Genomic DNA, 144,179 nt, shown 5'->3' with positions numbered 1-144,179 from the left:
GAAGGATCTATGCCTGTTGACTCCTCTTGGATTTAATTGTTTTCCTGAGTATGCCGTTTTCAAGATTTTCTTGAGTTGTGGCATTGAAGGAAAAGTAACAGGAAGTGACAGAGCAGATTAGAAGGCGATAATGAAAGGGAAAGTCTGAATAAACCAAGTGTAAATGTTTGATAAGACTCCACCCCCCACCCCTGGTCTTACTTCTTGTGTGGATTTTTCATTTCTCATAGACTGGACCAACAAGATGCTGATGGTGAACTGTAAATATTATATTAGGTTCATGCTGAAGATTATGAAAGGCCATAACCCAAGGTGAAGACATTAATTTTATGGGGAAGGATTGGCCATTGTCAGAAATGCCCTGCCGTGTCTAAAGATTCAAAGTGTGCAATAGGATTTTCATGAAAAATATTTTGCTGCCCATTCTGTTTCCCACACACACTTGTCAAATGTTAGGACTGAATTATCACTAGGCAAACTGGTAATTGGTGTAGCTCAGTAATTGGTTTCATTATATTATGCAATGAAAAAAAAGATGGTATACTCTACCTATGTGTTTTAGATAATACGGCATTCGCAATGCAAAGCAGCCCTTTGTTGTGTTTAAGGGGAACGGCTAACTAGGCTGAACTTGCTTGAAAGGCTATTGAAAAGATTTCTGTCCAATTTAGTAAACCTGATTATCTCAGTAATGTGCAGATCAGGAGAATTGTCAATGGGCATACCGTATTTACATGGGTTTCTTCTGATAAATACAAAATTTCATTTATGAATTAATTGCTAGCTCCTCATTTGTTAAAAAAAATGTCACACCAAGTGAAAAGCAATCTCACTAGATGTGGATTTTACACGGCACTAGATCAATCCCAATACCAGTAAATGGATATTATTAAACAGCATGGGGTAGTGCAAACTGGGAAAGAAAACTTGTAGTGTACTGCCTTTGAGCAGACCTGGCTTGCATGCTGTGACAGGGCAATTGTCGACATGCTTTTTCATGCCAATCTGCAGCTTTTTCAACTCTAGATGCTATGGCAACCAGGGTTTAACAGACTAAGCAGCTAACAAGCTTCCCTGATGGAATTGTCTGCTAGTATGATTGCCTTGTCTTACTGAAAATATAAAATAGAACGAAGACGCTTGTGGACATTTGTCAAGCTGATTATAATTTGGACACTTGAATCATAATTGCCTGTTGTGTATTGTACAGCACTGTCCAGTGCTATTTTCCACACTGTCTGCAGAGGACACGAGTGTGTTTTCACAGCCTGTTTCTTGTGGAAATGAGAGCTTCTGGTGATTCTGAGTTGGTACATCATGGTTAGCACAGTTAAAAGAAAAAAATAATGACTAAACAATGGCAATCCCTTAACCCATGTGGATCTACAGGACTAGTTTTGATTTCTTCTCTTTTATTTAGATAGATTGTATTATGATTGAGAAACAACAAGCTTCTATACAAGATTCAATTTTCAAGATGAAAAATTGAATTTGCATTACCATCTTTTGTAAACCATGTCAATTTTTATTTTTCTATTGAGATGTTTATTTTGATTTTTTCAGAGGCTAAATTTCACTCCCCCTGCTTCCTATAGGTTTTAGTGCTAAATGATAGCCCTAATGCGGAAGAGGCACAAACTGTAGCAGCAAGAATGCAATTAGCCTTTATTTCTTTTCAGACTGAAGATTGCAGCTTAAGGGTAAGAAAAGGTACCATTGATGCACATATGCTTCTCTTACTCAAGTATGGTATTTGAGTTTGGTGTGAGCTGCCATCTCTAGCTCCAGAGAGGGGAAAGCCCAAATGTAGGCCTTCTGAATAGTTGGATTAGATCTATTAATACTGCCCTCTGGTGACACTATGATGTGTGTTGGTGGTAAGCATCACTGGGCCTTGGATAGCGCATGAACAAAATGAATGTGAGCAGCAATCTCATTTGCGATGAGACTACAGCTGGAGCAAACATTAACCCCCCCCAAAATTTCTTCATAGTTCTTCTGTGCACATTTAGATGTTCTGTGCTCTATAGATTCTCTGAACATTCAAATATTTGCTGAATGTCTATCACATATTTGATAATGGCATTTCACATCCAAAGATATCTCTAATTTGACTTTGATATTTAACTGTTCATGAACATTCATGTTAGTGAACCATGCTTCACTGTATCTGATAGCTGACGCGTAACAGTGTTTAACATTTATTGCATGTCAGCTATGATTAGTTCATGTCAGCCTTCAGAGACAGTGAAATACTAAGCATGATTCATGAATGTTCACTTGACTTACTTTTAATTTTAATGAAATGTTTAATAACAGTTACATTTCAAAGTTGCATTTGAGACATTTGAGCAAATGTATTTGTATGTGAAATACAGATATCAAATATCTAGTGACTACTCATGGTCTGTTTTATACTTTATGCCTGTTGAAATGAAAACAACAAGACGCAATTCTTGGTGTCTGACTTACTTTCAGTCTCATCTTGAGCTGAACATTTGTTCACAAATATTAGGAATGTGGTGAATTTCCTTTTTTGTCATTCAAATTCTGAATGTGAAATTTTACCTCAAATTTTTAAATTTGACTGCTCTAAAAAAATTTGTGAATTTTCACATTGAAACATTTATTGGCAAAAATTTGAAAATTCTCTACATTGCCAATACTTATGAACATTTGCGTCAGCTCAAATGAGACTTGGAACATATTTTCATTATAATCAGTATGCCAGCCACTAGAACTCACTGCACACCAATGTGATCGATATCAGGAAATGGGTGATGCATCTCAGCACAAGTAATACTGTATTTTAGAACTCTAAAATGCTCTACCATTTCCTTCTCTATGGTCTGTCTCTTCCCTGTAGGAATCAACTGCCACTTTAACCCTTCTCTTTCCATATAGCATTGTTTCTCTTTCAGTCTTCCTCTTCCCATTTCGGCGGGGGGGGGGGGGGCAACCAATATCATAAGCACAGTGAAAGGGAAGGGTTATTTATCTGTTTTCCCATGCCCAATGCTCCCAGTGAAATTTACCTCTCTTCAAACCTGAAACCTGGAGAAATGTTTCTTTAATGCTGATGGCACTGCTGGCAGGACAAGGAGGTGGGACAACGAGCAGTAGCACCTGAGGAGAAGGGAGTCCCATCTTGTTACCTAAGTGGATGTAAGATGGTAAGAAGAAGAAGAAGAAGAAGAAGAAGAAGAAGAAGAAGAAGAAGAGAAAAAACAAGAATCTGTGAAGCTGCCTCAAAAAGAGTCAGAACATTGGTCCATCTAGCTGAATATTGTCTATGTCACTGGCGGCAATACTCCAGGGTCTCAGGCAGAGTTCTTTCCCATCAGTTGCTCTCTCATTCTCTTAAATGGAGATGCCAAGGTGTTAACCAGGGACATGCTGCCTGAAAAGCATTTACTCTACCCCTGAGCTCTGGTCCATCCCCAGATATTTAGCATCCTTTCCTGAGTAAGACATATCTTCTGAAATTTCACTGCTTGCATTATAGGTGTGTGAAAGGATGCATTACAACTGGTGCTGTGTCGTGTGTTCTCTGGGGTTTTCCATGTATATATGAAGCCGCTAATACCTGTCCTTTTGCAATGCATCTTCAGAAGAATGCCAGTGAAATGCCTAATTTTGTTTTGACATCGCCCAGGAAGTAACAAGATACATTTGTCTCCTAGTCTTATCCTGTTTACTGATAAACATTACAAATAAAGCTTTGCATAAAACAGTTCTCACTAGGAAGAAATGCACAGCTAAGTAAAACCTAGCCGATTCTCTTCCAATTATTAAAAATGGGAAACTTTAAAATGAAATGTAACCCCCCCCCCATTTTTCTATCTTGAAAGCTACCTTGAAAGACCCAAGGGGTGTTTGAACCACAAGCCTAATTTGCCTCTTCATCTGATAGTGTCAGCCTTCAAGACTGAAAACTAGGGGTGGAGAAATGTGCTCCTCTCAATACAAACAAGGAAATGTGCATCGGGGTCTGCATATCCAAATGGCACTTAGAGTGAAACTTTAAATATGGCCCCAAATGTTAACACAGTGTCTAATTTGTCCCTCCTCATCCCTGCTGCTTTCCCACATCCTCACCTTGTCTTGCTGCATTTCCTTACTGTAACCAACATGTTGTTGGCATCCGTCTGTTTCAAGGGACAATGGAGTACACCTCCAGGGGTGAAGTCAAACCAAAGTGCACAAACCTGGGCAGTGTGTATAGAGGTCCTGGGCTGCCCAGAAGACAAGACCTCACTCTTGGCCTCACTGATGTGGTCCAAAGGAAAGCAGAGCAATACATTTGGCACCAGCTTGGCTGCAGGAATTGTCAGATGTGAACAAAGTGCCAGTCAACTGTCTTAGGGACTTCATTCTGGATTTATCACCAACAGCAACTCCAATGACATGAAGTGAAGTCTGGGAAATGCATTGGATCACTATGCCAGGACATGGGTAGTTTCACTGTACTTTGTGAAGATGATCAGAGTCCTCTTCAAGCATTGCCCATCACGTGAGTACCAGAGTTCTAACTTACATGGGGAGGCTGTTTGAATAATTTCAGCTATCAGCACGTGGAGGGATGTAGGAGCTTAAGGACTGCTAGACTCCTTATAGCCCTGCCCCATCATTGAGGTCTTCTGTGGAGTGTTTGTGGTCCCTATGGCTCATATCTACCAGAAGCCACGTGTTCAGTATTGTGGACCAAGTTTTGGGGAACTCCCTTCCAGCTAATATCAGCTGAACCCCTCCCTGTCAAACTTCTGGAGTTTAGTGAGGACATTTTTATATTATTATTTCAGTAGGCATTTTTTTCATCATTCTGATTTTATAGTTAGTTTTCAATTTCTTTCAGCTCTATTGTATTTGTTCAGCTTATTGTACACCGCTTAAAGACTACTGCAATTAAGCAGTATATAAACTGTCAAAACAATGAATGAATGATTGAATGATTGTCATGTCTAGTGCCAACCTGGCAGCAGACTTTGGAGGACAAATCAGATGCTGCACAGGTCTCTGGTGCCTGGTTTTCTGATTCCTTAGTCCTTGGTCCTGATTGTCACGGTCTGGTTTACGGGCGGTTGAAGTCCCGGCTGAGGACGTCGGAAAAGGGGGCAAGACGGCGTGGTTGGAGAAGGAACAGGAGTCCAGAAGCCAAGGGTACGAGGCTCAGAGATCCGGGAGTCAAGAAGCCAAGGGTACGAGGCTCAGAGATCCGGGAGTCAAGAAGCCAAGGGTCCGAGGGTCAGGAAACCAGGAGTCAAGGAGCCAAGGGTCCAAGGACCAGGAAGCAAGGAGTCAAGAAGCCAAGGGTCTGAGAATTCGGAAGCAGGGAGTCAAGAAGCCAAACGCAGCAAGGTAGGAAGCGTGTTGCTGTGGCAAAGAGCCAAAGGGAAATACTGACCTTATATCCCTTTTGCCACCAGGTGCTGTGAGTTACCAATCGGCCTCACCTGTGTGGCCGCATCTTGCCTCTTCAGAACAAACTTAGGAAAGCCCCAGTCCTACCGGTCACAGGGCCTGGCTCCTGCACGCACTCCTGACACTGATTCTGGTTCCCCTTCCTTGCTGTGTTGTGCCTTGTCTGAACACCCTGAGGTACTGACATTGGACTGTTGCCTGGCCTGGCCTCTGAATCCCCATTCTGAATGAAAGACTGGTTCCCTATGCATCACACTGCACCTTGAACCTCACTCTCTTGGATAAGTGTTTTGCTAAATGCCTTTAGCGTCCTATGACTTATCCCTGAGGGCATGATAAGTCCTTGCTGTTCTCCTCATGTGAGGGGAAGACTGCCTGAATGGGACCAGGATGTAGCATTCTCTGGAACATTTCGAGATTGCACTCAATCCTTACACCACCAAGGGAATGTATTGTGGGTCTTCACAGAGAAGGAATTTGAACAATGCAACCTATTCAAGGAAATCTTCCCCATGATAGTATTGCTAAGATGATTTCACCAAAAATGTAGAAGACCCACAATATACGAACCACAATATACAAAGTTGAGGAAATGTTTTACCCAAGACTCAGTTTGTTAATTACTGTATTAACTTATTCCTACACTAGTAACACCTGACTCATGCATTTTCAGGTGGCATTAAATGTTGAATTACACACACGCAGGTAGCAAGGCAATTTACAAATTTCTTTAAAGGGTATTTAAATTTGTCTGCTGTAGTATAACATTTAGGTTTGGCAATAAATATTGCCAATTAATTAGACCACACTATCTCACACAAAAAGGGGACATTTTACAGATCATACATTGTAGGGGGAAAGGTGTTGCTAAAACAGTCTATAAATAGAAAATGAAATTGGGCATGCCTTCTTGACAACCACTGCTGAACAAAGATTCAGTTGAATTTTGTAATTTTATATTTTGTAATGTATTTTGAGTTGTATCTTGTAATTATTGCAATGGGTCAGCTAGTTGGGAATCTACATATATTAAAAACAGCTGCCTAGGATCTCCCACTTTAACAAAGGGACAAGGAACATCAAGCCCAGAGGTCAAGTGTGGTACTTCAAACCTCTCTATCTGGCCCTTGAGACTCTCCCCAGCCACACTCCCTGTCCTGACTAACCTTACTAACATCCCTTACTAACCCTTACTAACCCTGCCTTAGTGTTTTTGACTGGCTAGAATGTGTCCTTGAACTCCAATCATGCCTCTTGCTTGTCCTGACAGAGGACGGAGATGGGTGTACATAGAAAGCAGTGTAATGCACAAAGCTATGGGGTGGAATCAGAACTGAGCAAAGCAGAATGGATGTTCCTGTAGGTGGAAGTGGGAGAGGTTATTTTTGCCTATTTCCCCTCCCACTATAACTCCCTGTACTCCTGAAAATCTGTTTCAGGTGTTTGGAGTATGGCACAGTTCTGGCCAATCCCCAACATGCCTCTTGAAAAGCTTCCATTCATTCAGCTTCCGTTCCCCAAAGCCTACATAGCTTTGTTATGTTCAGAACACATGCTGAGCAAAACTGCTGTGTAGCAGGGAGCTGGGAGTAGGTTGTTACTCTGTCAGCCCCATCTCCCCCCTTCTCAAAAGCTGGTAGCAGCACATTCCCTGGCCACATGCCACACAGCCTAGTGGCTTGTAAGAGTCATGCCTCAATGAGAAGCCCCTTTGATCAAGAGCCCTTAAAACAGAATGTGATCCACATTCCATTGTCTTTCATCATCCATCTCACCACCCTGAATGCTGTGTTACTTGTGACTGTCCATGAGTAGCATGGCGTTGTGGTCTAAATCATTGAGCCTCTTGGGCTTGCCGATCAGAAGGTTGGCAGTCTGAATCCATGCGATGGGGTGAGGTCCCGTTGCTCTGTCCCAGCTCTTGCCAACCCAGCAGTTCGAAATCATGCCAGTGCAAGTAAATAAATAGGTACTGCTGCAGCGGGAAGGTAAACAGTGTTTCTGTGCGCTCTGGTTTCTGTCATGGTGTTCCATTGCACCAGAAGCGGTTTAGACATCCTGGCCACGTGACCCAGAAAGCTGTCTGTGGACAAATGCTGGCTCCCTCAGCCTGAAAAGCGAGATGAGCGCTTAACTGTCCAGGGGTCCTTTACCTTTTACCTTTACCATGAGTAGCTGCATAGGGTAGATAGATGATAATAAGATCTTTGCTGGATCAGGCCTAATGGTCATCTAGTCCAGCATCTTTCTTTTACAATGGGCAATCAGATGCCCATGGAAAGCTTGCAAGCATCACCTGAGTACAACAGAACTCTCCCCTCCTGTGGTTCCCAGCAACTGGTATTCAAATCTGCCTCTGATGGTGGAGGTAGAACATAGCCATTGCTTCTAAAAGCCATTGATAGTCTTCTCCTCAATGAATTTGTCTAATTCTCTTTTAATGTTATCCACGCGGGTGATCACCTTTACATCACATAGGAGCAAATTCCAAAGTTTATCTGTGTGCTGTGTGAAGAAACGTAGCTGTGATCCCAGAAGGACTGGCCGTTAGCTTTCCAACTAGTTATTTCACCCCCTCTATTCACAATGGCTGGAAACCCTGGAGAACTGCGACTTATCAGCAGACAATATTGAGCTTGCTAGATCAATGGTCTGACCTAGAAAGCAGTTTCACATGTTTATATTTATTATATTATTATTATGTTTATATTTATCCCTAAGTAACGCCCAAGATGGCAAACCTACAGTGGTACCTCAGGTTACAGATGCTTCAGGTTGCAGATGCTTCAGGTTACAGACTCTGCTAACCTAGAAATAGTACCTCGGGTTAAGAACTTTGCTTCAGGATGAGAACAGAAAGCACGCGGCGGCGGCAGCGGGAGGCCCCATTAACTAAAGTGGTACCTCAGGTTAAGAACAGTTTCAGGTTAAGAACGGACCTCCGGAATGAATTAAGTTCTTAACCCGAGATACCACTGTACTTGGAGCCTGTTTCCAGAAATCAGAGCTTCACATTTATTGTCATGGTGGAGCAAAGGAGGTCCTTCACTTTGGTAAGAAGCACAGGGAAAACCTTCGCAGTGGTAGGATGAACCATTTCCATTTCTTCCCTCAGTTTTGAAAAAGAAACTCACAGTGGACTGAATGACATTTACATGGAGTGCGTCTCTCCATTCCTATGTCTTGCAGTGGGATGGTGTAAAATTATGCTTTGAATTGATAATCTAAAGCTGTAGCTCCTTGCCTGCTATTGAGATTTCTAAGGTATGGGAACAAGAGATGTTGGCAATTTATCTGATAGTAGCCTCAAACCACTAGAGGGTTAAATGAAAATCAGGTTTATTTATTTATTTTTAAAAGCATTTTGATGGCATCATTTTTGGAGAAATAAATTGACAGAACGTTTGCAATCGCTGTACAGTAATCAGGACTCTTTTTCTGCCGCACAAGAACCTTGCAATGCTCATAGCTAATGATGTATATAGCACAATACATTAACGTTACATTAATGTGTTCAGTGGTACAGAAGAATGCAGTAATTAGGCACTGAGGGATTCTTTTTGGAACAGTTTGATGAGGTGGTCAATTACCTGTGCAACATGACAGCAAGTGGTATGACTGGTTTAACTTAATAAGTACATTCATGAAAGAGGCCACTGTGGTGTGCATTAGTTGCACTGGAAAGGTTCTCTTTCGTTAATACAAAAGTAAAGCCTTAAATATCAATTAATTTAATATGTTTGGAATACTTTATGCTTTACACACCAGCAGATTATTTTGCCCACTATCACCCACTGTAAATTGAGTGTACATTGTAGGAACTGTAGGAACATGGTAAATGTTTCACCAAAAATTCAAGCAGGGGAAGGACATTTCCGGCTGCTTAACAGGAAGCCAGATAAGATACCATTTGGATTAACTGGAGCTTGCCATGGGATCAAGTTTTTCAATAAAGATGGATAAAAAACAGTTTCTGAATAAATAATGCACACTGAATTATAAAAAGCTGTTGCTCGGTATATTTTTCTTTTCTATATTAGATTTAATGAATAGATAGAATATATATATATATTCTATGTACCCTACCATTAAATGATACCATCATTCTCCCCTACCTAAATAAATTCACATTCTTGTCACCTACAAAGCATACAGAAAGATTTGAAACATTATTCATAATTGAGATTTTTTTTTACTAAATATCTTTTAAAGATAAATTTGTTTTATTCTTTCATCCCACTATTTAAAAGGATTTTCACATTTTTATCTTCTAAGGAATTGTCAATGAGAAACTAAACTGCATAGACTATACATTAAAATCACTTTAGTTTTTAAGCTGTCACGAACTGTTTCAAAAAATGCTAAGTTGCTATTGTTTAATGTCTGTCATTTTATAATGCTTTAGAAGTTATCTATCCTGTAAAATTATTAACTGATGCTAAAATTGCCTTGTAAGTATTAGGACAATAGCAATTTTGTAGCAGCTGGGACACTGCCAATGTAAGATAAGTACATTTTGCTCTGTAGATTCATAAAGTGCTTTGAAATGGTTTGTAACTGATGGATGGATGCATTTTCTAAGTGTAGAAAGCAATATTTTGTAGAAGGAAATGGCTTGAAAGCTGACACACATGCATGCAAATGCCATTCTCTTCAGTAAGTAATTTGCTTTTTCTTTCAAAAGCATAAATGGCATAGTTAGACACATTATTTTGTATATTGCACATAACAATACAAGATGCACAAAAACAGCAAGTACAAAACATTTCATATTGATAGAGGAACCCGTGGCTGTAGTATATGATTAGCATAAATGTATACACACTGAAGTAATGCCTTCAGGATTAAAAAGTGAAGCTGAAAAAGAAAAGTTCTCCTAACTTCAAGAAATGAAAATATTGATTTTCATTTTTCTGGGGTGGTGGGGTGATTTAATGCTAACTGATTTTAAGGAAGCCATCAGCCCCAAACCCACTAAAGTTGATGTGCTGATTCCAATCAGATTAAAAGGGTTTTTGGAGGGGGATGTAGATTAGCTGACAGAATCTCTCTGATCATGTGATGAACCATTATAGATCCTTTTCTCGTACCATCTGAGAGCCAGTGTGGTGTAGTGGTTAAGAGCGGTAGTCACGTAATCTGGGAAACCGGGTTCACGTCTCCGCTCCTCCACATGCAGCTGCTGGGTGACCTTGGGCCAGTCACACTTCTGTGAAGTCTCTCAGCCCCACTCACCTCACAGAGTGTTTGTTGTGGGGGAGGAAGGGAAAGGAGAATGTTAGCCGCTTTGAGACTCCTGAAGGGGAGTGAAAGGCGGGATATCAAATCCAAACTCTTCTTCTTCTTCTTCATCTTCAAGCTTGACTTCCTGTCTGGGCTGCTGATTTGTCAGGCTAGCAGGTAATGTTATTTATTTATTATAACATTTATATATTGCCCTTCATCCAAAGACCACAAGGGAATGATGATTTGTGGTATCTTACTAGGTGTTGAGTTAGAGTCAACGCATCCGCTCAGAGCAGCATACTTCGTGGTCTTCAGAGGACGGTGTTACCTACAGAATTGCATCTGAAGGATATGAGGGATGCTATGCAAAGCTAGCACATCAGGAAGGGGCATTGAACCTAGACGTCACCATGATGTGTGAGATTTCTATGTACAGATCAATTTTGATGTGTGGATAAATAAAATAAATATTTATCCCCTTGTCTATTTTGTAGGGCACTGTTATATGTTTCTCACATTTACAGTACATTCTTTGGACTGTACTTCAAAGGGGAATGTAATGAATAAAAGAAAAGAAAAAGGGAAAAGAAAAGAAAAAAGAAAAGCTGAAGAACATATTGTGAAAAGAAAGGGCGGTGGGCAGGTAGGGACTACCTTGGCGTGCTTCTTGAATAATGGAATTTTGAAAGAGAGATCTATGCATCTCATGATCTCCATCTCAACTTTTATTTTTAACAATATACACAAATACAGTGGTACCTCAGGTTAAGTACTTAATTCTTTCCGGAGGTCCGTTCTTAACCTGAAACTGCTCTTAACCTGAAGCACAACTTTAGCTAATGGGGGCTCCCACTGCTGCTGCACCGCCGGAGCATGATTTCTGTTCTCATCCTGAAGCAAAGTTCTTAATCCGAGGTAATATTTCTGGGTTAGCGGAGTCTGTAACCTGAAGCGTATGTAACCTGAAGTGTATGTAACCTGAAGCATATGTAACCCGAGGTACCACTGTACTCTGCTCTGTTAAATCATGTTTCAATTAAATATCTTAATGGACTTAGCATCAACTTAGGCTGTGTACTCTGGCTCCAGTACACTCCCATTGCTGGCTTTTGAATTTGTGTATGCACAATGTTACCCACAATGCTGATAATACTACTGTTTGATGCCACTTAAGGCATATTCACTTAGCATTTAGGCTGAGGTGCATATTTTTGGGACACATTTTATGACAGTGAATGCACAGGTGATAGCTTCATCAACAGAAGTTTAAGGAGGCTGCAGGGACAGAGAAACAAAGCAGGCACTGCACACCAGGTGAGGACATCTCTGCCCCCTTCCTGATTTGTACAGCAACATAGATAAGCACAGCTTGGAAATGAAACAGTGTTACCACCCCAAAATGTTTCCAGGTGCAAAGAGTATTGAAAACGGGATTGCATGTGACTGTTCCAGTAGCACCATGAACACAAATCATCATGAATGCACAATATAAAGGACATCTTGGGGGGGGGGTCCCTTAGTCTATTTCCTCTGTTTACAGTCAAAATGGCTGTTGCTGTGTGTCCACTCTCTTTTTCCTGTGTCTGATAGCTTCTGAGATACAGGGAAAAAGGCGTGCATTCAGCTTGAAGGTTGAGATAACAAATGTATTAGCAAATATGCACATTTGTACAACCCTTTCTGTGAGAAGTTTTTTTTTAACCCACCTGAAATCCTGAGACTTTGCAGTGATCTTTTAATATATATATATTAATGTCATGTCAGAAACAGCTCTGAGCAGAGAAGCTACAGTCTAATAGGTTCAGGTTTAAATTGCATTGACTTTAATGACTGTGTACTGAATAACTCAGAAGTCACATCGCTTCAAACAAAATAGATGGTAAATGATCAGCACAAACACTACATCTGGTTCAACTGGTAGAAATAGCAGCAAACCTTCTGTTAGTGAGATTTAGCCTGTGCTGAAAGATCTACATTTGTCCCTACTAGGTCTGGGCATGGTTTGAGGTGCTGGCTGTGTTCTTTTAGGTTGTTCTGTCTCTCAAATCAGATTGAAGGTGGCTTGGGAGGAAACGCATCAAAATGCAGTATAGATACAGGCTAGATATGGATTGTGGCTAACATCACTTCCGAAACCAGGAATGGGAATGCACTGGATGAAGAGTCAATAGGAGTGTGCACACAGCTTAAGACTTAAATGATTTAGGGTGTAGATGACCTTGTCCCCCTATCCATGAAGTGAAGACTCATGAGATATGTTTCACATGTGTTTATTGGGAACCAGGCACTCTGCTTTAACGGGTCTGAATACTGTGTATACGACCCAAGATTGCAGAGCTGGACATTGCTAGAAAAGAGAAAAAGAGAGCACCCATTGCTATAAGAAAAAATAGGTGCTAGAAACTACCTCTTCTAGGCACAAGGATACGAGCACTGGAATTCAGGAGTATCTCTGAAGGAGCTAGGACCAAAAAGTAGGAATGAATTTTCCATGCCTCCAGGTTTGTATTGTTGACTTTTGGTTTTACTGTAGACATTTTTCAAAGGAGATAACCATGTTAGTCCCTGGTAGAAAAACAAGAGAATTGTGTGGGTTGATGTTGCACAGACTTAATTTTCCAGCAGTGGTTGTCTGCGGAGACAAAACCAAGATTTGTGGCACTTAAAGACTAACTAATTTGTTATGTGCCTGGCATGCTCTGGTCCATGGGGTCACGAAGAGTCGGACACGACTAAACCACTAAACAACAATTTGTTATGGTGTCATGTACTCAGTGGCGTAGCGTGGGTTGTCAGCACCCGGGGCAAGGCAAGTAATTTGCGCCCCCTAACCCGTGGATTTGCGCCCCCTAACCCTAACCCCCAGATGTTGCGCCCGGTGCGGCCGCCCCCCTGCACCCCCCACGCTACACCACTGCATGTACTACAGTCTACTTCAACAGCTGTCATAAGGTCCAATGTGCTGTATTTGTTGACAGTAATTTCATTTCATCTTTGTAGCCTCTTGTTATGTTGGAACAAGATTGCAGTCTAATCCTAGGTTCTCCAGAGTGTGGCACCTACAGGTACTCGCCAAGGTTCCCTGCCCCTCCCAATTCTTAATTTTTTAAAAATTTATTTCATTCCTTCCTTCCTTAACCATGGGTGGAGCTGGGCTGCCTGGAAAGTAAAGTACAAACACCCAGCCCTACCACCTCACCCTTTTCTCTCCCTTCCACCAGAATGCTTCTAATTTGTAGCCTCCCACTGAAATTCTTTCCCCTCCCAGGGTGTGTGCTTTCTAGGATGTGGGACAGGTTTCATACCTGTATTTTATTTGCATTGATTTTTTTAAAAAAGATTTTCATTGGTTTTTTGTTGTAATTGGCTTTAATGTTCACACTGTGTTGTAAGTTGTTTAGAGTCACTCTTCTGAGAATAGCAACTAATTAATAATAATAATAGTAATAATACGTTTTGGGCTTTTTTAGCATATGTGTGTGTGCTTACTTTCTGTGTTTGTTTGGATAGCACATTTCTTGCTTTGTTTGCTTATTGGGGCTGGGAGAGCTTTGCCTGCTCTGCTTATTTGTTGTGTGTTTTGCCTGCTTTTTTTTTGAGGGGGTTGCCAGCTTTTTTCATTTGGCTGTTTGTTTTCCCTGCTTTTTCTTTTGTTTTGCCAGGAGTGCTTTGCCTGGGTTTGTTGTTTGATGACGGGGGTTGCTTTTGTCTGCTTTTTTGATGAGGGGAGGGCTGCTTTTGTTTGCTTGTCTGTGAGGGTAGCCATTTTCTCCTTTTGGGAGGGGGTTCTGATCACCACCTGTGATTTCGCACTAAAGACCATATTGTCTTTTGTTCTGTTTCACACAGTGGTTAGGCATACCATGTAATGTAGTGGCTTGGCTCAGATGGCAACCCAATATGCTAAATGCTGGGACCCACCACCCCATTACTCTCCTAACGTATCAGCTTCACTCAGTGTTGGATTTACGTATAAGCTAAACAAGCTATAGCTTAGGGCTCCACTCTCTTGCCTCCCCCAAATTTCACTATTAATATAATTCTTCTTAATTGTATTTCAGTTCAACAATTACTTTGATAAAATACATCTTTAGTTATGTGCAAATGGCTTTGGATACCTATTAGGTACATAAATTACCATATAGCATATATTCAACACAAAAAACAGCGACAATTTCTTGTTGACAAAGGACAACTGGGCATATGAAGGGCCCAGTACCTTCAGTAGCTTAGGGCCTCATCAAACCTAAATCCGGCCCTGCCTTCACTATATGTGCTTAATAGTAAGGGCTTCAGTTCACTAGGCCAAGTATGACGTGGGGCTGTTTCATTGGTTCATCTTGTCCAGTCAGCTCCATCTGGCAGCTGTTTTCCAAGGCCATTGAGGCGGTTGTGAGGGACTTTTTTTCACTTCAAGGGCCACATTTCCTTCTGGGTTTCTAAGGGCCAGTGGTGGGCAGGGCCAAAGGAAAAAGTAGACAAGAGCAACGAAGATACATGTTTCCATTTGTACAGCAGCCTAGCATAAACTCACACCTCTATTCCCCCATCCAGACAAGCAAGAGACACAATGACACATCCCAGCCAGGCAAAAACACTCAGGGCGTGAAGCAGGGCAATAAAAGGTACGGCCAGAGGGAGAGATCCAAGGGCCAGTCAAAGAGCCCTGGGGGCCACACTCGGTCCCCTGTCCTAAGGTTCTCAACCCCTTGAAAGAGATGTCCTTTCAAGATCCACAATGATCCTTTTAACTGGAGTTGCAGGAACTGAACCTGGTCTTGTCCATGCAAAGGATGTGCTTTGCCACTGAAGCTGAAATCTGATGCACACTTACCCATGAAAAAGCTCCAGCTGAACACATGGGACTTATGCCTGAGTAAACATACACGGGATCCATCTTCACATTATAAACCCTTCTCACAAGATAAGTATATGCATTATGTACACGGTCTCTGCACATTAGGTATGCTACTGCTGATTCCCCCTCCCCAGCACCTGCCTTATTTTTAATAGTGCTGCTGTTGTTAAATATGCATTACATTTTATAGCTACACCCGAGATGAGTAGAAAATAACTTACATTATTAGACAGTTGTATTTTGCAGGGGTTGAGTTGCCAAGTTTATTGCTGGGTTGACACTGTGAATAATTTGACACTGCTGCTTTGCTCATTATGTATAATGTATTATTTACTATTCTGTATGATTGTACATTGCTTATTATTATGGATTGTGTTTATATACCTTTTTAATTTTTTGTATTGTATAGATATTACGTTATGTATTTATATCATGTTGTTTATTGCGTTACTATGTTGTAAACCTCCCTGAGGCCTTTTGACTAAGGCTGCTATATACATTTCTTTAATAAACACATACATAAATAAAAACTCTAGGTAACTTTGGGCATAATGAAGAAAATATTTTTTGCTTCTCTCTTCTTACATATAGTCTTGTCCATTTAGTCTTTTTCTTCTGTCCTCCTCTGCTGTTCATTTCTCACTGTTTCTTTTTTCTTTCTGGTTTCCCCTCCTAGGCTCCTTTCTCATTCAGTTGCTTTTCTCCTAAATTTTAAAAAGAACCCTATAATTGTCAGTCCAAGGGAGCAAACTACAGTAGGTAGGCTCTCAAAGAATCAATATTTACCGCATGAATAACACAGTAAAGCTTTAATTTAGGATTTCTGTGGTTCCCTTGAAACTTACAGGTATTATTCCGTTAAGCCTTGTGGAAGAGGAAAAAAGGGAGCTGAGCAGCTGTTTTGGATGGATAATGCGTCTCGGGCTAAGTTGGAGTAGCAAATCCTAGCAAGGTACAAAGTAGCAGACATAGTGCAGCAGCAGGTGAAAGACTATTATAAAGCAATTTTCAGGAGGTTTATTATAGGCCTCCAAACTAGAAAAAGGGCAAAGGATGGAAAAGGGCATTACAACAGGTTGTATATTGTAGGTTATTGTGTTTTCAGCTGCAATGAACCTGATAATGAAATCAGCTGAACGAGAGCATAAAGGTCCCACACTGATAGGAAAAAAGACATCCCTGAGGCAAACCAACATCGATGTTGTAACAATAACGACAAGTACAGTAATGTAGTCTAGATTGTTACTACTGACACTGGAGAAAACAGGGGAAGCAAAAAGGAAGTTTACACTACCCAAATATAGGTTCCCAGTGTCACTGAAAGGGAAAATAAGTAGGGCATTTAAGTTTAGGATTCGGGGAGAAATAACGGGGATTTACAAGAAAGTACATGCTTTACCAAATTACAGCATGCTGGCACAAACTACAACACAGAAATAAAAAAGTATTTTATCCAATGCAAAATTGCATAGGCATTAGCGACCAAGGTTAAAAAGAAAAGAAAAGAAAAAAGACCAATAGGTAGCACAAGAATAGCAAACACAGATTGGCTTCCAGAGGGCTGGACTTTTTCTGCCTGAAACTGGATGGGAAATATTTTGCTAATGGAACTTCCTCTCTATGCAATCGCTGATTAAAATAAGAAGGAAATGAACTGAATGGTCAGTTTTTCAGCCTTCTTACCTTGTCCCCCTTCCACAAACGATTCATGAGGTAAAGTCTCATATATTGAAGAGCCTGTGAGAAATCCCCAAACATTAGCACGAAATCTTTTTACATCAGTTCACATGCAATGGGGCTTCTTCTGCTTCAACAATTTCTGGATTCTTAATTATTTTTTCTAGTGCTAATGATTGCTGTGTCTCCAGCACTTGTTGATTAAACTATTTCCCCAATGGAAAAAAAACCCTCTTTCCTTGAGGAAAATATTGTGACTGGAAACTGTTTTTCCCAGCTGAAATATTCACAAATGATATAAGAACTTATACCACAGTTTAGCTCTTCTAATGCTTATGAGTGTGTGTTTTGATTCAGGGAAGGATGCTCATGAATGAAACTATTTCCCAGTGGTCCATCCAGCTCAGTACTATGTACAGCCTTGGGTTTTCAGCTTTGAACATTGACCACCCCTGAACATTGACTACATTTGCTGGAGATGATGGCAGTAAGGAGTCCAACAACATCTGTGGACCCAAGGCAGAAGAACACTGATGTATGTTGCCTGGTAGTGGTTCTTCAGGGTTTCAGGCAGAAATTTTTCATATCCCTGCTTGTATTCAGTCGAGACCTTCTGCATGCAAGGCAGATGCTGTCTACTGACCTATGACCCTTGAGGGGCAAAGCTACATTGCCCTGGCACTAGGAGGAAAATAGAAAGTATCCTGGCACAGCATGAACAAGCAGGTTCTTCCCTAGTGTGAGTACTAGGACTTTGATCCATTGAGACCCTGTCTTCAGTACAGAAGCTTAAGGGACCTGGCTGTTTGCCTACTGTTTAAACCAGCCTCTCTCAACCCTGGATCCCTGGATGTTGTTAGATTCCAACTCCCTTCAGCTCTAGTTAGCAGTGGTCAGGGATGTTGGGAGTTGTAGTCCAACAACATCCAGGGACACAAAGTTGAGAAAGGCTGGTTTAGACTGTTCACCTCTCCTGTCCATCAGAATGGAATCAACATGGCTGATTATGAAAGGTTGTAAAGGGCCTGAAACTTCAGCAATATATCACAAAAGCAGCTTCCATCTGTCTGATTTTTCTTGTTAACATCTCATGTTAGAGATCCCCGGCACATTTAAGAGGGAAAACATTTTTATTTTGTTAATATTAGAAGTTTTATAGATATTTTTGAGTTATAAAAGCGTCTCTTGGGGTTTTCTTCAGTACTGGGAAAATGCTGCAAACTACTTTATAATTGGATCTTTCTGAGTGGGTGGCTTGAACAGTAATTCCCCCCTGCCTTTAACTTATAAAGGGTTTACTTTTAAAAGCAAAATGAAAATCCAACATACTTAGACTGAAACCCTGTACACACTTTCCTGCAAGTAACTCTCATTGGACTCAATGGCGCTTACTTCAAAGTAGATATGTATAGTATTGCACCGGGGTGGTATTCTACTAATGAAGCCCATCAGTGCAAGGATTTTGGCTTGTACAATGGAATTCCCCCCTCTTTCTTCCTCTCCCCAAGCACTCTACCCCCTCCCCAAACCTGTTCTGGAGTGTTGAGGGAAGAGATGGGGGAGAACATTCTACTGCAGATGCAGAAATCCTGACAGGGTAATTGCCTTGGCACAACGTTGGATTTCACTCTGACTGTCCATATAGTATTTATCTAATTCACTAAATAAGGCAGCAAGCTTGAATTCATGTTGGAAGGGGTCCAGATAATCCACTTCTTCCAAGAGTGTCTGAAACTGGACCACACATTACTTGTACTTCTGCAAACCTTGGGTTCCCACATGCATGTTCCCATCAGGCCTCCCCATTTGCCTCACCAGGTCCTTTTGCCCAAGCCACACACACCCAACAGATATGATGTCAACTGTGTGGCAGGTAAAGTAACAGGCCCTTTGGAAGCCACTCTGAAGCCTCAACAAGCTGGTTGCTGGGCTTAAAACGTGCATCTCGAGGCTCTTTAAAAGTAAAGGCAATCAGCTGATTGTTGGTGCTTGAAGAGAGCCTTGCTGGCTTTCAAGCATAGCACACACATCAACATTCCTCAGATGAAAATAAGGACATTTCTCACTCCCTGCAACAGACCTCCTCGAAAAACACATACCAATAAATAAATTTTAGAGAGGGGCAAGATTAGATGCAGACACACAAAGCATTTTTAAAATACAAAATCAAGACCCCTTGCTCTCCGCTCCTGTTTTCTTCCCATCCAGGGTGGCCCTGCAATCTGCCTCCATGTCATGCAAGGCTGGGCCTTGGTGGTGGCAGCCTCTCCTCCCCTTCACCAGCTCTCCAGCAGCCACTATGAGCTGCCCAAGAGAGAAGGCCAGCAGCAGTGCTATGGAGAGGCAACAGGGTGTTTCCTTGCAGCCTCCACTGCCACTGGTACTGCCCAGGAAAAGCACTGGCTCACCCTCTTCCCCAAGCCTGACAATGGCGGCACTGGTGGGGGAAATAGGGGCATTCTGGGATCAAATCAGAAGCCGGGATGACTTTTGTAATTCTGGGACTGTCCCTGGAAAATAGGAGAGTATGGCATAGCTGCCATAACCTGCTTGGATTGGCTGCACTAGGGGACTCCTCGCTGAGAACTCCCTGGTGCAGCTGAAGTGGTTGCAGGAAGTGGTTTGGATTCAAAGCACTTTCTCTTATACTTTGAATCCAAGCCACTTTCCCTGGAGAGAGCAATAATGCTCCACTTAAAAAGTCATTATGACATCAGGTGATTGACATATGTGTAGTTTCCCCCGTCCCACTGTTGAAGCTGGCCTGCGGATGGTGGGCACATAAAGATGTGAGCCACTGTATGGATCTAATTCTCCATTCATGTATTGGAAGGAATGAGGACCATATACACCTTTGCATAGTCAAAGGTCAATGGATTGCTTTAAATTCATTTGTGGAACATAATACTTAGATACAAGTGACTCTTACAGTCTCTAGTTATTTCAATTATATCCCACCTTTTTCACCAAGGAGCTCAAGTTGGTTTACATCTGACTGAATTCCAACAACTGGCTCAGGGTCATCCACTGAACATCCAGTGACTGAGTGGGGATTCGAACCCTGGTCTCCCAGGTCCTAGTCTGACATTCTAACCACTACTCCACACTGGCTTTCACCTACTGTATGTATGGAGACATGGAAGGACATAGATGTGAATCCATTATATAGCTGGCTAATGCTATGAAAAGTGCCTTTCCTTAACTGATGACCATGGTGCCCCTTTAGGTGAGCCCAAGTGCTTGCATGTAAAGCTTCCATCTTCTCCTAACAGCACTTCCTTATGTTTCATTGAATGCGCTTTTGAAAGCTCAGCCTTTTAAACAGCTGCCTTCTGCATAAACTCAGCAAGGCCCTTACTGGAACCAATGCCATGCCTATCAGTCTTATCCTCCACTCACACCTCTTCACTAAACTGTCTTTTGTGAAATACAGCTTGATTGTCAAGAAAGCTCCATGTATTAATAATCTGGCTATCATAAAAGTGCTGATTGCTTGCTGTTTGTTTTCTGCTATTGGATCTTGGCTGCTACATGATATTTTCACAGTCCCCATAGCAGTCTTACATGTTGTGGGGAGGATTGCATTTTCTTTATTCTCCATGTTATTCATAGTAGAGGATGCACCTTTGCTATTACTTTTCCTAAATTTCAAGAGGGAGAAGGCAGGGCAATTAACTTCCCTTCAAAATCAACCCCCTTTCAATATATCTACTTCCACCCAGAATATCCCAAATAAATTCTTCAATTAATTTACACTTCACCCCAAATTAATATCCCACCTAGACAGGGATGGAGGAGAAATTCAATTTTGTTCACATTCAAGGGCGAGTCTATTAAATCCATACTTTCCAAAATAATATGAGAACCTAAAGTCAGCCATCTTTTAAAAATTCACACTTAACTGAATTTTGTGATGCAGTTCTCCTACCAAACAAAAATGCAAACAATATTAAGAGAAAGGGTGCATAAAAACCAACCTATTAGTGAAAATAACCTGTAAAAACGCATCATACTGGGGGAAAGTGCTTGTAAAAATGTGTATGTTAGTCAAAACGGTAGACAAAGATGTGTTTATCAGGGGAAGTTCACACTAAAATGTTGGTGAATTTTCATGAGGATTTTTTTTTGCTGCAGAAATATGGGGAACTGAATTTAAGTCTGGAAAAATGAGAAACTGAAGCAAAATTCACAGTCTTCCATCCCTACACCTTGATCACATACCCCAACTCAGTTGCTATTTGGTTGCTATTTATCCCCAGTTAATTTCCCACCCAGATATTCTTCAAATTAATTCCCCTTAAATTAATAAACTCCATTCAGGGTTGCCAACTAAAGCTGAACAAATGTCTCCCCCCACTTCCATTATACCCCCATGCTTGTTAGACCAATGTAGGTGTGATGGGGACTTCAGGGACATTCTTTGTTAGTGAAAATCATTTGACCTATGAATGGCAGTAATTAATAAGCTTATATTTGCAATAAGCTTATATTTGCAAGGTAGTCCAGTGGCTTCTTTCTTTCCTTTTAATTTTTTTATTAAAGGTAAAAGCTTAGCTTTCATAGCTACTTGCAGATGGTTTCAAAATATTACTACAGTATGAGAACTTTCTTCAAAGCGACTGAAAAACAGATAAAGATACATCCAAATAGTAGCATAATGTCATATGCTTGTCTAAGCACAGGTTTAGCTTCCTACAAATATGAAATACTATTTATAATCAGAACTGACAAACAGATCCCTGTCTCTCTTACAGACTCCATTAGCCTGCATTCCAGCCCAAGGCTGCTCCTCCAAGAGAGGCATCATTAGTACACCTTTGGCTTGGGTGGCTTGAGAGAACAAAAGACTCTCACACTCAAAAGGGTAATTTGCAACTGAAATACCTCTCACATGAGCTAAAGTTAAACACCATGTGAGACCTAGCAGAAATATTTCAACAGTTAATTATCAGTCTGTTTAGGTACCTATAGAGCCAGTGTGGTATAGTGGTTAAGAGTGGTATACTCGTAATCTGGTGAACTGGGTTCACATCCCCACTCCTCCACAAGCAGCTGCTGGGTGACCTTGGGCTAGTCACACTTCTCTGAAGTCTCTCAGCCTCACTCACCTCACAGAGTGTTTGTTGCAGGGGAGAAAGGGAAAGGAGAATGTTAGCTGCTTTGAGACTCCTTAAGGGGAGTGAAAGGTGGGATATCAAGTCCAAACTCCTCCTCCTCCTCCTCCTCCTCCTCTTCTTCTTCTTCACTTCAATAGATTTTCCATTCCCTTTTAGCAATACACATTGAGTCATTTTCCATTTCAATGTACAGTTAAACAATTACACTTAACATTCATTCCCTTAGAACCAAGGAGTCTTCTTTCTTAGAGGTTGGGAGCCTGAGGGAATAGAGCCAAGGTTTATCCATGGTGGCACTAGGGAATGATTTCTCCTGGTGGGATTCATGCAGCCCTTATCTTGATGACTTTTCAGCACCAAATAAGGCCCTGATTTGTTTTTTTCAGCAGGCATTTCCTACCAAATTACTGCATATCTTTTAACAACTTTAACTCTTATTTTCTTGCTTTGTTAATGACAGTTGATATTTCATTGACATTTTAATTATCATGGGTTGTTGTTGTTATCGTTTAGTCGTTTAGTCGTGTCCGACTCTTCGTGACCCTATGGACCAGAGCACGCCAGGCACTCCTGTCTTCCACTGCCTCCCACAATTATCATGGGTATCACTTGTTTAATGGTGAAATCCTATGCATGTCCAGTTGGAAATAAATCCCATTCAGTTCCAGATTTGTTGCAGGGGGAAGACTTCAGAATTTGTATTTTATCCACAAAAGCTCATTTTTGGCTGCAACATGCCCTCCAAGTACTCTTAATACGATTGGGAAGAGCCTGCACAGATTTCAACAGAACCTGTGGAACTGGAGAACTAGGCCACTAGTTCTTCAAACTGGGTGTCTGCAGTCTTCTTTGATATTTTAATTAAAAACAGAAAAGCAAGAATTGAAAGCATTAATGAGTGATGGCAGAAAATGTAGAATTTTTATTTTGTTTTAAAGTGATATTGTCTTTTATACAAGGAGGCATCAGGGGAAAGTGTCAGTTACGATGCTTGAAAGGTAACCTTCAGTCATGAAGGAATAAAGCTAACCACCTGTGATCCCTTAGGAAGATATGTCTGTCCAAAGCTTTCCAAAGTAGCTCTCCAGCAAGCAGACAGCTAAAAGGTTCAGTGTACTTGACAGATATTATCAAGTACCAAATTGGACTCTTTGTATGAAAGGGAGTGACAATTCACTGCCAGTTAGTGTCATAGATGTGAAATATGGCATATGCATCCCTGGAGCAAAACCGAATAAACAAAAATTTCTTTGTAGGGAAAAGTTGTGCAGTTTTTCTACAATACCAATGAAGTAGCCTATAGAAACACCTGTCATCAAATCCCTCTACATAAAGTGGTGAGTCAGCTGTTTGGTAGGGAGATGGACTTTTTGGTGGTGGCATCCTGATTATGGAGTTATTCCAAGGGAAGTTCATCTGACTTAATCCTGTTGGTGCCAGGTAAAGATGTTTGGATTATGTCAAAAACCCGCAATTTTTTGAATGACTTGTCTAAGACCCAGGACAAAGCACAGCCTTTTGAAAATCTCCCCAGATGTCAATTCTGCCTTTGAAATCCCGGTAATGTCTGGGAAAATCTGGATGTATGGCAACCTTAGGGAAACCATTACGGCTACTGCCCTAAACTCCGTGAAAGAAGAGTTAAAATGTTGTTAAGCGCAAAAACTATCCAAATATATGGACATTTAACAAAGATATGAGCATCACGTGTATGGTCAGTAGGCAACAGCCCCCTACAGATGGGCAGCCTCATAGTAAAAAAATAAAAAATATGAGTCTGCATTTTTAATGCAGGGACCTGAGTTATTTTGAAACCGTAGTAAGAGATACACAGGAAATAAATATTATAGTTCCATTTCTCATTCAGTATCATTAAAAAATTACAAAATGCCTTGGCACTTTCACACATATATCAATTAACAACCTCGGAAGAGTGAGCCCATCCCCTTGAATATTTGCAATTGTAAATTGCTAATCCAGGTAGCAGGGTATAATTGGAACCCTTCCTAGTGTGAAATGGTGATGTCTTCTTTTTTAGTCCCTTGTACCTGTAAATCATAGCAGATAACACATCTTAAAACTGAAGTGACAGGACTGACGAATGAATTCACACAGGCTTAGTGTAACTCTTCACACTATGCTCCATCGAGTGTTGCAATATATGTCAATTAATATTTGCTTCTTTACCTTAAAATGGTTTGAACACATTCTGTTCCTTTGAAATCATTTTGAAGATGCTGTCATAGAACAGGAATAAGAGAAAACCAGAGAGGTATCAATTCTTTTACATTTTTAGCAGCGGCTAACAACATACGCAGGTGTCGCTTCTTAGCTCAATCAAAATGGATTTCCTATAATGGGCTTGCTGAAAAGACTCCTATTTAGTTTTGAGAAGCCTCATCCTCAAACACATTAAAACAACCGGTGTTTTTCTACCCAATGTTTGGATAATTTAATATAATCCTTCAAATGGATTTTCTTCTCTTCTCTACACTGATATTCACCATACGATTAAAGATGAATTATTCGTTCATTCCTGATGCACACATTTCATAATTGCCACATGGGTTTTTGCAAGGGCTTAAATAGTGGAGATGACTTCCTCTTCCTTACCATGTCCTACCGTTTTATTGGACAGGACATATTGCAGGATAGGGCATGGTGTGAAACATGTTATCTGCTCAGCACATGAGATCTACCCAGATGAAGTCCAACATCCTTGTTCCACTGACAGCCAGCTTTATATTCTATTGGTTGTTAATGTACTGAAGTTCATAGCTGTCAACTTACAGATTTGAAAATAAGGGACCAGCAGCCTCAAAAATATGGGATCAGCAGCCAAAATAAGGGATCAACAATTACTTTGATAAAATACATACTTTGTTGCGTGCAAATGGCTTTAGATACCTATTAGGTCCATAAATTACCATATAGCATATATTCAACACAAAAAACCAGCAACAATTTGTTGTTGACAAAGCACGGCTAGAGATAGAAAGGGCCCTATTACCTTCAGTAGCTTATTTAAGGGATATCATCAATAAGGGACAGCAGCGGGACATGGCGCTGGGATAAGGGACTGTCCCGCCAAATAAGGGACGCTTGACAGCTATGCTGAAGTTCCCAATTTCATTTCTTTATTTAAAGGAGAAAAGATCCCATTCATCCAACGTGGTGTCGCAGTTAGAGTGCTGGGTGAGAATGTTGGAGGCCAAAGTTCAGTTTCCTGCTTAGCCATAAAGTTCTTCGGGTGAGCTTGGACCAGTCACTCTCTCAGCCTAACATACAGGGCAAAATGAGGAGAAGAACCATGCATGACACCTTGACCTCCTCGGAGGAGTGGGGGCAGGGTATTCATGTAATAATAAATGAAATGAAATGAAGTAAATGTCAATGACAGTGACAAATCCACACTCTATGATATAGAGCAGGGCTGCCCACCTAATTCATTAATTATTATTTATTGTTATTTACTAAACAAATATCACCATCTGAGTTCAATAAGGCTTATGTCAAAGTAAGGAGGTCTAGGATTGCACCTTAGTCAACAGATTAAATTTCCATTATTTAAAATATAGCAAAGTGTTAAGTCGTGGGTTGACATAGCAGCCGGCACAGCGATTTCTTCAAGTAGCTCTTTATTATGGTAAGCTGGAATAGAACTGACTGCAACAGCTCAGCCGGCCTGTATTTATAGGCAGCCGGCTGTCAACATTGTAACCACAACAGCCCAGAGTTCCCGCCTAAAATAACTGCCGCGGACCTGAGTGAAAACTATCTACAGACCTGAGTGAAAACTATATACAGTATCCCCCTGTTGGCCCAGGGTGAAACTACACTACATAACACCCCTCCCCACCGAGATAAGGCGTTAGTTACAATCGTAATGGTTTCCTTATATACAGCACTACGCGTAATGGTTCCATTAAGCACAAAAGCATATCGGTTACATTTCCCATACTTAGACCAACAGTGATACCTGTCCAACAACATAGTCCTTTAAATAAGTTGGGCGCTTGGAAACTCTGCCAGACCGCCGGGGACTGGTAGCCAAGTCCGGAGGGCCACACAGTTCTCGCTGAGGCTGTGGTGCGACCCTAGGTGGCGTTGGAACCAACTCCCCTGGATCCGCTGCTGTGGGTGGAGCCTCCGCAAGTGGAGTGGTCTGAGTCTGTTCTGCAACGGCTTGGTTCGGCTCCACGCTGGCAGTTTGCGAGGGAGGTGTAGGTGGGGCCTCGCCATCTGTACGTGTCTCTTCTGGAGCCGCAAGCGCAGTTGGGGGCACCTCGGTAGTGTCCAAGTCCCCAACCCTGCGCCTAAGCTGGTCTATGTGCCGTCGCCACAAGCGTCCGTCTTCGAGTGCCACCTGGTACGAGCGAGGTCCAGTGACTCCCACTACTGTGGCTGGCACCCAAGGGATGTCCCCCACATAGTTCCGGGCAAAGACCTGGTTTCCTGGGACAAATGACCGTGGTGCGTTGGCACAGCCTGGGGGTTCAGCCACGGCAAAATCTGGGTGTAGCCGGTCGAGCGGTGACCTGAGGCGGCGACCCATAAGCAGTTCAGCAGGACTCCTCCCTGTGGCCGCATGAGGGGTGATGTGTTGCACGAACAAGTATTCGGCGACCCGCTCATGCCAGTCTCCCCGGTCCAGGCGCGCCAGTGCCTCTTTTGTCGAGCGCACCATTCTTTCCGCTTGCCCGTTGCTGGATGGATGAAAAGGTGCCGTTAGGGCATGGCGGATGCCCAGTCCCAAAAGATACCGCTCAAACGTGCCTGACGTGAACTGCGGTCCGTTGTCAGAGACAAGGACATCAGGACACCCATGCGTTGCAAACAGGCCTCGCAGCACCCGGATGACAGCTTCGGTAGTGGTGGAGGGCATCAGGGCGACCTCCAGCCATTTGGAATAGGCGTCCACCACTACCATAAAGGTCCGGCCGTGAAAGGGGCCAGCCAGATCGATGTGCACCCTCGACCAGGGTGTCTTTGGCGTCTCCCAGGTGTGTCCCTTAGCTGCCGGTGGTGCAGGCCTCGACTCCTGGCACGCTTGACAGGCGGACACCCAGGCAGTGATGGCATCGTCCATATTAGGCCACCAGACGTAACACCGAGCCAACGCCTTCATTTTGACAATTCCCGGGTGGCCAACGTGCAGAGCCTCCAGGACGCGCTGACGGAGTCCCTGGGGAATCACGACGCGGTCTCCCCACAGCAGGCAGCCACGATGAGCTGAGAGTTCATGTTGTCTGGTTGCGAAGGGCTGGAACTCCGATGCAAAAGGCCCTTGTGGCCACCCCCTCCACACCCAGTTGAGCACCCGGCTGATGGTGCGATCCTGGGCAGATGCGGAGGCCACAGTGGCAGCCGATACAGGCGCTGCCGGAAGATCCTCAATCAGAAGGAGCGATGAAGCTGGAGCCGGGTCTTCCACAAATGCTGGAAGAGGGCAACGGCTGAGGGCGTCGGCATGGCCCATCGATTTCCCCGGGCGATGGATGAGCCGGTAGTGGTAGGCAGCCAGGAAAACAGTCCATCGCAGCATGCGTGGTGAGAGGACCGGTGGAGTTGGACGATCACCGGCGAGGAGGCCCAGGAGTGGCTTGTGGTCAGTGATGAGGTCAAAAGTCCTGCCATAGAGGTATTCATGGAACCTCTTCACTCCAGCCACAAGTGCCAATGCCTCCTTGTCGAGCTGGCTGTAATTCCGTTCCGTCGGAGATAGTGTCCTGGAAAAGTAGGCGAGCGGTGCTTCTCTTCCATCTGGAAAACGGTGACTAAGGACAGCACCGATGCCAAAAGGTGAGGCGTCGCAGGCAAGGACCAGTGGCCTGGATTCACTGTACTGTACCAGCACACTGTCTGAAGAAAGGAGAGCCTTGACCGCGTTGAAGGCCGCCGTCTCCCGATGACCCCAGGCCCAAGGCGTCTTAGTGCTAAGGAGTCGGTGAAGAGGCTCAGCCACTGTGGCTTTGTGGGGCAGGAACATGTTATAAAAGTTCAGCAGCCCCAGGAATGCCTGCAACTCCGTTTTGTTCTTTGGGGTGGGGGCCTGCTGGATAGCGCGGATCTTGGATGTGGTTGGATGAAGACCGGAGGCATCGATAAGATAGCCCAGGAACTCTACCTGTGGAACGGCGATCTGGCACTTCTCCCTCTTTACCTTGAGCCCGGCCTCCTGGAACCTGGTCAGCACGGCACGGAGGCGCTCGAACAGCTGCTGGTGTGAGTCTGCAGACACCAAGACGTCATCAAAATATGGTACCACGCCCGGAAGCCCTTGCAGGAGACGCTCCATAAGGCTTTGGAAGATGCCAGGAGCCACACTCACCCCGAACTGCAACCGGCGGCAACGGAATGCCCCCCGGTGGGTGACGATCGTCTGGGCTTCAGCAGTGGCATCATCGACTGGCAGTTGTTGATAGGCTTGGGCAAGGTCCAGCTTAGCGAAGACCTTACCCTCACCCAGGGAATGCAGCAGGTGTTGGACAACAGGAACCGGATAAGCGTGCTGCTGAAGTGCCTTGTTGATCGTGCACTTGTAGTCAGCGCAGATTCTCACCGACCCATCTGGCTTGACAGGCGTGACGATGGGGGTTTCCCACTTTGCGTGGTCAACCGGCTCCAAAACTCCTTGGGCGATCAGTTTGTCCAGTTGTTCGTCCACCTTAGCCTTGAGAGCAAAGGGAACCCGGCGTGGCTTTAGCTTGATGGGGGCGACTTGTGGATCAAGGCTAAAGGAGATGGGCGTACCTGTATATTGGCCCAAGGTGCCGTCAAAAACCTCGGCAAAGTCTTTGACCAGACCCTCAGTCTCTGCGTTAGAGATGCAGTTGATGCCGGTGACTTCCAGGCCGAGGGCATCAAACCAGTCTAGCCCTAGGAGGCTTGGCCGCTGACCTTCGACCACCACCAACCGGAGCAGGCCCGAAAAATCCTTGAAAGCGATCCGGAACCGGCCAACACCTACCACGGGAATGTCGTTTCCCTGGTAGTCTCTCAGGTGTACGCGGTGAGAGTCGAGTTGCCTTTTGGACACTCTGGGTACCAGTCTTTTGATGGTGCTCCATGACACGATGGACAGGGCAGACCCGGTGTCGATCTCCATGTCACATGGAGCTCCTTCAATGAGCACCGTGACGTTCAGCTTGCGTCGCGTAGGCGAGTCGGTTTGGCCAATCGTGGTTCCAGACGGGCAGCGGCAGTTGGTGAGAGCAAAACAACTTTCCTTGGCAGACTGGAGTGAAGACTTGGACTTGCGAGTCGATGAAGGGGGGCTGTCAGACGGAGCCGATCGGCAGACCTTAGCGATGTGGCCCCTTCTGGAACACTTCCTACAGATGGCGTCTCTGAATCGACACTTGGCACGGGAATGGTTGCCTCCGCAGCCAGCACATTCCGGTTGGCCCTTGGACTTCTGTTGGAACTTCCTGCGCTCCCGCTTTGTCTGGTGTACGTCATCGTCTTCACTGGAGGATGCCTCATCACTGCTGGCCTCTTCATGATGCACTGGAACTGGCTCCCTAGCAAGACGCGGGCTGCTGGACTTGCGGATCTCCTGGGCGGAGCGTTCAGCAGCTTCTGCGGCCACAGCCTCCTCAATGGCTTTCTGTAGCGTGAGGTCTGGCTTGGCTAGGAGGCGTCGTTGCAGATGGATGTCCCGGACCCCGCAGACGATTCGATCCATCAGGGCATCGTCTAAGTCTCGGAACTCACAGTGCATTGCAGCCTGTCGCAGGGCGGTGGTGTAGTTGTTGATTGACTCCCCCTCTGCCTGGTTCCGGTGGTAGAACGCATGGCGGGCAGCAATCTTGGACGGCTTTGGTGCGTAGTGGTTGCGGAGCTTCTCTTGGATCGTGTCCCATGGCGTTGCCTGGACTGCTTCAGGCGCAACCAACGCTCGGGCCGTCTCAAACACCTCAGGCCCACAGAGGCTGAGGAATAGGCCCCGCTTCCGATCCTTTGATACTGCTGTCAGCTCGTTGGCTTGGAGGTAGCAGTCGAACCGAGCGAGGTAGGAGTCCCATGATTCAGAGGCTGGCGCAAACGGCGGTAGAGGCACAAGTGAAGCCATGATTCCGATGCCGGCGTGAAGGGCGATGGATGGAACACAGTGCTCTAGCCAGAACAGTCAGCTCTGAATTGGTTCTGCCCAGTGATTTCGCTCAGTGATTTCGCTCTGTGATTCAGCTCAGTGATTCAGCTCAGTTCAGAGGCTGGCCGCATCTGGCTGTGCTCTGATGTCCATCCATCCCACCTTCGTCGCCAGAGTTAAGTCGTGGGTTGACATAGCAGCCGGCACAGCGATTTCTTCAAGTAGCTCTTTATTATGGTAAGCTGGAATAGAACTGACTGCAACAGCTCAGCCGGCCTGTATTTATAGGCAGCCGGCTGTCAACATTGTAACCACAACAGCCCAGAGTTCCCGCCTAAAATAACTGCCGCGGACCTGAGTGAAAACTATCTACAGACCTGAGTGAAAACTATATACAGTATCCCCCTGTTGGCCCAGGGTGAAACTACACTACATAACACAAAGCCCATAGTATGGGTCCCCTTTTGAGGAATTAACTTGTACAACCAACAAGCTTGGTCTTCAGTCTTACCTGCAATTTTTTTAAAGTTGCACATTCTTATTAATCAGTTTGAAATTTAAGAGGAATGTTATATACACCTGCGTGCAAGTTTCATTTGAGCAGTGCACAGGTTGGCACTGTCAGCTGATGCAATCCTATATATGCCTGTTCAGAAGTAACCCTCAGCGAGCTAAAGGCGACTTACTCCTGTGAAAGTCAGTCTGCGTAGGACAGCAGCCGGAATGAATAAAAGCAGCACGCATAGGGAACCTTCCACAGAGACCAGGCTTGCAGGAAGCACTGATGATTACAGATAGTGTCTCCAAGTACTTCAGGTGTCCTCTGTGCCATCTTAAATTCTGCATGCCCAGACCTGTAATCCTGATGGGACACACCTCTATATTAGTGTTTAGAATATCCACACGCCTCATTTAACCCCTGCAGACTGCAAGCTGCCAGTGCTAAAGTATAATAGCATTTTATGAATATGTCGGGTAGGAAAAATAGTAATAAATAGTAATATCCCAGGCAAGAATCCATATCTTTCATTCTGTGAGTACAATGCAGCAAGCAGGGCACTGATAAAGTTTTTATAGTGGCTCATTTTTTAAAGGATCATTTTAATTTAAAATGTATAATCATGTTTCCCCATTTCTGATACAGCTGAGAGCTAGTTAGGTTTCTGAAATGAATGTAAGGCTGGGTCGCTTTTGCAGTCTGACCAAAGCCTCAGTGGCTTTCCGGTGGGGAAGAAATACAGTTAACAGAGCTATAATGGTCTTTAAAAGGTTTCTCACAGTGAAATGGTAGTCACATAATTTACCAGCAAACTACTCAGCATATATCTAATGGAAACCCCTTGAAGTAATTAAGCGATACAGCATGCAACTTTTACAACATTTTTCCGTATGTGGTTGGGTCCCCCCCCCCCTTGTCTTGTTTGAGGGTATATTTTATTATTTTGTTTTTCATATTGTTATGACTTTCCATGCACAGAAATAATTAAATTTTGATTTGTTCAATAATAAATATTGTTGGAAATAGCAATGGGACTCGAAAGGCAGTTCGATGTGATGCCTTTTTGGGTTCCTGCTCCACACAATCAACTGCTCTGCGTACACTCAAAAATGTTTGCTCTCTATCCATACAACAAGAACATCATAACAAAATTCAAATACAAGGGAGCGCTTCCATGTATGACGAGAGTGCAACCCACATGTGTGCCCATTGTGTGTGACAATCACACAAGTGTATAAATCACTGTGTATTGTACAGTATACAGTACTTTAAATTGTATAAGTCATTAATATACACAGTGTGCAATAAATGGTATATCCTTGCTACACATGAAAATCAGTAATTGGATCGCAAGCTATTTTGCGTAGCAATTCTGTTATGCTTGAAGTACCCACTAGATCAGGAATCCCCAACCTGCAGCCCTCCAGATGTTTTGGCCTACAACTCCCATGATCCCTAGCTAACAGGACCAGTGGTCAGGGATGATGGGAATTGTAGTCCAAAACATCTGGAGGGCTGATGGTTGGGGATGCCTGCACTAGATACTTCAGAATATACCTGTACTGAAGAAAATACCTATAACCTTGCTACTTAAAACTGCATTGAAAATGTCTTTTTTAAGCTATTATCCAAAGACATTAAATGGAAGTTCTATAAGATTCACTGTTCAAGCTAAAATAAAGTAGGATAACGTGAACAAAAGTGAATTTTGTATATCTTCCATATGTTTTCTGTGTATCTCATCCATTTATAGATAAAACTAGATTTAAATCATCAAAGCCAGCACAGTACCTAACATTTTCAGCCAAACATTCAGAACTACGAAAGACTTTTTAAAATACACACCATGTTTTAAGCTGGCAGCTCAATGACAGCAAAGTAAGAATTAGCCAAATTTCAGAATGGAGAGAGTTCCATTAACTGGGGCCTAACCCAGACTGAGATGGGTCTAAATTATGGATCTACCCCTAGAGTGTCTGAAGTTGGCTGGCCACACTGTCGATATCATTGTGAGCTTCTCGGCAGAAGACTGAGATAGAAATCTGATTGGATAAGTGAATAAATGTCTGTCCGCAATGCCTGTCATTGTGTGGTACCTGACATGAGATAAAATGTATAGTGGTAAGAGATAGGTAGAAAAACAGATGGATTAGTACAGTTTTAGAAGATGGTTTCAGTTAACAGTGTTTTAAGAGGCTTAGACTTCCTGGGTAACATGCACAGATACTCACGGGACTCTTACATTTCACTGTTAAAAAAAGTTAAGATTCCTGCCTCTTTCTACCAGTGAATGCCAGAAGTGTTGTCCATCTTAGCGGTGGCAAATCTTATCCTTTACTGGTATGGTAAATGATGAAATTTGGTCATTAATGCAGGGCACTTGCCTAGATACTTCCTAGTAAATGGCAGAATTTTCTGAATTTTTTCAGTGGCCACCTAACATTTTTTAAAATGACAAACCAAAGTCATCTTGCACCCATTTCACACATCCCATAACACAGACTTCTCTTTGCCCATCCTGCCAGTGTCTTCTGAATAAGGATGCTCAGAGTTCTGATTCAGCATTCGCATTCTGGTGCTAATCCAAGAGTTGGCTTGGAACCTGACCTTGGAAAAACACCCACCACTTCCCACATCATTTCAAAATGGTGGCAAGGTCATGAGACTCATGATGGCTCCTGTTGTGCTCTGCTAAAACAAGGATCTATTTTCAAAATATGTTTTCTACTCTCTCTGTTTATGCAATTTGCTTGAGTTGCTGAGGTGTTTACAAAACAATAACAGTTTCTGTTCTGCAAGAGAAAAAACCACCCTCACATTATTTTTGCAGCTGTCAGTGAGTGTTGGCTTGTGCTCTGATTTGGTTTTCCCATCTTCTCACAGATCTAATGATAACCAGAGGGATTCATTTGAGTAACGCTTCAAAACCTGATGAAACATGGCTAATAAGCAATTAATAGAAATCGCTTTGTGCATTTGATTGTTGCTGAAGGTATAATAGCCCTTATCAAATGATGCAGTTATCCAAACCCAGCATCATTCATACTGATGAACGTGTGTGTGTGTGTGTGTGTGTGTGTGTGTGTGTGTGTGTGTGTCTGTATCCCTCAGATAATACATTAAGGAATTTGTGCAAAATATACCTTTCAACTTGCAAACTGATTGCAACCCTGACAGTATAAGAAAAACAATTTGAGACATATTGGTCCAAACCAGGACCACATTCATCTACACAAACACACCCTACATGGGACCGCCGCAGAAATGTGCCACATTATTTTTCCTAAGGCATAACAAACAGACATGGAAAAGCATTGCTCATCCAAAAGTTGTATAGATATCCAGACAAAAAGTGATGTGTTCAACCCAACCACCACAGATGGCTTTAGAAGATGATTAGACAAGTTCATGGAGGAGAGGGCCATCAATGGCTACTAGGCACGATGGCTATACTCTGCCTCCACAGTTGGGAGGAAGTAATGCTTCTGCATACCAGTTGCTGGAAACTACAGCAGGGAAGAGGGCTGTTGTGCTCAAATCTTGCTTGCAGGTTTCCAGCAGGCAATTGGCTGGTCATTGTGAGAATAGGTTGCTGGACTAGCTGGACCATTAGTCTGATGCAGCAGGCTCTTCATATGTTCTTAATACCCTTTCACACAGTCTATTCATACATTCAGCTACTAGCTCTCTGATTATTCAAGCAGTAAGAAATCAAGGTGTACACATGTATGTGTGAATCAGACAGGTGTCTTCTAAAAGCAAGTGGGGAGTAGCCCTTAATTTAATACCTTTATTTCCTCCTTTTAGTAGGAGCGGTTGTATGCTGAGTCAGCATTAATTTAATTAAAATGTAGTTTTGATTGATAAAATACACATTTGTGTTTACCTTTTTATTGATAAAATACACATTTGCGTTTACTCCTCCTCCTCCTCACTACCAATTTTCCACTCTCAAATTTTGCCCACTTTTTCGGGCTTAAAATTGGAACTAATTCCTTGTGTACTTATTAAGCTCTGTATTTAACAAGTGAAGTGTTTTCCCTGATATCCTGTTTTCTGTTTCAAATCGAGAGTTATAGAATGAGGTTATAAATATACATATAATCACTTCTTTAATTATGCCCATGATTGCTGCTTAGGTTTGTAATACATTGCTCTTTTAGGTGCGAAACAGAAAGGTCTTAATTTTCAATGAATTTTTCCACAATATTAATTTGTTTTCTGTTTTTTGGCACTTTCAATAACACATTTAAAGGAGAAAAAAAATACAGTGGTGTTTGGGATTTACTTATCAGAGATTTCAGAGAGCTGTGTCAAGGCCACCATTGACTCGCAATTCTAAATAGGTTTAGGCTGAAGTAAGTTCCTCTGATTTGTATGGTGTTTACTCCCTTCCCATGAAAGTGTGCATAGAACTGCAGCCTTAAAGCACAATACTTAGTCTACCCAAAAGTCAGCTCCATTAAGTGTAACGGGACTTATTCCTGGGTAATTGTATATATAATTATACTGTGTTTCTTTTAAATGTTTCAACCACCATGGTCATGTCAATCACAGAGGTATATATAGACACATACACACACACACACACACACACACACACACACACACATACATACATACATACTTACATACATATACACCTACATACACACCCTAGTGCACTAGTACAGTGGTACCCCGCAAGACGAACGCCTCGCAAGACGGAAAACCCGCTAGACGAAAGGGTTTTCCGTTTTGGAGGCGCTTCGCAAAACGAATTTCCCTATGGGCTTGCTTCGCAAGACGAAAGCCCATAGGGAAATCTCTGGGACAGCGGGGAAGCGCAGCGCATTTAGAAGCGCTCGGGGAAAGCAGCGCACTTCGCTTCTTTCCCTGGAGTGCTTTTAAATGCGGGCGGCTGGGAGGGAATCCCTTGGCCCCCCGCCGGACTTCCCGAAGCTCTTTTGAAGTCCAGCGGGGGGCCAAGGGATTCCCTCACCGCCGCCCGCATTTAGAAGCGCTCGGGGAAAGCAGCGCACTTCGCAGCTTTCCCCGGAGTGCTTTTAAATGCGGGCGGCTGGGAGGGAATCCCTTGGCCCCCCGCCGGACTTCCCGAAGCTCTTTTGAAGTCCAGCGGGGGGCCAAGGGATTCCCTCACCGCCGCCCGCATTTAGAAGCGCTCGGGGAAAGCAGCGCACTTCGCAGCTTTCCCCGAGCGCTTCTAAATGCGGGCGGCGGTGAGGGAACCCCTTGGCCCCCCGCTGGACTTCAAAAGAGCTTCGGGAAGTCCGGCGGGGGGCCAAGGGATTCCCTCCCAGCCGCCCGCATTTAAAAGCACTCCGGGGAAAGCTGCGAAGTGCGCTGCTTTCCCCGAGCGCTTCTAAATGCGGGCGGCGGTGAGGGAATCCCTTGGCCCCCCGCTGGACTTCCCGAAGCTCTTTTGAAGTCCAGCGGGGGGGCCAAGGGCCAAGCGAATGCCTGCAAGCCTCGCGCACCCGGCAGGAGGTCCCGCCGGGCGCGCGAGGCTCGGGGCGGCAGCCTGTCACCCGAAGCATGGGGAGCCCTTCGGAGAGCTCCCCTTGCTTCGGGCGAATGCCTGCAAGCCTCGCGCACCCGGCAGGAGGTCCCGCCGGGCGCGCGAGGCTCGGGGCGGCAGCCTGTCACCCGAAGCACGGGGAGCCCTTCGGAGAGCTCCCCTTGCTTCGGGCGAATGCCTGCAAGCCTCGCGCACCCGGCAGGAGGTCCCGCCGGGCGCGCGAGGCTCGGGGCGGCAGCCTGTCACCCGAAGCATGGGGAGCCCTTCGGAGAGCTCCCCTTGCTTCGGGCGAATGCCTGCAAGCCTCGCGCACCCGGCAGGAGGTCCCGCCGGGCGCGCGAGGCTCGGGGCGGCAGCCTGTCACCCGAAGCACGGGGAGCCCTTCGGAGAGCTCCCCTTGCTTCGGGCGAATGCCTGCAAGCCTCGCGCACCCGGCAGGAGGTCCCGCCGGGCGCGCGAGGCTCGGGGCGGCAGCCTGTCACCCGAAGCATGGGGAGCCCTTCGGAGAGCTCCCCTTGCTTCGGGCGAATGCCTGCAAGCCTCGCGCACCCGGCAGGAGGTCCCGCCGGGCGCGCGAGGCTCGGGGCGGCAGCCTGTCACCCGAAGCATGGGGAGCCCTTCGGAGAGCTCCCCTTGCTTCGGGCGAATGCCTGCAAGCCTCGCGCACCCGGCAGGAGGTCCCGCCGGGCGCGCGAGGCTCGGGGCGGCAGCCTGTCACCCGAAGCATGGGGAGCCCTTCGGAGAGCTCCCCTTGCTTCGGGCGAATGCCTGCAAGCCTCGCGCACCCGGCAGGAGGTCCCGCCGGGCGCGCGAGGCTCGGGGCGGCAGCCTGTCACCCGAAGCATGGGGAGCCCTTCGGAGAGCTCCCCTTGCTTCGGGCGAATGCCTGCAAGCCTCGCGCACCCGGCAGGAGGTCCCGCCGGGCGCGCGAGGCTCGGGGCGGCAGCCTGTCACCCGAAGCATGGGGAGCCCTTCGGAGAGCTCCCCTTGCTTCGGGCGAATGCCTGCAAGCCTCGCGCACCCGGCAGGAGGTCCCGCCGGGCGCGCGAGGCTCGGGGCGGCAGCCTGTCACCCGAAGCACGGGGAGCCCTTCGGAGAGCTCCCCTTGCTTCGGGCGAATGCCTGCAAGCCTCGCGCACCCGGCAGGAGGTCCCGCCGGGCGCGCGAGGCTCGGGGCGGCAGCCTGTCACCCGAAGCACGGCCGCCCGGAGCTTGCGGGGCGGGAGGTGGGAAGAAGGGCCTCCCCTCCCACCGCCAGCCCTCAGAACAGCCTTCTGAAGGCTGGCAGTGTAAAGAAAAGCCCCTGTCCCCCCCCCAGCCTTCAGAAGAGGTCCGGGGACAGACTGTCCCCGGACCTGGTCTGAAGGTGGTTTCCCTAGGAACGCATTAATTGATTTTCAATGCATTCCTATGGGAAACCGTGCATCGCAAGACGAAAAAACCGCAAGACGAAGAGAATTGCGGAACGAATTAATTTCGTCTTGCGAGGCACCACTGTATAGAATTCTATTGAAATCCTATACCCAGTTACCTGGGAGTCAGCAGCAATAGGACAAATTTAAGAGTGAGCACATTCAGAAGTGACACATGGCACAAATAGGACTTGCCGATAAGAAGGTTGGCAGTTCGAATCCCCGCGACGGGGTGAGCTGCCGTTGCTCGGTCCCAGCTCCTGCATGTCAAAGTGCAAGTAGATAAATAGGTACCGCTCCGACGGGAAGGTAAATGGCGTTTCCGCGCGCTGCTCTGGTTCGCCAGAAGCGGCTTAGTCCTGCTGGCCACATGACCCAGAAGCTGTATGCCGGCTCCCTCAGCCAATAAAGCGAGATGAGCACCGCAACCCCAGAGTCGGTCACGACTAGACCTAATGGTCAGGGGTCCCTTTACCCTTTACCTTTAAACATCTCTTAGTTCTTTGAAACTGTGGTTAACTCAACACAGAGCTACAGTTCCCAGCACCCAAACAAATTACAGTTCCCAGGATTCTTTGTGTGTGTGTGTGCTTTAAATATACACACAGAGACTGAATATGTGTTACACATAAACATACATGTCTACTTACCCCTGCCTGCCTCTGCCTCCCCCTCTCACCCCATTTCTTTTGTATATGTGTTGAACTTTAGGTGCTAAGGTTCATGAAAAAGGACCTATCGTCTTATATATGGTTTCTCCTCCTCTTCCTCTTCCTCCTCCTCTGCTCTTCAGCGTTGCAAAAGAAACCAGGCTTATAGCACAATCCTATGCTATGTCTACTCAGAAGTAAATCCCACGAACTCTGGGTAAGTGTGTATAGGATTACAGCTCAAATATAATTGCATCCTGTGATATTTAACCTATTTTAAAATATTGGTTCCGTAAACTTATTTATTTCATTAAGTAATATATGTACATAACAACAGGGAAAACAGAAAAAGAGCAGTCTGGATGTGCGCCCCAAAAAAGGTTGCTTATCACTACTAAAATGGGATCTAACTTATACTCGCAAAAAGCGCCTTTTTAGAATGCCATTAAAAGTATCTCCTCCTTCTAAAGCAGGTATTGTATTTTGTCACACGCATTTCAGCCCCCATTGGTTTACCTTTCAGATGCCTCCCATGAGAATCTTGCCACATAATAAAACTGATTTGTTTTTTAAGAAAAAGTTGCATTGCTATTTTCATGGCAGGAAAGTGTTTGCACATATTATCTCCAATTCACCAGGGAAATCCTAGACCAAATAATTCGCATACTAGAATTTGGAAATGAATAAGGTTGTCAGGGAAATGAAAGCAGAAAAGAAAGATGGATGCTGGAGAAGCACAGTACATAATAAATCTATTAAGGCAGGAAGAGAAAGACACATTGACGGGTGCACATTTATTTGCACTGGTGCCTTCTTGTTAAAGATTCCAAATATTTCCACTCAGTGGTATAGACTCAGAACATGCAATGGAGCCCCTGAGAATATTGGGGCTCCGTTTAATAAAGCCAAACTTTATCTTGCAATTTGCTTTTAAGAACCAACTTTTGGTATCTCATTTGTCGAATAGCACTACTGTGGCTAAGAGATGTATAATGTTATATGACGATGACTCTTCTGTGGTGTTTTGCTGGAATGAAAACCTCTCCAGGGTTGGGTCCTCCAAATGGTGTACTTGGGTTCACATGTTTTATGAAAACATAAATGAAATAATCAAAAGTTATTATTCCGCCCCTGGCCAGAATGTGTGTAAATGATCCCATCCTGTGAAGAACCCTTGTGTCAGATATCAAGGAAATAAGCAACTATCTGACTTTTAGAAGACATCTGAAGACAGCCCTGTATAGGGAAATATTTAATGTTTGATTTTTTTTACTGTGGTTTTACTTATGGTTTCATAATATGTTGGAAGCTACCCAGAGTGGATGGGGCAACCCAATCATATGGGACCATATTATTATTATTATTATTATTATTATTATTTAGACAAAGACAGGTTGCTATAATTTCCATCTTAAAATTAGTTTTATTTTTCAATGGTTAAATTATTCAAGTTATGTCTGTTTTAATTTTAAAACATTTTAAACTTTAAAAGTGTCTAGCATGAAGCCTCCTCCCAGTGCTACCCACCTGTAGTTTAGCTCTCCCTCTAGAAGGGATACCAGCAGTGCTTATTTTTTTGGGGGGGGAACGACGCAAGGGTACACACATTTGTGAATCTAAGTTTGGCCTCATTGAGGGACAGTATTTCAATATGAGTAGGAAAATGAGAGTACCCCTAAACATTTTTTTAAGAAAAAAAAGCACTGGATACCAGAGTCCATGTCCCTATGTCCCCAGAGTTCATGTCCCTATGTCATTTCCCAACACAAGTCAATGGTATTTTCAGAGAATTGCAAGTCAGACTGGGTCCAGACTGAATTGGTCCTGATTCAGATTTGCAAATCGAAGGCACTAGTTGGATCAGGGGGCATGCATAGCACAGTAGTCAGCTGTTTGGGAGTCCACAATAACTTTGAAACAGCCTCCCCATACTTTGGTCTTTGTCCCTGTAATTTCTTTAGTTCCTTGAGCTGCTGAACTTTCCAAGCCATCATGCCAGTTTAGCCAGTCAATAGCTTCACTACTATAGATGCAATTGCATGGAGATGTTTGAAGCCTTGAGAGTTTTGTAATTTCTGAATACTGCATCATGAACCAGATCTAGCATGTGCTTAACTCACAGCTGACCATTCCAACTTCACAAATATCCATATAATTTCTCTTAAAGTCGTGAATAATATGGAAATGTAAAACTACAACAAGTCCTCTAAGGAAGCATTGGCAAATAATTTTAAAGGCGCAAAGTAATGCAAGCCATACTAAAATGCAATGCACAGTGGCCTGCTCCATACATCAAGATCATTCAACTCCTTTTACTGCTCAGATTGCCCTTAAGTGACCACTTCAGTGTCCTAGGCAACTAAAGCACTAACATTCAGTATACATAGGCTAGAATGTTGCACTGTTTATTTTGCTTCCTAGGTACAAAACAATTAAGACTGCATACACAAGTAGCTACTTGAGACAAATTTGTTCAAGAGATCCTGGTGATAAACATTTTGTGTGCCTGCAGTTCATCCTATCACACAAAGAAGTGGCATTTGCTGAGCACATATAAATTCCATGTATAAAATAGACTGCTAGATACACTTTTACGTGTGCTATTTGAAATATATATATGCTAAAATCTGTGTTAACTGTATCAATTGGGACTTATTTGAATCTCAGAATCTCAGCACTTTACTGTTACAGTGGTACCTCGGGTTAAGAACTTAATTCGTTCTGGAGGTTGGTTCTTAACCTGAAACTGTTCTTAACCTGAGGTACCACTTTAGCTAATGGGGCCGCCCGCTGCCGCCGCGCAATTTCTGTTCTCATCCTGAAGCAAAGTTCTTAACCCGAGGTACTATTTCTGGGTTAGTAACCTGAAGCGTCTGGAACTTGAAGTGTCTGGAACCCGAGGTACCACTGTATTTTATAGCAGAATAGCTAAAGGTTACATGCACAAGTACTGCCAGATTTAGACATTCGCCAATCATAAATTTGTTATTTTAAAATTGAAAGACAATGGGCTAGATGCAAACTGATGGCACAATATTATACCTATTATTACAATTATTAATAAACATTTATTGAAAAAACAGATAAAACATAAATTACTTGAAGATACTTCTAAAAACTTGAGAAAATACTAATATCTTTTCCAGGAGCCAAAAAGGTAACAATGTTGGCATGGATTCCATCTATGAGGCACCTCTGCTCAGAAGGTTATCTCTCTGGCATTATCTCAGATGGTGTGTGTGTGTGTGTGTGTATCTGTGGAGAAAAGCTTCAGAACAGACTAGAACCTCAGGTTGCAGGCATTCCTTCAGCTACTTTGGCCCTAAGCTATATGGGGCTTTAGAAGTATGTAACCTTCACTTTGAATTGTGCTCAGAAATGTCTGTAAATCTCAGCTTAGAAAGATGTAGAACACAAATATGTCTTTGTGAGAAGGAAATATGGAATGAACAAGGCCTGTCAGGCAGAACATCCAAATGACACTCCTCCCATCCTTTCACTGCAGCGAGAATACCGTAAGAAATTTAGTCATGGACAGTTTGTCACTGTTTAATGTGCACCCCCAAATTTGATGCCGGATGCATCAGGCTTTCTCTGCTTAATGGTAGGGAATGAAGGGCTCCCAGGCAATCTTGTCGTCAAATCGAAAACAATTACCAACCCACACAAAATATGAACAGTCTACAGTCCACATGTACTTATTTGATGGCTCGAGTGATAAGCCTGTCAGTCTCTTCATGAGAACCTGATGTACCCAAATAGCAGGCAAATGAGAAATTGCACAGTTATATTCAAGTCCGCAAAAATGTGACCACTTGAGACTACAAAGAGCTGGATGTTGAGCACCAAATTTACTCTCTTCTATTTGGATCTGTTGGTTTGGACCTTTGTTTTGTCAACGCTTGCCTTCATTAGGCTGTATGAAACCAAGTGTCCCTGCCCCCCCCCAACCACAACCAGCCATGATAGAGTGGTAACAGTTTACACCTTTCTACAACAGTAAGGCAGTATGAAAAGAATCTGTCCTTCGGTCTGTTTGTGGTATAGTAAAAAGAAGGGGGTAAAATGAAAAGAAAAGAAAAAGAAAGAAGTATAAACACTGAATTCCTGAGCTCTCTGTGAGATGGAAGGTCATTAACAGGGCACTTGAGCAGATTGGAATTACAGTCAATTGAGACGCTGAAACATCCTAAATGGCCTAATGCAGCAACTAAGTGCTTCTTAAATTCCCGAAGTTTTACCCAAGCGTCGCATTCATGGCCATAGTGAATTTCCATTTCCTTTTGTAAATACTGTCTTACCCAGTGATATTGGTGGAAGCCAACACAGAATTCAAATGCTTATGTTGGAACCATGGTGACATTAAAACAAATTTGTAGCATTAGCCAAGTGAAACATGACTCTCGGTTAATTACATTGAGCTGCACGCTGAAATTAATAGAAATTGTAACTATTTCTGGAAAAAGGCACATATTTTATTCCTACCCACTTGCCCACTGCCCCTTCATGCAGTTGCAAAGATGTGCCTGATGGAGAATGGCTTCTGTTCTGTTATGCTAAAGTGAAACCAACAGAAGGAGCTATGGGTTTTGTAAATTTGATAGAAGTAATTGGGCAATATATTACAGGAAAGAAGGAAAGGGAGGCAAGCTTCTTTATGCTTTCTGTGTAGAGATACACTTATCCCCACCACCTGCCCCCTCTCTGACACAACCCTTGTTAGTAAAGGCTAGCTTTGTTCCCCAACTGTTTTGCGGATTGGAGTCTATAGAGAACTGGACCCACAATTTGTGCAGAACTTCATAGGCATAGTTGCAGTCCATGTTCCATTCATGGGAGAGTGTAGCAATGAGAGAGAATCCAGAAGTTAGGTTCTACAGGTACAATAACAATTCATCTGAAGTGTTATGAAACATGTAATCACCTCCACTACAGTACAGTAGTAGACAGAGTGCTCAGTCTAGATATGAGAGATTAAGTTCTAGTCTATCCTTGGCTATGAAGTTCTGTAGTAGGTTTTCTTAAGCAATTCCCTGTCAGACTAACCTACCACCTAGGATTATTGTGAGTTTGAGAATAGACAGGAATATCTTTTCATCCAGTAGAAAGCCGTTTATTACTGGTCCTGATGTTCATGATCTTGGTAAAACATTCCTCATGATGGGGGAACTGAAGTGTTTTTTGGAATTGCTCTTAGTGTACATATTAGGAAGTAATGTGGATGGATGCTCACTTTGCTAGATTTCCATGAACTTTCCACCTTCAGGAAGGTTTACTTTCTCTGCACCATGGTGAGTGCATATGATCTTGAAACTTGTCCTGCCCCTGGGGAATCAACTATTACCAGGATCATCAATGTCTGATCTGACTCTAACCCTCTGAGATAAGGTGGGAAAGAAAACTAAATAAGTGATTGTAGATTTAGAATACTGCTCCATTCTTTCAATGTGCTTTGGAAAATAAATCCACCCTTTTGTTCTCCTTTTACCACCATGATTGTATGACAAAGGGTTATTAAAGTGTGTGCTGTTAATGAAACACTAATCCACATCAGTGACTTTGTGAAATCTCTTAGAAATATAGAGGGCAGCTGTGTGTAGACTTAAAGCAGTCTTAAAGCAGTGTATGAACAGGCACGATTAATTTGGGCAATAAAGTGCTGGAATAGAGCTGGAATGCCAGGACTCATGTTTGAGTAAAGTGAACTTTTCTTCTTTTTCATGGCAACAACCACTTTTTCTTTCCCCCAAAAAAGCTTTTCACCATCTCTAAGTGGCACATTTATATACCTTTACAGTTTTCATCAGCTATTTCAAAGTAAGATATTATGGAACCAAACATACATCATTACATAGGAAGCAAAGCATAAGAATACCCACTGCTCTTTTACTCACTGTGCAGGAATCAGTTCTTATGTTACTTGAAAAACAGGGAAAGGAGACACACATGGAGTTTGTGTGGTTATCACTGACACTTGCGATGCATGAACTGGAGCTAGCAGCAGTTCTGTAAATTACAACCATGACTGTGTATCTGTTTAATGCCTAGCAAGTGTTTAATATAATGCTACAACAAGTACATAGTTTGCATACGGTATTATGATGACTTGTGATTACCCCATTCCTATTGACTTCTGTTCTTTCCTTTTTCAAGCTGCTGTCTATAGCTCCAGCTAAAGAGGGTAGGCTCAAATCTCACCTATGGAAGAACATGACAATTATACGCTAGTTTACCTTTAAAATGCCACACAGTACTCTGGTGGGTCTAGAGGGTGGCATACCTCCCCACCTGTGTCAGAATAACTTATCTAGTGATTTAGATGCACATCTGTATCGTCAAACATAGCTTTCTCTCTTTTGTGATCACAAGCATTATTGCTTTGCTGCTACTGACTAAGGCTGAGCCTGTTTGCATATTCTGGAAATAACCATGCACGCATGTAGTGCTTGCTTGGAAATTATTATTGTAAGCTCCTCCCCACTACCATGGCAGAGGAAAGGCACAGCTCAGAATAATAGCCTCTCTGGTGTTTGCTACCTCTCTGGTGTTTGCTATGTCACCTGTGCATACAGTTTCTGGAAATTTCTGTTGCACAAATTAAAAAAATTCCTTCCAGTAGCACCTTAAAGACCAACTAAGTTAGTTCTTGGTATGAGCTTTCGTGTGCATGCACACTTCTTCAGAACACAGCACACTTCTTCAGAACACAGCACACTTCTTCTGAAGAAGTGTGCATGCACACGAAAGCTCATACCAATAACTAACTTAGTTGGTCTTTAAGGTGCTACTGGAAGGAATTTTTTTATTTTGACTATGGCAGACCAACACGGCTACCTACCTGTATTCTGTTGCACAAGAAAGCATTGTACTGGGTGCAGGACTTCCAGTGCCATGGTATAAAGGGGCCTCCTATGCCATTGCACCAGTGGTGGAAATCACTGTTTCTCCAGGGAGCGAGCCAGCTGAAATTGGTACTTCTGCTGCTGCTTTGGGAAAAGCCCTGTGCTATTCAGAAGCAAAGTAGGAGCACAGGTTATTTTAGGAAGATGGAGGGCAGAGTGGCAATAACACCATGTACCACATCATGTGGATTTTAATTGCCAGAGCTCCAAGTACAGGTAAAGGTAAAAGTAAAGGACCCCTGGATGGTTAAGTCTAGTACAATTTGACTGTGGGGGTGCAGCGCTCATCTCGCTTTCAGGCCGAGGGAGCTGGCTTTTATCTGCAGTTTTTCTGGGTCATGTGGCCAGCATGAATGAACCACTTCTGGCCCAATGATGGAAGCACAGAGTGCATGGAAACACTGTTTACCTTCTTGTCATAGCAGTTCCTATTTATCTACTCCTGCTGGTATGCTTTCAAACTGCTAGGTTGGCAGGAGCAGGGACAAAGCAATAGGAGCTCACCCCGTCTGTACAACCATCTGATGTCAAAGAATGGCATTTAAGGATTTCCCCCCGCTTTACCTTGTTTGGTTTGAACATGATAATCTATATGCACAGGAGACTCATGTTGGCACTGTGCAGGGACGTGCAACTGTATTGAGCAGAGAAATAACGTCCAATTACTAGAGAAGTTCCAATGACCTCTCCCTACATATTGAAAGAATAAATGAGTAGCTTGTGAGGACACATGGATTTGCTCTGCCACATATGCTACTCTCTGCTGCATAGGACCACATGCTCCACCATCTGCACATTCGACAAACAAGTGAAGAATATCTACGTGTCTACCAATGTACAGTGTTACCTTGGGTAACATATGCTTCAGGTTACATACGCTTCAGGTTACAGACTCCGCTAACCCAGAAATAGTGCTTCAGGTTAAGAACTTTGCTTCCGGATGAGAACAGAAATCGTGCTCCAGCGGTGCAGCAGCAGCAGGAGGTCCCATTAGCTAAAGTGGTGCTTCAGGTTAAGAACAGTTTCAGGTTAAGTACGGACCTCCGGAACGAACTAAGTACTGTATTTCTCGCTCCATAAGACGCACCAGACCACAAGACGCACCTAGTTTTTGGAGGAGGAAAACAAGAAAAAAAATATTCTGAATCTCAGAAGCCAGAACAGCAAGAGGGATCACTGCGCAGTGAAAGCAGCAATCCCTCTTGCTGTTCTGGCTTCTGTGATAGCTGCGCAGCCTGCATTCACTCCATAAGATGCACACACACTTCCCCTTACTTTTTAGGAGGGAAAAAGTGAGTCTTATAGAGCAAGGAATACAGTACTTAACCCGAGGTACCACTGTGCATGCACAGAGCTTCTCTATTCAAAGGGAGACACTAATTGGGCCAGTAAATCCCCTTGACACATTGTCTATGTGTGAGTGGCAGAGTGTGCCGCTTCTGCATTCATCAATATGAGGCTGGGTTAGCCTGCAAAGCCCTTGATGCATACATTCTTTAGGGTGTGTGTGTGTGTGTGTGTGTGTGTGTGTTTTCTAAACACCTCCCTCATTGTTTCACATCATGGAGCCAATATGATGCCATATGGTGTTACTGAAGCCTATACAGGAGACATTAAATTTCACAGAACAGAAGCCCAAGGAACTATTGTTGTCCTCACTTTTGTCACCATAATCTGAATCTCACTGAGTAGAAGCAGACAAGAGAGAGGCCTGGAGAATGAAAGCCTACAGGAAACGACAAGGATGAGATGAAATCAGGGGTATGTTCTTTGAACTTCAGGAATGGCCTCCCCACTGCCATCCAACTCTCAGCAGAATTTGATTTCCAGCACCTAATGGCTGGATATGCTTGCTAACAAGATTCTACAGGTTCTCTCAGATTTCTGGCCTGGGTCGGCAGCCTAAGGAAAAACAACTGAACACCATTCAGTACACAGGAAGTGAGCACTAGAAAAGATGAAATAATTTAGAACAGTCTAAGGGACGAAGAACAAGCTCATCTTACTCCACCACAATTGTGTGAAATGTCTGCTACTTGTACTATACCATATATAGTAGGGGAAAGCATTGCCTTTGTGTGTGTGTGTGTAACTTATAGTTGTTAATATTCATAGCCAATGCACACGCACGTGTGTGTTTTTCAAAACACAAAGCATCATTTAATTTATTCTGGTTACTAAATATGTATGCAAACCTGAAAAATCTTTCCCATTAAAATACATGGCAAAAAAGCTTATGACTGTGCTATTGTTGCAATGCGTATTATTTGTTCCCCAGCGTATAACAACTATGGATCAACTAAATGCCTAGTTATGAACTTCAGAACATTGATTATTTACTTGCAAACCCATAATGGTTCTCAACAGTCTACAGAGAGCGTGTGTGTGTCTAATGGTTAAATGGTTTCCTTGCGTGACCTCATAGCAGACTGTGATAGAGGAAGGATTGTGTTAGCCAGCTTTTGCCCTGGGACCATGCCAACCTAAATATGTGAATAGGCATTCATAAGCTTCTTTAAAACACATATTATTTACCCAGTATTAGTAGTGTAGTTTTTCGTAAGTGTCTTTAAAATGTATATTTCAAGTCTATTTTTCCTAATAGTTATTGTGGCTAAACATAGGGCATTTTAAAGAACTTCCAAAAGCCAAGGGGCCATTAGCTTCAGGCTTTAATAGCTTAAAATAGGAACATAATGCTCTACAGGCTTGTTTGTTCCAGTGTTGTCATTACTTGTATTCATTATTTGCTCCAAGTGATGCCTAGTGGGCTAAAGGAACTGGTGCTTTTTTGGTCTAGGAATACTAAAACATGTTTCCCCTGCTCAGGCAATTTTTTTCCTGGTAATTTGGAGGTGGGGAATGCTTTTCAGGTTGAGGGCTACATTTCCTTGTGAGCAGCTTTCTGGGGGAGACATACCTGTGGTGCAATTGATGTGACTCTAAGGTCTGTACAGCAGGCTACATTCCAGCCCTGTCTCCATCTTTTGACCAAGCAAGCAAGTAGTTCAAAGGCACATTCTAGCCAGGCAAAACACCTGAGGGGAAGAGCTGGTGAGGGTTCTCTTCTACCCACCACCTTCAGATGTTGCCATTTTCTGAACCACACATTTATTTAAATAGAAAGCTTGTAATCCACACTTCACTGCTTTATCTATATAGAATTGATTTTAGAATTTAGTCATATGAAGCATTATTTACCAAATTTGCACCTAGGGTGCATTTGTGAATAGCGTGATTTGCTCTCCTTCGGATATTCACTTATTAAGGTGAAGATTGCAGTAAAATCCATTTTATATACTTAAACTACTCCAGTTTAAGTAATTAACTGTTAACTAAGTACTCTGAAGTTTGGCAAAAGTGAAGTCACAAAAGCTTGAAGGCACTTAGTTTGCCTTCCTCACAAGTGTTTATGGTGGGATTTTGTCCCCGTTGGTGGGGGATGGGGGACTCAAGCCTAGCAACACAGTTTGCCACTCTGACCCAATAGCATTGTACTTGAGTAATGATGTTTGAACCTTTAAGTACTTTCTGAAACCCGTTAAAAGATATTTGAAGTCTCCCAGAACATTTCTCCCCTTCCTGCTTCCAGTTGCAGTTTCTCTTCCTAAACCTCATTTCTGCTTTTAGTATCTGCTCCAGTCGCTCAGGGGAATTGTGGTGGCTACCATTTTCAAATGCTACAAAAGTCCTTAAAAAGCAATGTCAAAGAAGAGAGGGCAAAACAAAGGCTGCCCATGTTCCTGCTGCTGCATGCTATATAAATGATTGATCACAATTCAGTTAAAACAATCCTCAGTGTGTTCATCATAGCCATCAAAGTACTTGATGTTTGTACCACTGGAGCAACATGGCACCTGGAGACTTGGCTTGGCCAAATAAATGAAAATCTACTTAATGACACACACAAAATGATTCCTCATTTAATTAAAGTAACATTGCATTGTCCTTAATTAGAGATGAATGAATAATTAGAGAGGAACGCTTCCCAAAGCTCCCCTTGGGTAAATTCAGAAATTACATGAGTTCTTCCTACTTCCAAAATCAGAAGAACTCAGGTGATTTTTCCAAGATATTCCAAGGATTCAGAAAAATTATTCCTATATTTTCTGCCTGCTGGGGAACAAATGTTGCTGTTCATTCATATGGGGGCTATAAAAAAGACAAGTTACTTTATTATGAGTCCATCCATTCGTCTATCCAACCCAAAGCCATCAACTCTGACTATGGCACTCAGAAAGTCCAGGAATGGTGGTCAAAGGCCAGATGAGGAGCCACAGGATATGCTGCTTGGTGGCCAAAAGTGCTGCTTGGTGGCCAAAAGGGAGGCCTACTGAGTGAGAGGGCAGCACTTATTCCACTAAAGCCCCCTTTGTAAAACACATGCAGGCTGGGTTGGCCCACCCATGAAGCGACTATTTCAGGCAGCAGGACCCACAGAGGCAGCAGATCCCGGTGTAGATCTTTACCACCACCCCGTCCTCCTAATGCAGCTCTTCACTCATCCCTTCTTCCCCAGCAGGGAGGGGGGCACCATTTTGTGTTTTGCCTCAAGTGTCAAAATATTTTGAGCTGGCCCTTGCATGCAGAGGTGTGTCTGACACCTTCATCGTACAGCTTTTGGAGAATGATGAAGACATACCACTTTACTCTGGCTTCTGAAACTTGAGGTGTTGCAAGTTGTTTTAAATTAGAATCATAGAATTGTAGAGTTGGACAGGATCATGAGGGTCACCTAGTCCAACCCCCTGCAGTGCAGGAATCTTTTGTCCAACATGGTGCTTATGGCCTTAGGGTGAAGAAATAAATAGTGCAGAAGATTTTAAAGGACGTGTGGATCCAGAATTGGCCTCCACAGTCACTTACGGACTCACTGTTAAAACTGTGTTCATGGAAGAAAGTCTTACTTGGCTACGAGTGATTGCCAAAGAAGAAGAAGAAGAAGAAGAAGAAGAAGAAGAAGAAGGTGGTATTCCAACAGTGGTGGTGATGGTGATGTTCTGAGGGGCTTCAAGGATCTATAGTATACTAAACCCCTTCATTCCCTTGACATTCCACCTTCCCCAAAATGAGTCCTCTAGAAATGGTTAATGGGTGGGGGCAAAAAAACCCAGCAGAAGAGTAGGGAAAAGGTGTTTCCTCACCTCTCACCTTGGCTGCAGTGGGCCAGCTGGGCTTAGGAGGATCTTTTCCACTATCACAGGGTTGCTCTTGACAATATCTATCTTTATATTTACAGTATAGAACTGCTACAAAACAAATGGCTTATATCATGTATGGGGGGAAAACACACACCCCAAGTTAACACTAGAAATGTTACCGGCTTAACGTATCTTTCTTTACTTAGATATAACTGTGAAGTCTGCAGATCAAAGAACCAGGAGGTGGGAATAAATGCTCAAGGGGGAAACGTGTCTCATCTCCATCATAAACAAAGAGCTACTTACATGTGCGGCAGGAGTGGGAAACAGTGTCTTCAAGATGAAATAGCCTTAAGGCACCTCTCAGATACCTTATACCGCTCCCACTCTTTTCCTCATCAAGAACAACCCCGACAGCATTCTGCAGCACAGCTCCCTCTTGAAATGCTTTCTGGCAATGTCTTTGCGCAATATATTTTTGAGACTGTCTTTGGATCCTCTTTGCCATACTGATTTGTCATTTATTTATTTCCTCATGGAACTGAGCTGTCTCTATTTCCTAGCTGTGGTCCTGAAGAAGAAGAAGAAGAAGAGTTTGGATTTGATATCCCGCTTTATCACTACCCAAAGGAGTCTCAAAGCAGCTAACATTCTCCTTTCCCTTCCTCCCCCACAACAAACACTCTGTGAGGTGAGTGAGGCTGAGAGACTTCAGAGAAGTGTGACTGGCCCAAGGTCACTCAACAGCTGCATGTGGAGGAGCGGGGAATCGAACCCGGTTCACCAGATTACGAGTCTACCGCTCTTAACCACTACACCACACTGGCTCTGCGATGCAATGTGACCTGCAGTTTAAGAACTGAACTCCAATCAATGGAGAGTGGCAGAAAGCTTATGTTAAGAACCTAAAAACAGCTATGAAGCTTCAGACATTGCCAGGATTCAACCGTCGGAAACTGTCTGGGCGAAAATCGCTGAAATATCCAGGAAAATCTGGACGCACGGCAACCCATGTCAGAAGTGTTGATTTTGGCGAAATTCCTTAAAAATAATTTAAAAACTTCATTTTTATTTTTGAGATTCTGCAAAACTAAAAAAAGAAGCACATGCCTTCAAAGTAAAGAGAAAATCTTCAAACATAAATTATCCACCACACTCATTTCTGCAACCTGTTCCAACCCTGTTTTCCCTTGTCTGGCTGTGACAGTCATGGTTTCATCTTTTGGGGTAGAAGACAGCATTCAGGCATTTCCCTTCCCGTCTACTCTCAGAACAACAATGCAAAGTGAGAGTGACAGGCCCAAGGTTACCCAGTGAACTTCAGTGTTTAGCTTGAAAAGTACACCCCCCCCCGCCAACCCAATAGACACATATATACATACGTATGGGACACTAACCCATTTGTAGCACAAAAATGCACAGTAGATTTTATTCTCAATCTGGAATCATTTATGTTCATCTTCAAAATACAGCTTTCAGTCTAGATTGATTCCAGATCCTGCTGCCCACAAGGGTGGGTGTGGTTAGTTGGCAGGCATTTGAAAACCCTCCCTTTGATTTGGTTATCTGTGCCTTTTCCTCCCTGCACATGCCCCAGGTGAAGGAAGAAGGAAGTGGTGATTACAATCTTTGCTATATGCCTACCCATAATGCCTTTGGGCAGAAGTGGATATACGCCCCCCCCCCCATTGCCGGGACTGCCCACATCTCTTTTCAGACACTGTGGGATAACACAGACTCAATCTGCAATGGGCTTTTATTTTTGTTTTATTTTTATTGCAAAACGTGCCATAGATCAAACTGTGTGTGTAGACTGTAGGAAAAAGAAAAGTATGCCATTTCCATTGTTTCGGTAATCAAATGCTGTGTGCATGCAACCTAAAACTATATCCTTATTAACCTAATAGTTCTTCCAGCTCTGCTTTTACCTGTTGTGACCTCCCTTGACAACTTGGTTATCGCACACACTTTTCTATTATGGGATCCTAATGTGGTATATGGGGTAAAACCATAGAGCAGTATATACAATATAATAAAATGTATTCCAAATAAGTGACTAAAAACAGAAAAGCAGCCACTGAGAACTCGCTCCTTCTATATTCACAGCTACTTCTTACATGAGCTAAAATAGAAGGAAATGGGCTGACAAGAAGGCTTGGGAAACCAAAGTATTAAGTGTTCTCCTTTCTGACAGAAATGTTGATAGGTTTCTTGCCCAGCTTGAGTGCTGGTTGTTTTGGTGGCTGCTGTTACCTAACCTAGGCCCTTAATTGTCTCTGTCAATCACTGACATGATGCACTTCTTCATCATGGCTGTGATTATAAACCATTACTTTCCTGAGCAAAAGCCCTCTCCTTTCCCTAGCCTCTCAGCTCTTTCATAGAAAATTTCTTGTGCCAGAGAGAATTCTTCAGACTTTTACAATAATGTACCAAGGTAGCAAACTGACAGTTTGAAAAGCCAGGTTTCATTTCACGAAGGCTTTTAAGCTGTCTTGGAAGTGAAACTTGCAGACATTTCAGTCAGTGTCTCCAGACTTTCCTTTTTTATTCGGGGGGCTTTCATTCCTTACATGCCATGAAAATATTTATTTTTTAAATAGTATTTACATAGTCACAGTTCTCTTGAGCAGTTTGGTATTAGAAGCAGCATTTTAATGGGTAATTGAGAAGGATGTTTTCTTGGTAAATAAGTACAGGTAGATGTGATCTTTGGCAAACATATTTGAGGGGAAAATGTGCTCTGTGTGCTATCGTTTATATCTCGTAGGGAGAAAAAAAATTCTTCCACAAGGTTACATCTGTTTACACTATTTTATTATCTGTTGAATGGTATGATATGAAGTCTTTTTATTGCAGTTTAGTTAAAGAAGAGCCAAGCTTGTGATGGAAGTGTCAATCAGCATTTAGTCATACAGTATCTATTTCTGTTCCTGCTCTGCTCAGTACAGAAGGGCTATTATAGTCTACATTACGCCACAGCTCATTGGGATACAGATATCCTTGAGGGGAAGGATTTATTTTGAAAGAAGATCTTCAACATAACAGGAGACACCATTTAGACATTTTTAAAAGTACACTCACAAAGGTATGTAGAAGTAAAATACAGAAATGATTACACTGAAAACTGGATTGTTCACTTTGCCAACATTTCTCCCTTTTAATGAAATGGTTTGTGAAGTCAAATAATGCAATTGTTCAAGTGAGGCTGCTAACATTTTATTTATTCTCGCACATATTTGTTTGTTTGTTCATCATATATTAATCTCACTTTTTAGAGAAAAATGCTCTGCCAAAGCAGCTCACAGTTGAAAATTCAGTACAGCGCTGGTGACTGTAATACATGAGAGTGAGTTATGGGGTGGCCCTGCTCTGCAGTGAAGTGAAGTGACCTGCTTCAGGCAAGATACAGTAAATAAAGGCAGGAACTAGTGTCTGCAGGAGAGGCCAGCGTGGAGGTGTGGCAGCATGCCACATTAGCTCTGCCGGTACATTAGCACCATGCTGACCTCCCCATTAGTCCTTCCTCCTCCCTCCCTCCCTGAAAGCTGCAGCAACACTGGTGTTGTGTGGCCAAGCACACTCCACTACCACCTTGCCAGCCACCCTGGGTGTCTAAGTGGTTCAACAGTAGTGCAGATATTTCTATTATGCAGTATGAAATGACTAGTTGCATATAAGAACTGACTCCTTTTAGAAATGAAACATTGTCCAGACTCATAAAGATATTACTTGCAGAACTCTTCAAAAACATAACCTAAGTATCAAAGATGCATCCAGTAATATCCACACAATGTCTTGTGCTGTCCAGCACAGGTTCAGCGTCTTAGAAATAAAAGGTAACTCCAAAAATCAAAGCGATGTCTTTCTCTCCCCTATTCCAGCCTCCTTTAGCCTGTCTAAGGCTATGCAGCTTTTTTGAGTGCTTCATTTACATCCTTTCGTTCTCTGTGGTGCTCAGAGAAATACTAAAGCCACCACCCGTTCAAGATGGCGATTTGCAACTCAGTGCCTTTGTCACCTGATCCAAGGTTACAACACTTGCATGTTAGCTAGCAGAAAACAACAATTAGTTAATCATCAACTCGGCAAGAGCTCGGAGAGCTTTTCTTGCTGTTCTTCAGCTTCATGTTAAATTTTTTCACCAGTACACAGACATTCCCATTTAGGTGTCAATTACACCATTTATACTTAACAAACAAAACTTTCCAAAGCATTGCTCAAGGGGCAAGGATTACTGGTTGCTACTTGTGCCCCTCTTCAGCAGGGCTGGGCCACCCATGAGGTGAGGTGAGGTGGTTGCTTCAGGAGGCAGAGCCAGACTCCTCTGCCACTGCTCCTCCTCTGTGTCTGCCCACCACTGCCTGCCACCATAGCCCCCTCTTCTAAAATTGCCTCCTGTAGCTGCCTCCCCTGTGTCCAGCCACACCTCTGCTGCCATTCCCCACTGCCCGTTCCTCTGTGCCTGCCCAGCACCACATGACACTGGGTAGGCAGGGTGGTAGCACAAGGCAGAGGAAGCATCTGGGCAAGGAGGAGGAAGAGGAGGTCATAGGCAGTTGCAGCAGCAGGAGGAGGCTGGTGAGGGGGTGCGTTGACTGTTTTGCCTAAAGCTGCCAGTCCTTCTCTTTAGGCAGCAACATATCATGTCCCACTGGCACAGACTCAGAAAGACAAGACACAACAAGGGACGTGAAGGGGAAAGACAGAGGAGGTCTTTGGAGCTGCAGTAGCCACTAGTGATACCCCTTTTCCTACGTATGAGTTTTTTTGGGAAAATAACTGGGCACCCCCCTTCCTATCAGCAGCAAGGGGACATTTTGATCAATGTGGCAGGACACAAGTCTGCTGTATCATACCTGCCAGATAATGGATGCTGCTGTAGCTGCTGCACTGTCCTTCAGATACCACAATCCCCAAACTGCAGAAAATCAGTTTAATACCAACTTAGCATCATGTCGTCTAATAACACTTTCTTAAGCGATTATTAGGAAAGGTATCAAATACCAGGATTAGGCGGCATGATCATTAAATAATTCATCTTCAAGCTCTATTTATTAGAAATACATGTATCATCACCATTATTATTTTTAAAGTCTTTCATGGAAACCAAAGAAACTTGTGCTTCCATCACACTTAGTTCTTTATTGCTCCCTCAGAGACATAAAAGGGAAAAGAAGCATGATGCTGGACATTTAAATGCCACTTATATTGCATTTAGGTGGAACAACATGTTATAAACTCAACTGGCAGAAGTGAGAGCGTTTATTACAAGCTGGTTCTTTGTGTCCCCTTTGGTGTGTGAGGAAAGGGGAGCTGGCAAATTAAATTAACAAAATGGCCTCCCTGTGGCCTCTGATTGGTATAGCTTTTAGTGGATTATATAAAAATGGTGTCAGATTTGCGGCTGCTGAAGATTTCACCTTTAAGAATATTTTCTTCGCTGTGGGAAAAGAAATTGGTTGCACCTAGAATGAATAGAAATGTCATGCTGTTTGTCTAAACAGCTAAAAGGCCTGATAAAACAATTGGAAATGAAGTTTCTATTGATGATTTACTGTATATTTCGCTGTCACCCACTGAAGAACTGGATAATGGAATGTTACATAATGCATCCCTTTTTCTTCAAGTACCTTTGCATCACATAAAGACTGCAGATACACATGCACAATTAATCAGATCTGCACAAAAATATGGACAAGGTAGCCATACCTTTCCACAGGGAATAATATTTCACCAGAACCTGAATCCTCAACATTCAAACCACTGTATGCACCCTCAGTGCTGGCATAAGAAGACCTGTTTGACCAGAATTTGCATTGTAATGGTGTATACAAATATTGCAGGAAATAAGGGCAATATTTGAAGGGCAGGTAATAAATTATAATAATGATAATACCACTCCCACTGCTCCAGAAATATTACATGTGTTCACAACTTTGGTTACTGAAGATGAATCTCAATATGTGTACCGTTCCTTTTCCTACTAATCCTGCCAACTAAAAAGTTGGATTGTGCTTCTAGAATCTGAGACGTGTAACATTTGTCAATATCTTCCTCTATACAAAACTGCCACACACCCTTCGCTAGAACCTCAACAATTACCTTTGACTAGAAGTCAGGCTGCAAATGGTTTTGTTTTGCGGGTTTTTGAAAGAAACAAGTGAACAAACACAATTAATAACACTTCACCAAATGCACTTTATTCATTTGTTTGACAAGTATAATTTTGTTTTGATAGTAGTGTTAGACAATAGTAGTGAATGCTCAGCAGTGTACTACATGCTAATGACGAAGACTATGTGGCAGTCGTCACCAGCATTTCACTGGAAATTATGAAGCACTCTGTGGAGCTCCAGCAAAGGTCCGTCAGGATCGTGGGTGAGTTTAAGAGACCTGAGTACCATAACCCAGTGGGTACTTGAGCAACTGCTATTTGGGTTCACTGTAAAAACTCTATATTTGTAAGCTTTTTTTTTTTTTTGGAAGTTATGTTTTTTGAGGTGTTTGGGTATTATCATCCATCTTCTTTATTTTAATAGAAAAATGCTTCCGAATAAAGGCTACTCTGTTGCCTAATAGAGCCAGCAAATCATGCTTTCATTTTAAGCTGCCGTGATTACTATAATTTCTGCTAGGTAGCATTTGCCCTTTCCATTAGGTTAAAAAGTACAGTGACTAGATTTCCAATGTGGAGCAAATCTATTAATTGTCTGACTTTTTGTATAGTTTTTGAAGGATTTAAAACATTGTCTTCAACTAATCTATAACTGGGTCATGCCCTGACTTCATGTAGGTCACATCAGTGGCCCCAGTGCCATTTATTTTCTTTCTTTATCTTATTTTTTAAAAAAATAACTGAAGGGAGAAAGAAATACAAAAGACAGAACACTTCTGCCTCTACTAACTGTGTAACAGAGCTGATTTCTACAGGAACAGTTCTTTTTCATCCCTGGATGGTAAGCTGTGCCCACCAAAATTCCCCCTCCTACACTACTATTGTAATGGCAAGTGTCCTGCTTTCACCTGTATCTAGACACCACAGAGAGGCGTGTTCTCTAGTAAATAATTTAAACTAGGTTATATGTTGCACATTGGGATTAAAGATGGATCCTAGGTCTAAGACAGATCAATAGCACTGATTTAAAATATTGTTATGAGTTTGGGGTGAGGCAGACCTTCCCACCATTCTCTAAATTCAAGGAAGGTTAGACCAATTTGAGCAAACTCATAAATTCATGAATTTAGCAAAGGCTGGAGATAATCATGGCTACCTTCCTCTTGAGACTAGCCTGACAACAGCTTGCTGACTGGGGGTGGGCCAAAAGGCTGAAGATGGCCTGGTTTGTTTGATAATGATATGCCATCAGCAAAACATAAGACACTCTGCCCAGTAGCTTTTGGGGTAGAATTACTGTTGGCCTAATGTCAGGAAAAAGGGTATTTTGCTTGTGAGGCTTGTGAGGCAGAGGTTATCAGGGTGACCGGCCATCTGTCATGGATGCTTTAGTTGAGATTCCTACATTGCAGGGTTGGTCTAGATTACATGTAGGGTTCCTTCCAGTTCTACAATTCTCTGATTCTCTTGAAATCAATGTCAATTTAGGATTGCCATATTTCAAAAAGTGGACACAAACATTGGCAATGTTGTTGAGTGCTTTTTTGGGGGGGGGGAGTTGTCTTTTTAAAAAAGGAAGTTTTGGGCTGTTTTTAAGGAAATTTGGCAAAATCCACACTTCTGACATTAAAGCGATTCCTGCCAGGGTGCTGTTTCCAAGGGCCGAATCCTGTCTACATCCGGGAAATTCCGGACGTATGGGCAGCCCTACTTAAAAGTGCTTTGCTTTAGAAACCTTGGGCTTGTTTTTATTTCACTGCAATTGGACTTCCCAACCCTACAGTTCTATGATTTATGACAGTTGCAAAGGGTGGTGGTGATAAAATGCTTTACCCACACAATCACTGAAGTTTAGCAAATTCATATGTTGCTTATAGAAAAGAAATTCTACACTCTGCTTTTCTTAGACCAGTTGGCTGAGTCTGGCTATAGAAGGGATGTCTGCTGGCTTGCAGTCAATTTCGAATGAAACTAAATCCATCAGTCAAAGTGGAGATCATCGAGTATTTTCCTGTAAAAGGAGTTTAGCTGATTCTGATAAAAGCTGGTTTTGATAGAACTCACTTCTAAGTGTGTATGCTTAGCATTTGGGTATGTAGGGCCTACAAAGTGAGGGGCATTTTGGTTGGCAGGGGCAAATTTTGTGGGCAACCATTAATGGCAGCTTCTAGTACCATTTTGCCCTCTAGGGCAAACAAATATGGCAGCTGTAAGCCTGAGAAGAACACGGAGGAGTGCTGCCCCTGAAATTCAGACTCCTATCATGAAAATGCAAGAGTTTCTTTTGAAACTCCTCCTGAAATTTGCCCATAGGTTCCTGTTCAGTACATTCTGCCCAGAGCTTATTTTCAAAGGTAGCATGATGATTCCAGTTAATGGAGCAATACTGGGATAAGACAATTGCCTTCATGCTTCAAGGAAATCTGTTTGTCCTCTGTGAAAAACAGGGCGATGGGTTAGATGATCCAGTTCTTATGGGACATGCAGTAGTTTGCTTTATAATGAATTGCCACCCATCTCTCTTCCTCTTTTCCTCTCAGTCTTCTCTTGCTCACTGGTTTTCCTGGTTTTCAAACCTAAATAAGTTTGCTCGAGTTTTTTAAACTCTCGCTGCTCCTGTCAGGCTGGTTGTTTGCTGACTCAGGTCTATCACATTCAGCACTTTCGTTCATCGATTGATAGGAGACACTGCTTTCCCAGGTACTGAGTCAGAGACAGCAAGCAAGACACAGACAGGCTGGCAGCAGCAGGAAGTTTACTAAACCTAAAGTGGTACAGAACCCAAATTCAATACTGCTACAGGGTAATCGGTTCATTAGGATCCAAATTAATATAATTGCAACAGCAAATACCAGGGAAAGTTACGAAGGAAAATCCTACTGGTCTTTGTAATTTTACTTCCTCGTGAGTAAAGCATCCTAGATCAGGCATATTATGACTTAAAGGTAAAGGTACCCCTGACCATTAGGTCCAGTCAGGGACGACTGGGGTTGCGGCACTCACCTTGTTTTACTGGCCGAGGGAGCCGGCGTACAGCTTCCAGGTCATGTGGCCAGCATGACTAAGCCGCTTCTGGCGAACCAGAGCAGCACACGGAGACGCCGTTTACCTTCCCGCCGGAGCGGTACCTATTTATCTACTTGCACTTGACATGCTTTCGAACTGCTAGGTTGGCAGAAGCTGGGACCGAACAACAGGAGCTCACCCCGTCGCGGGGATTCGAACCGCTGACCTTCTGATTGGCAAGCCCTAGGCTCTGTGCAAGTTGCTTTATTCTTTTGCCAGGTGCTTTATTCTTTGGACCACTCCAGATGTCAATCTGGAGACAAGAAGTGGGCAAGCTCCATAACAAAGGAAATACTATCTAGAAGGCATTTCACTGTTGTGAAGAACATACAATCAAGCCTAGCATTACAGACCCTCCAAGTTTTCCTATTTTCCAGGGACAGTTTTGGATTTGCAGAAGCCGTCATGGTTTCTGATGTGATTCCAGAATGTCCCTCTTTTCCTTAGGACACCCCTATTTTTATCAGAAATGTTGGAGGGTATGGCATTACATACCAAAAAAGTGCATTTGCTGGACTATTACACGAAACTTCCAAAAGAGAGTTATATAGTCAAAGTGTGGTATAAGTCTTTTCCTTCCAGCTAGGAAGCTGTTTGCTCTTCCTTCTTGGTGAAACTGTGAACAAAGCTTTCTACTACACCTTGTTTAAAATTGGTATGGCTTCTAGAAGGAAGAACATTGCTTTTGGAATTGGAGTGTACCGGTTGGCCATCTGTTGGCTACCATTCCACTGAAAACAAAACAGCACCACTCCTCTTGCAAGCTTAACAAAAAAATGAAGCCTCGGTCCAATAACATGCATGCAACCAGGGCTTTTCCAATAACATGCAGGGGGAAAAAATCCCTGAAATACTACAAGGTAAGATGAAGGAGAACTGAACCTGACCCTTTTAGTACCTTTGTTTGGTGAGATTCTACCTTGCAATATATGTGCTTCTGGGTTGTTTTGGTGGAAGTGTGTGCACCTAGCCGCTGGACAGATGATGGTGCAAGTGATTGGTGTTTTTGGTTTTTTTAGTTATTTAACCCCATTCTCCTCTTATGCACTGTAACAAGAGCAAATCCAAGAAATATGGTAAGCATGATTTTAACTTAATTCCTACTATGGATTGCTAGCCCTATCATAACAGCCCTGTCAGTTCCTGTGCACTAGATAATTAAAAAAAAAAAACTGTTATAAATGACAGAAGTCATCCTGTCACTTTGTTTCATAAAAGTGACAGCTTTGGGAATTCAGCACATAATAAGGCACTGCTGCTTCCCAAATTCCTGACTGATAATGCAGGATTATTTTTCCTTTTTTAAAAAAGAAAGTTTCAGTGAGCCCTATGTGTTCCCTGCCTTTTCCTACTTCCCAATAGCGATTTATAGCATGAGTTTTGCAAAATATTCCATGCAGTCTTGCCTATACAGTGGTACCTCGGGTTACAAACACTTCAGGTTACAGACTCCGCTAACCCTGAAGTAGTACCTCAGGTTAAGAACGTTACCTCAGAATGAGAACAGAAATCACATGGTGGCGGCGGTGTGGTGGCAGCGGGAGGCCCCATTAGCTAAAGTGGTACCTCAGGTTAAGAATGGTTTCAGGTTAAGAACGGACCTATGGAACGAATTAAGTTCATAACCAGAGGTACACATTGCAATACAAAGGAAGTTAATTAGAAGACCGAGTGAAAGCTCAATTAAGCCTTAAACAAATTCATATCTTCAACTTTAATGTGTACTGTTCTGTAAAAAAAAATCAAAATATATTACACAACATGATACATGGCAGGACTTTATGTTGATATTCTCCATATTGTCTTCATAGTTACAGAATATTTTGATTTGACTTTTATATGCTTTCCATTTTATCTATACCTGCTTTAGCTCTGTTACTCATGAAATGCTGCTGTAAGGCCACCTGAGCTACTCCAGAATACACATTGTGAGGATTAGAACTTCAGGGCTATGTGTATTTTGGAAATACACAATCTGCCTCAATATGAAAATAACAATCCATTTTTGGCCCCATGTAAAGGATGCAAACTGCAAGGAATTAATGCATACAATGTTGGAATAGATAGCATTAATAGTAGGTAGCAATAGTAAATGCAAAGCAAAAGAAAGCAAAGAAGTCCTTCTTTGATTACCTGTTCCCAGTCAGATGCCCTTCAGATTTTTTGGATTTATTATGAAATTACTTGCCATTTAAACACACAAGAACTGAGTAAACTAGCTAGATTTTCAAAAAGGCACTGAAAAAGGAGGTAAATTGGAAGAAAGCAAATGAATAATTTGTATCAGTCTTTGCTACGAAATATGGTAGCCATTAGTACAATTTATTTCATAGTGAATCTGAGGAACCTTGTCAAGGAGGGGCAATAAAGTTTTGGAACTAATTGAGAAATTAAAAAATAACAAGTCAGTGGGGCCAGATGGCACTCACCCAAAAGTTCTTAAAGAACTCAAATGTGAAACTGTTGATCTCTTAATTAAAATATGTAACATTGCTTAAATCAGGCTCCCTATTAAAAGATTGGAAGTTAGCCAATCTAACATCATTTAAAAATGGATTCTGAAGATTGATAACTCCACAGAAACATAAGTACATAATTTGCAATTCTTAATTTTTATTTTCTGGATCCATTTCAATTAGGGCTCAGCCCTGATTTTGGCATAGAAAATGCCTTGATTGCCCTGTAAGACAATCTTTGCTGGGAAGGAGCAGGGTGAATGTGACCTTGTTGATTTTCTGGACACTCAGTGTTTTTTGATGACCACGATAGTGTTCTGTAGAGGCTTTCTGATCTGAGGGTGGGTGGGGGCACCTTTTTGGTGGTTCCACTCCTATCTGGATGACCGATTCCAGGAATAAATCAGTGCCTGGATATAGTAATGGACAGGATGAGGGTCAATAAACAGAAAATTAGTCTGAGCAAGATGGAGGTACTTTTTGTGGTAAATGGTGTTCGACTTGTTCTAGAAGTGGCCACGTTCTTACGAAAGACTGGGTTCATATTCTAAGAGTGGTTCATATTCCATCTTTGTAGCTGGAGCCACGAATGGCTTGGAACTCATTTTAACAGCTTAGGCTGGTACACCAGCTACAACCAGGATCTAGTAACCTCCTGTTTGGACTACTGCAATGAATTGTTCATGGGGCTGCCTTTGAAACTTCAATTTATTAAGAACAGTTCAGTTTGATCCAGAAATTTCAGCTAGTTCAGAATAAAACTACTATAGCTGGGTCTTGGAGATAAGAGCACATTGTACCAGTGTTTTGCCATCTCCATTGGATCCTAGTCTTTTTGAAGTTCAGCTCAACGTGCTACTTGTTATTTTAAGGCCCTTCATGGCTTGGGAGCAGGGTATCCTAAAGACTGTATCTCCACATGTAGCATCCCAGACTCTGAGATCTTCTCCAGAAGTGCTTCTCCAAGTGCTCCCACCAAGTGAAGCGTAGCAGGTGACTACAGGAAATAGAATAGTTGCAGTGGTGATATCATGGCCACGGAATGGCCTGGTGTCATTTAGCAAAGCTGATCAAGGAGAGGATGTTTCTGAAGACTGTGCATTACTTATTCCCATCAATTACAACACGGACTGATAATGGATGGATAGATAAAATTGATTCCTCCCTCTGTCTCAGGATTACAAAAAGGAATTGATTCAGTCCCCACCACTCCTAGAAAAGAAATACTTATTCAAGCAACATCTAATTAGCTGGAAGAATTAATTTGTGTTTTGCACTAACATTGATGGCTTCAGATTGAGTTGAAGAGAATGCAGGCATCCCGTGCTACTTCTTTCAAAGGTAAAGAAAGGGATAACGTATTTGCTCCCAAAATATATTAATTTACAACTTCCGTTTCCCCAAATGTGAGCACCAGTATCATATATGTCAAATGTTAGTCAGGTCATATTGTGCAAAGAATTTGAACATGTATTATATGAAAAGTATTATATAATGCATGTGAAAGGTATTATATGAAAGGTATTATATAACACATGTTCAAATTCTTTGCACAATATGACCTGACTAACATATGACATATATGATACTGGTGCTCACCTTTGGAGAAACGGATCCCCTTTTGTTGCTGTCTTTTATTTTCATTGTGACATGCAGTCAAATTTTAGAAAAGAAGTAATTTTTTTTGTTAGCAGTCTATATTTCTTCAGATCAAATAAGCAGACAAGACTATATTGCCTTTAGAATGCACATCATGGGACTATACCACTTGTTTACAAGTGCATCTATATTAATGTCTCTCTGCTTGTAGAAACCTAATGTACCCAGAACAGAGGTAGTCTGAAAGTCTTCACACTGCCATATATGTGGAGTTTTTGAAGACGTGAATGTCTACATATATTGGAGGTTCAATGTCAGCATGCCTCCAATTCTTTACTGTAGATATTAGTCCATCAAATAAGACATCTTTTTTCAGATTGTGCTCAAACTCAATTTGTCAGGTAGATAAAGTTTACAATTAAAAGCAGACAACTACTAAACTCCCACTCAATTATGAATCTTTAGTGAAGAGGGGTGGGGGAAAATCTGTTTTCCATCAAATGATTGTAAATACTGTGGCAGACAGCAAGATAATATATTGACATGTTTTTAGAAGTTTAGTGGTTAACTTGTAGATAAGGTTAATTTGTTGGTCGATAGATGTTTGTATATATTTTTGTAACAAAATAATAATGCCATGGTTTGTCATACATTTCTGTTGCATAAGCCTTCTATTGATACTTCTATGCTTCATTAAGTGGTAAGCTGCCAAAATAAATACAGTAGTACACATCTTGTCAAATTTATGACAAGGTTTAAGAGTTTAAGTTTTGTTTTTGTTTTTTTTCCAAAATTGCATGTATTTGCTGGCTTTTGGTACAACTTCTAGGGGTTTTTTTTTGGATCTGGCTTAATACTATTTAGAAAATTGACAGTATATTTTTGATGTTTAAAGAATTCTAGCAAATTATTCTTTCTCCACATTACGTAACCTGACATATGTGTAGTGTTGACTTGAGTGCCTTTTAAATAGACATGTGCCATAATTGTCAAATCAATGACATGTCCCATCACTTATGAAATCCAGATCTAGATTTACACAAACTCCTTTGTCATTCCATTGTGCAAACGAGAGCAGGAATTGTCAAGATGCATCAGATTATAAATCCATTTCCTCATAGTCTTTCTGCCGGAAGTGGCCACCAATATGTCTCAATAATATTCCTCTCCATGAAGATGTCTCAGATAGGTTGGTAGAGCAGGGTTCCAAGCAGTGATGCCCCTTCTATAGACCTTGTATAGGATGGGCTCACATCTTAAACTCTTCAGCTGACATTTTATGAGAGACAGAATCCCTCATTACAGGATTCTAGAATCTGCTTCTGCCTTTCACTATTGTTTAGAGCAGGGGTAGCCAGTGTGGTACCTTCCAGATGTTTTTGGACTATAACTCCCATAAGCCCCAGCCAGCTTGGCCAATAGTTTTGCAGGCACCATGTTGGCTTCTCCTGGATTAGGAAGTGTGAGGGACAGAAGAAAGGAAAGAGGCATAAGGGAAGGAGGGCGTGAATTGTGCTTAAGGCTTAAGAACGGAGAGAAAACTGAAGGAAGTTACATTGCAGAAGACTGGGCAGAAAACATTGCATGTAGCTTGGGATTAACTAGGGTCCTGAAGGTTAGCATTATAATGCAAATCTTTAAGGACAGGTTTTCTGACATACATGCACATGTGTGCAAGAAATGTGAAATTGCACTCATATTTATGCTGCTGAGTATGAATAAGCAGGATTATTAGGATCTATTCCTAGCACTACACTTAGGATGTTCAAAGGACCATTTCACACAGAGACAAACCCAGGTTTGAGTGTCCATTCAACAAATAGTTGTAACCAGTCACTGTTCACCAGCAAGTGGATACTTGCAAATACCAGTTTCCTTGCATTCACACTTTACATTTTAAATGCCTTAAAATTCCATTTACGAAGAAAGCCAGAAGAGGGGACAGATAAATATATATTTACAGTGGACAAACAGATGAGGAAGGTGGTATTTCCCCCACAAACTTATGTTTCCTGTGCAAACAGATTGCTCCTGGGTATGAACTGTCAATAAATACTTAAGAGATGCCTGGAACAGCAGTTGTCAGGTTATCCATGTCTTAAGTTAGCATTAAATTACACAAGCCAGGCTGAATAGGTGAAAGCTCTTTTTGTGATATGTAATACTGTGCTATCCTGTTGCTACTTGAAACTCATTTGATCTCAGTGAAATGTTGTAGATTTTTGTTTATTTTCTTTATGTCCAGCCTCTAGATAACATAGGAAGACACAGACAAGGAGATAGGGGATACTGCCATCTTATACGTCAGTCAAGCTTTTCAGTTCATCATAGACATTGACAGTTACACCCATAATAAGCCAAACACAGTAATCCTGTGTGAAAGCTGACAATATGGTATTTTGGTATTAACATAACTATACAAATGTGTGAGAAAGTCTTAAGACTCATTGTGACTGGCAGCTTGCAAATGGGTTTTGCTGTCACTTAATGGCAAAAAGGTATGTCACAAATGTTGTTTCAAGGACCAAAATATAGGTCCATACACACTACTGACTCCCATGACATCAGATAAACATTTAGGAAACACTACCAGTCCTGCTAAAAGAATGTACAACCTGTGGCATCAGGTTCCTTCTTCTAGTATGAACCTGCCCATGTCTTAAAATCTCCTCTGCTTGCTGCCAACATGATAAGGTGTGTTTGATGGGAATGTGTTTGATGGGAATCCTCAGTGCCAAAGCCTTCCATTATGGGCCTTCTACTGAATGGTAAAGACCAGGGTTACCCAAACTTGGATCTCCAGCTATTATTTGACTACAACTCCCATCATCCCTAGCTAGCAGGACCAGTGGTCAAGGATGATGGGAATTGTAGTCCAAAAGCAACTGGAAACCCAAGTTTGGGAAATCCTGGCATTTACTTTTCTGTCCCAGCAAGCTTTTGTTCTGCTGGGTTTCTTCTTCTGCCCTGCTGCATAATTCTTTTTTAGCTTTAGTGAGCTGTTTTTATCTTGTAGCTTCAGATATATAGCTTTATTGCATTTGTGCTGCAATGCTGTGAAGTTTTTTTTAGCTTCCTCGGGCATTGAATGTAGAAAGCTGGGACAGTTTTTAAATACATAAATAAATACAATGTCTCAGGACATCACACCAGCATGGTTCTGTAGCTACTACACTGGCATTAGATAATAGCATAGCACTCATGCACAAAGCCACTGTGCATTACAGAACTGAAACTACGCAACTTGGGTGGAGATGACAGATGTATCCTTGTGACATCATACTATGACCATCACTTTTCAGTTACCACAGATCTAGGTACATTACTGGGGGGGAAATACAATGGCCGTATTAACACGGTAGGTTGTGTATGTTCCACTTTACCAAGCACAAGTTGCTGTGGTGACCACATCATTGCCTGACATTATATATAATATCATCACCAGTACCGTCAAACTGAATTTAAAGTATTACGATTTTTTGTAGGATCTGGCTCCATTGTGTCACTTCAAGATTGGTCCAGTGTGATATAGTGGTTAAGAGCGGTAGTCTCGTAATCTGGGGAACCGGGTTCGCGTCTCCGCTCCTCCACATGCAGCTGCTGGGTGACCTTGGGCCAGTCACACTTCTCTGAAGTCTCTCAGCCCCACTCACCTCACAGAGTGTTTCTTGTGGGGGAGGAAGGGAAAGGAGAATGTTAGCCGCTTTGAGACTCCTTAAAGGGAGTGAAAGGCGGGATATCAAATCCAAACTCTTCTTCCATGAAATGTTGCTCTGTGGTTGACTGCACTGGTAGCTGAATTTGTTGACAGAGGCTGAAAATGTTTCAAAATATTTTTAATTCCAAAGATGATGCTCACCTCACTCTGATGATTACTTGCCTCAATTATGAGACCGCTTACATTTTGCTACCTGATTTTCACAAGACGAGACAGCTGCTTTTTCAGCTTGGATGCCCATATATATTTGTGAAAGGGAATTTCTGTACATAAATGAATTTACTGCAAGCTATAATATCCTATCTATCTCCAGAAGACAATTTCAGAAGACCCTTTTGAGGGGAAAGGGAATCTTAATTGGGGTTAAATGATCAACACTGCACCCAAACTGAGCAATGATTTAGTGGTTAACTCTTTCAAGGGACATTTGAGTGAAAAATAAGGTTTCATAAGCAATGCAGCATTTATATTAGCACCTACATTGGCATCTGTTTCTTTGCTTACTTGACTAAGGCATTGAGCCTATGGATGCTTATTGGTCACAGCGGGACTTATTTTCAAGTAAACAACCATAGAATTGAACTGTAAATATGCATATAATGAAATAATGGAACCAAAATCAATGTGGGAAACATGTATATCAAAACACCATAGGACTTCTGGGTTCTGTTGGTGGTTTGATTGTCCATAGATGCACTATGGGCAGGATTCAGCTAACAAGTCCTGCTAGAGAAAGCTGGGACAAGGACTTACACTAGTGCCACGAGGCTTCATTCCCACCTCCCTTCACCTCCCACAATTCGGTCAGCGGGTTAGGGAACCCCAGAACAGCGCACTGGAAGAGGAGAGGTGGGTGTTAAGTCCCATTAAACTTAATATAGTTAACTTTTGACAAGTTTAGGGCTGCACTGTTAGTCATCTAAATTTGGTGTCTGTTAGAGCTTTATGTACTTGGAACACTATATAAAAATGCATAGGTGTTTATAAAAGTAAAGTCATATTTTTATATTACATATGTTCAATACTAGGGAGGGCATGCATGACAAAGAAAATTGTAGTCTTTATAGAGTCATAGGCAGCATTAGCAAAATCTAATTCATTTTTTGAATTAGATTTTCATATTTAAACCTGAAAAAACTTTGAATCTAAAATATTATTTACTAGAATTATACAACTTTAGGTAATTAATTAGTCCGCATTTGCTACATCATTTGAAGATCTTACTATTCTCCTAATACTATTTCTCTCTAGTAACATGTTAACAGGGGTTAACATGTTTAGTTCTGTCATGTGTATAAAACAAGCTTTCATATCCTCAATAATCAACCAGTTGCTCTGTAATAATTAGTCATCATGTTCATCAACAATTTCATGGAAAATATAAGCTAGTGGTACTCTGCACTCTGGCATAAATTTGGCTATAGGTTTGTATTATTATTATTAAAATACATTTTCAATATTTCACCTCAGAATAAATTATCTGTACATTGGGTAAAAATTGTAATTATCAGCAATCTTTTGCCGCTAATGTCAAACCCTTAAAATAGAACCACTTTAAGGCTAATTTAAAAGAAAGCTGAAAACATGTGTTTCAAGAAATAAATGTGACATATGATTTGTTTAAGTGTATGTATTTGTAGGAATTTAACTGTCTGCTATCCTGATCTGAATCATGTAGTATAAAAGGCCTGGCTCATTGACCAGTTAGGGTAGTGACTATGGGACAATTCAGCCTACGCAATTCAGTTTCTGCCCATGGCAAGCCTTCTAGCATATGCTGAAATTGTATCAGGAAGCATATGGCTGGCTCCCTACATGGGCTGACATCTTCCTACAGAAACCATGCATTGAGCTATTGTGGAAATTGTACCAAAGAGTGATTTTGGAACAAGAACTACCAGGGTCTTCAGCTTCCTGTCTTTACACTTCCTCAGAAGATCTAAGGTAGGAGTTTCACATCTTTCCCACTTCCATTCCACCAGAATAACATGCAATAACTTCTGACATGGGGACAGTATGTCTACCTCACTACAGAGGAGGTGTGAAAGTACTACTTTGGGGCACAACAGGAGAAGCACAAGAACAGTAAATGCGAGTCATTTATGACCAGTCGCAACGGTGGTGGCTTTTGTGACCTGGCACAGGCTCCCCAGCCTCTGGAGACACACCAAAGCTGCCAACTGTTGTTCTATTTCCTGGGATGGCTGCCAGGGCTGCAGGGCTCCCACCTAGCCCTGGTTCAAACTAGCCAATCGGCAGCGGCTAAGGGACAGAGCAAAGGTCAGCTAAGGAGGCTCCTGCCAATGCCGGCCATTCAGTAGGCTCAGAGTGACATCTAAAACAGGCTTCCTCAATCCCGGCCCTCCAGATGTTTTTGGCCTATAACTTCCATGATCCCTAGCTAGCAGGTCCATTGGTCAGGGATGCTGGGAACTGTAGTCTCAAAACATCTGGAGGGCCGAGGTTGAGGAAGCCTGATCTAAAACTTCTAAAGCCATTCAAAATCTCATCAGGTTTCCGAGAAAACTCTTCCATTAGAATCTCTGTCTGTATTTATTGGAATATTCAGTATATTGGAATATTCAGTATATTTATTGGAATATTCATGCCACATTTTGTACATGATTACAATTTCTTTATCTGCATCCCCATTGCAGTTCTCTCCAGACCCTTACTATTTCTTGTTAATCACTGACTTTGGTTTGGATGCAGAATTAAGGCGATCTGAAAGACCCACATCTCAAATCCTTGCATTTCCCTAGGCTAGATAGACAAATGGCCTGACCTGGTCTAAGGCAGTTTCCAATATCTCCTCTTTATCCAACTTGTCTAACAGATGCAGCCTAGAAGGTCTCCGAGCAGGTTGTGCACCAGTTTTTTTATTCTTTCCACTGGAGGCACTAAATAAACTTTCAAAAAACAACACCCATAGATATTCTCAGACTTTGAGGATTGGCAACATTGTGCATCCTAAATCCCCAAATTACTGTTTCTGATAATATACTCAGAGATGTTATTTTTGTAAGTTTGGGTACTTTGGCGTAACTATATGTGGCAGAAAGAAAATGATTTAGTTGTGGTCTAATTTGTCGCTTGAGCTATTGCAAAAATGTGTTTTCAATTTTCACACTTCTAAAAAATACCAGACCTGCACTCAGGTTCATTATAAGTCTGACTCTTCTAGCACTAGCTATAGTGGCTGACTACTTACTATACCTTAGCTTTTGACTCCATCAGATCCACTCTAATTACCCTTGTTAACACATTTTCTTGTCTTTGTAGAGTGCTGATATAATGTGGGTGGAGTGCATTGCATTTAATGAGTATCTCAAAGTCTGTTAGGCTGACAAAGGAAATGCCCTTAATGCCAGCCCCAAATTTTCACCATGCTACTCAAAGAACTTTTGATTACTTTTTACGGCTGAGTTGACACAGATATGAAAGCAATGAACCCACTCAGATGCTCATAAAAATGGCACACAACCCTTATGTGTCTGATGTTGTGGAAGACTTCTATTAGGACTCAAAATGCCAAGGAGGCTAAATCAATAATTGTAACACCTGCTAATGCATGTTGCAACACTCAAGACTCATGGTCTTCCTGGCATGATGCAATCCCAAAATTCAATATATGACAATATATTCAATATATTTACTTAATCCACAGGTTACTACAGATAGTAGGATAAACAGCCCAAACAGTAATGCAAAGTTATCCTACTTACTAGTCCATTACCCAATATTTTCATATTTTCAATTTAACTCTAGGAGACTATGCTATTTTATAACATGATAGTGAGCTATAAAACTGGCTGTATTCTCACTGACTTGGCAAAAAAGGTAAATATCACTCCCCACTTGGTCTAATTTATTATGGCTGGTGCAAAACAAGACAATAAATGCTGGCTAAGCCTACAATCCTGTGCCCGCTCACTCTTGAGTAGGCCTCATTGAACACAGTGGGACTTATTTCCAAACATTATATCTAATCCGAGAACAATGAATTACCAGGGTGGTGCCTGCACATCTAAAAATTAGGTGTCATATATTAGGTAGCAAAGCTCACCCTTGAGAAGAATATTCAATAGAATCTGTTATTCAAAAACTTACTGTTCTCTAAATGTTTTGTAGGTAAATGTGTTCCAATGGCTGCAACCAGTGAGGTGTTGCAGGCAGGGCAGCATTCCTTTCCTATTTTCCCAACACCAAGCATCTCTGTCAGCTACTAAGAAAGAAAGTGGGAGGGATGAAGAGCAGGAAGCTAAGTGTGGTGTTACACCCTTAATTTCTACATTCTAGTCATGAGTCTCCCCACCAGGTTTCAGTCATGCCTATTAGGTCATACTTGCCACCCCACCCTGTATTAAGAGTTCAAAATTGTCTTGTTTGTTTCCCATACTCTGTGCATTAGTATAGAGACAAATGAAACCACAAGTCATTTCTTCCAGCTGCTTCCTTCTTTAGCAGGTTTCTGTAGCACCACCTCATCAATGAAGCTATTATTTCCAGTACTTTTTCTTCCAGTAAGGCAACCAGCTTGCACTTGCTACGGATGTAGCTTTGTACATTCTCAGTCAGGAAGAAAAACATGGCACAGGTGTTGCATGTCACTGCAGTAACTCCCTCACTATCCATATCTCTTGGCCCTACATATACCATGAGACAGCACACTGGACCTCTCCCTCAAAACGCCCTTGCAAGAGCCCCTGTCTGCAATTCTTGGTCACAAGCTCCCAGAGGATTCAGTCAGAAGGGTTATGCACACACTTAAATCTCTCCAACTGAAATCAAAATTAAAAGTGCATCAGTTTTGTAGAATTTTGACCATTAGAAATATGTCTCCATATCCTTTGCTTGTGGTCCTTTGAAGTTAACCTTGGCATCCTTTGTTACTTTCACTTTCACTGGGAGTGGGGACTCGTTTACAAGTACTGTGGAAAACATAACCCCCCCCAAGGTTATGTTTTCTAACACCTTATAGATTATTTTTGCTCAGTTCTGCCAGGCTGACTTTGTTACTGTAATTTTACTACAATTTCAATTGATAGGAAAATTGTCACCTCATTCAAAGTTATTTATTGTGAAATACTGGAGAAGTCAGTAAGAATCAGTACTTCACTTTAAGATTATTTATATTCCTACTCAGAAGAAGAAGAAGAAAGAAAGTCATTGCCCTTCTTGTGTTGTACCTTAGTAGATGTGGTAGATTGGCAAGGGTTTCAGATTCCCTATGGTTTATTTAACAACAGCAGCAACAAATTCGCACAGTGAGACTGCTGGACCAAAGAAGACTTTGGAGGGATACCAGGAATGGATTTGCGTCTAGAATTCTGGCTCTGAAAAAAATCATGGCCACCACAGTTTGCGAACCTCCGGGTTCTAGTAAAAAACAAAATATATCCCACAAAACTGAAAGCTCCTGATGCCTTCCTTAGATTCTCACTGTACGAAAGACCCAATAGCAGTTGGTGGGTTGATTCAGACAGAGTGGCATTGATCACCTGCCAATGTCAAGCACCACTGCTGGTTCCTGAGAGGAAGAAGGGGAAGGGTGAGGTCCAGGGAGCTCAGCCTTGCGTGGGCATGGTGATGGAGCCAAATTAATATGCTGGCTGCCCAACCTGCAGCATACTGAGCTCCTTGCACCTCTGTCAGAAGCAAGCCAGCAGTAAATCACACAGAGTAAGTGAATTTAACTCTTTATTAGAAGAAAAGATCTGCTCAGGACTGCCAGACCTAATGAGCACAGCAATTCATCTTCAGCAGGTCTTGCCCCTAGGAGGCAGTTGCAGAGACCAAAGGTCTCCACCTCCTCAGTTTCCCCCTCTTCAGGGTTTTTCTCAAGCAATCTGAGACTACTTCAGAATGTCTTCCTTTGCTCCTTCCTCTAAATGATGTAATCATGGAGATAGTGGTAACCACATTACTCAATAAAGTGTTAACTGTTATTGCACTAGATGACACAGCAGTAGACCTTTGCCTTGGGAGTCAGGTTTTCTAGAAAGCAGTGGTGGTGGGCAACTTCAAACAGAAAAAATGGCTGGCAGGAGATAATGCATCCTAGATCTACTTGCTTTTTTTTTTGCCTGGTCATTTGCACCCCAGACAGGCTCATTTCCAATCGCAAAGACTGACTAGAAGAAAAGTGGGTTAGGAAATGAAGAGCTACAAGCAGAGAAGGGGGTTGTAAGAGAAGGTGAAGGACTTTCTCATTCACCTGCCATTTGCCGCATGAGATGCCACAGCTGCTTGGCAGTGACGATCTGTTCTAAGACAGATCTGCTGTTCTCATAAGTAGTGTGGCCCTTACAGTGGTAGTAAAAGTATGCTTGATATTTCTATGTTTTGGTGCTGCCTTCAGATAAATCCACACAAGCATTTTATGTGGTGTGAATTGGCTTCTGCAATCATCTCTTGGAGGAGATTCTGGTGGAACTTGGTCGGGTGAATGGTGAACAAAATCAGATCACAGGACAGCCTTTCAAAGTCAAAGCTGCAGAATTTGTGTCCCCCACAATTGGAATGTGTTGCAGCTTTCAGGAAACCAGAAACCATACAGCGCTCCATTGGAAGGGAACTTGAAAACTCATGTCCTGATAGGGGGATAAAGTGTTATGTGAAGTCACTCCTGGAGTAATTTTTCACTAGTATTAGGCAGGGAAGTGCCTCCTTATAGCCTCCTATGCTTGGATAATGTTTCTTTTAGGTTATTTCTCCAACATTGTTGTCATTCCCATTCAAAATACTTCATTGTGCTCCTTGTGGTCCTACTTCATACCAGGCTTCTCAGTTTCATTGTTTATCTACTTTCCTCTTGTTTTTATTACTAAGAGAGCTGAGATTTTACATACCACATCCTATTTATTAAAAAAGTAAAAATAAAGCCCTGATTAAATGATCTTAGGCAGCTATCGTATATCAGGTAAGAGGTTTATTTATAACCATGAAAGCTCTTTGAACAACACTGCGCTTGGTTTTGTTTCCATGGGAAAAAATTAGTTAAAATCAGAGAGAATGATACATCCCAGTGAATATTTCTATTAGTATGGAAGGAAACACTGTTTCTAGTCTGAGGAAGACTGTATCACAAAGCTGTTTTGTTAATATGAGTGGGGAAAGATTGTTAAATTCCCTACAGTTCGCTGGAGCTCATCAAAATAAGCTTGCAAAATAAGCACTTTTTTATTTCAGTAGTGAAGTTAATCATGGGCTTAACTCTGACCTATTAAAATCAAAAGTACTTATAAGTGTTTCCCTTTGGCTGAATGTGCCTTGGTAGACTGAAGAAATGTCTGTTGTCTTTGAAAATTGCATATGAATTGACCATCAGCATAGAATCTGATACCATTAAAGCAGCTTCTTTTGCATCGTTAAAAATTGAAATGCTTTAGCAAATGCTTTAAGATTAGGAAGTTAAGAACTAACATTTATGGCTTGGATCTTTTGGACTCACTGTCATGGAACGTTAGCTAGGCGTTACAATTTAATTTTTTAAAAAAAGAAGCTGCTTTAAGGGTATCAAGTTCCATGATAATGCTCAATTATAAATATGTCTATTTATCTACCCGGACCAGAATATATCTGAAAAAAATTTTTTGATAAGGTTTCTGGGAAGTTTTCTCTTTGGACTCCTGTTGAAGAATTTCAGCATCCATCATGAAGAATATTTGGTAAAATAGCTCCCCCCAGTTTCATTACCCATGAATTGTGTAGATTTTGTGGGGAAAACTATGGATCTAGTTATATTATTGTAATATTGTGGAAGAAAGGAACAAATGGTCTCCTATTATTCACAGTCCTCTCTTAACCCATTGTTAAAGGAAACAACACTAGTATGAACAGCCAACATAGCATTATGCACTGTTAACCAAGTTTAAATCTTCTGAGATTTCCCTGCTCCCCTGAAAAAGGCTGAAGAGTTTTCCTGTTGGGGAATGCTCACCAAAATGTCTTCTCTCAGATTTCACCACCTATAAATAAATGGAGAATCAGGAGGGAGATTTTTGTCCAGCCTTAGGTGCTTTTCCTGGGTCTTAACCTTTTTAAGTAGTAGCGAGGCAGGACTTAGATCAGAGCAGCTGCATAGCATGGTTTGCCGGCACCTGGGGCACAGGTGGAGTCAGAGTGCAGGGGGTGAAAAGAGCCTGCCTTGCCAGGCCAGCCCTTGCCACCGCCAGAGTAACCCCACCAGCAGAGCCAAGTGAGGCCATACTTTGCCATCTGCCCACCCATGCAGGGGGGAGTCTGGCCAACTGACGTAGACTTTGGCAAGTGAATTCTCCCCGACACCTGTAGAGAGAAGCAGCAGGCCAGGCCACACTGGGGTCACCCCTTGCCCACTTCCCTCTGTCTGTACCTGCTCACTGTCTGGGGAGGGGGCCAAGCGAGGAGCGAGCAGGTGATGTCTGGGTGGCCATTCAGCGAGGGGGCCAGGGATGTGGCTGTGAGTTAAACCCCATTTAACTCTGAGTATACAGTAACTTTAAATGTGACTGTAATCACTGCAATCATTTTCCCTGTGATTTCAGATCACAACCTTGTTGGTACAAATGTCTGAACTTTTATGCTTGCGAATGCAAACTTTTAAATGTGTCCCCTCATCTACAGAAAACAGCCTCTGCAACTCCAGTTCAGTTAGCCTTTATGAAGAAGCATGCGCTTGCCCTAAGCGCTTTCTTAATGATTGTTTTATATAATATAGTACTTAAATCCATGCCTCAAATAAGAGCAAAAGAACCTTGATAGATTGTCCAAATTAACATAAAGTGGCATGATAATCAGTCAATTTTAGTGTACGGTATCATCTCTAAAGAAACCCATGTGCCATTTTTAGAATTCGAGAAAGCATCTGATGACAAATAACTTTAAAAAGAGTCCAGCCTAGAATGAATGATGACTCAGAGTACTATTTTGTAGTTGTGTCGAGCAAAGTACATCTGAAATCTGATGAGGATTGGCATTAATGCAGAAAAGGCCATGATGAGTATGAAACAATATGTTGAATTTACACGTTCAGATTTTTTGTTGGTTTTGGCAATTTTGCTGAAGATTATTTAAGAACTCCATAAACATCTGGATGTGGGGAGGAGGAAAGTAGTTTCATGCTAAAAGGATGAAGTTAATATTGGGCTACAAAACTATAAATGGAAGGGAAAGTAGTTTCTAGCACAGCTGTTTCCAATTTTGTTGAATATATCTTTCAAACCAAATGCACTAAAAAATATTATGCCACAAAAATCTCTTCACTCAAGCCACATTCTATGCACATGATTTAATCCAGAGGGCCAAAGTTCTGGAAGTTCCTCAATTCACATAGTGTAAAAGTTCAGAATGGAGATTGATTTGTATGCGGTTGGTGATGGCTGCCGAATGCTTGAAGCAGGGTTTTGAGCTCTAAGGCCAACTCTAAGTTCAGAATGAGTTTTCGCTATGTGTTGGGGCATCTTCACATAAGCACGAGCATCAAGGGCACTTGCCGTATTGTGCAAGATTAAGCTCTTAGCATGCCATAACAAACATTCAAAAAAGACACTTAAAAGAAAGTGATCCAGGCCAATTCCTGCATATGATAAATTCTGCCCATGATCAGCCTGACAACATTTTCCTCATGGCTATCACATACCAAACTGTTTGTCTGAACATGCAATCATTTTCATTTTCAAAAATACTCTGGCAGAAAAAACAACAGGCACAACATCAATCCCGTTATGTTCCTGGATAACTCTTCTCATAACTGAATTACTAAGCTTGGGAGGGCAAATCTGGGCACAATCCTAACCCTTCCCAAGCAGTGGCAAGGCTTAGTGAGAGTGGCAAGGCTTGAGAGCCAGTGTGGTGTAGTGGTTAAGAGCGGTAGTCTCGTAATCTGGGGAACCGGGTTCGCATCTCCGCTCCTCCACATGCAGCTGCTGGGTGACCTTGGGCCAGTCACACTTCTTTGAAGTCTCTCAGCCCCACTCACCTCACAGAGTGTTTGTTGTGTGGGAGGAAGGGAAAGGAGAATGTTAGCCGCTTTGAGACTCCTTAAAGGGAGTGAAAGACAGGATATCAAATCCAAACCCTCCTCCTCCTCCTCCTCCTCCTCCTCCTCCTCCTCCTCCTCCTTCTTCGTGGACTGTTCAAGCTACTGCAGCATTTGCCATCCAGCCGCTTGAACTAGCCACAGAGAACAGATGTTTTTGTTTGTTTGTTTGTTTGCTATGCCAGTGCCAGGGCTAATGCAGCAAATGCACGTATGTCAGGCCCTTGTGTCTCGTAACTTGTAGCTCTTGACCATCTTAGGATCCACCTCTAAAATGTCCCATCTCAGGGTACACTGGCAGGAGTACTGTGGCTAAGGACCTCTGTGGCAGTGAAGCCTTTTCACCTGTAGAGTCCAGCACAGCTGAGCAGATCTGTACAGAGGGACACCTCCACCTTATCCAAGCCCTCTCCAGTGTGATGGATTAGTGGTCTGAATTTCTTACTGGGCTGACAGAAGTTGTTAATACAAAACATATCGAGGACACCAGGTTGGGAAACACCAATCAATACTGCAGTTCTGAAAGCAGACATATTGTATTATAGCTGACAGACCCCATAGAATAGAGATTTCCTTATTTACATGTGGATTTTCATCATAGCCTGGCATTAAGGGGTTACCTGGAGAATAGGTCAAATTTTCATATCACCTCCAATTCAATGCTTTTTAATGAGGCAGTTCAGAAGATAACCTGTGGGTCACAAAGTTAAGGAATCAAGTAGGGTGTGAAAACACAATCCAATAAAACTTGATTCCATCTACATAACTGTATAAGCCCATCACATTGAATATTCAGAAAGTCTGGAGGAAGAGGTAGATTTCCAGCTGGCACTGAAATATGAACAATGCTGGTGGCAGCTGCTCTTCAGGGAGTAAGATGTTCCATTGCCAGAGTGCCATTACTGAGAGAAAATGTATTCAGGGCTTGCCTAAACAAAAACAGTGGAGGAGCAAAAGCTGGGCCACCACCAAAAAGCTCCTGCTTCTGCTGTCCTAACTACAATTACTTTCTGCAGGTTCTCCCTCAGTATTTAGATAGTTGGAAGCTTTGGAAAACTTCAGCGTATTCTTCATGGGTTGTATCATCTGGTTGGGTCATAGGCCTGCTGCAAAGTATGACAGAATTGTTGTAGATGTTACAAGCTGGGATTGGCTGAAAATAAGGTGGGGGTGGAGAAAAGAGCTGTCCACCTCTGTGTCTTTTCCCAGAATAAGATTCTATGGCAGTTCAGTAGGACAACTCATTGCAGCTTCCAAAGCATCATAGTAATGAGGTGACAGGCTGTGATATGTCAGCTCCATGGAAATAAATGGAAACAACTACTCCTAAAACGGGTTAAACACTGAGTTCTAATTTCAATTGATTTTCTTGGGATGAACAACCTCAACCTGAGATTTACTCAGCCAGCAAACAAACAGTTAGGATGAGATGTGCCAACTGTTGTACCAGCCCACCACCACAACACACATATTACATCAGCATTGCAAGGTGACGGGGTTTGCTGTTTCTCCAAGGGAAAAGGTTAAGAGGAAGAGCACCACCCCAAATCTGCAAACTCTGGGGGACCCTGCTGGCATCAGGAATATCTCATGGCTTTGATCAAATAAAACAATTAATGCTGGGTGCAAGGTGAACCTGTTGAGATGTCGCTGTTCTTTCATTCAATCTTTGCTGGGTTGGCAGTGTATTTGGCAACGATCCAGCCCACAGTTACGCATGCTTAAGTCCTATTGATTTAAATGGTACTTAAGCATGTGGTCTGGAACGCAGCCAAGGTGCAGTGCACAGAACTGTCCCGGTCACATGATATGCAGAGTGGCTTCACTTTAATTGTTTGTCACAGGAAAGCAGCCTGTGTCATTCGTTTGCCCTCTCCACCACCTTTGCTGGTTTTAATTTTGCCAGCTGGTGGCTTACACATGAGAGAAGGAATAATATGAAAAGCACTGCACCATCCTTAATGGAGGCAGACTGAAATAGAAAGGACTTAGGTTCACCCAAAAAAACCAACAGTGATGGAGCCAAACCTCCTTCTTCTCTTGAAAAGGAGTACCACAGAAACAAGGCCACCACTGAGCAGATCCTGTCTCTGGTACCAGGCAGTCGGATCCTGATGTTAGCAGGATGTCTGTGGTCAATCCTGCAGATGCATGGGCTTATTCAAGTAACCTAGTCCCATAGTCTTTAGCACTTCAAAGACATAAATGACAGCATTTTGAATTTGGCCTGAAAGTGAACCAATGTAGTTGATATAAAGTCAGTGTAATATGCTCTGATCATCTCCCTGCCCTCCCCACAAGCATCCGGGTAGCAGGTGAAGCCTCTGAACTGTTTAAGACAGCACTACATGAAGTGCAACACAATAGGCTCATCTGGATGGAACCAGGGCACGAGTCACTGGTGCCTCTATCTGTTATGCGTTCTACAGCTATGGATACATGAAGAATGTTTATAAATCAACAGGGAAAAGTCCTCTGTGTCTCATACTTACTTTTATTCCCTTTCCCCCTTTCTTTTTTCACATCTGTGCAATTGAACTTAGAGCTCCCTTTCCTGTGCATTCCTGCTGGAGATAGCAAAATCCTGTCCTGGTAAGTCAGGCTTTGTGTCATGCAAACTACCTGAATGCCTACGTTATAAATTAAAAACAAACCTGGGAGATGAGAGGGGGCAGGCGAAAGAACCGCAATGCCTGCAAATTATGAGCTAATAAGTTTCAAATATTGTGCATAGCTATTTACTCTGCAGTTCAATAAAGAATATAGTCACCATGGCAACAACGACATCACATGTGTATGCAACTTCAGAGATGCAGAGCATTTTTATTTTTTATTTATTTACAAAAAGACACTTAGCAATATGGCATTTGGACTGCTGAGTTTTAAACACGTTTTAAATGACTTTTGAAAATCATGACAAACAGGTAGCTAAAATCTGAAAAAGGAGGATAGTTGAAATAGGGAAATGGCTTGCACTGCCCCCCCCCGAACCCCCAAATTTCATTTTAAATAGATGTCAGGTGAGGAATTAATGAACCTGATAGCACAAAGCACACATTCTTTGGGGCAAGCTTATTGCGTAATTCCAAAGGATAGTTGTCTTCTCTGGCTTAATGAGCTCTATGCAGCAGTGTGACATTCGACTTAGAATAGAAGGGTTTTAAAAAGAGAGAGAGAGGAGTCTGGTCAAAAGGATCCAAAAGTCAAAAGTAAGGAAACGACAGTCCGCAGGCTCAGCAAGGAGGCTACCTAAGCATGCCATAATTGAATCACAAAAGTTCTGTGTATCCCAAAATAAAAACAAAGCGGGAAGTCAGGGCTTAAACAATACAGAATGGTTAAGTGGCATGGTTCACAAGATTCCTAAAGCCAAACAGGCAATCTCCGGAAAATTAGGGAACTATGCTCGTGACACTAATTAAACAGGACAAATGATCCAGTAGTCCCAGTTCGCCTGGGACTGCTGGGGAAGAAAACACCTTTTTATAATCTGAAAATCCCAGGCCTTCTTTTCCATCCCCGACATGCTCAGCTGGCATGGAAGCTGACAACAACACTTGCCTCTCACTCAGGTGTCTGTGGAGGGAGAGTAAACAAACAAACAACAAACAAACAAGCAAGCAAGCAAGCAAGCAAACAAACAAACATTATTGCTCTCCTCTGAACCTTTGCCTACTACTACTACTAATAAAGTTTTATTTGTATCCCGTCCTGCCCGACCGAGGCCAGGCTCAGAGTGGCTAACATCATAAAAACAACACAATATGCATAAAACAGACATCAATTAATTAAAATACATCTTAAAATTAATTCAGACAAGTTAAAATCTGGGCAGGTGGCAATTATCAGGTTGGGATTGAGAGTGGTTAATACTTGCCAGGACCAACTCTTTCCACTGATCATACAAGGGTCTCCTTCGGGCTTGTTTTATACAAAGGAAAGTAAGTCAAACTGCATCCTGCCCAAAGGCCTGGTGGACCGGTTCCATCTTGCAGGCCCTGTGGAAAGATGTCAAATCCCGCAGGGCTCTGGTCTCTTGTCAGAGGGCGTTCCACCAGACCGGGGCAACGGCCGAAAAGGCCCTGGCTCTAGTGGAGGCCAGTCTAATTTCCCTGGGGCCCGGGATCATCAAGGTGTTGTTGTTAGCAGACTGTAAGGTCCTCCGTAGGCCATACCAGAAGAGGTGGCCCCGTAGGTACGAGGGTCCTAGGCTGTATACGGCTTTAAAGGTTAAAACCAGCACCTTAAACCTGATCCTGTACTCCACCAGGAGCTAGAGCAGCTGGTATAGCACTCCGTAAGGAGTCTCACCGCAGCATTCTGCACCCTCTGGAGTTTCTGGGTCAGTTTCAAGGGCAGCCCCACGTAGAGTGAGTTACAATAATGAAGCCTGGAGGTGACCGTCACATGGATCACAGTGGCTCGGTCAGGGTGAGAGAGGTAAGGGACCAACTGCTTAGCTCGGCAGAGATGGAAAAATGCCACTTTTGTTGCAGCTGTAACCTGCGCCTGCATAGAAAGGGAGGCTTCGAAGTTTGCACCCAAACTCTTGACGGAAGGCACTGGCACTTATTGCGCCCCCGCAAGGGATGGGAGTTGGCCCCCCAAAACCTATATTGTGTCGACCCAGCCAAAGGACCTACACATCTCTTTAAAATGTGATACCCAGAACTGAACATGGTATTCCAGGTGAGGTCTGTCTAATGAGAAAGACAGTGTAGCATAGTGGTTAGAATGTCAGACTAGGACCTGGGAGACCTCCTCACCTCACCGGCCAGTCACTGCCTCTCCGCCTAACTAACCTCAAACAGTTATTGTGGGGATTAAATGAGGGGAAGCACCACGTACGCCAGCTAGAGCTTGTTGGAGAAGAAGGTGGGATATAAATGAAGTAAATACAATAATAAATAAATAAACCTACTGCCTTTCGTCTTGGTTTCGCCGGCATTTTCATGTGCTCATTTTACTCTTGAATTTTTATGTCTCTTGGGTAGTATGATCCCCCCCGATTCATAAAAAAATTAATGCTGCTTTGGCATTTGTTGATTTAGTGATTTTATTTCGTTTTCCTGTTTTTCAGCCCGTTGCCCAGCTATTGGCCATCTAATAAATACAATAAATGAAATAAATAAATAAAGTGGAGCAATTGCTTATCGTGACTTGGAAACTATGGCTTTATTAATACAGCCTAAAATCGCATTAGCCATTTCTTCTGACAGCCACATCGCACTGCTGACTCATGTTCAGTTCTGAGATCCTTTCCCATATGTACCACTGCCAAGCAGCCAAATGTCTCCCCGCCCTATACCTTTGAAGGAATTTTCAGTCTTTTAGCTCTGTGAATCATTCACTGATATTTTCTGGTCTTAATTCAGAGAGTCTGTCCACTGAATGCAGGGGTAGAAAGGATGTTCAGCTAGAGTCTGAGTAATGGAATTTTCAGAGAAGTAAATACATTGCAGTGAAGCAGAGAAGTTGCTAATATTTTTTAAAGGATATAATTTCTCTCATTTTATGTTATTATCTTGGGTTATTCTTCACACCTGAAACGTGAGAAACAGCACCTGTGCAATGAATACACAGAGACTAAGCTCAATACTTTCTTTGTAGCTTGATAATAAAACAATAGATTTAAGAACAGTAGAGATTTTTTTTCTGAGAGATTCCAATGCGGTTAGTTACACAATCATTTCACTATGGAAGCGAGTTTAAGTACAATTATTTTTGGCACAACAGAAGGGCAAATGATTCAAAGAGAGAAAGTGCACAGACAAAAACAGCAGATGGGAACCTTTTATTTTATTTTATTTTATTGAATGAACAATTATATTTAACAGAATGGAATATCATAATGAGAGAGTAGTTTTTATTTAAGATTAATGTTAGGTGGCAATGGCTGCAGATTATTGTAATTTTAGGAAGATATATTTGAGGTATGACCAATTTATCTATTTTTAAAAATCTATGATTTTCTATATACAGGAATTTCCAAACATACAAAGCATCAAAGGCAGCAAACTTTTTATTAAGCACTATTTTGAAAGATTTTAGTCTTTAACTTGAGACAGAGGAGATCTGGGGATTTAAATTCATTTGATATCAGATGGTAGCTCACGTTAGGTTCAACACACACCCCAGTTTGCATATGACCAGTTGATTTCTTCATTCAACTAAATTGTTCCTCATATCAGTATATTTATTTTTGTTACAGAACCTTACCAAATTAATAAGTTATTGTTAAGTTAAATTATCTAACACATGTGTATGGTTCTGGAAAACGTTGACAAGCTTTTTTCTCTGAACCTGCACAGTTCCTGGAAAGACCTCTAAGTGTCTTCAAAGCCAAAATGAAATGTTCAATTTACCAAAACAGCTACAACAGTTGAACAGACTAAACTGTCTACAATACAGCAAGGTCTGTATTATTTCTTGAAAGACAATTAGGGTCAGACTGATACAATGCTTTTGACACTGGTAATTTTTGGAAGGTACAATAATAGAGAAGCTACATAAAATGAGCATTGTATGTTACTGGCTGCAAAGAAATGCAGCAATATTTGTGATTTTTTTATTTTTTTACTTACTGAAATACGGTGCTCAGTGAACACATGTATTGGAAGCAGGTTCACCTCACCCTCTATGCACAATTAAACATTGTACAAATTGCATTGACATGAAGTTATAACAAGGGATAGTTTCTAAATAATTTTTGGTGGGCAATTAGTGACCCAACCATGTTTGCATTATGGAGGAAACATAGGTGATCCTTTATGAAATCCACAGTCCTCTGGTGTAGTGGTTAAGAGCGTTAGACTCGTAATCTGGGGAACTGGGTTCGCGTCTCTGCTCCTCCACATGCAGCTGCTGGGTGACCTTGGGGTAGCCACACTTCTCTGAAGTCTCTCAGCCCTACTCACCTCACAGAGTGTTTGTTGTGGGGGAAGAAGGGAAAGGAGAATGTTAGCCGCTTTGAGACTCCTTTGGGTAGTGATAAAGTGGGATATCAAATCCAAACTCTTCTTCTCAAATTATGTACCCTTTCAAGGGGAAAAAGCAGCTAAGAGGCTTACCTCACAAAAAGTAAATGGGCCAAGCCCCTTCTGTTGCAGCGTAAGAGGAGCACTGAGCCTGGATACACGGTATAAAGCTTTGGCCTTACGTGACATTCTAGGAACACCCACTGACCAGTATCGTGTACTTTGAGTTCAGCTCACAGTGGCAGGGGGCATCCAAACAATCAAATCACCAGCACCAAAGGAAAAGGTACTGAAAACCAACCCAGGCCCCAACATCGTGACCAACCTCAGTCATAGTCACAACCTATCAGTTCAGGAACCCCTGATTCAAGATGTCCAGGGTCTGTACTCTAAAACCTTGCACTTCCTATGTCCTCCAAAGAACTAAGTCAATGGATGCCGGGAACCTGCGCATCCATGTCTGCCCATCAGCACAGGCAACGAACCTAAAGAGGATTTTTCGGAGAGGAGTGTCAGAGCCCTGTTCCTTTAAGGTTTTTGTGTGATGTGAAACACAAGAACAGTCAAGTACAACATCCCTAGAGTGGACATAAAAGGGGATGTCTGGAACAGCCAGTCAGAACTTCCTGTTCCTCCTAGGCTGGGACAGACTTCCTCTGCATGTGATTAGAGGTGGGCGTGACCTCACCTGCCCAGGTAACAAAAGAGCAGGACTGGTCAGCCATCTCTCTCTCTTTGACTACATTTGTTGAAGAAGCAACATCTGCTTAGCCTAAGATGCTCTCTTGGCTTCTACCCAAGAGAGGACAAAGGGACTAATTCTTTATGGGATAGTTTCCAGGTGTACAGTGTTACCTCAGGTTAAGTTCTTAATTTGTTCTGGAGGACTGTTCTTATCCTGAAACCTGAGGTACCACTTTAGCTAATGGGGCCTCCCACTGCCGCCACGCAATTTTTGTTCTCATCCTGAAGCAAAGTTCTTAACCTGAGGTACTATTTCTGGGTTAGCGGAGTCTGTAATCTGAAGCATCTGTAACCTGAGGTACCACTGTATATTACTTCTGTAACTTAAGTCTGCCTTCTGGGACCCATTTGTGAACAGAATGTGAGTGAGTAAACTATTTTTATACTTTTATAGAATACCATGTCGTGTCTATCTTTTTATGAGGGACTAAAGGGGCACGGGTGGCGCTGTGGGTTAAACCACAGAGCTCTATCTGCTGATGGATGGCTACACTGACTCGGCCCCGGACACATTGACCAGATGTTTGGAGGCTGTGGCTGGATGGTTTTGTGGGGGTCGATTGAAACTAAATCCTTCGAAGACAGAGGTCCTATGGCTGGGTCGGGATGGCATGGGGATGAGGGACCTTCTCTTGCGGGGGCCCAATTAGTGCCAGTGCCTTCCGTTAAGTGTTTGGGTGTAATCCTTGACGCTTCCCTTTCCATGGAGTCGCAGGTTACAGCAACAGCTAAGGCAACATTTTTCCATCTTTGCCGTGTTAAGTAGTTGGTCCCTTACCTTTCCTGCCCCGATCTGGCCACAGTGATCCATGCGACGGTCACCTTCAGGCTTGACTACTGTAATTCGCTCTATGTGGGGCTGCCCTTGAAACTGTCCCACAAACTCCAGCAGGTGCAGAATGCTGCAGCAGGGCTCCTCACGGAGTCCCTGCCATGGGAGCATATTCACCCAGTGCTTTACCAGTTGCACTGGCTCCCGGTCAGGTTCAAGGTGCTGGTTTTGACCTTTAAAGCCCTTTGTGGCTTAGGGCCCTTATATTTACAGGACCGCCTCTCCCGGTATGCCCCGCAGAGGACCTTAAGGTCCATAAATAACCATAGTTTAGAGGTCCCGGGCCCTAAGGAAGTCAGACTATTCTCCACCAGGGCCAGGGCCTTTTCAGTGATGGCTCCAACCTGGTGGAATGCTCTGTCCCATGAGACTAGGGCCCTTCAGGATTTAACCTCCTTCCATCGGGCTTATAAGACAGAGCTATTCTGCCTGGCCTTTAATTTTAATTCAGCCTGATCTTTTATTTCCCTTCCCTTCCCTTCTCTTCTCTTCCCTCCCCCTCCCCTTTTATGAAGATTACCCGCTCTGAGACCCCACAGCTAATTCTCCCCTGGCCTCCTCGCTGGCCCAAGTAGGACTAATTCAGCCAGCTAGCCCTGGTGACTATCCAATGCTTATTAGATGGATTTCCCCCAAACTGATTTTTGAACTTTTAATTTTATTGTTATTCATGTTTTTATACTGTATTTTATGCTGCTTCTACAATTAAGTGTTTTAAATTTGTTGTTAGCCGCCCTGAGCCCGGTTTTCTGAACTGGGAAGGGCGGAGTATAAATAAAAAATTATTATAAATATGGGTTTTTAGGCCTTTAAAATATCCCTTTTAAGTTCCTTCCAAAGTTTCCCTTTTCTTCCCCTTAGCATAGAAAGGACCACACAGTTTGGTAAGTTAAAATGATTTTTACTTACAAATTCTTCAAAGGTCAGATTCATGTGCTTTTCCATAAAGCAATCAGGAAACACAGGCAGCAAAACTTAGGTTACAAAAGATGGAGGAATGCTCCTAAATTATTGGCTTAGAAACACAAGAATGGCTTGTAAGCCATACACATGATCTGAGCATGGAGCAGCTTATAGTTGCCTATTCCTCTTTTCACCTACATTATTGGATATCTGAGTAGTGAAAATTCTTGCATTATTCTGTGGACACTTCCAGGAGCAAAATATTTCAGGATGAGTGTATGTAGCATCTGTCTAAAATGGAACATGAATTTTCTGCTATATACGGAAAATATATATGCTGTTAAGAAATAGAAATGTTGGCTTGGCTTGGTGTTGCTACAGTTAAATGCCATTATGCTGAAAAGGTTGTATCATAAAAGGAACTCATATTTATCTGACAATGCATTACACTCTGTTGATAATTTTTAAACTAAAGTTGGTCGTATTGCAGTCATAGTATGTTCTTAAATTCCTTTTATTGTTGAGGTGTAATCGTCCTTTTGTTCATGCTCATCTTTGCTCTCGGCACAGTGCATATAATTATAGCTTATTAGGGTTTAATCTTCCAAATGTTTTTGAAATTTGTTCAGCACAATGTGTTTCTGAAGAGACTGTTATTGCCTCAACTCATCACAGTGAGGTAGTAAATGGAGAATATCTTGTGACAAATTTCCTTGCAAGACTAATTTGTTTCAGAAGCTGGAATGTGAAATGGCTCGACAAAACGCAAAGTTATGGGTCAAGACGAGGGGCCTTAGAGAAACGAATTGAGATGGGTGAGATCTTCCTCAGCCCTGCTTGCCGTGGATTGACTAATAAATGAACTGAATTTTCCTCACCACCACCCCTATTGTTTTCTGAAATTACATAGTTTATTTTCTGAGGGAATCTAGTGTTCAGAAAATAAGGCTGCCCCCTCCCTCCCTCCCTTGCAAACCCTCTCCATTTCCAACAATCACTCGTTAAAAATGCTAGGAAATAACCGAGGCAGCAATTAGAGCAGTGTTTGGAAATCCAGAGATTAAGAAACAAAACCTGCTCAGGGTTGCAGTACTTCAGTTGACTGTCTCAGATGGACACTACATTTGGGGTATTCATGTTTGGTTTTAGAATACCATGCAAAGCTCCTCAGAACAACAACATGGCAAGGAATCTTGTATCTCTATGGAGTATGGAAGGTGCTATGAGAAACTAGTTGGGAAAGAACAGTAGGGATGGCAGTAGCAGCATGTATGGTGGGGTGGAGCCAAACTCCTGACCCTGGTATAACTGATGCCTCCCTGGATTTGGATGGTGCAGGCTGGCAGTGAGGTTAGGGCCATGTGGTTGCTCTGGCAGGATAAGCTGGGGAGGAGGGCCAGGCAGGCCTCAATTTATTCCCCCAGGTGTGGACCCAAGCAACACCCATTGGCCAGTGGGGCCCACCCTATGAGGAATTCCTGCAATCAAGCTTGCCTGCAATTGGCCAAGCTGGAGGCAGGCTTGCAATCCTACCCAGCCAGCTGCTGTGGCAGTGGCTAGGCTGCAATGCAACCTAATGTCAGGCTTCAGGGAATCAGCTTCCTCCACCCGTGGCAGTAGATAAGCAGCACAAAGGAAAAGGAGTCTTCTTACTGGTTAGAAACTTTAATAATCACAGCAAGAGAACAAAGAACCCATCTCCTAGGAATGGTGGTGCTCCCAATTAAGGATCCCACCCGCTTATGTCCCAATTAATCTACGTCACTTCTACATCTTGTAGAAGGGTGCAGCGGGTGCAGAATGCCGCGGCGAGACTCCTTACGGGGTCCTCGCCGTGGGATCACATTCACCCGGTGCTATACTAGCTGCACTGGCTCCCGGTGGAGTACAGGATCAGGTTTAAGGTGCTGGTTTTAAGCTTTAAAGCCCTATACAGCCTAGGACCCTCGTACCTATGGGACCGCCTCTCCTGGTATGTCGCATGGATGACTTTACAGTCTTCAAACAAAAACATTTTGGAGATCCCAGGCCACAGGGATGTTAGTCTGGCCTCAACCAGAGCCAGGGCTTTTTCAGCTGTGGCCCTGATCTGGTGGAACACTCTGTCACAAGAGACTAGGGCCCTGCGAGACTTGACATCTTTCTGCAGGGCCTGCAGGACAGAGCTGTTACGCCAGGCATTTGCCCAGGGCACAGTCTGACCCTCCTTTGGTAATCCTCACAGAACTCTAGCCCAATGGTTGCCATTAATTTGATTGTGAATTGATTTTAAAATGAATTGATTTTAGAATGCTGTTTTACTTTTATTGTTGTTAGCCGCTCTTAGCCCGGCTTCAGTTGAGGAGGGCGGAATATAAATAAATTGTTGTTGTTGTTGTTGTTGTTGTTGTAATCTGAGTTTGTACCCTCTGTGCTTTTTGTTCTGCCACTTTCCAAGCTCTTCTTTACCTTTGGGAGAGCAGAGGAATGCTTTCCAGAGACAGTGAATCTGTTAACTCTCTTTCTCTTCCAGTGTTTCTTCTCCTAGGTGTTCCCCACCCAGTATTTCCCAGCTTCTGCCTTTTGAACTGTGTCCCTCTGCAAACCACTGTTCCAAATCTATACTGTCCTCCTGCTCTGGGAAGATTCAGGGTCCGGATCGGGAGCAGAGGGAGGGGGAGGCTTCCACCATTCCTCCTCAGTGCAGCTCTCCTCAGCACGGTCCCTGACACCTGACCATTAAAGGTAAGCAGACCCGCCACCAATCCTGTGCTCTCACTGGCGCAACCTGAAACCACCTTCACCCTAGCCCCATCCAGAAAGCAGCAGCGATGTTGGTGTCAGGAGGATGACTCCACTGCTCCACAGCTTCACCCACCCACCTCACCACCCATGCAACTGATGAGGGATGAAATGGAGATCTCTGCATCTCCGAATACTGGTATAGGAAGTTATTATTATTTTCATCCCTGGCCTTTCTGTTTGTAACTGAAGGACTTTGTCTCATCCCAATGATCTGAGTAGCTGTGTGAGTTCTGGAGTGCACAGAACTGAGTAGCTGTGTGAGTTCTGGAGTGCACAGGAGAGGAGAGGAGTGTCAGATTGAGGGACATTGTGGGGTAGTGGTTAGAATGTCAGGCTGGGAATGTGAAGGCCCACATTCAAATCCCCACTTGGCTATGAAGATCACTGGATGACTTTGGAGTGGTCTGTCAGTCTCAGGGTTGCGAGGATAGAATGGGGTTATATATGCAGCTTGGAGCTTGAATTTGCCCATCAGCAGTTTACCTGGATTAGCCAATAGAGCAGGCACATGCAGATGACTTGGTCATAATCAAATCAAATCCCTTTATTGGCATCACACTTGGTCACAGTCTTCCCTGTGATGACAAAATTTTGATTAAAATACTTTTAGAATCATAGCAATTAGTTCTAAATTGGTCTGCGTACATCTAAACCAGCTTGTGCAAATTTTATGCAAATCTTTGCTTGGTGGTGCTTTTGGGGGCAATGCAACAGCTGCCCACCCTGAGAAGAAATCCATGCGCACACACAAGCCCCCCAAAAGAGAGAAGAATTGGGGCAACTTCCATCTCAGAACTCACCCTATCTTTGGAGATCCCCTCCCCAAATTATATAACGTGCAGTCAAGATGGGATTATGCACATGCTTATGCACATACGGATGCCCGTATGGATGGCACGTGCGAGCAGCGCCCATACTAACTGCACACGTGCCCTTGCCACTCTACAGCTGGGGGAGGCAGCGGGCCATCTTGTCACACACACACACCCCGAGTGGTACCCAGGGTGACCCACCCCCTCCACCCCCCTCCGTAAGCCCCTGACTGCTGCTGCCCTTCCACCACCAGCAAGCAGCAGCTAACACATAAGCAGCTTCCTTACTCTGCCTAATGGTAGGGCTGGTCCTACATGGAAGTCCATGTCTTTTGCATGCTCAAAGCAATTGCGATAGGCATCTTCTCTCTCTTTTCCTTCGCCAGCTAGCAGGAATTGAACCCTCAGAATTTTTGCAGCAGAGCAATGCCCTTGCAGCCGTAGAACATTTCTTTGGATAATGCTTGGCATAAATCTTTGTGAGGTTTGTATCTTTAGCATAATTACACAATGATTTTAATGGAAATTCTAAAGAAGTATTTTAAAAAGGAATGGCATATTTTATGTGCAGTTATATGTAAATTTACAGTTATAAATATGCAAGTTTTCTTCTCCACATGGGTATTTGCTTAAGGATCACTTTGATAAATGCAAACAACACTCTTATATTATTTATTGGAAGATTGCTAAGATATATAACAGCAATTGTTATGCCTCTCAGTAGAATTCCTGACTAGAATATACAGTTTCTCTTACTGACTACTGGCACAAAGTTTTTTTTCCATTTTATTTAAAAAACCTATTACATTAAAGGAAGCTATTAAAATGCTAATAAAAAGAATGTGTTTTCCTTTTTCTCTTGATTTCCATAATAATGATAACCTCCCACATTATCTTAGGGGGAGGGGGAGATAGAGATAACCACTTTAACAGGCTCCAAGAATAAATACTCTGAAGACATTTAGGGCCCTGTCTAGGCGCAGAGTGTCCTCTGGGAAAACAGTGATGCTGAGGCCACATGTAGGAATCTAATCACCATAGAGTGTGGATAAACTGCATATTGTTTAGTTGTTCCACAGGAGGCACCTGTGAGATGTACCGGTTTGTGGGTCTGATTGGTAGTAAGGGGGAAGAAGTTGGGAGAATATGAGGCAAGAGGAATGCAGTGCAGAATGCTGAATGCCATGTGCCTCTGAACATATGTGGGGAACACAATGGTGTTGCATTCATGTCCTATTTCTGGGCTTCCTACAGGTATCTGGCTGACCATGGTAAGAACAGGATGTGAACCAGATGGGCCTTTGGTCTGATCCACCAGGTCTCTTCTTATGACATAGTTCCATAAAGTTGATTGGATGGCTTCTTACCTCCATCAGCCTAAGCTTTGGCCATAATTATCTCCTGCTTGGACTACCGCAATGCGCTCTACGTGGGGCTACCTTTGAAGGTGACCCAGACACTACAACTTATCCAGAATACGGCAGCTAGACTTGTGACGGGGAGTGGCCACCGAGACCACATAACACTGGTCCTTAAAGACCTACATTGGTTCCCAGTTTTTTTTCGAGCATAATTCAAAGTGTTGGTGCTGACCTTTAAAGCTCTAAATGGCCTCAGCCCAGTATATCTGAAGGAGTGTCTCCATCCCCATCGTTAACCCCGGACACCAAGGTCCAGTTCTGAGGGCCTTCTGGCAATTCTCTTCCTGAGAGAAGCGAAGTTACAGGGAACCAGGCAGAGGGCCTTCTCAGTAGTGGTGCCTACTCTGTGGAACACCCTCCCATCAGATGTCAAGGAAATAAACAACTATCTGACTTTTAGAAGACATCTGAAGGCAGCCCTGTTTAGGGAAGTTTTTAATGTTTGGTGTTTTACTGTATTTTTGATATTTTGTTGGAAGCCGCCTAGATAAGTGAGGTGATAATAATAATAATAATAATAATAATAATAATAATAATAATAATATCAGGTTTAAAGCTTTAAGAAAAGCCCACACTGTCTCATAGACAGGACTTGATTCTTAGTGCATTCCCTGGATGATTTAGTAATCCCCCCCCCCAGGAGACTTAATAAAAAAGTATGAGTATTTCAATATATACGTTGAAGTTCTTTCATCAGGGCTATTTCTGGTGTTCACCACAACCATTTGTCTAAGCAGACAATGACAATCCTTTCCTCACAAGACAGAGAAACCAGTAGGAGAACACTTCACTCTCCCAGGACATTCTATATAAGATTCCAAAGTAGCTGTCATATTACAAAAGAATTTCAGAAATAGACTGGAAAGAGAAGTTGCTGGATTGCAACTTATTACCAAACTTAAAGCAATGGAGAGACCTGGTCTGAATACAGACATTGGATTCTTATCTCATTATATATGATAAAGCTATTTTTGGCCATCTCATCCCTTGCTTTTTCCTGTAAAACCAGTTGCAGTCGTTAACAGTCAACAGGTCTACCACACCTATCAGCCAATCACCCATTCCCACCACCCTTCTGAGTAATACTCCTCCCCACCCTCTCACTATATATATAAAGGTCTGGTGACTTCTGTTACAGTGTATCTGAAGATGCGTGCATGCACACGAAAGCTCATACCAAGAACGAACTTAGTTGGTCTCTAAGGTGCTACTGGTCAATTTTTTATTTTTATATATTTCTACTGCGTCAGACCAAAATAGTTACCTACCTGAATCCTTTCCTCTGTCATTCTCTTTCTCTCTCTTTCAATCTCTCTCTCTCTCTGGACCTTTTGTGTTTTCATTGGTCTGTTCCAGGGATTGGAGAAAGAATTAAGATTCAGTTGCCATGGCTGGATCATGGCTGGATGTGCTTCTAAGGTGGGGTGACTAGCTTTCCTTTTTAACAACTGGGGCTCATGCTAATTTTTTGGGAGGCGGTGGACAGTTTCAGCCAGTGAATTGGCACTGGGGAACGGGCCAACCCTCTCACACAGTCCCACTGACTCGATCTAATTTGGGTGTCTTGCATAGCTGCTTTGAAGTTTTTTAAGTCACATTTCTCCTGTCATGTAGTGTAGCCCTTATGAGATCATGAGCTGCTGTGATTTTCTGACACTAAATAATCAGATCTTATCTGTTAATGTGCTGATGGGTTACGGACTGTGGACCAATAACATGACTTTAGCCATCAGGTTAGTTTCTCCTGGCTATCTTTTCAAATTGTTTCTTTAGAGTATGACTCCGGCTTGCTGAAAGTCTTAAGGTAGATGGAAGGTAGATGATTGGACAAAAGAAAAATTTTTTAAAGGAAAATGTCATCAACAAAGTCAGAAATAAACCCTACACCCTTAACATCTGCAAAATAAAGTCCAGAAAATCAGTTCTGGGGTGTTGAATGGCTTGGTGAATCTGGGCTGATTTCATTCAGAGGCTGAATCATTTCACGCCTGCTATAATAAATTTGCTACTTATTTTTGGAGAAAATATAGCCTCTTTGGTTCAGTTTAGAGGATGATGGCTTGAATATGGTTCTTTTTTATCTGAATAAGGTTTAATTACAGATGTGAAAGAGATAATTGTGCAGGACCAACTTTACCATGAAGCAAAATGAGGCAGCTGCCTCAGGTGTTGAGGGGTGGAGGGTGGCAGTCTCCCCACCCCCCAGCCATTCCTCCTGAGCCCCCTGGCTGTTTCCATGCTTGTGAGCTGGCACCCCAGCATCAGTAATGCTTGCTTGCCGTTTGCCTGGGCTGTCTGTTTGCTTTATTGCAGTGTGTGCCTCTGACCAAGCAAGCCAACAGGGAGCCAACCAGCCCAGAAGCTCCAAAAGTCATCAAACGTCTGCACACCTTGCTCTGCTCATGTGATACATGGGGGCACCACCACAGCATTTGTTTGAGTAGCAAGCAAGCACCAAGTAGTGTGGTGAGTGAGAGGCAACAATGTGTTAGGCCTGCCCTGTGGTCCACAAAGCTAGCCTGCTGCCCTCAGGTACAGTGGAGGGTGGAGGATGCTGCTCCCTTGTCACGTTGAAGAGTCAACTTTCATGAAACGAGGATTGGTCTCTGTGCAAGGAATTGTGGGTGGCTGCCATATTGTCTTTCACCTTAGGCAGCAGAATGTCTTGGGCTGGCTCTGTAACTGGTCTATGCAGATATTGACTCATACAAAACATAACAGTCTTCGGCCAAGAAACCACTATTTGTCAGTAGGAAAACGAGTCATGTGCCTATTCTATTCTGGTTTCATATTTTGGATTATAAGTGACACTTCAACCACAGTTTCCTGGTTCAGATGTTATGAGGATTATTGTTTCAATTAGCTAAGATATAAACACAGCTTTTTCAGCTGACAAACTATGGCTCATCAGTCTTTGATTGTCACATCCAAACTGACTCAATGCCTTCTAGGCAAGAGGATATAAAGTCAACTCATTTAGGTGAAAATAGCAATGCATAGGGATGGAGGATACTTATATTAAATCCATATTCTTTAGCAAAAACAACATAATTTGTACCTCCCAGACTAGTATATTGATCAAAACATAATTTAACTTTGGATTTCAAACTTTTCCAAATTTTGCTGTATAGTTCTCTGCTCAAAAACTGAAATGCATGAAAGAAATGCTTATTTTAGGATAAAATGTGTTTGGAAATGTGCACACTGAATTAAATGGTATTCAAGATCATATTTTGTGATAAAATATGTATTTAAATACACATTTACATAAGATGAATGGAGAAATGGCATAGAATGGGCTTATGAATGACACAGTCCAGAAACAGACTGATCTGTCCAACCCTGTTAGTGGCAGTGGTCTACCATCACAATCTTTTGCACATTGCACACTACTTCTAAGAAAATTCCTAACACCATTTCCATGCAACACAATTGCCTTGCAGTCAGGGCCAGTTCAAGACATTTTGGCACCTGAGGCGAACCACAAATTGGTGCCCCCCTCCCCAACCTGGGAAAAAAGGGTGAGTGAATATCTACATCAGGAAAAGAGGGGGGAGTTCTACATCAGGAGCTGCTCCCCCTGTGGATGCTGCTGCCTGAAGCGGTTGCTTCACCTTGCCTCATGGGTGGGCTGGGCCTGCTTAAGTGGAGAATGGCATGCACCTCTGGCCGTTGCTTGCTGAGATTGTGAAGTAGCACACATCCAGCAAGTATGGAAAGCCAGATTGGGCCAACATAAATTGGCCAAAGCGTGTCATGATGATGCCGAAGTCCCTCAAGCTCTTCCTTCCCATGACGAAGTCATGGCGAATGATAGGATGGTGATGGAGGAAACCACATAGGTGGGTGGGGGTTAGAAACCACATGTAAGTAGCAGCAGTTGGTGATAATAACATGTCAGTATAATTTGCAGCATGGTTAATAGGCCTCCCCCTTTATAAGCAGTAGCTTGTAATTAGTATATGCAAGAGTGAGACTTCATCAACAATCCAGCAATGAATCAGTGAGCAATGTTGTGCACATAATGCAACTGCAATTCCAGGATTCCTTGTACTTAGCGGCAAGCTCAACTTATCACAGGCTGTTTTTAAGTGCCTGACAACATACTGTAAATTTTTAGAAAGACTGTGCCAATGAATCCTGAATTTGTATTCATTTTCTTTAATTTGTTTATATAGCAAGCATTTCATAATCCGCTTAATACTGCTCATATAGCTCATCAAAGCAGGAGAGGTGCTATGATGTATGTATATTAGCTTCAGAAGCACATCTGTGAGCTCACATTGGATGAAAGGTTATAAACACAATGAATGTTGCTAGGTAACTGTGCCTTTTAGTCAATATAGTTGTGAAAATGAGGGGCTTTTTTTGCACAAAGATGGCCTATTTGGATAGTACAATGAACAGTTACTTTATTTTCATCTTCAGATATATAATTTTAAAGCAGCGCAGCTTCTTTAAAAAATTCTTTGCAGAAAAGTGGCATCCTTTATTCTTTTTAATGTATTTTGTGTTTCAGGTGTTCACATTTCGAATAAGAAAACACTATTGCCTATTTTTTTACATTTGAAAAACACACACAATCCATTGTGGCCTTACATTTTGTGGGCAAAGAATCATTAGCTCTAATACTAAGACTGAGGAGTCTTTCATAACCATCTGATCTCAAGCACAGCAAAATGACTCCAAGCAGCTAAAATGGCAGCCCTTTATGTTTTGTCTAAAGCTGGGCAGATCCAACAATTGGTTGGGCACAAGAAGGAGCACAGGCCACTGTTACTAGGTTTGGATCTTTAGTGCTTATGTGACTTAAGGCTGCATTAATTCCCCCCACTCTCTCTCCCTTTAAATATCTTGACAATACCCACTTTCCCCATGAAACCACAGCCTTAACCTATCAATTGCCATCACAATTTACAGGTTGGTACCTAGTATCTCCAGGTAAGTCTGGGAGATTACCCTGTCTGCAGCCCTAGTAAGATACTGCCAATTCAGTGTAGAAAACACTGAACTAGGTGGACCAATGGTCTAACTTCCTTTGATCCCAAAGACTCTGTACAATGAATTGCATTTCATCACATTTATCCTTTGTTAGTCTTCAAAATGCATTCCTCCTCCACATTTCAAAATGTAAATTGTAAGGCTCTTAGGGCAGAGCCTTGGTTATACTCTATATCTGAAACATTATTTTAAATATTTATAGCCCACCCTCCAGCCAATGGGCCCTGAGTGGAGAAGTGCAAATTTCAAAGGATGCACTTTTTTTGCGTATTGTTTCAGAACTTGTGAATTAGGTAGGTTCTCCTTAAAATGCAAACTGAACCAAATTCTCCTTCATCCATACTGTCATGCAACTGCCTAGACCTAACATGTGTGTATGTTCATGCATGTGTAGAAGAGAAAAAGAGAGAAATGAGGTAGATGTATGACCATTCCATATAACAAATATTAAACCATTCAGATATCACCCAAATTTAGGAATATTACATTTGCCCCCATCTAAGAAAAGTTCAATATGAGAGGTAGGGAAAATCAGAAAGCTTATTTACACTAGGATGATGAAATAATGCATGCCTCTGAACTTGTTTATAAAACACATTTATTGAATTATCCTATATAAAAGAGGCTGGACATTTTTTATCCTAATTCCCCACCCCCAGTATTGAGTCTGATCCTGAGAGGTCCTTTGACCTCTCTTAAGCACCTTTTGACTTATGGAGGAGTGATTTCAGAGGGATGATCTGCATGGGCTACCAATTTTAACACATGCCTCACCTTTCTTGGATCAGGAAATTGATAATTTGTCACCTTCCATTCTCTAACTCCAAACCTCTTCTTAGCTCATTGTCCTTTTGGCTGAGCTGGGCACAAAAATACCACTTTTCACTTTGGGGCAAGGTGCTATCATGCAGTGTTAAGTCAACAGCTTTAGTGACTGACAATTTCAACATTGCCTCCTAATCCTATCTTTCAGTAAGGAGATTGGCTTCTGCAGGTTATCATTGTGTTTGAGACTTAGGAGCCCCAAAGGGGAAATGCTGACAAATCCCTCCACATATTTTCTGAAGGCTTGACATATAAAGATGTCAAAAAAAGGTGCTTGCATTTTACCTTGAGCCTGTTCAGAGTTAGTTTTTAGAAGCAGTCATAAGTCTTCATAAATACTATTATTACTGATTTCTGGGTTGAGCTGTGAACTTTGATTCAGTTCCTCACCTCAGGTGTGTTTGTTTGTGTGTGTGTGTGTGTGTGTGTGTACACACACATAATCGAGAGAGAGAGAGAGAGAGAGAGAGAGAGAGAGAGAGAGAGAGAGAGAATATGTAATGCTTAACCAATTCATGTTAGATATATCCATTGCATATTTTGATCAATGGCAGAGCAATCCTAACTCCTGTCAACGGCCAACTGAAGGGGGCAGGATAGTGGTTGAAGTCCAGCTTGCCTGGCAGGGAAGAAATCTGCTGGGTAGACAGTTTGCCTGCCCCAGAGACTCCCAATTTGCCCACAAAGCTCCAGAGGTGTTTGGGATGTGACTAGATGTTAGGATATGATATATTTATTAGATATTGTCCTTCCTTCCTCACTTTTGTGAGTTCAGCAGAGTGCCATCCCTTTGCAGCTGAAAAGGAAAGCTTAGATTAACTAGTTTGGGCTTTTAAGTAATACAGAATGCTTTAAGGCAGATTGGATTTTGCTGGTATTTTCCCCTTTTCTCCCACTTAAAATAAAAATCACACACAAAATATTCTTGTAAAATGAAAACAACAACATTTACTCACAATACTTGTTGAAGAGTAACCAATACAGCAGCTTTGTTTAGGCAGGCTTAAAATAGTAATTCACTTGCAAAGACATACTTAAGTCCAGCTTAAAAATGTTGTCTGAGCTTGGAGCTCACATTGCTGACTAACAGTAGAAAGAGGAAGATGAAGAAAGAGGATGTGCCCAGGCAGATAGGAGAATATATAGCTATGCACTCCCCCTGTCAGGGCACAGTGGGAGTGCCTCTCACAGTCCTCTCTAGGAAATTTACAGGAAAACTCTGTGAGCTTCAGCTCCTATCATGTGCCTATCTAGTAAAACATGAATTGTTTGTTTGACTGCATTTTCAATATCCCACAAGGTGTAGATGTACAGCCAGCAGTAGGGCCCAACCCAAGGTGTTAACAGGGAATAGTGTGTGTTGTGAGCATGTTGGGATATGCTGGTGATGCCCGTGGAGCTACTGGATCCATTGTTCCCATGCTTGGAATCAGAGGTTGGATTCAGAGCAGAAGCCACTTACGATAGTGCTTTCTTACCCCACTGGCCTGCACGCCTCAGAGGATAAAGGGATCCTCACAAAAAATCTAGGATGTGGTAGGAGGGCTGTAGTAGGAAGAGGTAATGAGAGAAAATTAGGGGGAGGCAGCTTGTAGGTGTAGCAGCTCCGCTTGTCCAAGCTGCCTCCATCCAATTTCCTCTGCTTTGTCCCATCCCACTGTAGCCTCTGTCTTTTCTAGTAGGATGGACACCTGCACATCATCGAAAAGAAAAGGCAGGTTAGTCAAAAAAAGAGGAGACAAGGACAAGAGAACCTGTGATGTAAGCCAATTTCATTCCTTTCCAGCAAAAAAAGCACTGCTGAATTTGATATCTATTTCTTTGGCAAGAGGAAAAGTGCTGAAGAAGAAGACTGCAATGAAGCAATGATGCAATGAAGAATTCCTCCTGATTCTTCTTTCTTTAGAGTGCCTTCTCCATTCTTATTTCTTTCAGCCATGGTTTAACGTTTCTCATAACTGGTGTCATTTATGGTGTCAGGCCCAGGAGTGTCTATTGCCACAATGGCGGGGTTGCCCAGTATCAGTGGGCCAGATGTTGCCCTACCCCTGCATTAAACAATGGCACAAACAAGCCCATGTTTGAACAATGCAGAGATATCCCCTACCCTGATGTCTCCAGCCTGCATACAGCACCCATCCTGCACGAATGGATGAATACACTTAGAAGCCGCTTTCCCATTGAGGAAACACATGAAGGCTTCTGACCAGATTCAGCTGAATGTGCTTAGGAACTCCCTTCAAACTTCCCCAGTCAATGGGTAAGGGTCTCCTAGGTGGATGGGGACAGCAGACATGAGGCTTGCACACCTGACCCCACTGCCCTCTTCATGTGTGCACTTTGAAGTGGACAATAGTAGTTATATTTTATAGCTGAATACAGTACAGAAAAGGGGCTAAATGAACCATCCATATGTAAAATAAAAAAATTCCTTCCAGTAGCACCTTAAAGACCAACTAAGTTAGTTCTTGGTATGAGCTTTCGTGTGCATGCACACTTCTTCAGATACACATCCATATGTAGCTATGCATATAATTTGCATGCCAGGTATTTTGTTGCCATTGAATTGTTTCACTTCTTAAAATAATGTCAGGTATAAAGTGAGTCCTCTGATGTCTGTCTTCATGCTTTGAGAAGCATCTTTAATTCAGTGTAAACCCATATAAGTGGGGTGATCAGAATCTGGTCCATTCTGAGCAGAGCTCAATAAATCTTGCCTGAATTGCTCTCTTCAGAGGAATCTGGGTAGCCAGATGTTGATTGTGTACACATTGTTTTGTGTTGCTTGCATAAACATTATAATCACATATAGACAACAGCAGAGCTACAATATTTAGAAAACATTTTTCACACCTCCTTATTAAGCAAGACTATGAAAATTATGACTCATCACTGCACCATTGTTTTTGCCTGTTTTCTTGTGCTGGTTGAATAGTCATAGACAGCTGGTATTAATACAATAGGTAGCGCTTGGGGAATTAATGGGTGATGTAGAACACACCACAAAGGTATCTGTCAACTGGAACAAAAAGCACCATGATCGAAGAGGTATGTATTTGAAAATTGTGCTCGAATGAGAGTTTTTCAAGCAAAAAGACATACCTTGACTGTGATGCAAAATTAGTTTTTAACAATTGCATGAAGTATGCCAAAAAAGTGCTTTTATTTTATTTGTGATCATGAGAGCATTTAAGCGACTGAGAGTAGGCATATACGTGCTCCTTTTCTCTTTTCTCCTATCAAAACAACACTAGAGCGCTTATGCTCCAGGGAGATTTGTATAGAATCTGACGCTTGTATCAGCACCGAAAAAAAAACAACAAAATTACAGTCTGAGGTGATGCAAATGATATCCTTGGTGCATCTTCCCCAATGCTCCTGTGAGGCTCTTGACAGCTGATGGTTGGATTAAACAAAAAGACCAGTAACTTATGACTATTAGCTCAAAGCAATCATCTCTCATTATTTCAATTACATGGGTAAATGCATGCAATCATGTATCAAATCACTTTTCCCTTTTGAAGAGGTTCTTTTCAGAGTAGGATTTCTGCCAGAAAAAAATGTGCAAATATTTACACTGGTTTTTCATCCAACTGCACCTTTGTTTGGCAAAACTACCCAATGGCTACAATTCTGAGTGATATTTTGGAGTGGGGGGGGGGAGGGAGCAGCAGGGAGGGGGGAGAAGAAAAACAAAAAGGGGGAAATTGGAAACAAGTGTGCAGATATTTTCTCTCTCTCCCTCTCCCTCTTTCTCTCTCTCTTTTGGTACCTCATTAGCAGTCTGAGAGGGAGACACCTTCCATTACCTATTGCTATCTGACCTGTCAGGATGAAGGTGGCTCCTTCCCCTGAAATCACACTACCTGTGAATAGAACTCTGCTGGCCAATTCAAGGCTCTTTAGGCAACTGTGATTGATGACTCAGTGACTAGGAGAAAATTGCCTACAATGAATTATTCATCAAGCTATCTCTTTGCTGTTAAAGTAGCTGACAGGAAAGTTCTGACACTGCCTAAGCACAATTCACTTACAAATCAGTTACAAGGAAATATTAAAAATAGCTCCACTATAGCATACCGGCACAGTATCAAGTTGGGGCTTTTTTGCTGCCTGCATCACTGAGAATATGATCGGTCCTTCCCGTGGAACTAATGGCAGAAAAGGCAGCGATGAGCGAAGACGAAGCAATGTCAGCCATAAAAGCTTGGAAACAATATGTTGTTTTTGATGACTTTTCACTCCGTCAAAAGGCAAACAGCTCACCGAGCATGCAGCAATATTGAAACATTTGCCCGTTCAGATCAATGCTAATTATTATTTGGGTATGCCTTGTGATTTAATGCACACAAAAATCATATATTTTTCTTTTAAAGGCAGCTCGATGGTGAAATCTCTGTTTAATAGCAGATGATAGGGAAACAGCATTTTAAAAAAATAATAATTTTTATTAGTTTTTAATTACAGTCCAATAATAGCCTCATTATAACAATACCAATTTATAATACAATTATTAACACTGATCGTTCAAATACCAAATTATATAATTTAGATAAAGTGGGCCTCAGCATGCTAGATTTGATGGTTTGATGATTTTCTTTATTTTTGCATTCCAAAATCTTATTAATTTCAGTTACAGTCTGGTCATAATAATAATCCGTTATACAACAACTGCAATATTAATAACTTCTATTTGTGTTAACACATTAAATGATTTATAAAACTACAAATGAGGAACTCAAACTATATTCTTGTTCTTCCTTAGCATTTCTTAGACCAACAAAGGCCGATCACAGATGCCTTTTGGCCTGATCTCAGAAGCATTGTGACTTCATGGTGAGTTATGCTAGGTGTAGCTTGAGGACCTCAGGGTTGGTGATAGAGGTTTATAGGTGAAAATGAATAATCAGTGTGGCCACTTTCTCGAAAGAGGTGAAACTGTTGTATATAATCTGTCTCCTACTGGAATCAACAGCCAAATTCACATTGATTTTAGCACAGCTGGTTTGGACCAATTGTTACCACGATTGGGAATAATTGCATTCTCTGCTCCAGTCAAGTTTCAGAAACATCAGACAAATTCTTCTTTGAGTCAAGATCCCCATCTTTTGACAGCTGGCTCGGGTTACAGAAGTGTGGACTCGCTGGAGACCAGACTCTTAGAGAAGAGCTTTTAGTAGTTCAATGGTGCATATTGAGCTTAATCACTGGGTAATGTCTTCTAGCTATACAAGTTCAGCAATCAAATATTCTGGATTCCCTCCCCGCCCCCCGCCCCGAAAAAGTCAGGCAGCATTCTGTTCTGTCTAAGATATCTGTCATTGGCTTTAGGAGTTGGCCTGAATGATTTATTGGTGTCTCCTAGCTAATTATATGATCATGCTTGCCTGGAAATACATTCCACTAGAATATGTAGAAATTCAGCATATCAAAAATGAGTTTTGGATTGACCAAGTACAGAGGTATGTGGCTGGAGGGCTGTAAAACAAAACCATAAAAAAGATTTTTGGCAAACTCATGTTGAACTCGCAAAATGTGTGTGTTGGGATGATGAGTAGATGATGGGTTGATGTCCAATAGACACGGCACAAACGTCAGTGATCCACCCATCCATTTGATTTCCCCTTTGACCGACCCTCAGGCTGTCAACAACAAATAGGAAAGCCGTAGAATGGCTTTACAGCTATCTATTTCATTTTCAGCACTAAGATATTTAGCGGCTCAAGTGTGCTTTTTTCACAATTTTTCTTTCCACAGAAAATTGGCTGAAAAGCCTGAGCTCTCCAGAATCAATAGTATTGCAAAGCCACAAATAAGCCAGCAGAAGAGACTTGAAAATCAATGAGCCCAGTGGATGGTGTCTGCTCAAGAACTCTGCTTTTATTTCAAGCCCGGCTGTTGTAACTCCAATGCCTCTAAAACAGATGCTGTTTCAACATCAACATCATGCTAACAATATCCAAAAGTAACACTGGAGTGATGCCCTTACCAGGACCAGCTGAAAAGCTACAAAAAAGATAAAGCTTCTGAGTTTCTCAAAGCTCTTTATTGGGTTAGATGTTAAGCAACTACAAAAATAGAAAAAGAAGGGGGGAGAAAAGAGATGCTGTTTGGCAGATGACAAAGCTGACATTATCAGATTGCAATAGTCTTAACTGGGGCTTTTTTTCAGGTGGAACTCAGTTCCAGCACCTCTGAGGTGGGTGCCATTGCCATATAACAAGGGAGGTGTTCGTGGTGAGTTTCGGCACTACTTTTTCTAGAAAAAATAGCACTGGTTTTACCATAGAACACAGAGATGTTATCCAGATGTAATCACATTAGGTCAAGAGTCATTTTGGACTCACAGCTGGCCATGGAGGTGCAGGTCAATTCTGTGTCCAGGGCAGCTGTCTACCAGCTCCATCTGGTACACAGGCTGAGACCCAACTGCCTGCAGACTGTCTCGCCAGTGTGGTGCATGCTCTAGTTATCTCCTGCTTGGACTACTGCATCGCGCTCTCCGTGGGGCTACCTTTGAAGGTGACCCGGAAACTACAACTAATCCAGAATGTGGCAGCCGAGACCATATTACACTGATCCTTAAAGACCTACATTGGCTCGCAGTATGTTTCTGAGCACAATTCAAAGTGTTGGTGCTGACCTTTAAATCCCTAAACAGCCTTTGCCCAGTATACCTGAAGGAGCATCTCCACCCCCATCATCCAGCCCATCAGATGTCAAGGAAATAAACAACTATCTGACGTTTAGAAGACATCTAAAGGCAGCCCTGTTTAGGGAAGTTTTTAATGTTCGAAGTTTTATTCTGTTTTTAGTGTTCTGTTGGGAGCTGCTCAGAGTGGCTGGGGAAATCCAGCCAGATGGGCAGGGTATTATTATTATTATTATTATTATTATTATTATTATTATTAGACACCAAAATTGTGCTCACAGGCACACATGACCTCCTTTCTCCTTGACCACCACAGGGTCCCATCCTCTCCTTGCCATGAGAAAGAAAGCCTGAAGAATCATTCTACTATAGCGAATAGAATGTGGAATATTCTTGGCTGCCATGTGTTGTGCCCAAAACAGTTTCTCTGGTCTGCAAATGTGCCCGTGAGCTCACAAAGGTTGGCAACCTATGTGTCAGGTTATGCTTAATGCAAAGAGATCGCCCCCACTAAGGCTGGTAACCATTCAGACCCCCTTGAGCTTCTTTGTAGGAAGGCTGGGGTAGAAATGTAATTTATTGAGCATAGCCTCTGTGGCAGATAAATATGTTCTACTTCCTTTGAAAATACACATAGCCCAAGTTGTTTGTTTCTGTTTCTCGCACTGATAAAACCATGCGAGTCCTGATCAACCTGGGACAAGTTGTGCTAAACCATATCAACTTTAAAAAGTGCAATGTAATTCACTGCTTCTCCAGTTTTTCTGTTTGGAGACAATATGCCATTCATAGGGGATTTTGTTAAACAGTAATCTTAAATGGAACATAAATTACTAGGCAAAGTCATGAAGTGTTACTTTTAGAATTATTTTATTAAAATATTGTAGCTGTCTGTTGCTTTTTGGGTGATGTATAACACAATAAGTATGATACCCAAGTGCACTTAAGTCCCAACTGAAAATTTATTGAAGTTCTCTGCTTAAATTCTAGTGATTTCAGGGCATTTAGAAACTTAAACCTAATATTATGCTCAATAGCATGCAAAATATCTACCATACTCAACTCTCCATTTCTATCACGTGGGAATGGAAGCTCTCCTCAGATGGTAGGAACAGAACCCAGATCTTCAATGCATACTACTTATGGTTTGAGAACTGTAAGCTTGGTAGAACAGGCAGTTGCATCACACAAAGAACTTTGCTATGTTCATGTGTATTCCGTGTTCTTCAAGAAGCAACTTCCTGCAATGGAAAGTATGGCAGCCAACAGACTTAGCCAAAAAGCATGAATCTTCGCTAGGAATGAATCACACTGCCATTTCTTTGCACTGGGACATCTTTGTCAGTTTTGTTCTAATCAGCTTTTAAAAGTCTTACATAATAAGAGGCCAGTTTCTCCCCCCAATCGTATGATGGCTCAGTCAAGAATGCCAAACAATTTTTCCCATTTGATGAAACCCCTGCACAGAAAGGATGAACAGAGAAGTACTTACAGTGGTTCTTTCAGAATGATAGATCTTCCCTCAAACATCTTCAGGAAGATCTTCAAGACTTGTTGGTTTGAGCTGCACTGACTAGGGAGGAAGAGATCCCACCGATACTTTTTCACATTGGAATAATACATGGAGGGTCCATAGTTCTGCTTGCAGAAGGTCCCAGAATCAATCCAAAGGAACCCAGGTAGCAGGACTGGGTAAGACATCTGGGAAACTAGGGAGCAAGCCCACCTGAGATACATTGGTGCCTGAGGCAAGTCACAAAATGGCACACACTGTACCAGGAATGGGGGGTGGGGGTGGGAGAGAGATAAATATCTACACCAGGATCCACTGTCTCTGTGGATCCTGCCACCCAAAGCAATCACCTCACCTTGCCTCATGGGTGAGCTGGCCAGAATAGACATTGCCGAGACAGATGGGCTTAATATGCCAGCTTTTCAGGGCCAGATGTTTTGTTGCCTGGACAGAATGATACCTCTAACTCTCTCCAACTCCATATCAGATGCAATCAGACTGGCAACCGAGTCTTGTTTCAATGCTGGTGATAGGATAGCCCCCTCCACTGCCGGCTGGCATAGAGGTTCAGGATAAGTTACATATCACAGGCACCTCCATACTACTAAGCACCCACTCATTTCCTGCTCAAACAAATCACGAGCACATGTGATGCCTGCTACAGGGCACGATCTGGGCCAGATACCTCTCTGGCTGCTCTCTCAGTCAATGGCTTTTCCCAGCACAGGTGCTGTCTTTGATGTCCTGGGGGAAGATAGCTCAGTGATATTGCCAAGAAGTCCAGGCCAGTAACAACAAGCAAGCATCCCCATTGTCAGGACACTGGCTTAAGAAGATGGGAATGTTTGAGTAGCTTGTGGTGAAGGCTCTGGAAGCACAGGCCATTGAGGCAGCCACCTCACACTGTCCAGTGGTGGGGCTATTAATATTAATATTTTAATAACATGTTGGTTTGTAAACTAAGGGAGCAATCCAACCCCCTGATCTGCAGCCCAGTCCATCAGTGTGGAGCTCACCATTCCATGCACCAAAAATGCAACCAAGCATCTAGGTGCCAGTCTTCCCACCCTAAGAGCTGCCCTTCTTCTTGAGATGGGCATTTCCCTTATCAGAATAGAATGGCAGCTGACCCTTGCAGAGAACCACTGCTGTCCTAATGTTCAAGCTGGATGCTTCCTTGGTTATCCTTGGAGCCAGCTTCATTGAATAAGCAGTTCCCAGAACCCATCTAAGTATATGTGCCCCGCCCCACAAGGCACACTCTTCCATTGTCTCTTGAGAAAAACCAACAAAATGTTCCCTGGGATATAGGCTTCCATCACAAGTCTCCTTACTGGCGGCAGGGACAGGCATAAATGTGACGGGCATGCAACTGAACATCTAAGCGCAGGTGCTTCCTTGCAGTGCATTGCTTTCAATCTCTCACACACTTGGTCATATGCTCCGTTGTATTTCTCCAGGCATGTTGAGTAGACCCACCCCTTGCATCACTCTGGGGAGCATTTGGATGTACATCCAATTTATTTGTGCTCCTGACCTGACCAAGGAGAGCTGCACATGGAAGCAGCTTCTTGTGTGACTCACCTTAACCACATCATGGTTAGGAAGCATGGATGTGGGGCAAAAAAGGTAGGTAGTGAAACAACAAAAAAATTATGTTGTGCTGACTCCTTTCTCCCCTCTCTGAATATTTCCCCTCCAATAGGTCTTCATAGGTCGAAGAGCAATGCCATATTTTTTAAACACACACACACGTTATTTTCCATTTTTAAATATTTTTTCCAGCTTATTCCTCCTTTCTTTTTACACCTTGTATCATCATCATCAACAACAACAACAACAACAACACAGCAAGATCAGGATGGAAGCAAGATGCACAAACCACATTTTCTTATTGCAGGTCTAGACTTGTAAATAAATAATTTCTTTGTACTCAAATGCTTCTTTCCATCTCTCTCTCCCCCCCCCCCTTTAATTGTCAGCAATTGTGATTTGCTGGCTCGGTTATAATGAAATATGGTGTCCTCTCTCCGCCCCCCTCCCGGCAGCCTTCTCCTTTCTGCCATGCCATGGAATGTTGCGTGTATTTCATAATCTTCCTATTTTGAACCCAAATAATTAACTCATTTTCTGTTCTGATATCTCAAACCATCTGCTGCTAAATGTAACAAGAGCACTTGTGGTTAGGCTGAGGAGAGAATGCAAATAAAAAGGACAACTTGCTTTGAAAACAATGAAAAAAGATGAGGAGTTTTTTTTGTTTTTTTGTTTTAAGGAAGGATTCAGATACTGCAACAAAATAGTATATATTTAATAGCCACATTGCCCTTTTGAACAGTGTAAAACATCACTAATCAAAGTATTTTCTTTATTGTTAATTCCTGTGAATCTCTTCCCCCCAGCAGTAATTTTTCATTACACTTGTACAATGCTCCAACCTTGCTAGCTAACTCTTTATCTTGGTTTTATATATCACCATTAAAATAGTCCATAACGTTGGTGAATACATTATACATGTGAGTATTTGTTTATAAAATCTCAGAAAGGGTTTTTATTTTTTCTGAGGAGATTCTTGTGGCTGCAAGGCTTTCACAATAAGCAAAGATTCTTTCTTTGATCTTGCATTTTAACATCTGATTAATTAGTAGCTGGGGAGGACTTGTGCTATTTTGAGACACCATTGTCCTATAAGTAACCCCACATTGGTACAAATGCGCTAAAATAGCAGCGCAATTAGCACTGTACTTATTGTAACACATTTGTGCAAAATGTTCGTAAAATCTGGAAGTTGATTGTAGCTGTGAAAAACCTTCCTACTATTCAGTACCTCCCAAAGTAAGCGATTCACAGGACAATTAACCTTCACTTACAAAACTGCAGATCTGAAAATAAATATGCTGGAGAAAGCAGAAGACTGACAACATGGTTAATGCAAATTAATGGAATGATAAACCTTAAAACACACACACACATACTGGGGCAGGACCTCCTTTATGCTTAGCATTGATTTATGTTACTCTTCGTAGCCTGATTATTCATGTTTAACCTTTATTTTTGCTGGGGAAGAGTTTGTCCTTAAAGATGTATTTTGCTAAGTCTCTTTTCATGTCAGCCCCCTTCTGAAACTGCAAAGCAAATACAATTTTGAAAATCCCTGATTGACAGCTCGAGAACACTAATGGAATCCATTTCACAATTATATTTGCTCTATGCTATCCCCCCTTTATTATTATTATTTTTCAAAGAAAGACAGAAGGAAAGATAGAGCAGAACTGGCATCTCCCAGTGTCTATGTGCTATAGACAGATTTTTAACAAGAGCAAATTCAAGTACAGCTTTCAAACCAGTCAAACCCAAGAGACAAGGAGGAGGGCAACCCTTCCTTGGCCGTTCTTCTCCTTGCATTAGCTTTTGCTACTCAGGCTCCGTTGACCTGTCAGAGACATCAGAGTGATTGACTGCCCTGGCAGATGTGCCGCTGTAACAGGTAACTTGATCATCCAGCCCCATCTGTCTCTCAGTCCTCTTCAATTCACACTTTGGGGGGGAAATAGAGTTTGGAGGAGGAAATTCTTTGTTATGATTTTTTTAAAAATAAAAAGGATGTAGGCTATTTGTATCTCTCTCACACACAAAAGCTTAAATTGGCAAAATCTAGGTGGATGTACAGGAGTTGAGTTTCAAATTTCCAACTGGGAGGCAAATGTGGCATTTTGGTAGCAGTATTTAAAAGGGTTTCTGGGAATTGCAAACAAAACTGGATGGCAGGAGCATAGGCTAAAATTAAGGCAGTTTTTAAGAACCACCCGTGGTAAGAATAGAAGGATGTTTGAAAGATAACAGTTTCAATGTGAGCGAGACAGATGGGCTGTTTAACTGTGCTCACTGAGAGGAGGGGAACTGATTCAGTCAGAGGATTTTCACGTCTTCTCTTCAGTGCCCACAGCCTGGCAAATGTTGTGACATCATTAAGCCGAACTGCTGATTTTCGATGGGTCTTGAACAAGAACGGGCAGGGGTAACTCAAGCTTCATGCTGAAATGCAGTTAACTAATTTACTAGTGTCACTATTTCCGATAATTACTTTTCGCCAAAATATTTTGCTGTGCTTGTGTGCAGAGGATTTCATTCTACAAGTCAACACCCCAAGTGTTGTAGCCTCACAGGATCCATCAACAGCTTCTATTAAGAGAGAATATAATCTTGGTGAGAGCGGTGGCTAACACTTCCTTTCTGTTTCTTAGTAAAGTCTACTGCGTCGACTCCCTAGCAAAGAATGTGCATTGGCAGGGCTGACACAGTTCACAATATAAGGAGAAATAACATACTGAAGCAAGCAAAACAAGGTAAAATGAATGACAACTGACAAAAAAGTAAGTGTTCTACTTTTTTCTCTCTCCCAACAAGAGGAATAAAAATATGGTAAGTGTGTACATAAGAATGACACTCACCGGATATGAATGGATAAATATTGGGGGAGCCGGAATAGTAGGAATGTAGTGGAGAAAAAATACCTCCCTTAAGAGTTAAACCTATTCAATGAATTTTTAAGGATAATTTTTTTTCCAAAGGCTGAAATAGCCCCAGGAGACTGAAGTCAAGTTTTAACCAGCCAACTGCATTGAGTTCAATTGGACTTACCCCATAATAGCTCAGCACTGGATTGCAGAGTTTGGTTGCCACCCTAGGTACACTTACTTGAGGGAAAGACACACTAAATGTAATGGAACAGACATCTGACTCATAGAACTGTGCTATTAATCTATTTTAATTCAGGCATATAACAGGCTTCAGAGATTTTTTTTATTTTATTAGTGCATTGGAAATAAGCATCCCAGTTTCGTTGTAAATCTGAGCCGGTGTGGCAATTCTCTTGACCCAGAATGGAAATTAAGACTGATCAAGGTGGTAGGAGATGGTTAATTAGTTAGTAGATTTATATGCCAGCTTTTGCCATCAGGAAACTCAAAGCAGTGTACTCGGGATTCCCAGGTGATCTCCCATCCAGGTACTGACTTACTTAGCTACAGAAAGGTATCTGCATCGTGTGCCAAGTGTCTTTGAAGGACTTAAATCTGGCCAATCCTAGCGTACCTATGGCAGATGGGTCTTTCTGGTATCACTATGTGGATGATACATAGGATTTCAGACAAGTTTTGTTTTGTGCAGTGTAGCTGGTGAATGATGACTTCTTCAACTATGATGTAACAAGAACCCAATGGAACTTGATTAGGTGAAAAAAGCCTGATCCACAACCTAAGATGAGTATCCAACATGGTTCCCTCCAGATGTTATTGGACTACAACTCCCATCCCCCTGACCATTGGCATTGCTGACCTGGCTGATGGGAGTTGGACTTCAGCAACATCTGGAGGCCACTGCACTACCAATCCCCCATATACAAACACCTAGTTTGTTAAAACCATAATTACAATTAGGAATGCTTTTATAGAAATAAGTAAGATAGAGATCCTTAGATGGCTTGGTGAAAAATAAATGAATTCAGATGATGTTGAAATATCACAAGAGTGGGTGCCAGCTGAACCTCTGTGTGTGTGTTTTCTACATTCAGGGCACCATCACCAAGAAGGGCCTCCAGCAAGTCATAAATTTCCTATCCTCACTCTGTGGTGATATTGCCAGGAGGCTACTTCAGTCAATCTTAAAGCCAATGCAGAACAGTGTGAGTAGAGCTGGTCCTTCAGGTAACCACGTCCTGAGCTATTAAGTAACTTGAATTGAGGCCAGTGACAAATAGGCAGACAGGACAGATCTTCAAGGAACAATGTTTTAAGAGGGGATTTTTATCCCAGTCTGCATCTGTGTTAGACGTGGCATAATTTTTTATATATCTTGATGCTTTATTGTTAAATTGCTTTGGGGTGATTTATGGGAAGCAACTGATAAAGAAATGAAATGAATGAGTGAGTGAGCGAGCGAGTGAGTGAGTGAGTGAGTATATATACATGACATTATATGTTCTCATGCAGTTTGGTTCACTAAAACCCTGGCCACTGCATTTTCCACTCACTGCAGTCTCTGGACCATCTTCAAGGGCAGCCCCACACAGAGCAAATTACAATAGTCCAAACAATTTCCTGCTATTCCCTAACTGAAATCTTCATAAGAACTAAGGGAACCAAATGTTGCCTGACACTATCCTGAATGTAATAAGAGGAAAACCGATGTTAAGAGTTTATGATGTACGAAGAGAACAATCACTGTATACCATCAATTTGTTCCACTCTACAGACAACATACAAAGAATGTTGCCAGAGACTGAAATAATTATAGAAAGTAGCCCAATCCCAAGCTTTGCCAGCAAATTTATCAATAGCACGAGTCCTTCTCCTCGATTTATGCCAGCGTGTTTGGGTGCTGCACTAACCATGCCTTCACATGTTACTGCGTCCTGTTCTGATTTCACTAATAAAGTTGATGCAGGACATCCAAAAGCCATGTGGAAGGAAGAAAGCAACGCAGATGCAAACCAGGGAAGCATGTTATTCAGTTCCATACATTCCCTCCCGTCCCTCCATCTCCTTTCAATGCCGTACTACATTTAAGCCGCTTGATTATCTCTCGAAGTGCCCCCCTCCCTGCCAATCAAAGTGAAAACGCAGCCAATTTGAAAAATGACCTAAAAGAGGATCTTTGAATCTGAGCATACCATAAGTAGGAGGCAACCCAATTTCCACCTGCCATTTCAGTACTAGGAAATGGGGGTGGCGGGTGGCGAGAGAGAAGTGCAGCTCAGTAGGAAAGAACATGCTCTGCATGCAGAGCATCCAAGGTTCAGTCAGTCCACGGCATCTCCAGTTAAAAGGGGCAGGTGGGCAGGAATCAAAAACAAAAACACTGCATGAGGCCTTGGTGAGTTGCTGCAGCTCAGGGAAGACAATACTGGATGAGACAGACAAATGACCTGACCCACTGTAAGTCAGCTTCCAATGTACTACATTGCACAGTCAGCAAAAATAAATAATAAATAAATAAATGGCATAACAGAAATAATGGGAACAGTCTTTTTTATGTTCTTGCAAGCTGTTTCAATGGGGTTTTTCCCGCAGTCAAATGGTGTATACATTTTAGGAAATAAATAATAAAACTCTTGAATACCATTGTTCAGTATTACTAATGCCATATTTCCACAGTAAGAGCCAAACTAGATGAGACAGCATTCACACTATCAGCAATTGCATGGGATGGCTTTTTAAGAGTAACTGGGCGCGCGCACACACACACACACACACGATTCGGATTTTGTCATGAGGGCAGAGGGGTGTTAAATGCTACATTCCCAATCTGGATCAAGCCCGACACCTGCTATTTGCATTGGAAGAAAAGCTCTCATTTACACCAATGGAAGTTTTCATTCCAATTCAAATAGCAGGCATGGGGAGCCTAATATGGAACAAGCTCCACCCCCCACCTGCTATTTTCTTTTTTAAAGGCCATTTACACAATTGCTAACTGCATGAATGGCATCTTGTCTCGTTTGGCCTAAGCATTTTTTCCTTTCAAGATTGCATTTAATTAAAAAGATTGCTCGAGATAGTATCAAATAGACAGGAGAAGCTAAGGTGTGTGTGTGTTTTAAGATTCAAAGCTCACAAAAGACCAACACAATCCACAGATTCCGAAGTATTATTCACAGCTTGAAACTTAATTATATTGCCTCCTCAGTTTACACAAAACATCCTAAAATCCACTGCATAAATTTGTAAAATCTTCATCTGGTTTAGGGAACGTGACTAGATAAAAGGACTGATAAGAGCACAATGTAACTTAAAATATCAAGTTGGTGATCCCATTTCACAATGAGCAACAACACAGCCCCGCACCACTCTGAAATGAATTTCGATTTCTGTCTGAATTGTTCCACAGCACTGCAGTCCTAATCAGATTCTTCATTTGTTCTTAGATCTCAATCTTGAAATGAGAGCTAGTTGGTTATTACGAGCACTTTGAAAGAGCATTACTATCCTTATTCACCTTTACATCAGCCCTAATGGAGAAATGATCTGAATCCAGGTTCTGTAAGGTCGCTGAACTCCCGTGTCTTGCTCATAACATCACCAGTGTTCTCCCAGCACACAGTGAAGTCAGTAGACAACTTCATTTGTGCCAAAAGAGAAATAAGATGCATGCTTTTTCTTTCTGAAGAGTAGTTTCAAAATACAACAAAGTGCCATTAAAATGCACATACACTAAGGTTATTTAATGATTTAGCATGCTTTTGAATCAATTTTGTTTTTAGTTTTTGCCCACATTAAACATTTACAACAACATAAAAAACAACTATATATATATATATATATATATGTATGTATGTATAGTCCAGTAGCACCTTAGAGACCAACTAAGTTTGTTCTTGGTATAAGCTTTCGTGTGCATGCACACGTCTTCAGATACACACAAAAAAGAACAAAAAATCTCGAAGCTCAGGAAATACTGCAGATGTCAAGCTGATAGATTAACGATGAGAATATAGCATTTCTTGGGCAATAATTCTGAAAGGAGAAAAAATGCCCGATCTGATTCTATGGCTCCATTCTCCCAGTGGTAGAGTTCATAAGATTTGACGAAATTGTCACAGCACTAGCACACTAGAATAACTGACATGCTTTCCCAGGCTTGGACTTCTGCTGTTACCGTGACGTAAAAGAAACAGGCAAGGGTATCTGGATGCTGTGATCAAGAGTATGAAACATGACCACCAATTGTACTGTTCCATGGCATCCATGTGCTCCGTTGGCTCAAAGCAGAGGTGGTTTTAGGGTAGACTGGTCAGTGCAGCCAAACTGGGTGCCGTGCTACAGGGGGCACCACAACAGTGCTGTAGAGCAGAACATGAGAGGCAGCGGGGGTGCCGAATTTCAGCATCGCACAGGGTGCTGCTGAAATTTGAGAACCCCAAGTCTGCCACTGCTCAAAGACAAGGCGGAGCACCAGACTTTGTGTAGGGTTATACAGTAGTGAGGCCTAGGAGCTCAACTCTCTTACGCTTTCCTGACATCATCATCATCATTTATACTCTGCCCGTCTGGCTGGGTTTGTTTCTGTTTTATAGCACAATCCTGTACAGTGCAATCCTATAATCTGGAGCGTGCCCCGTTTTATTAATTGAATTCAGCTGTAGTTCTGCTATCACAAACTTTGTTTTATGGTGGCATGTTTGTTTGTTTGTTTGTTTAAATAGTAAGTTCAGAATTACCCTTGGCAACTATTAGAGCGGCTTGGTATCCTCCATTATATTAAGCAGGCCTGGGCCTAGATTAGTTTAATGCATTTGAAGTTGTGCTGTCTTCAGTGAAATCCTTATTTGCTCATGATTTATTTCCTCCCCACATAAAATAAAACAACAACAACTGTATGCTGCTCAGAAAAATTTAAGAAGTCTACTCATTTGACATAAAAATTACAACAGTCAGTAGCATTTCATTAACTAGAGAAAATGAGATTTATTTATTTGCTTTTTTAAAAAAGATGAAATTCTATATCACAAATAAAACTGAGCAGTCTATAAAGCAGAAAAATTAAGAGATAGAGTCCAGGAAAGCTTAGGTAAACATATAGGGAAGTAGTCAAGGTTGCTCTTCCACTTTTGCTTGAACGGCTGAACCTTCCCTTCCTCTCCTCTCCCCTTCCTCTCCTCTCCCCTGACTCTCACTGACCACCCACAAAATCTGCTCCACAGGGTTGAGAGACCCCTCCCCAGAGCAGATTGTGGGCATTCCCAGGGGCAGGAGAGGAAGAGGAGGCCCCCTTGCATGGATGCAGCTCCACTTGCACAGTATTGGATGCAACCCATACATTTCCAAGAGGTGTCAATCCTATATCTATGTCATTTTGTCCCGTCAAAGGATAATAATGCTTCCTTATTGTCATTCAAGTGTGTTTGGCATTTCCATAAATTGATTTGGGTTTCCGTAAAGTAATTATGGGTTTTAAGGTAAGGATTCGGGCCTAAATGTGTACCCACTGAACTTTTCTTCTGAGAATACTTATATCCTATTCCAATTAGGTCTGTGCTAAACTCATTGGTAACAACTCTGGTACTCCCCGCCTTCCCTTTGCATGTGACTGGTTAAGATGTGCGCCAGTCAGGATACCTATCCAATTATAATGGGAGTGCTATCTTCCTCTTACCGCACAAAAGTTTCTTCTTTTCTACATTTCACATAGAGAACAGTTATTCCATGCCCTTTGCACATGACTCACTATGGCAGTTGCTATGTTTGATGAAAACTTCTGTAATATACGACTCCCCATTATAGAAATATTTACCCCACCTCTTAGGAGCATCTGTGCAGAACTTCCCTCCTAGCATATTAGCCTATGTAGAGAAGGGAAGAACTAAACTGCAACTTCAAGGTTTGAGTAGGCTGGGAAATACTGATTGGTGCAAGGCTAGCAAGACAGCTTCATAGTGCAGCCCTGAAGCCCATAGCGCAGAAATAAGCTCCACGGAGTTCAATAGGGCTTACTCCTAGTACATGATACAGTGGTACCTCAGGTTAAGTACTTAATTCGTTCTGGAGGTCTGTTCTTAACCTGAAGCACAACTTTAGCTAATGGGGCCTCCTGCTGCCACTGCGCCGCCACCATGCGATTTCTGTTCTCATCCTGAACCAAAGTTCTTAACCCAAGGTACTATTTCTGGGTTAGCAGAGTCTGTAACCTGAAGCGTCTGTAACCTGAAGTGTATGTAACCTGAGGTACCACTGTACAGAACTGCTGCCAAAAATTTGAGCGATTGGTCCCTTAGACTTTACTTTCCCCTCCTCCTCTTTCTCTTTCTCATAACTCCTATGCCAAAACAAATGCTAAAAAAACACACTTATCCATTCTCACTATTTTAAATGCTTACTTTTAAAAGTACTATGGATGGCAGGCTCCTCCTTCCCAGCCCCCAGTTCTAACTGCCGCTATAGCATCTTTAGGTGTGAGGTAGATAAATCTAGGGTGATGCACTTAGCAAGTATGAAGTTACAACTCTGAAACCAATTTCAAAACACTTTCTGCAGGGTGGGGGAATATCACTTATGCTGCAATAAAGTTGCACTTCATTTACATGGTTTTTCATGCATTTTGCATCTTCAGCCATATATGGCGATGGATGGACAAACCTGTCATGTTCAGTTCCTTATTTCCCCTCTCTTAACTACATCTCCCCACATTTCCACATCAATTTGTGACGCTTATTTATTTTCTTTTTTATATATAAAAAAAGAGCACCACAAAAGTTTGGCGACATTTAAGTGTGCCCCTCTCCTAATATACGCATTGTTGTGTGCAATTTCCCTTAAAAGACACAATATTATGAACCATTTCATGTAGTACACATATCCCCCCCACTAATCTATGCATTTCAATGCACACTTTCCCCTAATATAAGCATTTGTGCATACATTTTCTTTTTAAATTGCAGAGCTGCATCACAAAATTCGCAGGAGCATGGATTTTGAAGGATAGCTGTGTTTTGGTTTACATAGTGTTTCAGGAATTGCAAGTTTAGTACTGGATTACTACATTTCTCCTTCTTCCCTGTGTATGGTCCCACTTTTTCCATGCTGAGGAGGTGACAGAACTATGTGCAAGGGACACATGCCAGTACCGGGACCGCATAGCCAGTCCCACAGCAATGGCAGGAGTATCCCCTAGCCTTTCCTGCAGCACACCATTGCACTGCTTAGGTGGGCAACACCCTCTGTGGACTCCTTGTGGGCTGCTGTGTTGGTTCTACAGGAACCGCAAAGTCTGGCTCAAATATCTGCTGGTTGTTCCAAAAACGTGGGAATCAGCTGCAAAGCAAAAAAGACACATCCAGTGTTTTCCTTCTACCTGCAAGGAAGACAGGTGCTCCCTTTCGGGCCATCGAAGCAAGGGGCAGAGCTCAGTAGAAGAGCATTGGCTGATGGGCTAACCTTCATCTCTAGCTAGGAACCACACCTGAGACTTTGGAGAGCTGCTGTCAGTAGAACATACTGTGCTAGGATGAACGACAGTCTGATTCAGTATTTATCAGCTTCATATATTTCCCCCCAGGATCTGGACTGAGTTTCCACCATGTTGATATAAGCCCCAGCTATTGCAGCTGCTGCTAAAACTGATATGTGGGCTCAAATATTTTGTATTTGTAACCATATGTAACATGAGCACATGCTTGCATATACAGATATACCAACCAAAGCTAGTCCATGAAATATTCTGTTTGGGTTTTCCTTCCCAGACTGCTCTCGAGAACTGGCATAGCACTTGTGGCCATGCAGTAGGTTCCAGACAAACAGAATTTTGAGAACTAGAATGTACTGCTGTTTAAGTGGCTCAGAGGGCATATCCTCCCGATAGGATGAAATGCATTTGAACAGGGAGAGAACTAATTCCATGTCAGCCTGGGGTAGAGGTGGTAATGGAACCTTATTGCCCACAATTCTCTCCCCCCACCCCTTATACTTTCTCAAAGTCTCCCTTTGAATGACGCTTTCACTGTGCTCTGTTGGCATTCCTGAGCCTTGTTTGCCTGTGTTTTCTAAAATGTCTCTACAAGGTTGTGTGCATTTCAACTCTGCCCTTGTAATATTATTTCCAACTAATTATACCAATAGAAAAAGCTGAGTGCAAATATGATTTTAGCAGTTTATAATAAGAAAAGTGCTTTGTGCATATATTAAGATCAAGCTCTGTTCGCTCAGTTATTATTAGCAAGCACTCCACCTACTGGCTCAAAATATGCCAAGCAAGCCATAAAGCGGGGGAAAGATTTCAGAGATTCCCCCCACCCACCCACGAATACAGAAAGATTTATTGCCAGTATGGGACCCAAGCCTTTAAATGTTTGTACACTTACGTTTCCAAATCAGGGTGTTTTTATGTCTTTAGTTTCCTATTCCAGATCATTAAAATGAGCCCTTATATTTATTTTTCACAGATTACTATCCTAAATATGATGTTTTCCAACCTTTTGTATGAGTGTGGGCAAAGGGGGGGGGGTTATAATCTAGATCCAGTCAAATGAATGGAAGTTTTGACAATTATTTCTGGGGGATATGGATTGCAATCAAAGCTGGCTCAATCTCTACAAAAAGAAAAGCAGAAGACATGTTCTCTCTTTACTTGATAGTCACAGCTTTGTCCCTGTATTTTATCAGATGTGGCATTATAGTTTCAATGACGCAGTTTATAAAATTGGTAAGATACAATGTCAGCAAAAATAAATTAACACTGAAATCCTATACATGTCCTGAGTAAAGCCCAGTTGAGCTCAGTGTTACTTACTCCCGGGCAAGTATACATAGGATTGCAGGTTCTGATCATGAAAATAAAAATATATGTAAATTCAGATGAGTGGAAGGAGGGTTAGATGAGACCTTTTCTGTCATCTTTGTGGTCTTTTATAGCAATGTGGGACAATATAACTCTACTATAATTCACATTGCAATTTATAGCTTGCTCCATTTAATACATTTGCATCTTCTATGATGCACACATTGAAGTATGCCCAGTATCCCAATCAGGTAGTGACCAGATCCAGTTCCTTTTAGCAGCAGCAATGTGGCTCTTATTAGTATGCCCTTAGACCTTATCGTGGGCAAATGGTGTAATTATGCTGACTTGTAGTTCATAGCCATATGAGAGCTGGTGTGGTATGGGGACTACACCACAAATCTTTGTGGATATTCAAATCTTCCTGACTATAAAGCTAACTAGTTGGCCTTGGACAAGTCACTTATCTTCCAGCCTACCTAACTAAGCTCTTGTCAAGCTAAAATGCTGCTCTGACCTCCTGCAGTGGAGGCCAGGACAGAAATACAGTGGTACCTTGGGTTACAGACGCTTCAGGTTACAGACTCCGCTAACCCAGAAATAGTACCTCGGGTTAAGAGCTTTGCTTCAGGATGAGAACAGAAATCGTGCAGTGGCAGTGGGGCGGTGGTGGGAGGCCCCATTAGCTAAGGTGGTACCTCAGGTTAAGAACAGTTTCAGGTTAAGAACGGACCTCCAGAACGAATTAAGTTCTTAACCCGAGGTACCGCTGTAACAACATATAAATTTTAAATAACTCTAGGCTCTTAGGGGAAGTGTGGTGGTTCAACAATATGTTCTGAAGGATGCAGCAACCTTCCTGAAGCTACGATGGGAACCCTATGAATGTCACCTTGAGTTCCTTAGAAGGCAGGTGATATATAGATATAATATGTACATAGGATTAAAAACCAACAAACTGTTGTTTACGATATTTCAAGATTATTTAATATGGCATGAGTTTTCATAGGCAGTGGACTGACCAGGTGGTGGGATCATAGTGACTGACACAGTTGGCGCATACATGGGAAATGATGGCACATTGTGTTGAAACACTTGTTGTGTCCCCTGGGCCTTAATCCCTGAAGTCAGGGTATGCAAGCTTGTGTGCTACATCTAAGAGCATAAGCCTATCAGAAGAGCCTACTGAATCAGGCCATAGGCCCATGTAGTCGCCATTTTCTTCTTCTTCTTCTTCTTCTTCTTCTTCTTCTTCTTCTTCTTCTTCTTCTAATGCGATCACTTGTAGCTGAGTAAGAGTGTCTTCCATGAAGATGCTCTTAACGGTGTGTCTGTGACTGTGGAGGCCAATTCTGGATCCACACGTCCTTCCACACTGGGGACATAGGTTTGCGGGCGGGAGTTGATCATGGTGAGAGTTTGTCAAATGTGCCTTCTTCTTACCTCGTTTCTCCCTGTTGTCCTGAGTTCAAGTGTCTTCAAAGTCCAAAGTCCAGGACGCCTTTGGTAAAGGCTGTTCTCCAACTGGAGCACTCACAGGCCAGTGTTTCCCAATTGTTGGTGTTTATACTACATTTTTTTAAGATTTGCCATGAGAGAGTCTTTAAACCTCTTTTACTGACTACCAGCATTACACTTTCCATTTTTAAGACAATAATCAGGCATCCAAACAACATGACTAGTCCAGCAAAGTTGATGTTGAAGAACAATGACACTGTTTTCAAAGTGACCAACCAGATGCAACATGTGATTGCTGATGGCAGTGTGGCCTAGCTCCTGAGTGTGTGGAAGGGCCACTTTGAAATACTTTCCAATCAGCAACTGCTTGTGTATTGTATTTGCATGCCCAGGCAGAGATCCCCCAACCCCCCTGGAGGAAGAGGAAGGGGAAATGGCCTCTACAGCTATGCTGGCTGCTGATGAGCTGCCTCCACCAAGCGTTATTGAGAACTTTGCCATCATAGTAGCCGGCCCTGAAGGGAATTGTAGTCTGGAGGGCACTTGCTTGGGAAAGTCTGGGGTAACAAATTGGCAGGGAAGATTTTCTCTCAGTCCTGCCAGGACATGTCACAGAGTAGCAACAGGGACAATGCAATGTGGTGTGTCAACAAATATGTATACTCTTCTATCAAAAAGAGTGAGGAGCATTGCCTTGCTTATTAAAGGTGTTGTTGTTAAAAACAGAGCTACAACAAAATGCTACACATTGCAATGTTAGAAGTATGCATAATCACAAACCGCATCAGATTTTTAACACAGGACACAAAAAAAGAGTCATTCACTAACATATTTATTTCACAATTAGAGAAACAACTGAAGAATTTAAGAACGCAACTAGATAACAAAATTTACCTGACCTTTCAAAGCTCAACAAAACAAGACAGAAGGTCTCCCTGATAGGGTGTATCATCTATATGTTCGGAGGCTGTGCTGCCCATATGTTCTAGAAAACTGTTGCATCTCAACGTTATAATAATATGCAATAAGGTGCCAGAACCAATTATTAAATATCATATGATCCAACAGAGAGGGAGTAAAAATATACAGGGTCAGCTTTACTGGCTTCAGTTCTCATGATGCATACACAATGCTTAGGATTACAGCATAATATCAGGTTAGGGCTGAAGACTTCCTTATGCTTCCAGTTTTGCTCACAGATGACTATCAGAAAATCAAATGCAAATGACATGTTTTTCATTTAGGACAAAGAGTGGATAGTTCCTGCCTTTATAGATGTCTGGGAGAAGAAGCTATGTTATTGTATGGTCTAGTTACTATGCATTGTACTGGGCTCTGGTACAATGTAAGGCCATAGTTTAAATAACACCCCCCAAAAAATGGCAGCCCGAATTTATTTTTCAAGTCAGGGAGGGTGTGTGGAAGTAGTATGTGATTAGCTCACTTGGAACGATAGCATCATAGCCAAATAGCTGCCCAAGGTGTGGAAAAAGAAGACACTTAGGGCTAAGTGTAAACAGTCATAATTTATTTACTGTGACATCTCTTAAACATGAGTGAGTGAATGTTTTAAAGACCAGTTCCCATCTCTTAGCCAAGGTCAACTGTTTGATGCTGACCTGGGTGCTTCTTTACCTCATGAAATCTAGCAGAGGAGTTTGAGGTGTCCCAGCGACAGTGTCATTGGATCACTTCTCTCTTTCTCTCGACGTGTATTATATTTAAAGCCAGCGCACAAATTGATATGGGAGTTTGGGAAGAGCTCGGTTGCCTGAGGAGGGGTAATCATGAATCCCCTTCCAAAAACCGTGCGTATAAAGGGGGCAAGGCTTTGCTTCTGGATGCCTGGAAGGGGAATGGGTCCCCGCCTAGGATGCTGCAAAAAGTGCAGATGCAATTGCTGTAGGAAATAAAAGTATTTTTTTGCCCTCAGTTATTGGAGCATTGCTAGCATGTTTGTCTATGTATGTTTACAGCACCTGTCAGCCGATACATGAGAAACAAGAAGAGTAATGTAAACTGATCCCCCAGCTTTTCCTGAATATTTAATGTAGTCTGCTGGAAAGAAAAGCACAAACATTCTACTTTTCCAATTGCTTGTCTTCCTTGCCCTCTTCTAATTTTCTCCTGGGAGAGATGGGTTTCGAACGTGGTCACTGCAAGTGCCCATTTGACTTCCAGCTCTTGACTTCCCATCCTCGGCTTTCCTCTCTGTCTCCTCAAACTGGATTTGCTTCCATTTCAGCCACCTCAGAGCAGACTTGTGTGTATATATATTTTCAGGGCAATTGGATTGTCTCTATAGATTTTTCTTCAAATCACTTTTCAGATCATGATCAGAAATATGTAAACTGTTGTGTTGTTCCATCAGGCAAGCAATGGAACACATACCTCAAGTGGAGATCACCCAGCCCTATAAAGTGATCTTTAAATGAGACAACTAGGGTATAAGTAGATTAAAGTGGCCAATAATGGAGAAACAAGTGCCCATTCCAAGAGCAATTGTAAGAAATTTAAGCCTCAGGAAGTTGCATTATACATTTTATTAAATTGAGGGTATATTCACACTTCTTGTGGGTTGAAATTCGAACCAGTATTTTCTGTCTTTGGTTACCTTACTTTAAGATTCCTTAATGGGCAGAAGATGTAATGCATAATATCATATGGCATTCTTCTTAAGTTTTCAAGTTAGCATCTCCAAAGTTGTAATTTCATTTAAATTGACAAATGTGCCACAAACAGCTGTTCTTTCATATAAAACAGTATCTGACCTGAAATGATTGTGTGGAGTCCCTAGGACTCCTGCAACATCCTGATCCTCTGTCACTTTAACCTTATTTGCAAGAGAAAGCATCTAATTTTAAGCAGCACTACCATTTAGCGCTATGTAAAATGCCGGCTTTCAAAAACAGATTCAACTTGTATTTATATCTTCGTCCTGCTGCTTTTCCAATAATCAGGAGAAAGAGAAATGGGATTGAGCGTCCTATTCACGCATGCACAAAAAGAATTGATGCCTACTCAAGTTCTTCATAAAAGGCCATCAAAAATATTATAACCATCTCATAAAAATAGTCTTATCAGTGCCTTACAGGAGGGGAAAGTGTGTGTGTGTGTGTGTGTGTGTAGGGGAAGAGAAAGCAACATGGGGAAACGGCTTTCAAACCTCCATGTGGCAAAGCCTGCTGAGTTTTAGGTACCATCTACTTTGGCAGCAGCTGCTTTGCGGGGGTTGAGAAAAGGGGGCACAGCAATGGCCTTCCAGCTAGGCGAATGCCCAGAGACAACACAGATTTTCTTGGCTGCACTTGACGTAACAGCAGGCAGTGTCAACAGCTCTGTACCGCTGTTTGGTACCTTCTTCAGGAAACAGAGCGGCGGGTTCACAAATCAGGCTGCTGTTCAGCTGCCTACAGAGATAGCTATACGACTCTGTGCAGTGTCAATTCCAGAAGGGGAGTCTTCTGAGAAATCAATCTTCTGAACACTAAAGAAGAGTGCTGTGAAGAGTCGAAAACCATATAGGCATTTCTGGGCCCGTGTTATCCGTTGGGCTTAATCAGGCTAGCATTTGACACTGGAGCCATCTTGGCTACCCAGTCCAACAGGCTGCATTCAGGATTGGAGAAGGCAAGGGTGTCTCTGCTGAGTATGGACACATTCACACTATTCATTTAAAGCACTAGCAGTCTTGGCTTACCCCAAAGAATCCTGGAAAGCAGAGTTTGTAAAGGGTGCTGAGAGTTGTTGGGAGACTCCTATTCCCCTCTCAGGGCTACCATTCTTGAACTCTGGGAACTTTGTGAAGGGACTAGGGGTTTACTAACAACTTCCAGAACCCTTAACATTTCACATCTTTCAGAATTCTTTGGGGGGAAGCCATGAGTGTCTAAAGTTGTATCCTAGTGCTTCCAATGTATGGTGGGAATGTGACCTATGAATGACCATCAGATCCTTCTGAATAATTTGGGAATTGGGGGGAACCACATTGTGCTCCTTCCTGACTGGCTGAATTCAAGCAGTAGTTGCTGGGAGACTATCACTTCACCCTGTAAGAATTAACCTATGTGGTACTGAAATGTTCTGTCTTGGCTCCCAATGCGATTTAATATCTCTTTGCAGTTGGTGGGTAAGTATGTCTGCTGTTTTGGAGGCTGGTGTCATTGGTGTCTTATCTTTATTTTTAAACTCCGTTTTTATCCTATCCTTCCTTCAAAGGAGCACATGGTCCTCATCCTTTGTCCTCACAACAACCCTGAGAAACAGTGACTGGCCCAAGGTCACCCAGCGACTTTTGTTGCTGATTGGGGATTTGAAGCTGGATCTCCCTGGTCAGACTTTAATCCACTGGTCCACCCTGGTTCTCAATAGCCAAATTCTATGTGTGCATAGCTTTACATAAATAGCTTGCTCTTCTAAACATTGTCTTCAGTGTACTGATGTCAGGGGGCAGGACCAGCAAGGTGCATGGCACTGTGGAAGGGGGCGGAATGCACCCTCCCAATCTGCTCACTCCATTTACACATGGAGGAGATTGACTGAGCATCCCCCAGTATCTAACTCTAGAGTTTCTCCTCCTGATTTCTGGATATCAGTTAACTGCAATAGGTAGTGGTCCCACCCCATCCCCCCGCCAATGAGTTGGCAAACCTAGATTGCAGAGATCACTGGGAGGCAGCCGGCCAGCATAGTTATCCCCTTCCTATCTCACACATATGGGTGGAATATATCACTATCATTGGCACTGAAAAACAAGCTGCTGGATGTTGCAAAACGACTGGAATGAAGTTGGGGGACGCTTTACAAAATTGTGCATTGAGACAATTTTGTGCAGGGCTGTCTTAAGCATATGCAGCAGCGGGGTGCAAAGATCTGCCCTCCTGCTCCCCCCCAGGTTGCCCAGTCCCAGGCGCGCAGGAGGGCAGAGCTGGCCAGCTGCCTCAGCATCTCGCTGGCTTGGTTGCCCCCAAACTCGTGGCTCAGAGCAGGCTGCAGCAGAAGAGCCCATTGCAGTGCTCTGACCGATGGGCGGGCTCTTCCCCGGACTCAACTCTCAGGCCCTGGACTCTCGGCCTGGCGCCCCAAGAGCCGGGTGCCTGGGTGCCCTGCACCTCTAGTGCCTATGGGTAAGACGGCCCTGGTCCTGTGGTACAGTTTCAGTGAGTGCTGTGCTGAAAACTGTCTTGCAATTTCTCCCAAGTTTCAGTCCCTGATGAAAGAGGCTTCTGTTTTTCCACCTCATTCACAGGATGCTTAAAAATTACTTTAGAATTTCAGGGGGTGTGGGTCGAGTTTCCCAGTTGGCCAAAAACAGAGTGTGCATTTTTCTTTCTGATAAGCATTTCTATAATACTTCCGGTTCTGGAAAAAAAATGAGAGGAGTTAACTTATGACGTCTTGCTCTGGACTTTCAACTGAAGCACAAGAAGCCAGGGAGTTTGGCTCCCAAGGATGTTAAGATTGCTATGCTCCCTGATTTTGTTTTCAAAGGAAGTGCTTCCTTTTACCTTTCCTCATATCTTTCTGTACTGATTTCTTTAAAAGTAATAATATTTCATTTTTAAAATAAACAATTAGAGTACCCTAGACAACTTCCCTGGACAGCCTCCCCAGGTTCCTGCAATTACAGAGAAGTCTGGTCAAAGTTTTCAGGAAATGCTGGCACCCAAGGAGGCTGCAAAATGCAGAATGAAAGAAAAAAAAATATGAAACCTTTGACTACCATGGAAGAAGAAGAGTTTGGATTTGATATCCCGCTTTATCACTACCCGAAGGAGTCTCAAAGCGGCTAACATTCTCCTTTCCCTTCCTCCCCCACAACAAACACTCTGTGAGGTGAGTGAGGCTGAGAGACTTCAGAGAAGTGTGACTGGCCCAAGGTCACCCAGCAGCTGCATGTGGAGGAGCGGAGACTCAAACCCGGTTCCCCAGATTACGAGACTACCGCTCTTAACCACTACACCACACCGGAAGGAAGATAAACACAATGAAACCCCAGCACCCAAGATATTTTCACTCAAATAATTGATAACTTTCAAATGCAATTTCTTTTCTCCTTAATTGAAAGAGGATGGTGAGGGAGGGGGGACAAAATAAATGTTAATCACAACACTAGTTTAAATGGTCCAAGAAATAATATATTGCAAGGCATTTGAAAAGTGAATGCATAATTATCATTTAGTCACAGCTGTGAAGAAAATGGAGAAGAATTCTGGTTGTGGCAAGGGGAGATGTTTAAGTTGTAGCAGTAAAGCAAAGTAAGTGAACTTTAGAGAGGAAAAACTTGACAAAAAGAGGTGGAGAATTAAATGACATAGGACACAATCTTTAGCCTCCCTACACTAAGGCGTGCCCAGGAGAAAGCCATTCTTGATAGTGGTCATGGGTCCCATGCCACTTCTCACTGGTGCCACTTCTTTACTTGGTACCCAAAAGATAACCAGGAACATGTTGTCAAAGGGAAGTGTGTATCCTTAGCATCTTTGATGGTGTGGCTTCATGTGGTAATTCAGCACTATGGTGCAAAATAATCATGAAATGTAACCACACTACCTGAGGAAAGACCTCTCTGCCCTGAAGGAAGGCAGAAGACAGGGGGCCTAGGCCAGAGAGCTAATACCATCACCTGAAGTTGGCCTGAGAATACATTTTAAAACTTATTTTATTGATTTGAGATAATAAACAAGTAAAAAAGAAACAAACCTGTACAATTTAGTAAACATAGTACACAACTGAAGCCCACATACCAACAGGCACTGTTGAACAGCACTCATTGTCAGGAAATTCTTCCTGATGTTTAGACGGAATCTTTCTTTCTTTTAACTTGAATATTTTGTACCTCTTGTTTATTCTACTATTTTAAATGGTAAACTGCCTGGGGTGCCTTGGCGGAAGGCTGTACATAAATCAACAAATAGCAGGATTTTTCAATAGCCTCCAAGTTTTATCCCCCCCCCCTTTGGTGTCTCCTCACATATCCCATTCATAGCATTAACTAGAAAGACTGATATAAGTTAATTTTACAATATGTCAAAATTACGCTTACAAACAAAATTGCTGCAGACTCAAACCACACTCTCATATCATCATGACCTGATTGATGAAGTAACATTTGGTAGCTAAATGGCAGCCGGCATAATAAAGCAAGAAAGACATAGTAATGCAGTACAGTGTAATATAGGGTAAGGATGAGAAGCAATGGCTTTTCAGATGAGTTGGAATTCAAGTCTCAGCAGCCCCAGCCAGCATGGCCAATGGCCAGGAAGTTGTGGTCCAACAACAACTGGAAGACTACGGGTTCCACATCCTTGGTGTAGAGGGCCTTTTCAAGGTTTGGATTATCACGAGGGAAATCCCAGAACCATTTGGACAGAATAGAATATGCCTCATTGTACAAATTGACTGCCATTCCTGTTCTAGGCTGGATCTCATGAGGATATCTTAGGGTTTATCCACACTTCTGCCTGTGCCTTGCCTAGAAAGCATGGGTCTGAGCAGTTCTCCACTTGACCCACACTTTCTAGGGATAGTACTGAGTGCTTTCCACCTTCCCCTGCTCATTTCCAAGGGAAAAACCACTATTTAGCGATAGATCAGAACAAATGGCAATCTGGGGAAAACCTGAATTGCTCTTTGCTCTGGTTGAGCACTAAAGAGAGGTTTTCCCCAGGGGAAAGCAGAGGGACAAGAGGAAGAGTGGATAAGCCCTTGGTGAGGAGTGGCAAGATGCAAGTCGGGCAACTGAGAGTCAGGACCACAAGCTTCAAGATCATGTCAAACATGAGAATCACTGAGAAGAAGAAGTGGCTCCAGAACTCATCTGAACAGATTGCCCAGGAAAAGCATATGCCAGACTTGAATTAGTAACCCACAGGTATGGTCTGTTGCAAACCTATGGCTTTGTGAAAAGAGCAATCAGAGAGTGAGCTGCTGCTGTCTAATTCCTAGTGCAGACAATTATTGCTAGTCATACATTTGAGTTGTAATCTTCAGCTTGTTACAGGTTTATAAAAGTTGTTGAGAGGTTCCTGGAGCTAGTTCTATATGGTCATCTGCCACAGCAGTGGTCGACCCATGTTCATCATCTGTGATCCTTTCAGTCACCAGCTTAGGTAGATGAGAGGTAAGGTAAGAGATGCCTTTCAATGGGCATTTTGTTACCGTTTTACTCAGTTGCGATCTAGGGAAATGTACTGGTGGGGGGAACCCTTGTACAAGTTGTGAGATGAAATATGGATGTGTACATCCCAATGCACCAAGGAACAAATGAACTGATCTGAAGCCTAAAATATTCTGAACCCTAAAATATTATATTTTTTGTGCTTCTGCGTGGTAATGTTGGATAGGTTCTTGATGTTTACCAACAAATACTCTTGGAAAAGGTAAACATCTTTCATTTGTGGTGCTTCGTGATATAACCATCAGTTATCCTTGCACACTGAAATAACAGAATTGGCATTAGTGAAACACGACCACCGAAATAATTACAGTATTGATCGGCAGGCCTAGGCTATAACTTTGTTGTACTACATTTTTAATATAAATTTTAGCTTTTATTTCTTTTCAAATTTATTCACTGCCATTTGCTTCCAAGGATTTCAATACAGCTTAGGATCCCTATGCATTCAAATGGGTTTCAGCAGTAAAAGTCCACCTTTTTTTGGCCATTTCACCCCACAAGAATCTGCAGGACAGTTCAGCAGTGATAATGGTGAATGTACAAGTGCCAGTCTTTGAAACTGTTTAACACTGGATCAGTGCTGATGCAGGTGGGCTGTAGCAATTCAAGACTTTGACTTGACTGTCAAGCACAGAAATCTGGGGGTGTGAAACATTAATGTTGACACATTATCCAGATGGCTAGATAACCATGTGGAAGGAGACAGTACAGCAGTGATGGTTCCAGAGCCAAATATTACACAGAACAAACTTCAGAAGGTCATTCTAGCTCTTAGATATGAAAGTTCTGAATACCATTAAGCAACAGAGATATTTCCCCTGCTTTTATAATCTAATGCCTGGAAGAGAAATGTCATTGATGTAGTTGGATCATATTCAGATTAAAGTCACTTATTTGTTACCGGCAGAACAATTCCATATATCTGCCTGCTCTTTCTTAATTGTTTTGGTCACACAGTTAGTATAAGAGAATTGTCAAGAGATTGAACATTAAGTAGACATCACAATGCTAAATTACAAAACATTTCTGCAATTTTAAGTTGTTTAAAGTTGTTTTTAATATTGTGTTTTAATATTAATGTTGTGTTTCGATTGTTGTAACCTGTCCTGGAACCCTAGGGCAAAGAGCAGGCAATTAATCAATTAATTAATAATTTTAATAGTAAAGTTGATGTGAATCAGATTCATTGTGATCATAATAAAACTCTCTCTTCAAAGGGCTTCATTCTTATTGTACTGGATTTCTATTCCCACCACAGAGCTACCACAGAGATCTTTAAGAATTAATCCCTCTTCATAGAGAATTTGGGGGACTGAAGCTCTGTGAGGGGAATAGGGGTCTCATAACAACTCTCAGCACTCTTCATAAACTACATCTCCCAGGAGTCATTGGGGAAGCCACTGTTATTTCGAGTGACATGATACTTCTTTCAATGTATAATACAGAGAGGGACCCATTTACAATGAAAGAACAGGATACCTCTGTGCTCCAAATGGCTTTTGTTCTGGCAGATGCCCTTTATTAATGTAAGAGAAGGGAGCCCATTTTCTCCAGTTCTGCCACCGCCATCTTGCATGATGTTATTTCAGGGGCACGAAGCGGGAATCAGTGAGAAATCATCTCTCCTCTTACATTACAGGAGTGGAATGGAAACATTGGATCTTACCATTGGCATTTTTAATGCTAGGCAGGGGAGGTGGAATGTACTGCATCAGGTGCCAAAATAACTTGAGTAGCTTTGAACACTCCGACTTGGGGGGTGGGTGGCAGCTGTCTTTTGCCACTCTGCCACAGGCAACAAAATGTCTTGAGCTGGCTGGTCCTGATCTAGCAAGGCATATTGCAGACCAGGATTCCTGGGTGCAACATTATCGGGTACTCTAGCAGGAATTTTTTTCTGGCTTAGCATCTTGCTGCACTAGCACAACTGTGGGAGAGCTGAGTTAATCTCCTTATTTTAATAGTCCATCAAATGTCAAGAAGCTAGTTATGTAGCATTTGCGTGTGTATGTGGTATATATTTAAAACGTGTCATTCATTATGATATAGTGACTCTCCTCCATTTCATAGACAGTGGCCACAGTCCAATTGATTTCAGTGGGCAAAGGCATGCTTACATCTTTTAATTAGATAAATAGCTAGCTAGCTAGATGATAGATAGATAGATAGATAGATAGATAGATAGATAGATAGATGATAGATCAGTGACACAGACATATCAAACCTAAACTGAATTAGCCCTTCTGACCGTAGACATCTTAACTTACAGTTAAATATTAATGAAATATCAAAACACGATCCTGGCTATAATAACATCTCCATTATTTTATTTTATTTTATTTTATTTTATTTTTCATAAACCAATGCCAACTACATATTTGATGGAGTAAGCTAAAATACTCTCACTCCCTTAAAACACCACTACAGTAGATGGAAGACTCTTTAATTGGATTCCTCCACTCCCCCCCCCCCCGACTTTATTTAAAATAGTCATCATGGTCTTGATGCATAAATTTGAGATTTACAAATAACACCAGTATATTTTTGTTGCCTCATAAATGCGGGCATCAATATTGGTTTGCAGAGAAATACACAAACCCCTCAAATCATAGGGAAACTGTAAATGCCATCAAATCCACACAACCAACCATCCACACTTGTGCTGTTGCTTTTATTCAGTGGATTGAATGCTGTGTTTTGTTTTCTGTAGCTAGAACCTGGAGGGCACTGGAGAACAATTTATGCATTAGACACAGAATTTTAAATGAACATGCCCTCTAATGACTCCTTCAGTCCAAGCAGACACTGAAAAAGTGACACTGAAACCAAGAAAAATTACTTAAAGGATCAGTTACATTTAAAGCGATGAAATCAATAACAATATTTTCCCCAGGCTGCTTTCCCTCTGATAAGCAAAAATCTTAAGTTAAACGCCACATTAAAATTTAATCACAATCTGTGTGCTGTAGCTAATGACAATTTCTAGACATCTGTCTTTGCCTTTGTTTAAGTCTTGTATTCCTTCTGTTTAATTCTTGCCTTGAAAAAGGAAGGCATAATTGTGTGTTGTTGTTTTGTCGTTTTGTGTTTTTCCTTTTCTAAAAAAGAAAAAAGAAAAACCTCTACCACAGTATGTGACTTTTTTGCTTGCTAAAAATCCCATAACTGATTAATGTTATTCTCATACATTTTTCCATTGTGGTTGGTATTAATTTGAAAGCAGCAAAAGAAGAGAATTAATGGTTTTTTATGCCTCCCCCCAAAACTCAGCAATAGCTAATTTCCACCATCTCTACTAACTCCTCCCTCAAAGAATGTTGTGTGGATTTTATAGATTCCAAATAAAACGGTGTTAAATGGATGCTCTAGATGAGCTGTTCTATCCTTTTTAAGCTATGCAGGACTAACCCCCAACCCACAACAATTACTCTGCTTAGAATGGTTGGAACGAGCATCCCATTGGCTTTAATTGCATTTATGTATGTTTCTGAAAACTTCTGTCTTCAAAAGGATAAATACTAAATTGTTTAGCTGTGGCACTTGCTCATGGAGAAAAGAAATTTTATAAGAGCAACGGCAGCAATTACGCCTGTCCCTTGGTTCCTATCTCTGCCTCAGCGGAGGAGAATAAAGAAAGATAATCTTTCACTGCACTTCCTCTGATTACAGCTCCTTTCTCCAATCGCCTTCTAGGACTGTGGAGACTTGCAGTAAGAATGTAATATTTATTATAGCAGAACTATTTAGGAGGATCAATAGAGTCAATATTGGGCTGTGCTTTTAAGTTTCAAAGGCTGGAAGAACTGACGTAGTGATCATACTATAGTGTTTTGTGGTAAAACAAGATTTCATTCCCATTTCAATGGGCTCGAGTCAATCAATAAGGTTAACTACATTTGCCCAGATTAAGGTCAATAAAATTTGTCCCTGCTCCGTATCAGAAGAGGCATACAAGTTTACATTTGCTTTTGTTCCATGGTCGATCTGTTATTAATTGATCAAAAGCCTTCTCCACAATAAATATATGAAACAATCAATTTTAAAAAATGCACAAAAATATTCTTATCCTTGAAGCAGATTGTGAGTTTTGGAGAAATTCAAGTACCCTTATACAGTGTCAATTAAAAGAGATGCTGAAATATTCAAATATGCCTGCAATATGTCCAAATATATTTCCAATATGTCCAAATGTGTGCACAATATTACTGGCTACTGCATATTTTAGCATATACTGTGCTGAACATGTACACCTTTCATAGCTGCTATAAAGCAGCAGATATATTAGAGCATACATGGAAAATATCATCATTCGGGTCAACTAAACACTGAACATGCAAGAAGCATATCAGGCACATGCAAGAAGCACATGGGGCATAAACCTCAAATATATTGCAACTATTTAATCTGCAATAAATCTGAGGCTTATGGCTCAGCTCATCGTGCAACAAAACTTTTTTGTCCCTTATATTCTATGTGAATTATAATGCAAATATTTATTTGTCAGTTATTTTTCTCCAGCTCTAAACATTCATTATTTCCCCATTCTTTTCCCGCAAGTAATGTGTTCCTTTCCTTTTTTAAAGTACATATTTGATAGAGTCAGTATCCCCCCCCCATCTTGTAAAAATTACGAGATGCATTTTTTTTTTTAATCCTTAAATCATATTCTGAGGTTAGGATTGAAATCAGTAGGGGATATTGTTTTGTGGGCTCCCCAACCCCCAACTATTTCACAGTTTACCCCATCAAGTATTTCCAGATTCAGGCTTGTGCAAGGGAGTCTAAAATAAAGTCACATTTATAATGAATTGTTTGTGAAAACTCCACACACACCCCTTGGTACATCCTGTGCACTCTCTGCTGTCTCCAATTTGCAAAATCTTTGCTTTTCTCCTTCATACTTTATCTAAATCATGTTATCAGTTTACATTTCCCGACATAAAAACACAAACATCTAAGCTCAAATGATTCACGAACACAAATATCGTCTACTTCTTGTCCTTTGAAAAGAATTAAGTAAACTGCCTGTTCAAAATGGTTACACTAACTGTCTCCTTTTCTCAAAGCCAAAGCCAAATGAGTGGTTAAAAATATTACACATTTGGAAAATGCAAATAGGGTTATCCAAATATGCAGCCATATGTCCTCAATGCACACAGTTAAAAAAGAATTTTGTAAGGCTGTGCAGCAAACAAGTATATTTAAAGGTGCTGCATGCTAATCGCCATGCAATGTGTTCTGTATGTTCATGTGATATTATTTTAAAAGAGACATCCCCCCACCTTGTAATAAACATGCCACCAAGCGTTCTAATATAAATGCAGTCTTAAAACAGATCTCAGCTAGTGAACCGTCTTCCTTTTCTCGCTGTTTAAATGCCATTCTCAGGGAAGCAGCTCAGAGCATTCCTTTCGATGTTAACATAAATTAGTTCATGTAATTTATGCTGCAAAGTTTGTCTAACCTTTAAGCAACTTTGCTCCGCTGATCACAGCATCAATAACAATAGGGGAGATGAGGCCAAATCCAACTGGTTAAACCCCTAACAGGAAAATATCAATTAATCTTTTTCAATAGAGTTGAAGTATGGGTAATCCTCTCATTAAATTGTTTGAACTTTTCTCCCAGTAAACAAAGGAGGAATAATGAGTGATGTGGTCTGACTTGTTTATATGAGGACTCTTCCAGGGGCTTAGGCGCGACTTCTCAGCGCTCAGTCCTTCGTAGTCACTTGTCACTAATTACCCATTTTAAAGGCATTTGTGTCAGTTCAGGAACTCCAAAAGGAAACTATTCTCAGGTTCTAGGGTGAAGATGATAAAAGTCAATGTATTCCGTTCATAAGTGCATGAACAAGCATAGCTGGAAATACCACAAACAGTGTTTCTGTGAAACAAAAAACCTCACCTTGATTTACATTTTATTAAAATGCTACGGCTGTTTACCAAAAACAACCTTGCTTGTTGTAGTTTTCTAAACATCCGCCTGTCATTTCATTTAATATGAAATACTTGCATTAAAAAATTTGGGAGATCATTCACCATCTGATTTACAGATTAGTTAAGCACCAGGAAGCTGATGTTGTTTTTGCTATAGATGTGTCAGAAATAGTTTTGTGGCTATGGGTTTTTTCCTGAAGCAATTTGAGTGAAAGTGAAGGGGGCAAAACTCCAGAATACAGGGAATGATTTGCAGAAGAAGGTCTTGGATTCAGTTCTCACTGTCTCCATGAAGGGGTCGTTATAGCTCAGTGACATGCTTTGCATCATTAGATCTAAGGTTCAGTTCAGAAAATCTCCAGTTAAAAAGTCAGGTAGGAGGAGGTGCTGGAAAAGACCTCTGCCTGAGACCCAAGAGATCCAGGACCAGTAGCCTATGCTGGCTTGGATGGTTTATAGACTAATATAATGTGAGATTCTTGGATCTCCCCTGTAGTGAGACTGGTGGACCACGGTACGCTTTCTGAGCTCAATGAGCTCATCGTGAAAGAAAGCCAAGGGTAGTGATTGTGATATAAAATGATTGCTAGTCGTTTGTTACATTTTTAGCGTGTCTATTGCTTTTGCATCAGTTTCTCTCAGCCTTCTGATGTAAATGAAGCTGAGAGACTTGGCCTGGGTACCTAGTGAGCCTCAGGACTTAAAAAGGAATTTTAACTTGGATCTCCCAATATGCAAACATTATACACTTAATTGCCCTGCCATCCCATTCTTATGTGAACGAAGAAGGAAAATTACCCAGATCTGCCCTGCAATGGTCAGATAAAGCCATGCTTATGAGGGGAAAGATAACCAGCACAACTGTTAGCATTCCCTATTCCAAATTCTTAAACACCAGGAACAAGGACTTTTTCAGTGGTGGTTCCACAAATGTGGTACTCCCTCCTTAGAAACTCTTCCAAGCTACTTCTCACCCAACTTTCATTCATGCTCTGAATATATTTTTATCTCACACAGCTTTTTATGGTTTTCTGTGAGTTCTTGTATGTTGTTGTTTTACTTGTATTGTTTGCTTATTCTGGGTTTTTATTGTAGTTTTCATTTATTATGTAATCCACGTTAGGACACTTTTCTTGGGATACAAAAGGCTAAAATAAAATTTAAAAGGTGGCAAATCAAACGTTACAACCCAGGATGTAATAGACATTGAAAAGAAATGAAGAACAAAGTTTTAAATGTCACTTACTCTAGTTATACTTTGAGGACAACACTGAAAAACCTGTTTGAATAGTTTCCTTTTGTCTTTGTACATTTAGGCACAATAGCTTATAAAACTATAAATGGTATCATAATGGTCGTGAAAACACTGTTTGCATTGGAGAACAGCTCAGTTTATTCTGAAACCCTGATCTCACTGGCCAGGATTCTGCGAACCCAGAACACTAGCGGAAACCAGCATAAGGGCTTCTGCTAGTGCAGTGGGGCTTTCTGCCCTTTTCCCCACCATGCCTCCTACTCTTGAGGGTCAGTAGAACAGCCAGAATAGCATGTGGGGAGAGTGCAATTATCCCATCTGGTGATCAGAAATGCTTGTGCTGATGCAAACCATCCAGGGGTCAGAAAACTTTTTCAGCAGGGGGCCGGCCCACTGTCCCTCAGACCTTGTGGGGGGGGCTGGACTATATATATATATATATATATATCCAGATACGCATTTCAAATAAAAGCACATATTCTACTCATGTAAAAACACGCTGATTCCCAGACTGTCCGCGGGCCGGATTGAGAAGGCGATTGGGCCACATCCGGCCCCCGGGCCTTAGTTTGCCTACCCACGATTTAGACCCTAAGGGAAACTAAGCAACGCCTGTGTTTTGTACATTGCTTCCTAACATGAGCCAGTGTGGTGTAGTGGTTAGAGTGCTGGACTAGGACCTGGGAGACCAGGGTTCAAATCCCCACATCCCCAGCGGCAGAGCCAGACAGCGTAAAGAGGCAATGGAAGGGATGGGACTGGAGAGCATGTCCCCACCCTTGCCCCATACAATTCTAATTTCACAATGGCTTAGAATGTCTGAACAGACCTTTCACTTCATAAATGTGGAATTATCAGGAGAAGGGCTGAGAGAGATGAATGCCACAGTTTTATGCAGTGTATTACTTCTACTCACCCACAGCCAAAATGCCACAATATATTATTTTTGCAAAACGTGACATGCATGGCATGAAACTGGTCCGTAACCCTGCACCTTGTTTGGTGTGTCAGTGGCTGAATCCAATTGCCTGAAAGTCAGGATAAACTGCCGGTTAAACTCAGGAACTGGAAGGTAAAACAGTCTTTTGGTGCCTCTGTCTTGTATGTCACTTTTGCTGAGGACAAGATGTTCTGCTCCCATTGCTACTTCCACGATGGCTTAGTTTTTTCACCCTTGATGTGTATCTTACCATGCTGTGCTAATCTCTCAGAAAAAGAATCTAAACTATTACTCATATGTTCCTGAGGCGAGGACTGCAAATCTATAATTTAGTACCCCTTGGTTATGATTCAGGACCAAAAGGAAGAAATTGGGTTCTTTCAACATTTCTCTTTAAATGATTTCCTCACTGCAAGAGACACCAAAGAAGGCATTTATGTGAAACATTTGAAGAATTCATTTCCTGTAGCATAGCTGGATGAGGGTCTGCTTAAAAGGCACATTTAAGTAAGAAGCTTTGGGTGAGTGTGTGTTGCGCGTGCATCATTTTCATCTTCATAAACGATGGAAACTCTTTACTTGCTTTTCCCCCACCCCTTTTCTTTCTGATGGTGAAAGGGAGGAATGGAAGATGAATCTGGTACAATAATAACAATAAATGAGGATTACCTAAAAGCACCTTTTGTCCTGTACACAATGTGGCACTCGTATTATTCAAATGTGAATAATCAGCTGGAAATCTAACTCTCACTCCACATGATCAGTGGTGACTGTCAGCACTTTTCTCACCCCTGTCTCCCCTCTACTCTGCTTAGTGCAAGGAAAATAGGACCATTTTCTGCAAAATGAGAGGAAATGTAACATGCTAAATGAATGGATGGATGGATAGCAAAACTGAAGGAAGGAAAATGGCATAGGACATGGTCCAGTTTTCAAAAGACAAATCTCCTGTAACTGAAATAATTAAAGGCACTTGTACTACTAACAAGAAAAAAAAGTATGTGGTGACCAGTGCTTTTTTTTCTAAACAAATGTTTAGGGGTATTCTCATTTTCCTACTCATATTGAAATACTGCCCCTCAATGATGCCAAACCTGGATTCACAAAATGTTTAGGGGTATGTGTCCCCCTGCGTCCCCCCAGAAAAAAAGCACTGGTGGTGACAATACTCTAATCTATTGGCTAACCTGAAATAAAATGAAGGCACATTGTTTAGCTTAGTCCTGATCATGGAAGCCCTCGGTGGAAACAATCACCTAAAGATACCCTGAGCAGGGCTACTCAGTTTCCATCTTCTCCAGGAGAAATACCTACTGATTCTTGGAATAATAGAGCTAAAAGTGATTCTAGTCCAAACTCATATACTGAATGAGGCTCATCTCTTATCAAATATCCACAACACTGGAGTTGCCAATATGGTACTTTTGAACAGTTTTGGATGATGGGAGGCACATCTGGAAGGCACCTTAGAGTCATAGAGTTGGAAGGGACCCTGAGCACCATCTACACCTGCCCTAACACATTATGACCAAATTATACAGTGGTACCTCGGGTTACATCCGCTAACCCAGAAATAGTGCTTCAGGTTATGAACTTTGCTTCAGGATAAGAATAGAAATCGTGCTCCGGCGGCATGGCGGCAGCAGGAGGCCCCATTAGCTAAAGTGGTGCTTCAGGTTAAGAACAGTTTCAGGTTAAGTACGGACCTCCGGAATGAATTAAGTACTTAACCCGAGGTACCACTGTATATATATTGCTTAGTACTTTATATGTTCCATGCACTAAAGGATTGTCACACAAATATATTGCAACCATCAGTTGCTTCCAATTCCTGGAGAAGGTAACTTTGGCTTCCCAGCTTGTAACCCACCTCTTCCCTTTCAGCATGTCCTGTTATCCTATTCCACTAGTCCTTGTCAAATGACTGCAAATTCTTTGAAAGCTTGGATCTTGGCAGCAGAATAAATTATGCAAAAGAAGCAAATCTAGCATGTGGCCTTTTAGTCCTTGAAATATGGCTGTATCCGATCAAGCAAATCAGCATAACTTGCCATGTCATTTTGAAAGTGGAAGTAAACAAAAGAGGGTGGGGAAAAGATTCAGAATGCCTCCAGTTACAGACCTAATTTATCCAAGGACTGCATTTTGTTCCCTCCTTCAGGTATTAACCTGAAATGTAGAATGATGTCCTAAACATGCACACCAACATCACTTCTGATATCTACAGGTAGATCTTTGGTGGATCTTATATTACAGTGAGCTGGATCCAGATTTTCTTCCCAATACAGGACCATGTACTGAATGAAATGTGAAATGGCCAGGAATGTTGTGCTACATGTTCTTGTTCAGTTTTGGTTTATTGCTACTGCAGATGAAGCCAGATAAACTCTACACAGTCTCTATGACTGAGTTCAACTTACTAGATTCCTCCACACAAAAAACTGCAAACTGATGTGGAAATGTAGAGGGCTGAGCTTAAGATCGGAAAGATGAGAAAACGAAATTGACAGATCCACCTATCCCATCCCATTCACCCATACCATATCTAACTGACATATTGTACATATACATTCTGCACACAACACATATCAGGGTGTATTTTTTAAGTTGCATGTTCAGGGCATGTAAAAATGTATTAGGAATCTTGCCTTTTTGCATGTACAGCTTTTCTGCGTTTTTTGTCCAGAAAATACACTCTTGTTTAGTTTTTCCCCACAATAAATTATGCCCATGGCACCCTAGTACAATAGTCATATTAAGATCACCCCCAAAAACAGAATCTTGAAATCGGGGGTTTAAATGTAATGTACAATTATCACAAAACAACTAAGATTTCCACAATGCCAGAAGCAATCCAAATTGATACAAATCTGGGTGGATTTTCTATCATGTATGTTCCCCAAATACATATTCAGAGGATGAAGGCACAAACACAGGAATATTTATTTCAGTTTTGAAGAAGAACACCTTCTTTCAGGATCCCCTTGTTTACCACCAGCTTATGATTTTACACATAATTGTCCATTATTGAGCCAGCATGGGAACATGATTTTGATTATGTAAAAGTGTAGCAGACATCATAGAATTGGGGACTTTGGGATCCTATGAGTAATAATAGGGTATCAACATTCAGTATAAACATGTAAAGTTCTTGAAATGTTTTAAATAAATGTCAACATATATAAAATAACATTCCTTTGACAAGCATTAATTTCTTATTTTTTCAGTGTCAGCTACTGGCGAAAATTGGCATAGCATTTCACTGTTGCCTACAGCCTGACACACTTCACCTCCCTGAATCACTCACGTAGCTTGAAGTTCTCACATAACAAAGAGCAGTTCCCTATAATGTCAGGTACATTGTTCCTTTTACAGGAATAGAAGTGCTATCAATTAATTTTCCTTCTTCTAAAGGAAAAGGAGTAAAAAGAAATCTGCTAGCATATATCAGAAAGTGACTGGAGGGGGTAGGAGAAAGAGAGAGAGAGAGAGATTAATACTTCTTCAACTTTAGCTAAAACTTGATTCTCAGCCTCTAAATAGGTCTCCTCATTGTAGTTTTTAAAAAGTGTACCCTGGCAAGTACGCTGATAATTTACCCTTGCAAATGTTGCCCCCAGTCTCACAGTCCCTACATTACTACTACAACACCAACACAGGCTTGGGAACCCTGTGTTTAGTCTCCTAACATGTCATTCTGCCTTTGCATATAGGATTTTTTAGGCAGCTGCAGTGCACAGACAAGGATGAATGGTCATAGCTTCTTAGCCAACTGTAAACACAAGCACCGCCACCACTTGTCTAAAGTGTTGCTAAGTGCATTTACCTCATATGTTCACCATTCCATCACATATGGGAGCCAGAGAACCAATTGGACACCTGATGTAAGTCACTCAAATACAAAGAGATCCTTTGCCTCCTCTTCAGGCACTGCTTCATACCTCAGGAGACTAAATCAATCACCACCTAATCACTCGTATGGTTAGGTGAGACATTCCAGTAATCTCTGAAAATGAATTGGGATTTTCATGCATTCAACTTGAACACCCCCAAAATGCCCCTTACCAAGCTTTCCTGCCTATGTTATTCCCCTTACAATCCTAGGTTTCCTCCTTCCCAAGAAAGAAAGACTGGGAAGGAGAACATAAAAATAGACTCCTGGATGAGGCCAGCAGCCCATCTAGTCCAGTCTCTTGTTCACAGTGGCCAACCAGATACTCATGGGAAGCCTGCAAGCAGGACCTGAATGCAAGAGCCACACTCTCTGCAATTGCAGTTTCCAGCAAGTGGTATTCATTTGGTGCTCTGCTTTATGTTATATAACCAGGTTGTCTACCAGACAACAATTCCTCTTATCCCATGATTGCTAAGCTTAAAGGTAAAGGTTAAGGTACCCTGACCATTAGGTCCAGTCATGGACGACTCTGGGGTTGCGGTGCTCATCTCGCTCTATAGGCCGAGGGAGCCAGCGTTTGTCTGCAGACAGCTTCTGGGTCATGTGGCCAGCATGACTAAGCCACTTCTGGCAAACCAAAGCAGCGCACAGAAATGCCAGAGCGGTACCTATTTATCTACTTGCACTTGACGTGCTTTCAAACTGCTAGGTGGGCAGGAGCTGGTACCGAACAATGGGAGCTCACCCCATCGCGGGGATTCGAACCGCCGACCTTCTGATGGGCAAGCCCTAGGCTCTGTGGTTTAGACCACAGTGCCACCCGCGCCCCTATTGCTAAGCTTACTCAAGAGTTTTTAGTGAGGTACTTTGTCGAAAGATTTTTGAAAGTCCATGTACACTACGTTCACCAGTTCAGGCACAGAGACCTGCCCTTTATCTTGCAAATGCTTGAACTATGGGCAGGGACACACACCCATGCCCCACACTTGGCCCTGTAGCCAGCTTTCCTGCTTGGGTGAGGCAGCCAGGATTCCATATCCTTCAACATTTCTCCAATGAAAATAAAAAGGTAAAGGACCCCTGACAGTTAAGTCCAGTCGCAGGCGACTCTGGGGTTACGGCGCTCATCTCGCTTTACAGACCGAGGGAGCCGGCGTTTGTCCACAGACAGTTTTTCTGGGTCATGTGGCCAGCATGACTAAGCCGCTTCTGACACAACCAGAGCAGCGCACGGAAACGCCGTTTACCTTCCCGTCGGAGTGGTACCTATTTATCTACTTGGACTTTTTGGCATGCTTTTGAACTGCTAGGTTGGCAGGAGCTGGGACTGAACAACGGGAGCTCACCCTGTTGTGGGGATTCGAACTGCCAACCTTCTGATCGGCAAGCCCAAGAGGCTCAGCGGTTTAGACCACAGCGCCACTCGCGTCCTAAAGATAGGGACATCCTATGAAAATAATAATGAAAATAGGGACGTCCTAAGGAAAAGTGGGGCATTCTGGGATCAAACCAGAAACCAGGATGGCTTCTGTAAATCTGGGGCTATCCCTGAAAAATAGGGATACTTGGAGGGTCTGGATTTCTAGGTGGGGTATCTTTGGTGGGGGAGTGTATAGCACCCCACAATGTAGCAGAGGATGTGAGGGCCTGACTAGGGGAAGAGAAAGCCAATGACCTTCGCCCTCACTTCTCCTCCATCTAGAGAGTGTTACATAATGGCCTATGCAAAGGTCAGTTTAACAGAAAAGTTTTTATGAACACCAAGAATTAAATGGCTGGCTTATTTTTTGTTTCATGAGAAAGAAAGGATGTTAAAGGACACGGTCTACAAGGGGATACAGAAAGATGTAAAACAAAACAGTTTCTGTTATAATTGAAAAGGTAAAAGCTAGTGTGGAATTAGTTTTCTAAAAATAATAATAATCCGGTTTTAATCTTGTTTCACAACAACACTAATACAAAAAACAACAACACAGGTTTAGAAACAGAGTGAGAACACACTACAATGCAACCATAGTCAAGCACAGTCTCCCTAGAGATTGGTGGAGAGATCAATATGCATAATTTTCCCGTTGAAGTCAATGAGATTGAGCCCTTAGCTTTGTATAATATTTACTGCATAATAGGCTTCCTTTTGTAAACTCATAAAAATACTTGATAAACATGCAAGGAAGTGTTCTGAATGGTAGGTTCACAATGCACCTTTTCAGCAATAAGCACTGCTCTACCCATCATCATAACCGCAGAACAAATAAACTCTTCTTAACTGCAGGCAAATAAAAACATGCTTCTCTATTGCTAGATGGTTAGAGAATACAACTGAAAGTGAAACTGAAAAGCAAAGCAAAGCAAAATCTAACTCTAGCCTGAAATTCCAATATTACCTCTTCAGGGGTTATGTTACTATGTAAGCTCCCCCCCCCCCCCGAATCACTTAAGTAATTATACAGTGATTGCGATCATGAAAAATACACCCTCTATCAGCTGAGCGAGCAAAATTTGTGGGGTTCTTCCAGATGAGGCTTTTGTTGTGCACTCTCCCTGCTTTATTCACTGAATTTTTCAGAGGGTCCTATGCTTAAATTTCTCCCGTTCTTAAAACAAGCTGCCATTCTTTAAATGGGGAAGGTCATTGACTGCCAAAATTAAAACAGCCTATCTAGAAGTTCACAGGAAAAGTGTGCCATGTCTGTGGGACTGCTTTTCACCATTTTGTCTCATCTTCACGCCTTAGCCCTTCTTGCCCTTGAGATACCCTTCATGACAGCGTTAAGCAATATGCTGAATATTTCTTTAAATCACAGGTGGGCAGCATTTTTTTAGCCCAAGGGCTGCATCTCCTTTTGGGAACCACAAGCCAGTGGTGGGCAGGGGCAGAGGCAAAAGCAGGGAAGCACTGAATCGACATTTTACCTTCGTACTGCAGGCTATTTTCTACACAAACCTGCAAACAACTCTCTCTAGCCTCCATCCAGACAGGAAAGAGGCATTTTCAGAATTCAAAAACACGCACGGTGCAGAGTAGGGCTGCAAAGGGTGTGGCCTGGGAGAGAGATGTGAGGACCAGACAGAGATACTTTGAGGGCCACATTTGGGCTTCCAGGTCTGCAGTTCCACAATCTTGCTTTAAATGCATTGTTTGTATGTTGCCATTGAATTAAATAATAATAATTTGTTTCTGCAGAGGAACAGAGGGGAAAAATGAATTATTATTATTTAATTCAATTCCATCAGAGTGTTAAAGAACTTTCCTTCCATGACCACATGCACACACACACACACACAC

This window comes from Podarcis liolepis (assembly GCF_965112155.1).
Source record: "Podarcis liolepis genome assembly, chromosome: 1".
Lineage (NCBI taxonomy): Eukaryota > Metazoa > Chordata > Lepidosauria > Squamata > Lacertidae > Podarcis > Podarcis liolepis.
The sequence above is the reverse complement of the archived record's forward strand: the minus strand, read 5'-3'. Positions refer to the sequence as shown.